The sequence below is a fragment of the Hoplias malabaricus genome, chromosome 8, assembly GCF_029633855.1.
Source record: "Hoplias malabaricus isolate fHopMal1 chromosome 8, fHopMal1.hap1, whole genome shotgun sequence".
Taxonomy (NCBI): domain Eukaryota; kingdom Metazoa; phylum Chordata; class Actinopteri; order Characiformes; family Erythrinidae; genus Hoplias; species Hoplias malabaricus.
This window is the reverse complement of record NC_089807.1, coordinates 33,740,670-33,884,848: the sequence shown is the minus strand read 5'-3', so window position 1 is coordinate 33,884,848 and position 144,179 is coordinate 33,740,670. Positions and strand designations below refer to the sequence as shown.

The window sequence follows — 144,179 nt, the reverse complement described above, 5'->3', positions numbered from 1 at the left end:
TTTATATATTTTATTACATGGGAGAGTATTGCCTATTAATTATTTCACTACATCTAGCGATCTGTTCTCTTCATTCATCATTTTCGGCACTGAATCACTGTCTAGTATTCTTGCAAAATTATGGGTTGATAGGTTTGGAACGGATTGGTCCACAGGATCGCTGGTTGAATGTCTTGATGTTGTATGGGCTGATGTTGGTAGAGCCTTTCATTTCCATATGCTGCACTATAGCATGTTGGAGTCCCAAGTTGATCATAGGTGAAGACTTTAGGGGCTCGTCTTTCCCTCCTTGGTGCACCATGTATCTGTTCTCTTTCTCCTCTAGATGGCTCTGGATGTTGGAATGTTGGAGTTTTATCCCCTGTGTTTTGAACTAAGCTTCCATCTCTGTCCTGATAGTCCTCTTCCTGTGGCACATTTTCCTGCTGTATTTCAGACTCATCAGTGTTTGCTATGAGCCTTTCTTCAATCAATTCATCATCGCTCAAATTTTGTTTCTCCTGACCACTGTCCTGTTGTGTGTCTGCATGCTCAATCGCTCCGTCTGCATGGGGCACTTGAGACTGCATTACTGGTTTGTAATAGTACACCCATTCCTCTTCATCATCTTCCTCTTCCTGATCTGCATTTTCTGTCTCTGTCTCCTTCATCCTTCTTCTGTCCTGCTTTGGTGGTGCTTTTGGCTGAGTTCCCAGAGGTAAGTAATCACACGGCAGCAACAGGTTGCGATGCATGATTCTTGACCTTCCTCTTCCTTGCTCGGGCTTCACTTCGTACACTGGAAGGCCTTCTGCAACCTGACGGATCACAACATGAATATCCTGTTCCCAGTGATTACGAAGCTTTCCAGTTCCTCCTCTAGGTGTCAGGTTTCGAACAAGGACTCGATCACCAGGACATAACAAAGAGCTTCGTACTTTCCCATCATAATGTTTTTTACTTCTCTCTGCTGCCCTCTTTGCATTCTCTCGTACTATTTCATGTGCCTCCTGCATTTCTTGTTTCCATTTCTCCATGTATGTTCGGTGGTCTGTTTTCCCTGTCTCAGTGGTGAGACCAAACAGGAGATCAATAGGCAACCTTGGTGACCGTCCAAACATTAGGTAAAAAGGGGAAAAACCAGTTACCTCACATCTTGTGCAGTTATATGCATAGATCAACTTGTTCAGGGATCCTTTCCAGCTTACTTTCTGCTGATCAGTAAGTGTCTTTAACATTTGTAATAGTGTTCGGTTGAAGCGTTCAACCTGCCCGTTTCCTTGTGGGTGATAAGGTGTTGTTCGGGATCCTACTACACCACAGTTCTTTTTCAACTGGGAAAAGAGTTGATTCTCAAATTCTCCACCTTGATCATGGTGTATCCGTGCTGGCAGTCCAAACTTCAAGGCATAATCGTTAAATATATGATCAGCCACTCTTTTGGCAGACTTAGAGGTGGTGGCATAAGCCTGTGCAAAACGAGTAAAGTGATCAATGATTATCAAGATATACTCGTATCCACCTTTACACTTGTCCAAGTGAAGAAAATCTATTGACACTAGTTCAAATGGCTGAGTGGTGACAATATTCGTGAGAGGGGCCCTCGTTTCTATACATGGTGGCTTTTGTTTCAGGCAAGTACAGGTCTTTGTCACATAATGTTCAATATCTTTTTGCATGTAAGGCCAAAAGAATCGATCCCTGACCAGCGATGTTGTTCGGTCAGTGCCTTGATGACCCATTTCATCATGCAGTTCTTTCAGCACAGTGATTTTATACTTCTCAGGTAGTACAAGCTGTGTCTTGTTTGTTGTCTTCCTGCAAAGAATGCCATTGTCATCAATGTGAAGTCTTTCCCATTCACGCAGTAGACACTTACTTTGGGTGCTTAATGTATTGAATTGAAGTCTTGGTGGCCTTTCATTTCTTATTTTGCATTGCATTATTGGGCCAATGTTTTCATCGTCTTGCTGTGCTTGCCTAATCTCTGTCACCAGGAATGGTTTGTGTGTCTCTTCACTGACTGCTGTACACTGGAGTGGGGAAAGCATTGTACAGACATTTGCTAAGTTAGATTCTTGAATCTCAACAGCTTGGGTTATTGTTGCCACACAATCTGATCCCACTTCCTCTGTGCACTGTTTGATCATTTCCTCTATTTTAACATTCATTCTTGACAGGCTATCAGCATCCACATTCTCTCTCCCTGGACGATATCGGATGGTGAAATGGAAGTCTGCGAGCTCTGCCACCCATCTACATCCTGTTGCATTGAGCTTGGCACTCGACAAAATGTAGGTGAGAGGATTGTTGTCAGTGAACACGGTGAACGTAGGCGCATAATAGAGATAGTCTCTGAATTTCTCAGTGACTGCCCACTTTAGTGCAAGGAATTCCAATTTTCCTGAATGGAGGTGATAATTCCGTTCAGCTGCAGTCAATGTCCGGGAACCATAAGCTATCACACGCAGCTTATCATCCTGTTGTTGATAAAGAACTGCCCCGAGGCCCTGGTTTGAGGCATCAGTGTGGAGGATGAATGGTTTGGAAAACTCCGGGAACCCGAGGATTGGTGGCGCAACCAAACAATCTATTAGGCGTTCCAATATGCACTGGTGTTTTTCAGTCCACACAATTGGCTTATGGGATGGCACAGCTTTACTCTTTCTTGTAGACTGTCTTGCGTTTGTCCTGTTTCTTGGCACATTATTGTCTTCTGCTGTGCCTTTCAGTAAATCATAAAGGGGCCCTGCAATACGGGAGAAGTCCTGTATATACTGCCTATAATAGCTTAACAAGCCCATGACAGTCCGCAGCTCTCCCACATTACTTGGTGCCTTATCTTTCAAAGCTCTTACTGCTATGGTGTCACTTGGGTCGATTTTGCTACCCTCTGCCGAAACAATCCTTCCCAAGTAGCGAACCTCAGGTTTAAATAATTCGCACTTACTGGGTTTTAGCTTGACTCCATACTTCCTCAGCAGTTGGAGCACTTTCCCAACATGATTGACATGATCCTCAAATGAATGACTGTACACTAGAGTGTCATCCAGGTAGGGCACACAGATGTTGTCTCGCACCTCTTCCAGACACTCTTCCATGCAGCGTTGGAAGGCTGCGGGTGCATTCATTAGTCCGAATGGGATTCTTATCCATTCGTACAGACCCCATGGTGTCACAAATGCAGTCAAAGGCCTGCTGTCTTCATCCATGAAGCCCTGATGGTAGGCCTTTCCCTGGTCCAACAAGGAGAACCATGAGTTGCCACCAAGACTGTCGAGAATGTCCTGCACTCGAGGAATTGGCTGTCTGTCAGGGTGAGTCTTTTTGTTGAGTTCTCGGTAGTCTATACAAAGACGTAAGCTACCATCTTTTTTTCTCACACAGACAACTGGTGAGGCATAAGATGAGTTGGACTTCTTTACCCATCCTTGTGCAATAAGGTTGTGCAGGTAATCTTTCATCTCCTTATATAGTGGCTTTGGTACTGACAGGTAAGTGCGTGCCACAGGATCCAAATCCTTCAGTGATATTTTCAGTTTCAGCTTTTCGATGCGCCCAATGTCATCATCTGATTTAGAAAAAGAAAAGCATTCCTCACGAAGCATCCCTTTTACCACCACTCTTTCAGGTTCACTCAGATGGCTCAGGTCAATTGGTGGATCCCATGGGGTGTCAGGAACCTGCTCACTCTCTGCTTCCACTTGATTGACTAACACTGGGGGACACTGATTTGGCCTCTCTAATATTGTAGCTGGGTACATAGCTTGGACTTGCTGTAAGGTACCCACAACAGTTTTTCCTGACAGCTCAATGTCATGATCAGTGGGATTTTGCACATCAAGAGCAATGTAGGGAGGAACACCCTTTCTGATTTTTATTAAAGTCTCACAAAACTCAAGCCCGTCAGGCCACTGAGGGTTTATTTCAGGCTCAAAGAGAAAAGTCGTGTCTTTCTTCAGTGGCTTGGTCAGCACCCTACAGTGAATCTGCACAGAGGTGTGTTTGGGTACAAGGATCTTCTCTTTTGATGTTCTCACAACATAGTCATGTGATTGGTCAGCAGTCACAAGATCAATGAAGGTAGAGACATTTTTCTCCCCAAGGCATGGGAAAGCTACTCTTAATGCCTCATGCAATTGCTCTGTTCTTGCAGCATCCATTTGCTCTATAGTACTGGTCTTTACTACTTGTTCAATGACATTGAAGCCTAGAATGGGCTGTGAAAGATTTCCACCTTTCATCACTAACATGGGAATAACAAGTTCTTCAGAGTTGGTTCCCTCAACAGCTAAACTAAAAGTGACTTCAATGAAACCCTTATAGGGCATATTCTGTCCATTAGCAGCTGTGATGCTCAAATCATTAGGTGCATCAAGTAACTCAGAGACATCCCTTAATTTTTCATTTGGTAAATGTCTCTGTTTCCACTTTTCATCAACAATACACACTTGGGATCCTGTATCCCATAATGCTTGGGTTCGGCAACCTTGTATATAGCATTCAACCATACACCGCTTCCCAACAAGAGCAACAAGCCGGGACTGGCTATTCATCTTCATGGGGCATACAACATTTGCCTTTGAGCTATTGTGCTGATTTACCTTAGGTTCTGGGTGTTTATTACATTGTTTTCTGTGTTTTGACCAATGTTCAGCCTGACAGATCTTAGAACAATAAATGCTTTTTTTACAGGCTGCACACCTTCTGAGTTTTTGGAGTTTCTCATGAACACCACAGTGGAAGCAATGCTGTTGGGACATTACTCTGTTGCTGGTTACTCCCTGTCCCGTGGGGGTAACCCTCTTCCGTTTAAAGGACCATTTCTGTCTTGTGTAGGTATTCTCACCCGGCAACCTGCGAGGAAGTGTTCACTACTACCACATCGGTAGCAATGGGTGCAATATTCAGTTCCACTCTGCTGGCAGTCAACACATTTTCTGAGGCGTGCACGATTCAGATTGGGATACTGGCGGTGTGGTGTAACCCTTGGCTGATATTGAGCTGTATCACCCCTCTGTCCTGACCCTGCAGGAGACCAGTTTTGCGGCCGGTGCTGGAACAGCGGAGGAGCACATTCTGGCACCATGGGTAAGGCAAGGTACTGTGTTTGTGCTGAATTGGGCTGTTGGATTGCCTCTCTGATTTGTGCAACTTCGGCACCCAAGTTTTTCAACAATGCCATATCAGAACGTATTTCTTTGAGTTCATTCAGCAGGTCAGACTGGGGTTTGCTGTTGGGTTCAGGATGTTGGGTTTTTCCTTTTTTATCTGCAGGAGTGTCAGACTGGAGTGAATGCACGGTGGGTGGCCGCCCCTGGGAAAAAGTTTTCCTTTTATTTTGTCTCTCTGCTTCATTTGCACATGCAACATTGAGTTTCTCAAGAAGCAACTCATCACTAGTTGTTGCTTGTTGGAGGTATGGCTGCAGGTCACTTCTGATGTTGTCATTCTGCAAGCCTGTGAGAACTGTGTGGAGAAACATGCTTTGCACAAGGACAGGATCATATCTCAAGCCAGATTCCTCTTCCTGTGAAGCAAATAGGATTTTTTGTCTCAGATCCAGAGCACGGATTAAAAAGGCTTGTGGGGTTTCCTTGCTACTCTGGACCTCTGAGGTAAGCTGTTTGTATAGTTCTGTTGCACCTTTCTCTTGATAGTGGGACCTCAGAATCCTTCTCAAGGTAGGCAGGTTAAGGTTGGTTCTACCCTCCAGGTAACTACGCAATTGTAAGCCTGGTGCTATTGACCTGATTACTGCGTCAACTACTTCTATTTCAGGAACTCCTTTGCTGATGGCTTGTTCAATTTGGTGTGCTAGACTCGAGAAGGTAAGTTTGTCTTTTTGGCCTGGCTCACCAATCTGGCCTGCTATCCTGAATTCTCTACCCCATGGTAATGATAGGCAAGGCTGGGGGGTCTGTTTGGCACTGTTATCCTTTCCACTCACAGACTGTTTGGCTCCACTGGTTTGGTTTGTTTTCTCCAGTCGTGATAATGCTAAAGCCAGCTGGAGTGTCTCTATCTCTCTTTTCAGTCGCTCTTCTTCTGAATGCTGGATGACCTGCTCTTGTGTCTCATGTGTCAGGTTAGCATCTGAGGTTATGTGTTCCAGTGCACTATTCTGAGTAGCCTGTTGCAACTCAACAATTTTATGTTTCAACACCAGGAAATCAGCCATACCCTGATCCTCAAGCTCGCCCAGCTCCTCTCTTTCTAAGTGACTTATGACACATGAAATTAGGGATGAGCGGCCTCTACTTGATACATTTTCAAGTTTTAAACCACCAATACATAGAAAATCACAAACTTTAATCAAAATGTCCTTGTTCAATGTGTACAAAGCACCAAAAACTTCTAATTTCAAGTCCTCTAACTCTGAAGAATCCATTTCAGTCTCTAGTTTTTGCAATGTAATAGTGTGATGCAGGACCTTCTCTTTGCAGAACAGACAGTGCAGCTCTCCTGTTACCAATAGATAACCTCAGATTGCATGCGGATCCCTCTGCTCAGTCACCACAACCACACTGTATCTCTCAGCCCGTTTGTAGATGGAAGGGGTAGAATGATGACCAGGGCATCTATCTGGGACAGCAGACCCTCATCACATTCATCCCAGCGGTGCCTCCAAAATGTTACACCCTGAAAAAGGGGGTTAAATCAATAAAGATGCTCGGACACAATGCCTCACTCTCAGCAGCTTCATTGAGAATGAATATTGTTGAAAAATATACAGAGGTACAAAACATCAGTATAAAAACTGTAACAATCATCAATGCGCAACATCTTGGTCCTAAGACAATATTCCAAAAATTATATTAGTTACTTTTCCTGCACAGGTAAGTAGCAGTCTTATACAGTGTGCAGTACAATTGTCTGTCCTCTCTTTCAGGTGGACGCAAACATGACATGTATGAGTTTATAAAAATGGCAGACAAACCAATAAACATAAACATCAAACCCACATGTGCTGGAAATAAACATCTATGTGCTCATTGATAAACATTTTCGCATTTATATTATTACAATGTCTCTTTTACAATAGTTTCTCACTACAAACGGAACAAATACATAAACAGAATCTCACCACCGCATGTGCTATGCATATTCTGGCGGCAAAGTGCTCTCTGCTAGCCACGGACGAAGCGTGCTTAGCTTAGCTAGCCGACTAACAAAAAATACAACATGAAATAAATCTTCCAAACATTTGGTGAACCCGTTTACAACAATCAAAATAACAGCGGTAGCATATATATGCCCACAGTTCAAGTACATGCTCATTCCATACCTGAAAAAGGGGGTTAAATCAATAAAGATGCTCGGACACAATGCCTCACTCTCAGCAGCTTCATTGAGAATGAGGCTTCGCGACCAAAGCGCCCCCTTCCAGCAGCCGAAGGCATAACCAATCAATCAATCATATCACATCAAAAAAAAAAAGGACTCAACAAGTCGATCACAGATTGAAACATGACATATTCTTATGAGTTCCACTGAGACTTTTCTACATCATTTATGAACTTATTCTTTTTCAATTAATTATTTAATGTTTAACCATGGCTATTTTACTGCCGAATGAGCATTAATTATCAATCCATACAATGATAACAATCAATCTATCACATCTGCAGTGACCACTCTGTACTTTAGTGTAGACCAAAGCCCTGTCCCATTACCCACACTTGCAGTCTTTCACTCTTTCCATGTGCTTGCTCACTTGGGTATGCAACACTGCGGGGTGTCTTCTTTCTTTACTTGCTCTCAAGAGCTCCCCCTATGGGCACTTAATGAACCACACTTTGCTGGATACTACTACCCAGAATATGCTGTGACTGTTTCATACTTCACATTACAAAAATGGTTCGGGAACAGACCAATAAAAGATAATCACATTACAACATGTGGATTTTGACCAGTCAGATCATATTCATGTGTTTTTTGTTTTTTTTTTGGTAATTCATCCTCATCCTCAGTGTATTCATGCCTGGATCTGATCACTTGTAACTTGCAAAACAAGATCTGTAAAAAATGAGTACTTATTGCACTCCAGATATTCCTTATTTTTATAAGATTTTTAATGATTTTATCTCTAAAAGAGCTCATCCACAGTTGGCCAAGTCCCACAAACTCTCTTTTATGAACCCAAAGAAAAATCAAAGAATCTGCACTGGGAACTGTTTCACAGAAGAAAATCTTCTTGTAGTTAATCTTGTGATTAGGCTTAGGGTTAGGTTTATCATTAGGGCTAGGGTTATGGCATAGGTTTTAGGGTTAAAACTAGGGTCAGGTTTATGATTAAACTGGGCATATATCAGTTTTATCTACTGATTAAATGTATTCATTCATTCATACATACATTTTCTCTACTGACACTGTACTGTTCAGGGTCACAGTGGGTCCACTCTGGATGAGGCACCAGTCCATCAAAGGGCATCACATGCTCACAATTCACCTACCAGCATGTGTTTTGGACTGTCGGATGAAACCAGAGCACCCGGAGGAAACATCCTCCGACACAGATGGGGTTTGAACCCACAATCTCAGGACCTTGGAGCTGTCTTCTGTGTTGACCAAAGTGTGAACAGTTTGTCATTGCTTTCACACAAAATTAATTCAATATCCACATTTTCTGAAATTTTTCCTGAACTTTTTTCTTCCTCATTCCTTCTCCACCACCTGCAAAACACCATTCATCTGCAGAACATTGTTTAAATGCTAACACGCTGTTCTCAAAACTGTTAAGAACACATTCAAAACAGAATGGTGGCAAATGGTGGTGCCTTTCTTGCTTAAACTCTACAGAGATATATACATAAAACCTCTAATCCCAAACACAGCTCATTTCTGCTGAAGGGCTCTTTTTTCTTTTTCTTTTTATTTGTCTCTTTACAAAATAAAGTAAGGAGGCAGCTTCAGGATGAAAAATAAGTTTAAAAGTGAATATTGCATAATGTATAACTGTATTTCATTTTATATTCATTCATTGTCTTTAACCACTCCAGTTCAGGGTCGTGGTGGGTCCGGAGCCTACCCGGAATCACTGGGAGCAAGGCAGGGACACACACTGGAGGGCCTGCCAGTCCTTCGCAGAGAGATACATGCTTACACACACACACACACACACACACACACACACACACACACACACACTTATGAACACTTTTGAGTCACCAATCCACCTACCAACATGTGTTTTTGGACCGTGGAATAAAACCGAAGGAAACCCATGCAGACACAGGTAGAACACACAAAACTCCTCACAGACCAGACCCGCAGCCCCAACAATGGATCCCTGGAGCTATGAGACAGCAACACTGCCTGCTGCGCCACCATGCCGCACAATTTTCATTTTATTCGACAAAATATAACCTAAAAATTAAGTCATTTGAAAATGGTGAGTGAGAAAAATGTATTCGTTGTGAGTTCCATCAAGGAAAAAGCACAGCAAAAGCATGTGCATTGATTTGTTCAGTTCTTGGGATGATTTGAATCTAAAATTATGTGTGAGTTTTGTTTAGATGATGTATAGATGGTGATTTCTATTATAACACACTATTTAGCCTAATTATGTTCTGGGCGGCACGGTGGTGCAGAAGGTAGTGTCACACTCACACAACTCCAGGGACCTGGAGGTTGTTGGTTCAAATTGGATAAGTGATTACAGATAATGAATGAATGAATAATTATGTTCACTTATAGAGCTGATTGTGTCCTAGTTCTGAACTCTTACCCCACTGTTGTTCACCCTTTGAATAGGCCACTAAAATGTACACTTCAAAGATGGTTTTGGACAAGGAGTGGGACAGGGCCAGAGGAAGCTGAGCATACTGTTCTCCTGCAGTACAGTAGCAGGTCTGTGGGTGCTGGTATTTGGACGTTTGTGTAAATATGACTGGCCTGTTTGCTGGTTCTTCTTCCAGCGGCTCGTGGAAGTCATCACTCATGTCAGGACACATCACAGAGTTTCCTCGCTGTTTGTCTTTATGCTTCTCTTGGCTGTCGCCCCAGTTCAGTGTTTTGAAGCGGGACGGACGGCAGCCCCTTGGTGAGCCAGACGAGTCCCAGCAAAGGGGCCTGAGTGACAGCTCATTATCTTCAGTTTAATTTAGATAACAACCTTGAAAGGAGAAAGTCCTCAGATTTCTCCCACTAGAACAAGGCTATGATAGCTTTGATGTTTGTGCCTTTGTGTGCATCCACGTAGATTTGTGGTGTGTGTGTGTACGTGTGTGTGTGTGGGGGGGGGGGGGTGGTTATCGGTTTGTGTGCTTGCATACATACGTTTTGTTGGATATGTAAGTGTGTGTGTGTGTGTGTGTGTGTGTGTGTGTGGCAGGTAGGGGGGGGGGGTTATGGGTCTGTGTGCTTGCATACATACGTTTTGTTGGATATGTAAGTGTGTGTGTGTGTGTGTGTGTGTGGCGGGGGGGGGGGGGGGGGCGGGGTTATGGGTCTGTGTGCTTGTATACATACGTTTTGTTGGATATGTAAGTGTGTGTGTTTGTGTGTATAGGTTTGTAGTGCCATATATTTGTATGGATGTGTGCATCTATGTGTGTGTAGAGGTTTGTGTCTGTAAATATATTATATGCTTAGAATGACTATACTTATAAAGGTTTATACATGGTTTATAAATCTGTTTATTAAAAAGTTATTAATTAGGTTATAAATGCGTTAAAACTCGTGCATAACACTGACCTTACATTGTCTTCTCCATCAGTCAACATTAAGCCTGTTAGGTTTAGCACACATTAGTTAATAATTTTGACCATTTAACAATCAATTTTAATCAATTAAGCACTGGTAGAAAGTTTATTAGACACTGATAATAATTAACACCTGAACATATGAAAGGACTAAGTTAACATTCTCAGGTTGTAGCATATTCTTTATCTTGACATTTACATTAAGATCTCTGACATTTTCAGTATTAGACCAAAAAATAAAGGTCACTCTTGCCCTTTCTATCTCTGTGTTACAAATGCTTATTAATGAACCTTAAGGTCTTTACAACCTACTTAATAGCCATGTATTAAACAGATTTTAAAACATATGGACCTTTCCATGTTCAATCTTATTTTAAAGTAATACAGTTTGAGTGTGTGTGTGTGTGTGTGTGTGTGTGTGTGTGTTAAATGCATTCGAAATAAATGAACACTTGTACCCTGAAATAAGAACCTAAACTCATACATGTTTTTTTGAGTGACAGTGTAGTAGAACCACTGTTGGCTCCTCAGAGAACCTTATTTTAAAGGTGATTTGTGTGATGCACGTTTAATATGAAATATCATCATATCATTTCATTTGAATGTTCTTTATACCCTAATATTTTACCCAATATATACCCAAAAAGCTCTTTTGCTTTTCCACTGGCCAAATCTGGTACCTGGCCCCTGGAGCCGGGTAGGTTTTCTGTCCCAGTACACTCCGGGTTCCAACCGTGTCAAGTAGGTATTAAACAGTGATGTTTAAACCCGCAGAGGTGCTCACTGATTGGCCAGAGAGACATGTCTATCACCAAGAAATTAAGAGCTCGTTCAAATCCAGCACAAACTCTCCGCTTGTAAAACCTCTTAAGTTACAGCAGCTTTCACATTTATGTTTATCGGACTCACAACTGCAGCTCGTAACTTTACCTTGCGGCGTTTTGAAGAGGTTTATATGCTCCTTGGGCCAATGCCTGACAAAAGTTTTCTGTGAAAGCTGAACTTTCAACGCGTGAAACTGATCTGTCAGGACTGGGGTGCGGAGCCGTGTTCAGTCCACATGAATAAACGATGAGTAAACTGCACCTAACTTTATCTCTGCCGTTGTTGTGGATTTCAAAGCCAGCAATTCCTGTTAGAGACGGGGTCTTGTGACATCACCAGCTCCATTTCAAGGGGGAGCCCTGGCAGTGGAAAAGCAACAAGCTTTAAGCGAGCCGAGCCGTGCTGAGTCGAGACGAGTCATGTAAAGCCAGACCCATGTGGTGGAAAAGCACCATTATACGGGGTTCGTAAATGTTAATATTCAAGCTGGAATGTATGTATATTTGAAAAGCAATAAAAATTTGTCAACGAAAAAGAAAAGAGTGTTTCACTTGAAAATACAGTTCTGGCACTTTATAGATTTATATAAATATTTATATAACCATTTATATGTAACCATTTTCTTTCTGTGGCATCATTGCCTAATGAAAAGCTTCTACAGAATCCATTAAAATATTCCTCACACTTAAAATGGTCATTGACATCAAATACATTGAAAGTTTTTGAGGAAACTGACCCTGCAGTGAGCACAAGGAACCCTTTTACTTTCTAAGAGGCCTTCCAGAGTGCAGCAGTAGGATGAGCTCCTGCCTTACCCAGTAATTAAACACACACACACACACACACACACACACACACACAGACACACACACACACATATACACACACACACACACAGTGTCAGGAGGGTGCGGGGACACTCTGACCCACAAAGCTACAGTTTTTATCATTTCTTTGTACAGTTTTTTTTTCCCTAAAACTCCATCCACCCTTTACATTTTTTAATTGACCTTGATGCATTTGAACACTTGTGCAGATTGTGATTATAGTCTTGTTTATTCACAGATGTCAGATCCTCAAGGTTACTTCTCCAGTATTAGACTGTGATGTTTATTCATAGAAGCTTAGGGATTTATTGAGTAAGTGGACATTTTGATCTTCCAGATAGAGAGATCAGGAGGCAATAGATAACCAGAGGAAGAGAGATTAGAGGGACAAACTTTGAAGAACGAGAGAGAAAGAACAAACATGAGAAATGAAGGGTGAGGTTGAGGTATGAACTCCTGTTCATTTCCATATGAATGGTAGCTCACATCAAACTACTGTACAACTCAACATTGGCTTTTAATCTGTCGTCCATGTAAAGTTCATCAGAGAGAGAGAGAGAGAGAGAGAGAGAGAGAGAGAGAGGGAGAAAGTGACCGAAACCTCTTGATAAATGCAGCTTTGTATGGTTCCTGATCACTGAGTGTATCTCTGTACTGTATATTAGAGGTGATGTTGAGAGACACCAATTTACACCAACACAAACACACACACATTGACACAATCAGGTCCAACAGTCCAATGCTTGAATACAACACACACACACACACACACACACACACACACACACCCCTCCACAACCCATCCATCTTTTCATTTCTCTCTCATATGGCATCCACCTCTGACCTTCATTCTTTTCTCGCTTCAGTATCACAGAACTATGTGTTCTCTGAAGAGGGCCAAGCACCACCCCCCAACCTCTCTCTCTCTCTCTCTCTCTCTCTCTCTCTCTCTCTCTCTCTCTTTCTCTCTCTCTCTCTCTCTCTCTCTCTCTTTCTCTCCCTTCCTCTTCCATTTTCACTCTCACTCCCCCAGGCTTTTCCCAGCAGTAAGAGAAGCACTTTGATTAGGCTGTTATCAGTGAGGGGGCTGTGAGCAGGGAGCAGAGGGTGGGAGGACCGTTGCGCTCTACAGAGAGAGAGAGAGAGAGAGAGAGAGAGAGAGAGAGAGAGCTGGTTCAAGTGGAAATGAACTCTCCTATGTGTTAAAGCATTCATATCAGAGTCGGAAACCAGTCTCACGGGTCATATATGTTTGATATATTTGGAAATTAATGAAAAATTAAATTTTATATTTTTCTCTTAAACTTTGCTTGTCACTTGGAGAGTTCAGACTCTTACTGTGCGCACACCAGACAAAAGGACAACCACCAATCAGTCACACTCACACACAAAGTTGTAAATCAATGAGCAGTTTTTATCAATCAGTGTGATAATCCCCAAATTCACTTAAACCCTATTCAGACGGGATTAGTTTTACCCATGGACGTGTGGTAAATTAATTATCCCTGCAGTATCTCAGTTGGTTTAATCCTGTCCGAATAGGCCATTTCAGTCCTTTTTCCAGAGTGTGTGCTCCTGTTTCAGGAAAGATTCCTGAGTATTTTCTATTAAACAAGCAGCAGAAATAACTCCAGATTATCTTAGTCCCATCCCTATTGACATGTGGGGGAATATTCCGTCATATCCCTGGGTAAAAGAGCTTTTTACTGGTTTTCTAGAGAATGGAGGTGCTGCAGGAGGTGTTCAGTGACGAAATGTATTAAGCTCAGCTACTGAACACCAAACCACACTCAAATCCACAATACGACCTAAAGGATCACTCAGTGGAGAGAGATTTCTGGAAGCTGTAGGTAGGTTTTAGGTACGACTGCAGCTTCTATACATGTTATGAAAGGATTAGTAAAATTTTCCTGCCCATTAACTCTTATGAAGGACTAGAAGATAAGGTCAATAAGGGCTACTTATTTTTGGTGGGAGGGCTGTTCTCAGAACAGTAGTGACAGTTCGAAAAACTCCAGTCTCTCTGCTGTGTCTGATCCCCTGCGTGAATGGAGTAGCAAATGAGTAGGGACTAATAGTAGGTGTAAATCTTGCAGAGTGCTGACTGGCCAGAGAGTCTTGTCTACACAAGGAAATGCAAAAATCCAGCACAAACTTGCCACTTATAAATTCTGCAAGCTGCACTAGAGGTCACATTTGTTTTATTCGACTCACAGCAGCAGCTCGTTTGCATTACACAAGAAATGGCATGCAGATTTGTCTCAGGTAGATATCTAAATGATTACAGTTGTGGTCTGAACTCTTTCAAACATAGGTGCTTCAAAATGTTCTTTGAGCATACACACTTAAAAATGATGGTTCTTCAATGGTCCTATAGAAAATTGTTCTACGTAGAACCATGAACACTTGAAGAACCTTTTGCATTAATGGGTTCTTTGCACCATAAAGGGGTTCTTCTGATTGATGGAGAACATGCTATAGATGGTTCTATATAGCACATTTTACACAAGGGTTTTTATGACATCAAAATTTCTTATATGGCACTCTTAAAAATAAATGTGTTACAAAAGGTTTTTTAAGCCATAACCTATTTGGTTCCATAAAGAACCATTTTTGTTTAACCCATTTTGGTGCCATATAGAGCCGATGGTCTGTTCAGGTACACTGGACTATTTGGTGAGTCCTTCAATCCTGCTTTTACTGTGAAACCACACACTGCTTCAACTCGTGGTGTGATGATCAGGGGAGCCATCGAATACGACCCTAGCAGGGATATGAGGGACACTAACTGCTCAGTGATATGTGCAGGACAACCTTCGGTGTAGACTCTGCGGGCAGCAATGACAGAGGTGTTATTCGCCTTATTATAGATCGTGAAGTTGCATCACCATTATTTTCAGCTTGTAATTTCAATGTAAAAACACTGCATAGTTCATTTATTTATTCATTGTCTGTAAGTGCTTATCCAGTTCAGGGTCACGGTGGGTCTGGAGCCTACTCTGAATCACTGGGTGCAAGGCAGGAATACACCCGGGAGGGGGCGCCTGTCCTTCACAGGGCGACACACACACTTACACATTCACTCACACTTACAGACCTATCACTTGTTTTTGGACCGTGGGAGGAACACCTGGAGGAAACCCATGCGGACATAGGGAGAACACACCAAACTCCTCATAGACAGTCACACGGACCAGGCTCAAACCCATAACCTCCAGCTCCCTGGAACTGTGTGACATCTCAACACAGTGCTTTAGTTTTGTAGCTTTGTATGAACAGAAAATAACAGGCTTTCCGAGATCATACAGACACTGTCAGCAACTGACAAGATCAACTATTTTTATAGTTTGTTATTATTTGTTATTATTGTAAACAAAGACATTAATATGAAGCACCAAAGCTTTTCAGATAAACCTCTGTAACAATGGCTATATGGCTAATGGCGGTCCAGCTAAACTAGGCTAGTTTCTCTTTGTTCTTGTTTTTATTCAAGTGACTGAAACAGACTTCCATAATACACAGAGTGCAAAAATGTAAAGTGTATATAGGAGGAAAGGAATCATTTTAGCCTGAAACATATTTCACATGTTTAAACAACTGCAGATAAGCGCTTAGCTCTCAAACTTCTGAGGGATTAACAAAAGGAGCCGGCTCTATCTGCAGAAGCCTTAAATATTTAATTCATTAGTGTTTGATCTTTAATTGCTGAATTATGCGCTATTAGCCGAGATCAAGCCCGCACATCTTGTTGTGTTAAATATGGGATGAGCTGCGAGTTGCATGGGATTTGAGGTACACACACATTGAGAGGTATGATGGGAGTTCTCTCTTCTCTCACTCTCAACACTTCCATTAACTAAACACTTCATTCACTAATGCTTATGTTATTAAATCTTAAAGACTGGCTTATGAGTCAGTAATTAGAGAATGAGAGAACTGAGAGTGTCTACACAAACTAAGTGCTACAATTTGTGATTCATTAAACATTTATAGACACCCCCTACACTGAACGATCACTGGATTAGGAACACCTCCCTTGTGTCTACTCTCCACTGAACCTACTGGAGCACTTTGTAGTTCTGTTCTTCTCTTCAAAAGTATGTTTTGGTGGTGAATCATTCCCAGTGCTGCAGTGACACTGATGTGGTAGAGGTGTGTTAGTGTGTTGCACTGGTATGAGTGGATCAGACACAGCAGTGCTAGCTCGAGCTTTTAAATGCTGTGTACACTCACTGCCCACTTTGTTAAACACACCGACCTTGTTGGTTCACCTTGTAGATATAAAGTCAGAGACAGCAGCTCATGTGTTGATGTGCAGTTTGTTGCTCGTCCTCTTGTCTTTCATCCGTTGTCAGTGGACACTGCTGACAGGACACCTTTGGCTGGATGTTTTTGGTTGGTGGACTATTCTCAGTCCAGCATTGACACTGACATGGGAGTGGGATGTTTCTGTGGATGCTTCAGTATAATTCAAAACACCAGGTCATATGTTTTAAGGTGGACTGTGTGAAATTCTACATAGGCGTAAATGTGTCTGTCCAGTGACCACTGCGACACTGATCAGGATGAAGCTGTTACAGAAAAAGAGTGGATGGATGAATGAATGTGTTGGCATATTTATTAAGAGGTCATAATGGGTTAACATATCATTAGCTGGATTTATTTATGCCTATTATGAATGTCCTAAATGTTATGATGTACTACATATGTGTAATAACAGCATTACAAAGGTATAATAGCAGTGTTTAATTCTGAAGTGTTAGGAATAGCATTTAAAGTGTAGTTTTTTTTTATCCTAGGCCTAGGTGTAGGTTTTTTTTTTTTGTTTACTAAACTTGTGGGGTCTGCTCACATGTCAAGACCCCTCTAAACCCTCTAATCAGCTTAAACACATTCCCATGACTTTTTCCTTGGTCTTTTCTATCTTACAAAAGCCCCCATAGAGCCTTTTTCCTGACAGGGCTCACCCATGACTTATTCAGCAGCTATATCTTGGCTCTGTAATTCCACTGGTGGTTGGCATCTATGCAATGCTAATCGTCAGAAGACTGGAGGAATCCAGAGGGGACTGAGATGAGCAGAGATGAGCACTGAGAGACAGAGGGAGAGAGAGAGGGAGAGAGAGAGATGTTCTCTTTTAGTCATTCCTACACCACTGCCACTCATACTGGCACCTCTCCCCTTCTCACAAGTCTAAATATATTTACATCTCTGTCTTTCAGCCACAAAATAAGAAATCCTATTCCCCACATGCAGACGAGTGGTGTTACCAAAATAACATAATTGATATGCTGGATATGACTGTATTATGAGGGTAGGGGTGAGAGAGAGAGAGAGAGAGAGAGAGAGAGAGAGAGAGAGAGAGAGAGAGAGACAGAAAGAGAATAAGGGGGTAAAGCCATGTCGTGTGCTGAGGGAGTCCTTAGGCGTGGGCTCAGGGGGACACCTGGATCCATGCTGCCTGTGAAGTGCTAATTCAGTGACTCCCCAGAGGGACAGCTCCAAATTGAAACATCTTTGATGGAGAATGACAGGTGTAGTGATTTCTGCTGTACAGAAGAGAGAGAGAGAGAGAGAGAGAGAGAGAGAGAGAGAGACATATACGAGTCTGCTCTTGATACCAAGAGTGAATTAGGCCAGCAGAGACACCCAAGAGTGCATGGTACAGAGTTAATTTCGGCATCTGAGTTGTGTATTAGTTAATTTTAGTGATTTAATTATAATTAGTTTCAGTTCAGTTTCAGTCAAAAACAAAAAAGAAATTGCTTAATATGTGTGTTTTTTTATGGTTTTACTATATTAGAGGTATTGTTCAGTACTGACCTCCATAAACACCAACTTAAAATCTCTATTACATTTAAAAGCATGTTAACATCCAAAATTTTAGAAAGAATATGGCCACTATTTCTTTAAATACATTTTGCATTTATTTAACATTAACATTGTAAGTTTAATTGCACTGAAACAGAGTCAACTCCAAGACTTTTAACACTTTAAAACCTGACACATGAAATAATAATAAAATAAAACAGATTTTTTTTTAAAATCACACATTATGTGGCCCTTTAAGTAAAAATCTTAATGTAGTTCATTTTTACATTCTGGATCATGTAATTTTAGAACGCATCATATTTAGGCATTTACCAATATATGTTTTTTCTTTAATTGGTCTTTCATTTAGTTCACTGCTTCATTTAAAACTGTTCTTTAGACTTCTTTACCATTTTATTTTTAATTCTGATTGATTTCAATTAAACAATGTGTAGCAAATGATCTTCAGAAGTTATCAGGAAAACGTAACATTGAGCTGATGGGAAACACTGTTCAGCGGTCCTTGACCTATTAGTACATTTTGTTCTTTTTACATTTCATATACTGGTGGTAATAAAAACACAAAAACCACAAAGACTCTTTTTTGTTGATCTGCACAACCGTGTTTCCATGGTTAGTAAGTCTTAAGTAGTCTTAATATTTTCTCCTGTTTTGTAAAAACACTTCATATCTCTGGTCATGAAATGGTTATTTTTAATTAATTATCATGTACTTTTTGTTGTGAAAAATAGGTCATTGTGTACACATCGTAGCTGGTGTCTGCGGATCTGGTCCTAAAGATAATTCTGATTAGGGGCCCTCCTACCTGAACTATGCTACCTTGTTTTTAGCTTAATGAAAAACAGACATATAACAGGTTATCTTGAGAGGCTGGATAACAAATACCTTGGTGTAAAATGATTTAGAAGGAGTGTAAAGACCTAAATAAATGTCCATGGCAACTTACAACAATTAAATACCTCTGTTATAATGGCTTTATTAGCTACAGTCAAACAAAGTTGTAAACAAATCAATGCCAGTGTTAGATGGTATTTGTCAGATGTTTTTTTCACAGTTTTGTCTGTGTGTGTGTGTGTGTGTGTGTGTGTGTGTGTTTGTGTGTGTGTGTGTGCGAAATCCAAGAATGTTGTAAGAACATTCACTATATATTTTCCAAAGTTAATGCTCAATTTTGTTCAAATATCCTGACGCAGCAAGCTACTATCAGCCTTCTGTCTGTCTTACACACACTGAGATATCACTTTACTCAGAAAGTGTCAGGAAAGCTTAATGTCAGAATATAAAGAGCGGTGTCACCACCTGAACACTTGGAGTTTTGAAAAGGAGTGGACTATAGGGCTGATATTGTATTGTACTGTAAATGTAGTGTTAGAAACCTTGCCCAGGATTCTTACTGGTAGAGCATGGTGTATCTACTCAAGCAAGAAACGGAACCGTGCTCTTTGGTGTAGAAGAGAGTGATGTCCCCACCATGCTACACTTTCCACTAACAGGTCAACAGCAACTTTATTTCAGCAATAACATTATAGAAAAGCGTGAATAAACACACAGAAAAACTGAAGAGAATGTGTATTCAGAACGTGGAGCCACTGCAATATCTTAACAATGTTTTTCTCTGATAGCACACTACAAGGTCATTTTGTGGGGGTCAGGCGGAATGTCTGGAATAAATGAAGAAGTGGCAACTCATCCAGACAGCTATTCGCAACAAACTGATAAGTCTGGCCTATGAATCTTCTCTGAGTGAAAGACTCGATCAGGGAGTACTTATTGTATATTGTCATAGATTGGTGGAGGTTGAATTTGGAATAGATTTGGTTCCTCTGAAATAAGAGTCAACAGATGATGTTATTAAAATTGATTGAGGCGTATTCCTCAGTGTCAGTGTGGAACAGGTGGTGGAAATATGATTGAGAAGGTTTGGGTGAACTGAAGTATTACTTTTAAGAAATACACCATAAACAAAACACGTACATGAATCTCCAATGAAATTTCCTCAGTGCCTCAAGTGATCAAATTAAGAAATGTCTAATACGTATCTCTATTTGTTGTGGTGCTACTGGTTATATTATTAGTTTTGCTTGTATTTTCATTTGTTTTGGTGAATGCACAGTAAATTCACCAGTGTTAACTAATAGTGTTGATTTAACACTGGAGAATTTGCTGTGTGAGGAAAATGGGGAGGGCCCTATTACTATTTTGTCTTAGTCTGTGATTTCCTCTGAGTCCTATCAGCATTAGATTTCATTCTGTACAGTCCTGCCCCTTTTTGAGTGATTTCAAGATGGTGGAATATCTCCCTGACTCCTCTCATAGACTCTCACATTAATGCTTTTTTTCGAGCTGCAGAGCCCTCAGTTCATTTTCTATGGGTTCCTGGAGGGCTCGCCCCAATGTGCTTTCATCATACACAACGTGCGACATGTTCCAAATGGCTATTCTTTTCTTGAATATTAACTTGAATAATAAGAGGTTTAGCATGAACTCCTGGATATAGCTATCCACAAATACTGCAGTATGTAGACTTCTGTTTTAAATTTATGAATCTAGTGGTTACTGGTGGTATTTCTGTATGAGCACAGAAATAAAATATAGATTTCACAGGAGCTGCCACTGGTTGTCTTTATTACACATTCTATAGGTTTGTATGTCCTTGCTTTCCAAAGAAAAACATGTATCTCCAAAACAGCATCTTTATAGCATCTTAACTTTCAATGAAAGTCAATGCAAAAAACATTTAATTCACTGTACTTTTGGAGCATTCCTATTGGTCCACACTTCATGAAGATTTCACACAATGTTAAGGACAGCTGCTGTGTTCAAATGATGTAATAAACAAAACTGACAAAAATAGATATACATGTTTTTCTTTGGACAGCGATTAAACATGCCTTATATAAACAGCTATGTTATAATGAATTGTGTCAAAACTATCAACAAAAAGTTTTGTGTCCCAAGCTGCTCTAGCAGGGAGCAGAGTGTCACAGTGTCTGTTAAAAATCTATTGACATATATTTATAAAGAACATTTTTTTAAAAATTTGCTTTGTTTATTTATTTTTTCCCATATTTTTTCTACATTCCCTGGCCTTCACACATCCAAAATGTTTTATATTTTACACTCATTATATATTTTATCAACTCCACTGACCGCATAGATGAACTTTGCAGTTCTACAATGGCAGACTGTTGTCCATGTGTTGCATTGTTAGCCCTAATTCACCCTGTTCTTCTATGGTCAGGACACTCACTGGACCATGACAGAGCAGGTATGATTTGGGTGGTGGTGTGTTAGTGTGTGTTGTGCTGGAGGTGGATCAGACACAGCAGTGCTGCTGGAGTTTTTACTATTGTATCATTTAAATTTTTTTCACATTGATGGAAAATGTATCCATATTTATCACACAGCTGTGTTGAAAATGCAGCAGTTTATTTAGGTGCCATTTCTTACACATAAAAAAAAAACCTTAAAAAAATCATGAAACCCTAATGCTAGCAATATATAGATAACTTATTCACTGAGACGTTATTTATGTGACCACTGTGAGGACGCACCTATAAGGGGCAGCACCTTTATTTGAGCTCCAGAACACCACAGCTCACACAATCTGGTACCAAGATGAGGTACTAAGATTTGCTCATTAAATTCACCATTGTGTAATTGCTCACATAAATGACAGTGAAATACCTAATGAGGTATAAGCAGGTCACAGTGGATCCGGAGCCTACCCGGAATCACTGGGCGGGAGGCAGAAACACACCCTGGAGGGGCGCCAGTCCTTCACAGGGCGACACATTCACACTTATGGACATTTTTGAGTCGCCAATCCAACATGTGTTTTTGTACCATGGGAGGAAACCGGAACACCCAGAGGAAACCTACACAGACACGAAGAGAACACACCAAACTCCTCACAGACAGTCACCCGGAGCAGGACTTACCTAGAAATTTTTTTTTCATGTGGGGGCAAAGACATATATGCTACTTTTTTTCTTTTTTTTTATTTCCTAGGTATGGTAATGTATTCTACAATGTCAGAAAAAAGGTACGGTAGAGGTACATTATTGGTAACTACAGTACCTTTAGTACAAACCTTTAAATATAATATAATATATAATAATACAATGGCATATAAGATCAACGCAATTTAAACTTCTACGATTATAATAGAATAAGGTTTTTAACTTTAACTTGGACTAATTCTGTACTACATTAATGTAGTCTAGGGTATAGTCTGTATGTGCCCACTCAAAAAATCTAATGCCCAAAGCCTCGATATATAACCCCCAGCCCTGAGAAGGGAAGCTGTGAAACTGCATTAGAATGAAGAAGCTCCGTCCAACCCCTTTGAGATGAGTTGAATGGCGTTCTTATTAGCTTTTGATCAATAACACCACTCCACGCCATGCTGAGCTTCATCAATCACTAACAGAAATGTTCCAACTTAGTGTAAAGCCTTCCAACATATAGCTGAAGTAGAAGCTGTTACTGAACTAAGGGGTCAAGGGGCATTGTTACTTTATATTTGCAGCTTAAAAATCATTGTGATCCCTTACTGACCTGTAATCAGGTGGAAAGACCCTCTGAAGTTGCTTCTTCAAGCTCAGCACTGCAGAAACTGCACTATGTAACTTTTGGAGGTCAGTAGGAAACCACACCCCATCCTTTCCTCTCCCTCCCCCATCCCTCCTGATTTCAGGACAGTCCTATAAAAGAGAATTAACATCATCAACTCTGGGGGTGGGGTGGGGGGGGGTGTTGAAGCGAGCACTCCATTGGTGCTTAAAGAGTCTTCTCTAGACTGGCGCCCCCTCCAGGGTGTATTCCTGCCTTGCGCCCAATGATTCCATGTAGGCTCTGGACCCACCGCGACCCTGAACTGGATAAGGGTTACAGATAATGAATGAATGAATGAGTCTTCTCTATGCTTAATTTGAAATGTATGGGAATGTATTATAGGCACAGACTATGTGAATTTCTCTGAACAGTCAATGCCTAATGGGACAATACACAGATCTCCCCTGAGGCCATAATATAACCTATGTGCCATGTTGGAGAGTCTCCCAAAATGCATTGCAGCTAACATATCAAATAAAATCCCATCCAGAAGCAAGTCAGAATCAGCCCCGCTTCATAAGGCCTCCCTCATGGGGTGGTGGGCAGCTGTGGTCTTGAGGTTAGAGAAGGGAACTTGAGGCCAGAGGGTCGCCTATTCAATTCTTGGGACCGGCAAGGAAAATTCATTCACAGCTGTAGGTGCCCTTGAGCAAGACACCTAAACCCCAAATTGCTCCCCGGGTGCTCAGGTGGTTATCATTATGATGTCATGAAACTGCCTTGCAATACCCTAGAAACCACAAAGATACCATGGAAACCAAATGGCAACCACTTGGAATACAATCACAACCACCTTGCTACACCCTACCAACTACCAAGAATCACCTGTAAACAGCAACCACCTGCGAAAACATAGACACCCTCCAGTACTCTTAGTCATGTTTCCTGAAAAAGTTCAATAGTACAACTTCCAGGGTTACCATTGTAATGTCAGGTAACTGTCTTGCAACCACCTGGGATACCATGGCAATCACACGCCAACATTTTAGCAACAGCTTCTGAAGCTATAGCAACCACCTAGGATACCATAGCAACCAACTATCAACACCCTTGCAACTACCTATGATTCCATAGCAACCACCAAATCAACCCTAGCAACTTAATCTGGACTATCACACACATTTCCTCAGAAAATTCCACTTTATGAATTCATCTATTACTTAATATTGTTTTACAACATTCAGCAGCCATGGCCTAAAGTTAGTGGACTGGACCTGCTTCAATCACATCAGCAGTCAAAGACCGGCTTCATATTTTAAACTGTATCACCGTAGACACTCCTCTATAGTTTTTATATGCCTTACAGTAAAGTATGATGTGTATTGAATGAATAGCTTAGAGAACATAGGATCTTGAGAACCTTGGGAATATAGACATGTTCCCATGGAAACTTGTAGCTGTTTTGTAAACTGCCTGCTTAAATCATCACATGCCTGCCACAATCTGTCGTTACATAAACTAACAGACATGTTCTGACGCACTGTTATCTACGATACTATGCACCATCTGCTTTTGTGGATAAAAGTGCATCACATTGGCAAAGACCACACAAGTCGATCTGAGATTAAACCTCAGTGGGATTTGAAGTTCACTACATGGCCAAAAGTTTGTGGACACTTGCTATTTTCTCTACACTTCTGGGAAGGTTTACTGTATATTAGAACATAACTGTGAGGGGTTGATGGCATTCAGCCATGAGAACTATAGCAAGGACATGGGGATTAGATTAGTTGATGTCACTCCAGAGAATGCTGTTCCACTGCTCCACAGCCCAATGCCTGGGGCCTTTATACCTCTCTAGCCAACACTTGGCTCTGAAAATGATGACCTTCCCCTCATGTGCAACTGCCCAAAGCTTTTTTGCCAGTGTTGTGCCATCCTTTGTCAGTCAAGCTAGCTCCAACACACACACACATACACCAACCCCTACCTTAGCTCCCCTCTGGCCCCATTCTGTCAGACCCCCCAAGGCAGATTCTGATTGGCAGTTATCAACAGAGATGAGGGATTCTTCTCCTCCATCTGCCTGACTCCTACAGGATGACACAAACCAGATATCTGAGAAAGGGAACTTAAAACCCACCGCCCTGTGCCTTGTGCAGCTGGTGGGAAGAAAAAGAGTGGGACGCAGCCAGAAACACACTGAGGCAACACAGGTGAAACACCTCACAGGTTCTGGAAGTGAGTGAAGATGGTAGAGGATGGCATCAGATCAGAAAACATGCTGGGAAAGGAGCTATCAGTCATATTTACCTCCAAAACCTAGCAAACAATATATAGGAATAGGATTATATACTCTGTTTATGTCCAAGTCCCATCAGAAGATAAAAGATCCCCCTCATGGAGGTGGCCATATTTCAAATCGGGTTGTTACAGAATCTGTTACCTCCAGGCCAGTAGGAGTCAGTGTTTCATAATGTGTAGAAGAGTAATTGGAAACAGAGGTTACTCCTCTGAAATATATCTTTAAATTGAGTGTCCACTCACATGGAAATGTCCAAGTGACCAACTTTGATTTGTAAGATCAGCCTGTAATTACTGCACTGGTTGTCGGCAGCAGTTATGGAGTTTTCCACTGTATGGTACCTACTCTACTTGACTTTACATGGCACTACTCTGCTCTAATTGCTTGGTCCCTGGTTGGTTTACCTAAAATGTAGCTAGTGACATCACATAACACCATCTCTAACAGGAAATGCAGACTTTGGAAACCTGCTTTGTGTAAATAGGTTAAAGACCAAAGTGTTTCTGTTTAGTACGCTAGGTTTTCTCTCTCTATTCTCGGTAGAAAAGCGGCATTTTGAAAGATTTAAAACTATGAAGAGATCTCCAACCTTTAAAAAGCATGAACTGAGATGAGGATTTTGCTCTATTCCAGCTCCATAGGAGGGTAATATTGATTATTGTTGTGATGGCTCTAAATTCGAGAGAGCGCTAACTGCATGAAAGTAATCACAGACCTAAAGTGCTACAAAACTATACACCTCAAGTTACAAATGATTTTCTGTGGTAATTCAATGTGAATAAAAGCTTTCAGACAAGTTAAACTTCAACCACGTACAAACTACAGTCATGTTTTTCCCTCAAAAATGTATTCCACCTTAAAAGATGCGGAGCTTCTGAACATAAACCAACCAGAGAACAGCATTTCTCCACAATCTTAGACGTTCCCTTTAAAGGTGCTGTTCATGATTTTAACCAACAAACACTTCATTAAATACATTATTTAATTTAATATTATTGTGTATGTTTCCTCAACATATGCTAGCTCTCCAGTCAGTTTGTGTGGTTGAACCCAGTCTTTACAACTTAGTGTTTGTAAATGGGTAAAAACCCTCCATAGATGGTTCATATTGACCTATTTTTGCTGTAGATGGAACCTACTCTAAATTCAGTAGAGTGCTAACTATATGAAAGTATACACAGATGGAAAGTGCTACAAAACTAAACTTAAGTTACAAATGAGTTTCTGTGGTAATTCAAACAGTAAATAAAAATATATAGGCAAGTTAAACTTCAGCCAAGTTCAAACAACAGTTTTTTTCCCCTCTCAAACATACCATTACACCTTAAAATACGGGGAGCATCTGAAAATAAATGAAGAAGAGAACAGACGTTGCCTGGATTTAAGCCACTGGTCTGAAAAAGCCTCAGTGAAACTGTTAGGGAGAAGGGGGCTGGCTGACATGGTGTTGAATGAAAAAACATGATGACCCTCTTGCCCAACATACATCAATTTTCTTTAGAGCTGTCGTCTCCCTATTCTCTAAGGTCTTGGGATAGTCATAATCAGTTAAGACCACCATATCATTCAAACCTCTGCCATAAATGGCTGCTTCAGTGATTCTCACAGCATCCAATCTTATTCAGTCGCAGTGAAATATATGACCACCTCAGGACTGCCTATAAAGCAGATGGTGTCATGCTCTGGTCAGCAGTGTTCTCCTCCAAGCACACTGAGCTGTCCAGTGTTTTTTTATTATTTTTTAGTCCATGCTCACACCTGCTTCCATGCGAGATGAGTAGGAACTATAAACATGACGTGTAAACATTGTAGAGTGCTTATTGGTCAGAAAACTTGTCTACACAGCAAAATGCAGACATGCAACACAAACTATCTCCAAGCTTTATATTTTAAAATCTCTGAGATTACAATGTTTTATCATACTCGCAATTGAAGCTTGTAAATGTGTGCTGTGGTGTTTTGAAGAGGTTCAAATAATCCTTGCATTTGTGGCCAATGAAAGAGTCCAGTGAGAACCAGACAGAACACGGAATGGAAAAACTGTACTTTTTGCATTTAAGTTGCATGAAAAATACATTTTGTCTCTGTTAAAAATCCAAAACACTGAAGTTCAAGTGTCAAAGACTTGGGAGGTCCTGGGACTCATGGGGGAGCTCCCAGCATGCCTAGTGGCTCCACATTTTCTGTGAATGTTAAGGGTATATTCTGGGTTTTTCATTGTGTTTGTGTCTTTTATGTTGGGTTATGTGTGTGTGCTCATGTTTGGTGGAGTATTTAAACCCTGAATCTAATGACACACCAAGACTAAATAATGTGTGTTCCCTCAGTCCTTTCTGTACTATGTCCTTTTAAGGGCTGAATAAAATATACTTATTTTCCATATAGATATATCTGAAACTCCAGTGTTTTCCTGTTAACTGTATGGTAAATCTATACAGTATATTGTAAATATGGAATTGGTTTTAAAATATCTTTAATATTATACCTAATAAAAGCATTATATCTTAAACATTGAAACCATATAATTGCCAGTGTTTTACTGTAAATTTTACACATTTTTGTTAAGTGCGCCTTACCATCCCAGGCTAATGACACTGTGTGTGATTTTGAAATTCTAAGCTAACATGCAGACCTGGTGATAACTAAAATGGGGAGGAATTTGGGCAAAAATGGAACAAATATGAAAGTCATTTTAGCTTGGCCGGGGAAATAAATATCTTCCTGCTTCTGACATATTGGATCTCAGGGTTAGTCTTACGTTTATAGTTAGGATTAGGTATAAACCAGGCATCCAGCTCAAACTAGCCATTCATGAAACCTCCAAGCCACAGCAGACGGTGGTGCAGCAGGTAGTGTCGCAGTCACACAGCTTCAGGGACCTGGAGGTTGTGGGTTGAAGTCCTGCTCCGGGTGACTGTCTGTGAGGAGTTTGGTGTGTTCTCCCTGTGTCCGTGTGGGTTTCCTCCCACGCTCCAAAAAATACACACTTTGGTAGGTGGATTGGAACCTCAAAAAGGAGTGAGTGTGTATATATATATATATATATATATATATATATATGTGTGTGTGTGTGTGTGTACACCCCCTCCAGGGTGTGTTCCTGCTTGGGTAGGCTCCGGACCCACCGTGACCCTGAACTGGATAAATGGTTACAGCTGTGTTCAGTCCCAAAGATAAATTGTTGCTGTCCAAGGAAAAACATTTGGTTAGTTTGTAGTTTACTACATCATTTGAACACAGCACTCTGTGATGCATGGATCAATTAAAATGCTTCAAATTTTTTATTTTTTTTGAACGGTGATGACAAACAACACATGAGCAACACAAAAAAAAACAGTACATGATGTGTAAACAGCACTTAACTTTATTGCTGCCATTGTTGCAGTTTCCGAAAATTCCGGTTCCAATTAGTAACAGTGTTTTGTGATGTCACCAGCTACATTTCACAGGGGTGTGCTGTGCTAAAGCAACCAGGGACCAGATCCCAAAATGAGTGTAGTGCTGAGGCGAGCTGAGTAGGTACCATGTAGTGTAAAAGCGCCATTAGTCAAATATACATTATTTAATTTTGAGATCAAACTGAAAACAGAGGTCAGATAAATATAATCAATGTAACAAACACACTCATTTGAATTCTGAGAGATGAAGAAGGGCTGGAGAATACCTGTGTAAACATGAATTACAAATTTTGCTTTTGCTGTATACAATTATTATAACTGACCCTCAGGGAAAAGAAACCAGAACAATTCAATATGTAGAACATCAGGTTAGTTTTTTTCTGTTTTTTTTTTTTTTTTTTTTTTTTTTTTTTTTTTTTACTATAAATGTACTTTAAATTGTTGAAATGTGTTTGTCTTCTGGCAATTATGACCTTGGAAAATAAATGAAATATTTCTCCTCTCTGTCTCCTCTAAACAATGCTGGACTTACATGTTTGACACTCATTTAAGAAGGAATCACAGAGCAGTGAAAAGCAGAAATGAACAGCACGCCCACTTTTACAGACAAAACAGTGTAGCAGCCCTCAGGGTCAGTTATGCCACAAGGCTGAATCAGGTTCAAAATATGCCCAAGCTGTAAGTCTTGGACACAGCATGACTGGGAATAAATAAAGCTTTTAATTAGTGCCTGTAGTGCTGGGATCTATTAAATGTTTATGTCTATTGAACGTGTCAGGCAGCCTCAGAGCTATGGTCTACTCTAATGCTACAAATCAATCCATAACTGAACAAAAAACATGTGTGAGAGAGAAATCATGGACACTAATATTTAAAGAAGCAATTTGTCATTTTTACAACCAAAATTTTTTTTTTTAATTCTTTAAACAGAAACTTGCTTTTTTGTGCCTATAGAGAACTGGCTTTTGATCCACGGAGCGGGTCCCCGGTATTGTGGCGGCCATGTTTTAACAGTGATTGTACAGAATCTCTGATATATCCAGGGGAGTGTGTAAAGAAGAATCGCTGGAGAAAATGGTTGATTGCTGCTTCAAATGCCTGATATAATGATTTCTGAGATAAGATGGCAATGTGGGTGATGGTCTCACTTCACTGACAGTGTTGTTTCTTGCCTTGCTCTGCAGATTTCTCGGTCTGGAATTCTGCCGAACTAAGTGCCAAAAAAATAAAAAATAAAATGCTGCATGCTAAATACAGCCAAAAATTCAGTCCCCACGAGCCCTCCAACATCTGATTAAATTGGGAATTTCATTATAATACACTCACTGAGGCACTCAGCAAAGCAAAGAGAGTTACAAAGAAATTCGGAAATGTTTTCTACTCTCAGTGGTTTTGTAATTTTTTTTATCATATGTCATAGGTACAAAGAGGCTGATACAACTATCTTAGAAATGTTTATTTAAAGTGGCTGGTGCCTGGAGAGAATGAACGTATAACGCGTAAGAGGCGTGTGTGACCTTGACACTAAGAGTTACCATCTAATGTAAACACTGCTACATTTCCTACTGAGTGGGAATTAAATAAATATATTTAGTTCACTTTTCAGGAGCATTTCCTGAAGAGATTAAATTATTAAACATATATGAATCCAACCAAATACCCAGAAAATCAACAGCAAATAAATGAATAACAGGACTTTTCCCAACACATAAGCCATATAAAATAGACCTGCTACACTCACTGAAAAACTATTATTGTGGGTTTACACTCAAGAGAATGTCTTAGTACCTGTGGATCAGACACAGCAGTGCTCCTCGAGTTTTTAAACGTTTTAAACGTGTCCACACACTGTCTACTCTGTTAGACACATACCTCGATAGTACACTTTGTAGATGTAAAGTCAGAGACAGTAGCTCAAATGTTGATGTACAGTCTGTGTTGGGGGCCTTCTAGTCCTTCATCAGTGAACACAGGATGCTGCCCACAGAATGCTACTGACTGGATAATTTTGGTTGATGGACTATTTTCAGTTAAGCTTTGACATGCAGGGCTTTAAAATCTCTAGCAGCACTGCTGTGTCTGACTCATGCCAACATAACACACACCAACATACCACTACCACATCAGTGTCACTACAGTACTGAGAATGATCCACCAGCCAAATCATACCTGCCCTGTGGTGGTCCTGTACGGGTCCCAACCTGTGAAGAGCAAGGTGAAATGGGGTTAAGAAGTCATGCAGATGGACTACAGTCTACAAAGTGCCCCTGTACTATCAGTGGAGCTTATGAAATTGACAATGAGCGTGTGTACAAGGTAGTAGTTCCTGATCCTGTGACCATTCAGTATACATTATGTATATAACATTAAAAAGATATACACCTTGCTTTGTGAAGAAATGAATGTACTGTTCTTTCAAGGTACATATCCAGAATTTATGATCACTGCTGCACTATTGAAGAGGCCTTTACACTCTCTGTACATTTAGCCAACAACAATAGACCTGTACTTGCTTTGTACATCACCAAAGCTGTCCCCAAGCAGCACTTAATGCTTTCATATTTCCACTGTGAGAATACAAGCCGATGCTATAGGTCTGCAACGAGGTGTTAGCTGTTGAGTAGATGTTAGTGAGCAAATGAAAGTAAGCTCCCATATCCCCTCAAGAAATAGCCCAGACCTAATTCCACTGTTTGCATTTTGGATTGTCATTCTTTCATTTATCAATCAATTATTCATGTTCTGTAACCACTTCAACTAGATCAATCTTGTGGTGTGTTCTTTTAAAGCTGTTACAAATTGCATTTACGTAGTCTGTAATCCACTGCAAAGAACTGTTTTTGCTAATATGTTTAAATGAGTAGAAAAAAAATGATCAAGTGATGGATTTATAACCTTTGCAGGGTTCTTCACACTCACACATCTCTTGAACAAACATATTTTTTATGGAACCAAAAGTGGTTCTTCTATGGCATCACTCAAAAGAAAACAACAAAAACAAAAACCTCTGTAGCATGTTTATTTTTTAAAAGTGTAGAAGACTTTATGTTACATGAGCTGTTCCACAGTTTAGATGCAGCCACTTAAAATAATCTATAACCCCTGAGTTTACTGGCAGCTTATCCAATTCAAGGTCACAGTGGGTCCGCATCCTACCGGAATCACTGGGTGCAAGGCAGGAACACACCCTGCAGCAGGGCACCAGTCCTTCACAGAGCGACGCGCTCACACACACACACACTCACATCTATGGACACTTTTGAGCCGCCAATCCATCTACCAACGTGTGTTTTTGGACTGTGGGAGGAAACCGGAGCACCAGGAGGAGACACGGGTAGAACACAATAAACTCCTCACAGACAGTCACCCGGAGCCGGACTCGAACGCACTACCTCCAGGTCCCTGGAGCTGTGTGACTGTGACACTACCTGCTGCACCACCCTGCTGCTCACGTGAAAATCAGTTATGAGTATAACACATATGAGTAAAATTATATTTATTCTATTTTTAGTTTTCAATATAAATCACCCTAGATTTCTATACCTTCCAGGGTGTGTTCCCACCTTGCGCCCTGTGATTCTGGGTAGACTCCAGACCCTGAATTGGATAAGTGGTTACAGACAATGAATAAATGAATGAATGGTAGATCTAGCAATCAGCTTTACAATTACCTGAAAAATAAATAAATAAATAACATTTAATCTTTATTCAAAAAATGCCTTTCTACAGAAGCCTTTCTTCAAATTTGGGAGAAGGTAATAATCACTCTGGGCTAAGTCCAAGGCTGTAGGTTAGAGGACTAATGTCCTGCAAACAACAGTCATGATGCTCAGCTTTGTTCAACATATTCATGTTCCACAGAATGGTTTACTTTTTGTAGCAGCTGCAATAAAATGATAGAAATGAGCCAATGTTTTTGTTTACATCTCTTTAGAAAGTGTCACATTCTAGAACTATTATAAAGTACCTTCAAGATTAATAGATTAAATCCATACATAGAACTCATGGTGGTTTTTAACTGCATGGGTCAGGCTCTATTTGACTCGACTCGGCACGGCTCTGCACGCTTAAAGCTTGTTGCTTTTCCACTGGCCCAGCTCCCCCGTGAAAAACCACAACGGCAGCGGTAAAGTTGGGCACTGTTTAATCATCATGTATTCATGTGTTGTTGTTGTTTTTTTGACTGAGCACAGCTCCACGACCCAGTTCTCACAGATAAGTTTTCCTTGTTGCACATTTGGCTTTCGCTGGAGATTTTCAGCAGTCATCGGCCCAAGGAGCATACAAACCTCTTCAAAACACCTCGAGGTAAAGTTACAAGCTGCCATTGTCTGATGTTAATGTTACAGCAGTATGTTTACACACGGGAGCGATTCCCTCCAGTCCACCTTAAATGCAGCCTTTAAATTACTCGTTTTTGTCCATTTTCACATGCTTTATACAATTGTTATGCTCTTTAAACGTTGTCTATAACTGATAACCACATCTCACAAACTTTTGCTGCACTCAACTTCACCTTCGTTGTGCGCATGAGTTCTAAAATAATTCCCAAAGAGCAAAGGATCAAAAACATCAAAACATTCCCACCTTTTGTTTTCGCATCTTTTAGACCAAGTATCCTTCTTGATTTCTCTTTCTCCAGCGCACCTTTGGAGAAATGTCCTTTTTTTTGGTTTGTGGTTCAACTGCTTCTTCATTCTATATTACTCATAGAAATAAACATTTAAGAGGTAGAACAATGTGGTATTTCAGAAAATAGCATTTTGCAAAAGTTGCATAAATACTTAATAACAGTACTATTCAATTCCTAAATAATTCATAAATACATTTTTTGATTTTGCTGTAATTTCATTGTTAGTGACTCTAGCAAGAACAAAATTAATGATTATAACAAGGAAACAACATAATTCTAAAATGAACATGTAGAGAAGGATTTTGTGAAATACTGTTTGATGCAGTAGTTATTTTCATACAAATTACCAGCATCTCCTCTAAATCAGCCATTATTTGATCGATATCAAGCTGTAATTCCTCCTCCATTCTGTCCTCTTGTGCAGGTTTATGAGATTATCTTTTTTCAGCCATGTTTTACACCTGAGGGTCACAAAATAAATTACATTTTAAATTTAAATATTTAAGTAGTGGTTTTTATACAACTTTCTACTTGTGAACTGCATTTAAAAGAAATACTGTATTATAAAGCCTGGTTAATTTTCCAAGGGACAACAGCTGTTTATATTTTAAAATGTTTGTAATGTGAATCTTGATTACTCACATATGAAATCCTGAGAGGAGATGCTTAAAATTCGCATTCACATTTTAAAGTGAGGCAATAAGCTAATTTCAATGTCAAGTTTCATGTCCTAAGGTAATAACCATTCTGCATAACGACATTCAACAATTAATGGGTAAACCCTGATGTTGTCTTTCCCAAAATTCATTACTTAAAATTTCACAATTTATACCAGCACTTCTAAAAAACTGTTGTTTTCACTGTGTTGGCTATAAATGGGTACAAAATTATGTTTTTTTGTTGTAATTACACAATATAACTTTGCTCCGATTTTTCACACTAAACCTTAACTGAAACGTCCACCTGACAACACAGAGTATAGAGTGTTTAAGTGCATGTGGGAAAGAGGGTTGTTATAGTTTTGATTCAACAGGTTGAACATTTTAAATATTAACTGTGATTCTGATTCTGTCCTATAAGCTGCGTCAGGGGCTTCAGGAAGTTTACAGGGTTGGGGTAGTCTCATGTGATTAAATATATACTCTTCTCACTTTCACTACAGATTGAGGGGAAATGTATTAAGAAACATGTTCAGTTAACATTTGTTAAATTAGTTTATTTTCTCAACTGATAGTAACTGCTGAATCTGAGTAATAGCACCTCTTGAACTTCCTGTAACTTCAGTCTTAAGTTAGCATTACTCAATTAGTTTGAAGCAACAAATTACTTCAGTTCTTTTGAGTAGATTCAACTTATTACTGTTCTTTTAACAGAGTAAAATCAAGTTCACACACCCAGGCTGGCACCAAAATGTGATATACCTGATTCAGCTACAGAAACATATTTCAGTGCTACACGTAGGATATACATATATTTATTGATATATGAGATAAAGCACATTACTTAATAAAGTCCCAGCTCGTTGCATTAGGTGATTTAGAACATAGAAGGAATCCAAGATCATCCAAGAATGCAATTCTTCCAAGAAAAACCTATTTCTACACTACACTGTCTCTAGTAGAGATCTTCACTTAAATTTTCTATTTGTCTAAGACTAGGATTAATCTACTTCTGGGAAACCAGCCCAGAGAGTTAGAACATTAACCCTTTGGGCTCGACAGATTCGCCAGCATGTATAATTCAAAGTTTGTATTAATATCTTTGATGGTACAATTCAGAAATATGATTCCAACATTTCCTGAATGTGTAGAGTCTGTTCTTTTGAGTGCATCTTATTGCAAGATTGTACAAGACTCACATATGGAGCTACACGGCTAGGAATAATGGTTGCGAAATTTGTCCTCTGCCACACACCGTATCTAACTAGTGGATTTGTGTGTCCATCATCTGCCAAAACAATTAATCTACAAGAGTAAAGGTATGTTTTCACAAAAGAGATATGAAGAATGTCTAAAATCAGACTCCTGCTTTTCAGGTTTAGGGCCAGATTATCTCTTCACACAGTGCAGTAGTTTCACATGGGCTTCATTACAGACAGAGCTGAGATTGTTCTGAAAATTCTGACATGAAACATGTGGGTATTATGTTATGTATCATTGCTTTAAAAGATGCCCTTAGACCCCAGAGGGTTAAAACACAAATTTACATCAAATGATTACAATTGGTCCATTTCCACAAAAGTGTCAGGTAAAATCCTATAACACTAAAGTTGCATATACTGTGCATTTCTATTCTGTTTTTGCATTTGTCGGCTTGTGTGAACTGAGAATGTACACATACACAGTTTATAACCAAATAACATGAATGAGTGTTTGCCATTAATTCACCTGTCTGCGTACCTATCTTGTACAGTAAGAAACAGATAAGAGATAATGAGAATATGACAATTATTTGTTTAATTGAAAAACATAAAAATGGCAAACACTGCATTTTTAATTTGTTGGACCAGTGTTTGTATGTTACTGCTGGTTTGCAAAACAAGTAGCTAAACTTGTCGAGACAATGTCATATGCTACTGCATTAATCTTGGCACTAGAGTTGCTCTTAGATCAGAGACGTAAAGATATATACAGCAGGAGCCTACAACTACCATGTAACGCAATGGTGGGGAAATATCTGTTTCTCAAACACACACTTAACCAACATTTAATCGCCATCTGTTCTCTGTGTTAGCCAACTTCAAGGCATCATTACGCTACCAACTAATCACTGCTGAACAAACACGTACATGCAATACTGTTATTATTTTACTCCATGAATGATATTATGAAAACTGTAAAGGAATCAACGACCTTACCTCAATTCAAGAAAGGGGCTTAATCAAATTTATACAAGGCCTACTCCAATTGCAAATAATTCTAAATAAATGTATGAATGTAATGGCCCATGTTATAACCATAGCTTTACAAATATGAATTTTAAAATATATCAAGGAACAGGCACTTATCCTTATCCTTTTTCATACCAGGTTTTTTTCCGGTCATATCACACATTCTTATGACTACAGTAGTGAATAGTTTGGCAGATTCATGGGATCTGTGGTTTTAATACGGATAAATATATACAGACTACTTTTCATCAACTCTCAACACATACGGGCTCGTTCACAAACACGTACACACGCACACATACGAGAGCACAAGAAACAAACGTACAAACGCGAGCAAACGTACGTACATCCACTACACGAATACATGGACACGCGTAAATGTACACACACGCAAACAAACGCACAAGCACGCGCAGACACACAAACATACACAGCCATAGTCTCGCTGTTACCTTAGCAACCGAAGTACGCTGTTAATTTTCAACACACTGACGGAGCCAACTCATTAGCCACCAGGATACAAAACGTACGTGAAGCTACGTATCTGCTCAGGTGACGCCTGACGACGATGCATGCAAGACACGTAGCTAATTTAAAAAGTCACTCATACGATTTACATACAAACACGCAAACAAAACAAAAGTACAAGCAGACACAGGCGCATTTTCGCACACGCACAAAATTCACACATGCGCAAACCGAAAGTGACTATGAAAACACGCAAAAACAAAATAATGTCCACCATACACACTAAATGATGTTATTAAAGTATTTTAATAGGGTGACCAGACGTCCTCTTTTACCCGGACATATCCTCTTTTTTAGATAAATGTCCGGCCGGAATTTCACAAACGTCCGGGATTTTGTTTTTCTAGAGCTTACATAGAACTTCGAGAAGCGTTTCGTTCACAAACTAGTCCCGCCCTCCCCTACTCCGATTGGTTCGCTTGAGTGAGAAGGGGGCGTGGTGAAGTAGCCTAAAATCTTCTGATTGGACGGTCTGACTGTAGAGCTACGGTTATTGGTCGATAACCTTCTCTGTAAACATTTAATTGGTCAGTCTGCACGTCAGGAGTCCTTGTTTACGTCAGGCAAAGCTCATGTACCTACCCCCCCCCTCCCCCATGACGTTTGTCCTCTTTTTCACCATCTCAGCTCTGGTCACACTCGTTTTAAGTTAACGTTACATGTGAAGTTGAGTGCAGCAAAAGTTTGTGAGATGTGATTATCAGTTATAGACAACGTTTAAAGAGCATAACAATTGTATAAAGCATGTGAAAATGGACAAAAACGAGTAATTTAAAGGCTGCATTTAAGGTGGACTGGAGGGAAACGGTCCCGTGTGTAAACATACTGCTGTAACATTAACAGTGAATATAAGTTGAACACAGCGTTGAAAAGTTCAGCACACATTTAATAATTCATACTAATCTCATATAAATATGTAGCATTCATTACTAACATGACATAAATATATTACAAACTCGCTCACTTGCTCACTCCTGCTCCCGTTAAGCACGGTGTTGCACTGATTAACGGCCTACTCAAAACCAAACGTGTGGAACTACGATAAAAGTACAGTCTAAATGTTACATTTCTAAAGAGATTTATTTTTTCAAACGATTCTGCTCCTCTTTTCCTATTAACTTATTTCCTTCCAACAGAATATGTATTTATTTATTTATAAATGCGCAACAAAATGTGTTGTTATTATTATTATTATTATTATTATTATTAATAATAGTAAATAGAAGAAGAAATGCTGCCAAATCAAGCTAAGCAGTACGGTATGAATGTTATAAGTATACTTAATTATAATATAATATAAGTAGTGTCCCAAATCCAATATTTAATTAATGCAATTTAAAACTCGGTTTGGCCACTTTTTAAATGTACACTGAGAGCTAGATGTAAGCTGTTTGAATTTTGGTAATGAATGAATGCCTACTGAATGTGTCCCAAAAGGGAGTTGGTTTCAAATACCTTTATCTCAATGCTGCCTTCTAAGGCCCTACATAGGCACTAACAGGTCAAGGCACCCACCTTCAAGTTTCAGACACAGCCATAGTCTCACTGTTACCTTAGCAACAGAGGAACGCTGTTATTTTTCAATACACTGACGGAGCCACGACATCTTTCACATTCCTGTAACATAAGAAGAGCGAAGGTGTTTACAATGTACATCGTTACGGCCACAGAAACACACTGAACTTTTTATTTTGCTAGCGCCAACTCATTAGCCACCAGGCTACAAAACGTACCTGAAGCTACGTATCTGCTCAGGTGACGCCTGACGACGATGTACTGCAAGACACGTAATTTAAAAAAATCACTCATGCGATTTAATCATTTAGTCAGTAGACAGCACGTCTCGTTCCTCGATATGTCTAGGTAACAGGTTATGGGAACCTTTAGTTTGGTAGCACACAATCTGCTCCATCCACCAGACTAAACGATATAGCTTCACCTGTATGTACCAGACGCTACGTTACAGGAGGCAATAGTTATCTAGTTGCTTTGCTCACTCGAGAACTGACAGTCATCATGGGCGCTCCCAAATTATTCTAAACGTTAACATAAAATTAACTCTGACGATTAACAGCTTCAAAAATCCTAACGTCAACCAGAGTTTCAATAGAAAAATCATTAGTGTGCGTTACTCTTTAACACCCCCTGTGAGATTTGTTTCTGAAATCGGCACCAAAATGTACCAGTCAGTACGTATATATTGCTCTGCAAAAAAGTGGTCAGAGGTACGTATAACCTCAGCTGAAACTTTAGTTATTTGAGCTGTTTCTCATAAAGTGAATTATCCTGAAAAACACCATGATGTATTTTAGGGCCATTGTTAACACTAGAATCACTGAGCATCACAGCGACCATTTACAAAAAAACTGAAAATGTATGATTTAAATGACTTGCACCTAAGTGCATTATTTTTAAATTTACATTTTCCACCGCGTCCCAGCTTTTGGAAATGGGGATGTAGGAATATTTAATAATAACATTTACTGCTTTTGGATAAATGTGTTATGTTGAAACTCCATTGCTCTTATACCGTTCCAGTTGTAGCCTTTAATACAGTGTTTTGTCCACATCAGAATGATATCTACAAGTAGAGTCAGTTCCTTGCCAGTGGCATGATTTGTTGCTGGTATGAGTGAATGAAGCAAGCCAGATAGATAATATAACAGTGATAGAAATAGTGTTGTGTTTGCTAAAAAATCATTTCTTCACATTCAATGCTTTTCAACAGGACACAGATGCACATGGAGCAGTCAGTTATTGGGAGTTTGGTGTCATCACTGAAGATGTGGAGATCCTCCATGTACTGGCGAACATCGCGCTTGACTGTGCTCTGTTGTTTGGCCTGAAATTGCCTCAATCTTCACTACCCACAAGAACTGAAAAACACCTTTGAAGTGTTCCAAAAGATCATCATGAACCTTGATGCAAAGATTATCACCAAAGGTTCAGTTCCTAATGCTTCTACAATAAATAGTTTTGCAAGAGGGACCAAAAACACTTTTTAACTGCCCGTGTGCATTAATGGCTCTCAGACATATATGAATTGGCTATACGTTGTTGTTTTCAAAACAAATTCTCCGAACGACTCAAATGCTTATCCTGGGGGTGTTGAATGCTTCCTGTAAAAAAAGTTAGATGGAAATTACATGTTCATATTAAATAGAAGTAGACTGAACTATATTTGTACTTGTTAATGGAACGTATTGTATATAATTTGTATTAAACGTCGCTAGTAAAAACAAAACTGAAGCTTGTTGCACAAAAACAAATACATTTATTTTAGTGAAGGTCAATTAAATTGAACTGACATTTTATACATGCATTCAGTCAACAAATGTAGCTTTGGTTGAAGTAATTAAGTTTATATTTGCTTTCTCTTCTCCATTAGTTTAGATGGAAATGTGTGGCTTAATTAGATTACGTTATTCCAACGATTTATTTTTTTGAGTGAACCCACACCCAGAGAATCGGGCAGCCATCCCCAGTGCCCGGGTAGTGTTTGGGGGTTCAGTGCCTTGCTCAAGGGCACTTCAGCCATGGATGTTCCTGCCAATCCTGAGGATTGAACCAGCAACCTTCTGGTACCAAGCCCAGTCTTCTAACCATGAGGCCAAGGATTTAGTACCTACGTGGCATGTGTTGAACCCAGCGCAAGCAGGGACTGAAAAAGTACCTGGTTCTAGGGGACAGGCACCAGATTTGCCTGGTAGAAAAGCAATTAAGAGTCGAATTTAGCAGTATTAGGTTCCATACAGTACCATTACTAAACGTTTGTATATCTCAACTTAAACTGATTCCTTCATTGCTAAATAACCCTTTATTTACAGTATCTGGTACAAAACAGCTGCTGAAGTGGAGCTTTCCTGCCTGTGTGACCCATTGAACTCTGAGAAAAACCTGAGGAGAAGCTTGTGTGTTTGACAAAGGAAAAGGCAAGAGCAACCCAGTGGTACACCATCAAACACCACCTGCATATCACCCTCACAGATACACAACGTATTTCAGTTCAGCCAGCTTTGATTTTTATGACTTAATCTGTCCCTGACCTTAACCAGCACTATACAAAGCCCTCCTCTATGTAGATCTCTAACATGCAGGATGTCTTCAGAGCAGTAAATACCTCACTGGAGTCTGATTAGGAATATTTACAGCAAGGCTTGGCAACATACTGTTGTTAACATATGGAAGCCATAATTTGACGGCAGAGTGGCTTGTATTTCCCTCTGTGGTGCGGTAACCTTGACATGCCTAAACGTTTTGTGAGCTCATATGTGTGTGTGTGTGTGTGTGAGTGTGTGTGTGTGTGGATGTCCATCCTCCTCTATGAGGCCTTGCCTGAGACCTTGAGCTTTGTTGAAGCATGAGAGCAGGGATTCTCTGTGGTCTGGGAGAGAGGGCTGAGAGACCCTGAGAGATAAGATACTTCCCGGCCATCAGAGAACGCTGTGTCCCGAAGCTTCAGTTTCTGACGTCCACAACAAGTCTTCCCTGAGGAACGGGACTTCAGTGGGCCTTAGCCCAAACCCTAGCCTCAACCTTAGCCAATCACACTTTACACTGTCAGGGATCCGCCCATTGCCGGTGGATATTGTTTACAGTCGGCTTGTTTTGTGCTTTGAGCTTGTTTCCGGGAGGTGCAGGTGCTTGTGGAAGCCCCCAAATGAAGGAGGAATGAGAGGAGGAGGAGGAGGAGGAGGAAGAGAAAGAAGGAGGAGGAGGAGGAAGAGAGTGCTGAAAGCCAATGGAGAAAAGAGTTACTTTGTCTTCCTTAAACATCTTCAAGGTCTCTGGGGAGGAATAAATTCTCAAGAGAGTGGTTCCTGCAAGGAGTTGGCCCTAGTTTCTGGGAAAGGTAAGCATATTTCATTTGCTTTCTCTCTGTTAGCACGCAGGCTTTGGTATTTAGCTTGATTCAGATTCAGTCTTCTGGGTTTTTGCTGATAGAATTATTCCCTTAAGCTCAGAGGAAACAACTCTCAGCTGAATTGATATAGTTAACTGAACTAACTGTGATAAAACCGTTTAGAAAGTATAAAGGCAAAGAGTAATTCAATTGTATAATAAGGGTTTAGTTATGACATATTTATAACTATGTAGTTATAGTAGTATTACATAAGTGCTTTTAAAATGTAATATTCCAAGGCTGAACAGCAAACCTACTTGTTTCTCAGCTGTGCCTTTGCACCATAGTGGTGTTAGAGAGTCTCTAAACCGTGTTGTCAGTGTCATATTATTTAAATGTAAATACAAACCATGTTCTGGAGAGAAAAATGATTATAAATCTGGGATAACTGTGCCAAATTATTGAAGAAGAAGTACAGTGTTTTCCATCTGAATCTCTGTGTGCGTACTGCATCAGACAAGTCACTGGGTTTTTCTGGTTGTCATATTAACAATGCAGAATTTAGGCACAAATTAATTTTCATGTTAAGCACAGAGATGCTCTGCTAATACTGTTTTGATTTAAAGTTCTGCAAATGAATAGTGTTCTCTTCACCCCTCTCTCTGTCTCTCCAGATCTGCGGAGGTGTGCTCCGGCCTCAGTGCTCGCTGTTCCTTTTTCCTATGCATATACCTTTTTGAGATGTAGCATTAAAGAGGCATAGGGCATGGGAAAATGGGGCTGTAGAGGTGTTCCACTGACAGTTCTCACCTCCATTTCCACCATCATCTCTTCTAGAGTGCAAAGGACTGAGTGAACTGGGTTTATACCTCCTCTGGGTTTTTATGCTCTGCCAAATTTAGGAACTCTCTCTGAATCCATGTATTACTTTTATCTGTGTTATTGTTTTATCATTCTTTTTTATTCTTTGTATTATGATTTTTTTGTGGAATCCTGTGAGTGGTGATGGTGTGATCTTGTGAAGAGTGAATTCAAACACATTGCCATCTCCTGCCTGTAATAATTTAATAAAGCCTCTGAGTGGAAAGCATTCCTAAATGTGTTTGTAGAGTCATTCACTGTGTAATTGCAGCATATGATTATATATTCATCCAAGAGTAAAGAATAAACTTTATTTGTAAAAATGTAAACACATTACATGCATACATTTCAGTTTTGATAGACATTTCGACTAATATTTACCTTATTATTTATAGCTGGCTCTGAATAATTAGCATTAAGATGAATAACTCATAACTCATAAGCCTTTAGTGTAAGAGGTTGACGTGTACCTTCTCTTGAACTCTTAAGATAATTTTTCTTTTATTATTTATTACATATGAACTTTATTTTTGTTGTTGTTTTGTCAAAACTACATAAAAAACAGTGAAGTTTTGCATTTCAGTTATGATCAAGTACAAGTGTTCTTTGTTGAATTGCAATAAAAAAGAAATAAACATGTCAACTTAGGTATTGCTGTATTAAGCCATTATGACATAGTTATCACTATGTAATTATAACAGTGATGTATAAAAACTTTTAAGGTTTAATGCACTGAGGCAGCATTTCTCAACTGTAGGGCCATGGTACATAAATAGCAGAGATTAAACACAAGGGTACCCTGGAGTTTTGTGTCAGCTAATTGTAGTGCCATCTTGCCCCGAAAATAGGTTTGTGAGTCTTCATGGGTGAGTGGAGTGTAAGCATTATTCATGTTTGGTTATATTGTAGTATATAATTATGTAGTCTCAGTAATGGTATGACAAATTTATGACATATTTATAATTATATAACTACAATAGTAATGCTTAGGTTTATGCTCTGGATGATTTAATATTTGAGCTGATTTGCACATAAAAGCACAGGGTTGTAAATCATAAATGAATATTAGAAACTGGGAGCTGGAATAAAAGGCAGCAATGGGAGAGAGGCTGGTAAAGACACAGATACTTAGAGTATCTACTTATGATGTTTTAGATTTCATGTGCAAATAAATAAATAAATAAAATACATACAAAAGCCATCCTGCTGTGTGTAAAGATATTTCAGTATCAATGTTTCTCTCTCATTCTCTGTGAAGTGGGCTTTGGGAGCATAAAGGACTGTTGCTGCTGCTGTAGACAGATGATAAATGCATATTTGGTGCAGGTACCAGGGGATGAAGTCCATGAGTATCATTATATTGAATCAAAGACAAACGGGTGCCCACTCACTGCTCCGCTATCCCTGAAGTGCTCATTACAGAGGTACTAGGAGAAAAGAGAAACATTTAGACACTGCTGTCCTCATCAAATATGGAGGAGATCCCTGCGATCGATAGCCTGTGTACAATAATCTTGTGGCATGAGTGGAACAGGGGAGAAAGCAGTCGACAGGGATCCTCCTTGAAAGGACTGAACGGGGCAGAAAGCAGCTCAAGGCAGGAGTTCAGCATCTGTGCACTACACCAAGATGCAAACTGATTACAGTCATGCATTTGTTTTCCAACAGAAGTGATGGTTCTGATGAGGGAATCTGACACGAGACGAAACAGCACTACACATGCAGCTGAGCTATGACAACAATAAAGACCTATTTGACTGCAGAGTAATACACTTACACACAACCTTAGCGTAGCGTTGGGGTCACAGTGGACCATGACTGGGTCCCTTTAGAACCTGATAGGAAACCAATGTAAGAGCATTCCCAGGATTCATAAAATGTGTACTAAATATAACAGACACTCGTAAAATGTGTAAACTCATTCACATGGCTGCCACAGATGCACTTGAGGTAATATCCCTGCCACATATCTACTCAAGTACAAGGTCCTGGGGTCATTCCACGATTGGGGTCACTGTGAGGCGTTGTTTCTAAATGGGTTTCTTCTGGGTGCTCCAGTGTCCTCCCACAGCTTAAAAAAAAAACGTTTGTAGGTTGGATTAGTTGTGTGGAATTGTCCATAGCTGTAAGTGTGGGAGCATGCGATGCCCTGTGATGGCCTGGCATCCTGTGCTGGGTGTGTTCCTGCCTTGCACCCAATTAGCCCTTTTCCACCACTGAGAAAAATCCAATACATCCTTAATCAGCCTTAAATGTTTCCTATCTCTAAACTTAACCCGAGCCCCAACATTTAGAAACAGCAGTTGTGTGCTTGTGCACTCAAAGATATTTGACAGTGCTGTTTCTGTAACACTTCTTCAGTTGCGTAACAGTGAGTTTGTTTGGATTTTGTGAAATAGTGCCACCTTTGGACAGGAGCTAACTTAGTGAACATGAAATATCTATGAGATAACGTATCATAACATAACGATGTTACAAATATCCAGAGTATAATATGTTCTGGGTGGCACGGTGACGCAGCAGGTAGTGTCGCAGTCACACAGCTCGAGTTCGAGTCCTGCTCCAAGTGACTGTGAGGAGTTTGGTGTGTTCTCCCTGTGTCAGTGTGGGTTTCTTCCGGGTGTTCCGGTTTCCTCCCACAGTCCAAAAACACATGTTGGTAGGTGGATTGGTGACTCAAAAGTGTCCGTAAGTGTTAGTGTGTGAGTGAATGTGTGAGTGTGTGTCGCCCTGTGAAGAACTGGCGCCCCCTCCAGGGTGTGTTCCCGTCTTGCGCCCAATAATTCCAGGTAGTCTCCGGCCCCAGCACGACCCTGAATTGGATAAGCGCTTACAGACAATGGTTGAATGAATGAATAATATGTGCTAATTCTTAGAGGTCGTGTAGATATAAAGAGCTGTGTTTGTGTACAAGGCTGATTTTTTAGTTTGCTACATTATTTGAACACAGTAGCTGACCTTCAAATTGTGTGGAAATTTCACAACCGATATATCAATAGAAATACAAATAATCTTTTTGTACTGACTTCCAATGAAAATTATGTAGGTTTCTTCTTTCTTCTGTAAAGCTACTATTTTGGGGATAAATATTTTTTTTTGTATAGTGACGGTATGTATACAGCCCATAATTTATGAGAACATTTAACAAATATGAATTCATATCTCATTTTTATAATGTAGCACTTTAAATGAGAGTGCATTCTTCTCATTATAACATAATATGAGATAAAGATGAGATCCAAATTCATTATCATGGGATGTTAGGTCATAATAACAAGTCGTAATTGAGTTTTAATTATGTTATGCTAAGATATATTTATATATCTAATATAAGCAAAACCTGTGTGTGCATATAGTGTTTCAGATATGGACCCAAATGCATGATACGCTGCTATAGCGCCACCATCCGACATCTTAAAGTACTAGTACCTGTTATTTGTCTTCCTAGCACCCTATGTACCAGCCAAGAGCCTTGTGTGACCCTTTATTTATAAGAGATTTAACACACTAAAGAGCACAGCTAATGGTGGAGGGACTGACCCTGTTGTGTAGCAGAGAAAATGGCCAGTCATGGGGCAAGTGTGTTAGAAAGTGGAGGTCAGTCTGTGTGGTCGTAATTTAGGAAGCCCTCAGCTTGAGGATAGAAACTGTTCTCAAACCCAGTGGTCAGTGTCCTGCTGGCCACCCATTAACACATTTAAAATAATACTCTTTGTTGATATACAGTACCAGTCAAATGTTTGGACACACCCACTCAGGGAGGGTTTTGGGCCTTTTCCACAGTACCAGTCAAAGGTTTGGACCGCTTCTTGATCAATGGTTTTTCTTTGCTTTTAAGACATTAAAACTATGAAGGAACACACATGGACTTATGTAGTAAACAACAAAGTGTTAAAAAAAAGAAATTGTTTTATATTTTAGATTTTTCAAGGTAGGTTCCTTTTGTTTGATGACAGCTTTGCACACTCTCTGCATTCTCTCTATCAGCTTCATGAAGTCGTCACCTGGTATTGTTTTCAGTGAACAGCTGTGGCCTCGACAAGAGTTAATTTGTTGAACTGCTCACCTCCTTAATGTGTTTGAGACCATCACTATCGTCGTGCAGAGGTAGGGGCTGGTACACAGTTCTATACAGTGACTAGCCCTAGCCCTATTCCACCAATGACTAATGAGAAGTTGTGTCCAAACGTTTGATGGGTACTGTATACTCAGTTTTGCTGTAGGTAATTACAGTGTCGTATATGGCACTGTTCTAATACAATGCGTTTTACGTATGAAATGGTAACTTTCCAGGAGAAGAAAAGTCAAAGAAACAGAACGTGAAAAATAATTATTCCTTTACATTTTGGAGAACATCTATTGATCATGAACTTTGATAAATAAAATGTAAAAGGAATATGGGTTGTTCAAAATATTACAAACAAACATGGAGCTATGATATATTTGCCATAAAATAGTAACACACTCATTTGTAGTCATGTCTAGAACAGTAAACACAGAACAATGATCGTTTCAGTGGTAACTAAGGAAAATGCTGGGGATGAAATTACACTAAACCTAATACCAAGAATGCTTCATATTTGAAAAGTAATGAAGAAACCTAAAGGCAGAGAATGTATTAAGAATTTATTTTGAACAGAGCTCTTGTATATTATTTATTATTTAATAATTTTTAAATTAAATAAAAATTCTTATAATACCTTCTGGATTCTAAAAGCTAATATTTCAGTCATGGCTATGGACAAAATATGTGTGTGTGTGTGTGTGTGTGTGTGTGTGTGTGTGGTGTGTGTGTGTGTGTGTGTGTGTGTGTGTTTATTCTCTGTGACTGTAACAGTGTGCAGAGTTGTCCTGTCTGAAATGAGAAATATTCAAATACTCCTCAGACTTCTGATTATGCAAAACACCTTTAATACATAACTCCATACCCCTAACCTCCTCTCTGTTTGTAATCCATCTGTAGCAATGAAAACATCAAACGTACATACATTATTGTCACATGTATTGTTAATGTTATATAACAGTCATAGATTCTTTATTATATCATGATATAGGGTGTTTATATTTCCCTGCATGTACTGTATACACTCGTGCATTTATAAGTCCCACTAATTATATTTAACACTAGAAAGGCAGAGACAGTCATTTTGACCTTTTTAAAATTTTGAGATATAATAACTTTCACGTAATTAAACCCCCATGTCCAAAGAGCTGTGACTTTAATTATTCATTCATTCATTGTCTGTGACCACTTATCAAATTCAGGGTTGTGGTGGGTCTGGAGCCTACCCAGAATCATTGGGCGCAAAGCGGAAACACACCCTGGAGGGGGCGCCAGTCCTTCACAGGGCAACACAAACACACACCTACGGACACTTTTGAGTCGCCAATCCACCTACCAACGTGTGTTTTTGGACCATGGGAGGAAACCAGAGCACCTGGAGGAAACCCACGCGGACACGAGGAGAACCCACCAACTCCTCACAGACAGTCACCCGGAGCAGGACAAGAACCCACAACCTCCAGGCCCCTGGAGCTGTGTGACTGCGACACTACCTGCTGCACCATTGCGCCGCCAGACTTTAATTATATTAGAGCATATTTTTGTCTAACATTGTTTTGAAATTAATATTACAAATCACAAAAGTGTTCTGAGCACATAAACCAGGAAAGACCAGGTCATTTTCATCGTTTACATTATGATTGATCTCTCGTCTCCCCAAGGCAGCTGTTTTTATTGCTCTTCCAGTGCGTCAGTCGTTGCCTTGACAACGTGGCTATAGTTTACCTCAGAAAGAAAGCATCCTGTAAAAACTTTAAGCTGTTGAATTAGCTACAAAAGACTGAATCATTTTGTGCGAATCACATGAAAGCAAAGAATATGAAAGCAGTACTCTGCTCCACTCCACCATTTAAGCATTATGAATATATTTAAGTGTTATTGTTCTTTATATCTGCCGGTGATTTGTAAATGATATTTGTTGTAATAGTTTTTATTTCACTGTAAATCTATATGTATATATACATGGGTGTATGGGGGTGGGGGCTCTGGGTCTGTATTCGAGCCAGATGTAAATTTAAAACATTCTTTCTTAAACTTTCGACCGTCCTTTACTGGAAATAAAATTATTGGTTGATACGGCCCACTCTCAATAAAGTTCAGACAGTGTGCTATGCCATGAATTGGATCTTGTTCTGATGCCTGCAGTGAGCAAGTTGAAATATAGCTAAGCTCTTCAAAATGCTGAGTAGCTGGGGTCGAGACAGGAGCAGAAGGGTGTGTAAGGCGGGTAACTGGCACCTCTGTGAAACTTGTCTGTTCAGACTGTGGTTTTCCATCACAAAAATGGCTTTTTAAAGAAGCCGTCGTCCAGTGTACTGGGTCGTTTAGCCACTTCTATTCAGCTACCAATGCGCCTTTCTCCGTATGGCTAATTTCTAGGAAAACAAATCTGTGGCCAATCTATAGATTGTTACTATTCGGTTGCACCCCTTGTGTTGCTCTGTGATGGGAATTGTTTTATGGCTGTAACAAATGGCCCACATTCCCAAAATAAAGTGATTTAATGAAAAATTTGGGGTGTGGGTTGCGGTAGAGGGGCAAATGCCCCACCTTGCCCCCACCCCTCCTCCCAGATGTCGCCCATGTATCCGTATATTGCAATAGTATACCAACAGGTACTGCACATTAAACATAATCAATAAATACATAATCATTAATACAAATGTATTATTGTCTTTCTGACATTTTATGTCAAAATTAATTTATTTATATATTTATTTATACTGTATGATGTCATCAATACGCATGCAAATATTGGACATTCAACATTACCACGGTGCATGGTTCTAGTATTTACGGAAACCTGGCCATTCTAGTGTTAATACATGTAAATTATCTACACACACACACACATCCTCACAAACATAAAGAGGTCTTAAATAAACGTGTTTAAGTTTGCTTAGGTTCCTGATATTGATACAGGGGCCGTCATGGGACCACAGGGTTTCTGGCCCAATCCCCTGCACTGACAGCTGTCCCCTCCCTACGTCTCCTCCCTCAGCATCTAAGGCAATCTTCAGCAAAGCACTTTCACCCCAGAGGCTGTGATGGCAGCCCGCTGCTCCAGATGTATGTGTGCTTACTGCCCTAGAGCACATATATATATATATATATATATATATATATGTGTGTGTGTGTGTGTGTGTGTGTTCACTGCCACAGGTTAAAGGCGGAGGCACAATGTGATTGGCATTAAAAGCTGGCACTTTTGCTTGTTTGTACTTCTGTGTTTATTTATGGGCTGCAGCTGACCTCACAAAGTAACACCTTATTGGGGACTAGTTAAGGCCAGACGTGACCTCATAATGAAAAGGTCTGGAGATATCCTTGAGAAATGTAGAGCTAGTTTGGACCAAGACTTTTAGTTTGTTTCCTCATTTACAGAGAGCTGTATACAAAGAGCATGTAAACAGACCAGAGAGCTAGCAAACTGTGAGGAAACATTCTCTGAATTTTGAAAAGTCCCAGTTATAATCAGCACATATTGTACAAATTCTGGCAATGCTCCTGTATATGTTCCCTTTGAGATCAGCCTGAAATATTACTAGGAATATAGTTCAAAATGACTGTTGGCATAAAAAGAGAAGGTGTATGTGGTCCATTGTTTTTCTGCAAACCTGCACATATACTCTCAGAAAAACAGTCACTGTGGTACATATGTAGTGCATATAGTTAGGGACCTTATTGGTCCATATTCTACATTAATTGTAGATTTGTAAGTTGTGCTGATTTCATATGCTCCATTTCCTCTACAGGACATTTGTTATATTTCCTTGTTTTGTTATATTTTGTTAATTTTACACAGTTCTACAATTAACATTTTCAAATATTCCCTTCTTCTGGAAAGACAGTGTAATGTACATTTAGGGAACACAGCAGGCCTCTAAAACCACAATTGTGCCTTTAATGGTACATTTACACTGTTTGTACCTCTTTTCTGAGCATGTAAGATCACGTCCCTATGAGAGTTCATGTTGAATGCCTGAGTACTTTTGTAACATTTTGACTGCATTTGTTTGGAAATGATAAATTCCCACAAAAACACCTTGATAATGATAGAATCTTGATGAAATATAATAGAGTATTAGGTACCTAATAGAGAGTGGTGCCTATCCCTTTATCCATTAGCTTTGTTGTAACAAAGGTAAACTGACTGTTACTACACTCAGGACAGACTCTCTTCGCTGATGGTTGACAGTCTGTGGCTCCACTTGGTCTGGGACCTTGACAGTTACCCAAAGACACTCTGCAATCACAGCATAATTAACACATCCTCTGTTGATCCTGTAACCTCTCAGATCAATCACACCTCAAACAGAAACAATCAGTTAGCTTTTCCATTGTGGTAAATTGGTGTTTTCTCACATACACAAGTGACTGTACTTTACACTCAATGTCTGATTCACAATCTGTCTGAAGAGAAGTGTCTGACTGATGGAGGCTTGAAACGCATACAATGGGAGGGTAGTGCCTCCCTGTGGTGACACCCACTAAAAACGATGGCTCGTGAGTTCAGGAGAAACTTGTTACTTGACTAGTCTACTGCAATAAAGTGGTGAGTAGAAAACAAATAATAGAGTAAAATTACACAAGCTGTGGTATCATTAGGTTGCATGTGACGACCCTGTGTAAAATAACCTTTCATATTGAGGAAATTAAATAAAAATGTAGGTGATGTTTAAATAATTCTCATATTTCTTTCAAATGTTTAAGTCTTAATTTAGATGTTAAAATTAAAGAAATTATTTTTGTTAACATGCTCTATTCCCCTTGGTCAGACAGTAGGAGGAGTTCGGGTCGTGTCCCTTCATAGTGCACATCACAGATAATAAAACTAATAATTCCTCACCCAGACAGTAATTAGACACTAATTCGAAAGAGAAATGTAAACATTATAGCTGATTAAAAATGGTTCTAAACATACAATGCACAACATGAATGCAAAAAACTGTTAGTTTATAACCGACACTGTGCCCTACGGAAAGCGTAGAGAGACATTTAGGATTTGGACCCCGGCTTCATTGCAACAGTTTCAGTCAAAAAGGACTACTTCATTAAACTTTAAACCAAAGAGAAATAACTGTTGTGATAAAACATTATCCTCCTAGAATGTATTCCCCTCTCAGAGCGGAAGTATAGGGAGATCAGATTATTTACCCTGTAATCAGCGGGAAAAATAGACCTATTTAAAATTCGACCTATTAATATTGACAAAGCTAATAGGTGTATGTTTGCCTGTGATGTCATGTTTCCTATTTGTTCTTGGACAAACATTTGTATTGTTTTCGACAAAAAATAAATAAATAAATAAATAAATAAAAAAAAAAATAATAATAATAATAATATATATATATATATATAATATCATATACATTTTGGCAAAATTGTCCGGCCCCAATAGTTTGCAACAGTACTAGCACTACTAAATAAAATAATAATAACAACAGCCAAAAATTGTGTCGGTTGAATGTGTGTGCGCGCGCGAGTGTGTGTATGCAGGTTTCCCGTCAGCTCTGACTCTGTGAGTTGAGGAGGTCTTATGACTTGTGAGTGGAGCTCCATCACTCTAAAGAACACAGTTCCACCGTTCCAGTGGACATTATCAAATATCTGTTCCTGTATCTTTAATAAGTTAATTCCCATGCTGCTTAAAACAGCTGCACGTGAGCTGAAGGCCACCGTGCTCAATGCACAAATACCAAACGTCGGCAGGACGTGTGTGCACCCTCCTCATGTTCATCATAGCAGCAATGATGACGAGGGGATGTCAGTTAATAAGAGTGGAGGGAGATGACAGAGGATGTGATATGGGGCTAATAGACAGTGAAGGTAATAGAGGGCAATTAATAGAGCCGGGGGGTGGCAATTGGTAAAAGGACAGACTTGGTGGCGCCAGGGTTTAGCGCCTGTGCGGTGGGTGTGAATTCTGCGTTTGAAACCCAGCTGTGCTGAATGGACGTCGATGATGTGGCGATCGCGGGAGCTTTGATGTCTCTTTGAAGATGCAAATGGCCAGAAGCGCGCGCCGCTGGGTTCTGTCGCAGTGGATTTCCCCTCAGGAGCAGCCTCGCGGAGACGAGCTCACGGGGACGCGCAGCGCGCCGCCGACGAGCTGCAACATCAGCGCTTTCACACTCAGTATCTAACACTGGCGAAACATAAAAGTTAAAAATGAAGACAGTGAGATCCTTCTCTGACCGCTTTCCTATGAGTCAGCAGCTTTCCTTATTGTTATAACATTGAAATGACCCCCTTGTGGTGGATCTGTAGTTCTGCAATTACAGACTGTAGTTCATCTGTTGATCTCCAGATTTTTTTAGCCTCCAGTAGACAACCACAAAGCAGGTATTAATTAGCTGCTGGGTTGTTCTCAGCATTGGTGGTTGTGTGCTGCTCTGGTACGAGGGATCAGACACAGCAATGCTGCTGGAGTTTTTAAACACTGTGTCACCTACCTCATTGGTCCACCTTGTAGATGTAAAATCAGAGACAGTAGCTCTGCAGAGGTGTGCAACTAGACTAAGGCATGAGATATATTCATGTCAGTAATAAGAGCTTTAAAAACTCCAGCAGCACTGCTGTGTCTGATCTACTTGTAGCAACACACACTAACACACGTCCTGTCGCCATGAAAAAAGGGGCTAACAAAGTATACAGAGCAAGAGGAATCCAGTCTGTAACTGTATAACTACAACATGCACCCATATTATCAGTGGCGCTGATGAAATGGAGAATGGCTGATTGGTGTATGTACGTTTGGGTTCGCTTTTTGGATTGCTGCAGTTACCCTGCTGTTATATCCGAATGAATAAAGTTCCTGTCTGTCTTCCAGCTTGTCAGTTTATCTCCACGGTGTCCAAAAGTTTGTAAACACCCATTATAATGAGTGAACGTAGCTACTTTAAAAGGATCATTAAGTACAATTTTTTACCTACACTCTACGAAAACTTCCATAGTGCAGAGCAGCAATGACAGAGGCTCTGACCTCTCATTACAGGTCAGTGAAGCATCACAATTATGCTGAAGTTGTAATATTAAGGTAGCAGTATCACAGGGTGTTCCTTTAAAGGCATAGTTCATGATTGTAATCAATAAAACACTGTTTTTAAAATTCTGAATATTTTTTCTCACCATTGCATGCTCAAAAAAGGCCTAATGTGTTTACAAAGCCCCGGTGTCTGTAAATGCATGAAAAAACCCAGACTAGCACGGTACGATATGCTAGTCTCTTTCTCTGGAGTTTGGAGTCATTTTAGACATTGGACATAACTCTAAATGTTGAAAAGCACAAACTGAAATGAGGATAATGCTCTATTCCTGCTCCATATATGGATAATATTGACTAATATTGGCTGTTTTTTTGGTCATTTAAGGTGGTATTTCAAGCAGTAAATAAAACATACAGACAAGTTCAACCTCAGCCACGTACAAACAACAGCCGTTATTTTTCCTCAGACATCACTGCTGCACCTTAAAAGACACATAGAGCTATTTCCCCACAATCACAGATGTTCAGTTGTGGACTCACAGGTTGGAGGGCGGAAAAAAGAAGTGGTAGGCTGTGGAGCACTGGAGCTGTGTTCTCTGAAGTAAAGGAGCTGCAGCCAACAGCTTTGGGGTAAACTGGAGTGATGGATGGGATACAACTTCAGTTCCTGACCTCACTCATTTTCTTGCAGTCTTCAGGTATTAACAGAAACAGCCTCGTCTAGTGAGGAGTGACAGTGCTGACTTCTTATGAATGTAGAGGTTCATAGAGTTAATAAATAAGAGTTAATTTTTATTTATCTGATAAACAATCATCATAGTGCTTATTTATATTATACATGATTATATTACAAAATACCAAATACCAAAGAAAGGTAAGACATCCCAACTGCATTTCTTGAATTCACCTGCAGGGGCCGAGATTCCAGCTCCAACTTGCAGCTCCATCAATCCACTACTAGGATTCAGGGAGAGAGAAGCACAGTGGTTTTAAACAGTGTGTCTGAGTGAAGTGTAAGCTGAGCTGAGCAGCAGTGCTGGGTGGAGGAGTCTCTGCTGATGGAGCTGTTGCTGATAGGGCTGTGGAAGGAGGTGCTGTCCACTCAGAGCGTAGTGCTGAAGTGTAGGAGCTCCAGGGAACAGCATGGGGGGAACTGAAGCTGGAGAGAAGTAATCCATCTGTCTGTCCTGGACCTCACGCTTCAGCTTCATCCTCCTGTTCTGAAACCACGTTTTGACCTGCAGAAGGGTCAGCAAGATGCATTCACTTACAGGACATATGTAAACATTTGGAATTACAACGGGAACTGATTTGATTTTAATGTGCACACTGCTTTTGACCTTGTCTCATAACAACACTTTAGAATTTGCACTCAACAACACTCACAATTGTGGTTTAAAGTTTCAAAATGATGACGCTTTGACCATGAGACAATAATTTTACTTCACCCAAGAATAACCCCCAAGATCAGCAGATTCCTGCTCCTCTCTCATGGAGCACTCTGCACATACCGGAATGAAAAAATAATCATTTTAAATAATAAAATCAATAAAAATCATTGCTTTTTTTTATTCAAAATGTGAAATTAAATCATCAACATTCCAGGTATAAAATGTGGGAATGAGTCCATGTTGCTCTGGTTAAATCTCTGGATGTAGATGAATTCATTTCATGCAACACTTTGATGTCAAAACAAAATATAAATAAATTAAAGAGTTATTTCTTTCAGTGAGTCTCACATTCTCACCCACCGCCTTCTAAACGAGACCAAGCTGCCTTTCACAAACAGAGCTCTTAACAAACTCAGAACAATGCTTTATTATAGACCACTGTGCTTCATAATAACGCCATAATTCTTCATTCATACTGGTGTACGCACGTCACTTGGTTTATACACTGCTCTTTGTGCACTGGAAAAAAATTATACTTTGGATTTATTTACTTTTTTACATCAAAGGGGCGTATGAAATGAAGTCATCTACTGCCATGGGTATAATCTGAGAAACATGCACTAATTCTCAAATTTTATATCTGGATAATTTAAAGTCATGCAGTGCTTTGACAAATAAATAAATAAATAAATAAATAAATAAATAAATAAAGAGTCATTTTTTTCAATGTTGATGTTGATGCTTGTTTGCTCTGGTGGAAACCAGAGGAGGATGGGTTCCGCATCTGAGTCTTGGTTCCTCACAAGGTTCCTCCCTTATGCTCTGAGGGAGCGTCTGTGATGCTCACTTAGACACAGGCCCTGAATTTCTGTAAAGCAGCTTTGTGAAACCAGTCCCAAAAAATCACTCATTCATTCATTGTCTGTAACCGCTTATCCAGTTCAGGGTAGGGGTGGGTCTGGAGCCTCCTGGGAATCACTAGGCACAAGGGAGGAACCCTGGAGGGGGCACCAGCCCTTCACATGTCGACACACATTCATACATTCACACATATGGACAATTCTGAGTCGTCAATCCACCTACCAACATGTGTTTTTGGACTATGGGAGGAAACCGGAGCACCCGGAGGAAACACACGCCGACACTGAGAGAACACACCGAAGTCCTCACAGACAGTCACAAAGGACTGGGTCTGATTATGACATGATCTTAAGTTAAGCGCAACATTGTGGGTTTTGAGCCCCAGGAGTTTCGGTGTGGTCTCCCTGTGTCCTTGTGGGTTTCCCACAGCCCAAAGCACACATCATTTTCTCCATAGGTGTGAGTGTGTGAGTGAATGTGAGTGTGTGTTGCATTGCGAAGGACTGATACCCCATCCAGGGTGTGTTCCTGCCTTGGGCGCAGTGAAGGGGTAGATTCCGATAGGCTCCGGACCCTCCAGGGACCCGCTGATGGCTGTGAACATACCTGAGTTTCAGAGAGATGCAGTCTTTCTGCTATTTTCTTCCTCTGCGTCGCACCAAGGTACTTGTGCTTGTTGAAAGCTCTCTCCAGCTGGGAGATCTGGCATGAGGTGAATTTGGTTCTGATTCGGCGAACTGGCCCAGTCTCTTCTTCGCTGTCTTCACACACATCGCTCTCAGAGCCAGAGGTGTCGCCACAACTGTCTGGAAATTAGAGGAAAAGTAAAGTCAGCAATCACAGGCATTATGAGAAGTGAATATCAGATGTGAACCCTGGTCTAAAAGTACTGTCCTATAAAATTAAGTTTGGGCAACAGTTTGGTTCTAAGTATCCCATAGAGCATGCAGGTGTGGGGCACTTCTGTCAAAGCTGTGGCACTGCTGGCACATTGCTGGTGTGTGACTATAAATAAATAATAAATAATAATAAATATGTAACAGCTCCAGGGACCTGGAGGTTGTGGGTTCAAGTTCAGCTCCGGGTGTCTGTCTGTGAGGAGTTTGATGTGTTCTCCTTGTGTCAGCATGGGTCTCCTAGGGGACTCCGTTCGGTCCAAAAACACGTGTTTTTTGGGCGACTCAAACATGTCCATAGGTCCCACCATAGGTGGGTCCATAGGTGACCCTGAACTGGATAAACAGTTACAGACAATGAATGAATGAAGAAATATATAATAAATAATAAATAAACAAATAGCAGTATCACACTACACATAGCTGGCTCTCTTCTGGTAAAGACATGTTTGTCATAGCAAGCCAAAAGAGCCCTGGAAATTGATTTCTGGTGACGTGCTCCTAATCTGAGGTTTACATGGCCCTTGTGGCATGCGGGAGCTGTCTGTTTAAGAGCTATCAATCCATGTGGCAAGTGAGCCATTGAAAGTAATGGTAATATACAAATAAAACACACATCCTGAACAGAGAACACTTAAACATGATGTTGTTGACTACAATAAATAAATAACTAAGTGTTCTGTGTGTTTACTGAATATGACATACTGTAAATGTACTGTTCAAGAATCATTCATTCAATCACCGTTCAGTGTCACAGGCAGATTCATGCACAGGCAGCTAACTACCCACACACCACTAATAAGAAAATGTACACAGCCAGTGTTTTTGGACTGTGGGAAGCAATGTAAAGGATACCCATGCAGATACAGGGAGAACACACAACTCAATCCCAAATGAGGGATTAAAACACACTATCCTAGGATCCTTGAGCTGGAAGTGCAGTCCTTACTGGTAATACTTACTGGGAGAAGATGGGGTCTTGATATTGACGTCTTTAGCATCCTGTAGCAGCAGGTCAACCCCGGACGAGCTCTGCTTGGATCCGTCTGCTGGGTTCCCACGTGCCGTTTGTGGAGCCAATGAGCAAGATTCGTGTGACCTGAGAAAACATTCGCTACAATCTGCCCTCGGACCCCGCGAGCTCTGTGACAGCCACTCCACAGAGAAGTTCTTGGCCATGGCGGTCAGTCAGCACCTCCTGACAGAGACTGGGAAGTAACTGTCAGGCAGCGGACGGCTGTAGGCGGACTATTTGTACGAGGTGCGGCGAGTGTATTTGCATAAGTAAAGAGATCTCGACCGAACGATAAGTATTTCATTGGCGTTGTAATGGATGTTAATAGATGTCGCAATTGTCGCCTTTCTCGCCATATCCCGGCGCCGCCGAGTCTGGGCACTGGAACCTTATCAACTCCGGCCTCGTGATCCGCGTAACTGGGGATTAACAACAGTAAATAATCAATAGCTTTGGAGGTGAAAAGATGCAATCATTCCAGACCATCAATACCACCTCTTCAGATATAACGGCCTGTGGATTGGGCGCTAGTACTGTCACCACTCAGAGATGGATAACCACGTCCTCTGTCTTAATTCCTTGTTACACAGTTTACAGACTGTAGCAACAGACTCCAAATACCCTCTCTTACTTTAAACCTTTGAACACAGGGGCTCCTAGAAACACTGAACAAACGACACGTTGAAATTACAGAGATATAATTTGGGTGAAATGTTCTCAAACCACGTATATCTGGATGTAGATGTTTAATTTCACGCAAACCTTTTTGAGTGAAATGGGCCTGTACTCATAACAACGACATGGCAAATGGTTTCAGTAGATGGACGTTCATTTGTTTGTTTAAAGGACAAAAGTTTTAGGAACCAAAATGTAAACATTATATATTCCATAAACCCATTTCTGATTATTGGAGGATTTGTTTTTAAGACTTTAAATTAATAATAATAATAAAAAAGCGTTGGCTACGTTTAAGTGTTTAAAGTATCATTTTCATCGTGTTCTTCGGATCTTCAGATTCTGTAAATGGTTCCACGCCAAATCTTTTTGAAAATAGTTCAGGCATCAATGGTTACGGCACCAAAAATGTTACAATAATAATAATAATAATAATAATAACAATAACAGAATATATTTTCATACTGCATATAGGACCATTTTGAAAACGTTATATTAAAGCATACATTTCCATCACTCTGAAGAACAGTTTGGTAATGCAAAGTTTCTTTTATCATGCAAATGGTCCTTCTCCCAGTAAACATTTAGCCGTTGATTCAACGTTGAAATAACGTAATGACTGCCGTCTAATCAACGTTCTCTTAAGGTTGAAAATGAAAGTTGAAAAGACGTCCAAACACAGACTTTGAAAAGACGACTATTAGATGTATTTTGGACGTCCATTGACGTTATTAATTGGTCCCGAAATACATTGCTTGTATAAAACGCGTTTTGGACGTCCACTGACGTTATCGATTGGTCACCACTTAACTAATTTATTAAGATGGATTTTGGACGTCAATTTACGTTTAAAATATGTCCTCGACGGACAGACTACTTTTAGACCTATTTTGAACGTCCAGGGACGTTCCTAAATAACCCGCGTAGAACCGTCTTTTTTAAAGTTTGCGAGTTCTGATAATGTGTCAAAATTACGTGTCAAGATGTTGTAATGAGGTTTATCTCTTCAGATCATGTACCAGAGCTCAGTATTAACAACGCTTTATCTGCAATATTCAGAAGATCTTCTAATGATGTTGTCAGGGACACAGACGATGCTACATGAGTAGAAAGGACAATATTTTTTAGATGGGCCCGTAGCTCGAGAAAGAACGGTTTTGCGTGTTTCGCTTGATGAACCTGCAAGGCTTAACGCACCCTCTATGACGCTATGTGGTGCTGCTGAAGTCCCCGGATGTCTGTGTCAGGCGCAGTTGGTCTCGATCTGACGGGTTTGTGGCGCTTTATTCTTATTGTCTGTGAGGGAGCGCACACCAAAGCGCAGTGAAGGTGAGGTCAATCCGTTTGATGTCTGCTGACAGGAGAATCTGAATTGGTCTCTGGCGCCTTACACTTGGAGCACTAACCCCCGCCTCCAAACACATCCACATAAGTGCCCCTCATTACACTCCGTGGTACTGAAGAATTAATTGCTCGTTCGGAAACGGGGACACGTCAAATACGGGATTCTTCACACTTAAATAAAAATAAATATAAAGCAGCTAGTAATGTCGAATAGATGTACAGACAACATTGGTTTTATGCCCTACATGATGTAGCAAAGCCAAGCTTGTGACAATGGAAGGACCGTTTTTTTGCTGCCATATAGAACCATCTATATTTTAAAAATGCAAATAACCACTGAATGGTGCAAAAAGTTTCTTTAAATGTTCAGGGTTCTATATAAAACAATGTCCTTTAATAAAGAACCCTAGAACCATCATTTTAACATTTTTGATGTGTGTATATATATCCAAACATTTGACTGGTACTATATATATATCAAATGTTTGGGTACGCCCACTCAGGGAGGGTTTCCTTTGTTTTGGGCCATTTTCCACATATTGTGAATGTACAGCACGAGTATGAATTCAGATTTTTGGACACAGCTTCTCATTACTTATTGGTGGACAAGGGCTATTCACTGTATAGAACTGTGTACCAGCCCTACCTCCCTCTCTCTCTCTCTCTCTCTCTCGTCATAAAGTTGTCATGTCATAAAGTGTATGCACACGCCGCGCTATGTCGCCAAATGCAACCTTCAGACAAAACCTACACAGTTGGCATGAGGCAAACTCTAAACACAAACAGCAGACACGAGCTTGAGCCTAAAATGAACGTTACCTTACAGTAGGTATGAGCTTAAACCTAACCCTCACCATAACAGCCTGCCCCTAACCCTGCATCATACACATTTTAGTAGCAGTGTGTGTGTGTGTGTGTTCCTCGCGATAGTGGCGCAAAACCTGACACTGTCACGGTGGTCCAGGAAAGCAAATGTGTCCATTACACGGTTTAGTCGTGATTAAATGAAAAACACTAAAAAGCCTTCACAGATAAACGACTGCAGTTCAGTAGTTTTAGTGATTGAATTAGAAGTAGATGAGGTTTGAGTTTAGCTGCAGGCTCCTGGAGGCAGTTTATCTGCTGAATTATATCAGATCATTAGTTTGTTATGGTGTGTGCATGTGTGTGTGTGTGTGTGTGTGTTTGTGTGGTGTCAGCTCTTGAGGAGCCCACACAGCTCCAGACTTCGTGGAGCCAGCCCCTCGGGGCTTTTGTGGAGAGTGTAAACTCATCAATGACCGCCTTAATTAGGACTAATTGTAGGCCATGATCTACTCGTTAGCTCCTGTTTGAAGTGCAGCCGCGGAGGCAAACAGAATTAGTTGACACGCATATGAAAGCTGGAGGTGGGTGAGGAGTGAGGGTAGATTGTGGGAGGCCTGCATTGTAAAAAAAAAAAATTATATATTATATAACAATTTAACTCTTTAGGCAACGTATCTAACTTTTACACAATAACACAATGATCTTTGTGATGAGCTCTATTCCTCTGTTCCAAACTTCATGACTTCAGACATCAAACTTGAAAAGAGGGTTCCTCCAGAGTTCTTTATTGAAATGTGATTCTATTTCAAACCTATTTAGAACAATGTGCATGGTGAAATATTATGTCCATATGGTTTCAGATGTTTTATATTATAAAAACTTATTTAGTCCTAAATGCAAACTTTTTTCTCTATTTGTAAAGATAAGGTGCCATATAGAACCATATATATACACATTCTCCATATCGTATAAATGGTTCTGTATGGACATCGGGGTTCAAAGCAGAACCATTGGGTTTTTTACAGAACTTTGAAGAACATGTTTAAATTAAATTAATTTTAGTTAAATTAAATTTCAATTTCTTTTACAAGAGAATCAATGGGGCATTATAACAGAAAATGTTGATTCTCTTGTCAAATAAATTGAAATTTAATTTAATGTCACATTAAATTAGTTTATTTTATTAACGTTACCTTAACTTGGCGCACACACGTCGCTGATCGCAAATAAATTACACGTGGATGAAAGTTACTGTGAGTGTTACTGTTTGAGCGTCAGTGAACTCTCTCTCTCTCTCTCTCTCTCTCTCTCTCTCTCACACACACACACACACACACACAATGTCAATATGGTCTGTTTTCCTTATTACAGTTTAAGACATATGATGCTATTTAAAATCACTTTAAAGAACTACAGCCACGTTGAAGAAACGTTTAAGCTCTTAAATTGTTTTACATTGTCATACGAGCTGAAATAAAAGAGGTACTACTTCCTTATTATTACTCTTACAAGTTGAAAAGACGTTATATTTGTAACGTTAAATTGACGTCTTTTCATTAAACAACGTCATAGTAACACGAGACCAAATATATCCATTGCCTTAAGTCTTCTGAACGTAATTTCTGCAACGGCCGCCCTCTTAAGGTATTGCACCTAGGGTTAAGTTGCGTACAAAACCAGAACCTCGGAGAACGTCAAAGGAAGGTCGCTTAGCTGGGATGGCTCTGTATCTAATCTTTGCCTTTACTAACCCATTTCAGCTGTGAATTGTGATTCTCGGTGGATCTGTGCCATGTGATCAGTACTAATAACACGTCTTTATCACGTTTAAGTGACGTATTCATGAAGGGGATATAGCAAACGTAGGCAGTGTACACAGCCCATCACAATCACGCATTTTGTTAAGGAGAACGTTCAGGACATAACTAAAGGGTTGTGATCGAGTCTCGAGCGCTCTGAAGAGTTTGATAAATAAGATAATCTCGACCACAGAGTGGAATACGATGTAATCATCTTTTACTAATAAATCAATAATGAAAAAGTCAAAGGGAGAAAATTTTGAGATAAACAGTGCTTAAATCGTCCAAAATCAGAAATTAAATATTTTATTTATTTATTTTTTGCCTCGAAGTGTAAAGCCTACCCTTGCATAATGGTATGGAAGTGAATTGTTTTTGTGTCTATACATTAAAGCCATAACCCCTTTCACATTGGGCTTTACTGAGCTTTACTAGTAATAGGAAATATTACTACATTATTATGTAATTACACTGTTCTTTAATAAATATGTAATAAAACAGTTCATAAACCCTTAAATGAGTGCAAAGAAAGCCAGTGACAGTAAGTATAGTTTTCAAACAAATATATTTATTATCTTTCAATAAATAAACTCTTGTAGATTTTTCATACATTCTGTACATTTTTAATACTTCTTTTTTTTTACAAAAGTAGGATAGGTCTATGTACATACATTGCACTTATAATAACTAATATATTTATTCTTTTATAGTATAAAGTTCCTCTCAGAACACGTTGATGCGTGTCAGTAGTAGAGTGGTGAAGAGAGCATGGGGTGGCCGTGCTGAGGGATGATGTGTTGGTGAAGACCGCAGGGCTGCTGCACGCTCAGGGAAGGGATGATGTGCTGGTGCTGGATGGGGGACTGATGCAGGGTCACTGCCGGGAACATGAGCGTGGGCAGAGCGGAGCGCTGTCCGCTATAGCAGTGCTGAACCGCGGGGACACAGGGGAACAGGACCGGGGTCAAAGCTGGAACCAGGTAATCTGCTCTCATCTCCTGGACCTCGCGTTTCAGCTTCATCCTGCGGTTCTGGAACCACGTTCTGACCTGTGACGGGCAGAGGAGGAGAAGCAGGTTAAACACGCGTTCAGTGCTGAAATATTTGTGGTGAAGCAACAGGAGAAAACGTGAAAAATGTGAAACAACCGACTACTGACCTGTGTTTCAGAGAGGTTGAGTTTGTGCGCAGTCTTGACCCTTTCTCCCGCGTCCAGATATTTCTGCTTGTTGAAGATCTTCTCCAGTCGGTCGATCTGCTCCGGGGTGAATTTGGTTCTGATCCTGCGCTGAGTGCCGAGCTCTTTCTCAGCTTCATCGCCGTCTTCAACGGAGGGGCACTCGGATAAAGCGGCCTCGCTCTCGTAGCCAGAAGAATAGCCGCTGTTTTCTGAAACTGGAGGTGAAAAGGACCCGGGTTATTGGTTGCAGCTTAAACACTTCTCATTAACACACTGCTCACCAAGAAGCTAAAGGTCAGTCACAGTGTATTTGTGGGGCGCTAACGTTTTAAGGCACTATTGCTATTAAACTGAATTTTGGCTTGTTCAAAAAATAATGAATAAATGAATAAAACCCTAAACGTAAATAAACCGTTCACATTGACAACTCACCGCTTGGAGAAGAGCAGCTCCTCGGCGTTAAGGGACTAAACAGCACCGCCTCTTTTTCCTTCACTCCCTCCACTGGTGTCTTCGGCTCAGTCCTGGTGCATTTAGGCTCGGGCTGGAGGTTAACCTTGTCGTACGAAGTTGGAGGCCGCGGCGGAATGGGGCACGGCACATGGGGCCGGTGTGCACCAACACAAAGAGGTTCGGAGTCCTTCCTGGAGTCGTGAGAGCTCTGGGCAAGCCAGTCCACGGAGAAATTCTTCACCATGTTTCCCCTTCAGCTGGTGCTCTATGGTCTTAAGTGTATCCGTGGCAGTCTCGAGAGTTCTGACAAGCCCCCGGGGAAGCCCCCCGTATATAAGGCCGCGGCCTCGAGACTTCATTAGCATATGCATGTGGGTGTTAACGCCGGATCGATTCTCAATCATTAGATCCTAATGTGTCGTTATTGAAGTCTTAACATATCCTGTGATTGTGCGAAAGCCTGGCGCCGCGAAGTCTGTGAGAAAGCAACGGCAAGTCTGGGCGCTCTTTCAGCTGGACCCGAGGCCTGTATCCTCAGTTAAAACATCCTCTACAGAGAGCACCCCTCAGTGTGACAGTACTTGCTCAGGTATTGGTTTGCTGTGTTGAACATGTTTGGGAATACTGAAATAAATATAAAATCAAAATTGAAAGTGGGACATTAGCAAATAGGAAAGAGAAAAATAATAAAATGTGCGACGCGTTTTCTGTAAACGCGTATTTATTAGAAATCCAACGGTTGCTTGGTCATGGGTGAGCAAAATTAATTAAACTGCAAATAGAGTTTCCAAATATTCCCGTACATTTCTCGGTCCCAAGCACAAGGCTATAGCCTTTTATTACAGCAAAACGCCTTCAATCTTGGGCTTCTGTGTGTGTACATTTGAATTCTTCCTGTTTTCAAATGTATCCAGAGTGGCAAAGAAATCTCTCATGTTCAACCTAAAGCTAACTGGGAACACGCATTATAACTTCATTCTTTAACGATCAGCTCAAACCTTGAACATTTATGCCCAATTTTATTCTTTAGAAATGATTTATTTTAATAAGTTTAATTTCTTTGGCGACAAAATCTTTATTCTTTAATTTCTTTAATAAAATATATTCCCAATGTCTTCTTTATTTCAGGAAGTGAGCAATGTGTATCAGTGTTTCTTCACTACGTAGTTTCATATCAAACCCTTTAAAGCGTGTTATTTCACACGTCAGTGATTATAGTATATGGTTAAATAAAAAAAAATAAATGTTAAGTATGACAGATAATATCCCAGTTTTCAAAACGTCCACAACTGCACAGGAACACCGAGGACTTCTAATGCTGTAAAACTGAGAATAACCGTTTCTCTGAGAACAATGGATTGGATTAAATCGATGACATTTAGAAATAAATATTCTAGTGTTGTTACAAGAACGTGTAGCTCCGCAGTGGACCGCTCTCACTAGGATTAGTCCCTTGTTTTCTTGAGCACACCTTCCTTTTGTAAATGACACAATGCCAATAACAATAGAGCCCAAATGGTTTTGCAGCTACATGTTTCTAACACCCCGCAGAGCCACCGGCGCCACCGGCGTTTGGCGCTTAAAATTGAAACCACGCCTTTCTTCGCTGCGATTGGTTATAAGCGCTCAACACTTGCTCTAGGATTGGCTCGTCGTACAGACATGGAAGCATTCTGCCCTATGGGACGCAGGCGGCAGGTCTTGAAGGAATACAGGTGTGAGGGGAAACAAACGCCCCCCTTTGGAACTCGCAGATCAAAGAGATCACAGTAGCGGCTCAATTTGAGATGCAAATAGAGGCCACAAGAAGAGTAATGCCCAGACAATGGACTGTCAATGTAAACAATGTGACCAAATCTCTCAAACTGTGAAACCCTTAATGTGAAATCCCTGACTGGATGCTTTATTAAACCAAGGTTGCAGAATATACACACAAATAAACGTGAAACCACACAATCCATTGACTCGTACTTTATTTATATATTTAATTACATACATATGTTAAGTCAAAAATATATTGTGAGAAATGATACGCTGTATGAAAGGCATTGGCCCCAAAACAGACCATGACTCAATCTCAATTCTGCCTCATTACAGTTCACTCTATGGGGCCCTCTCTTAAAGTCCTCTGGACAGACAAGTCATTGCTTTTAAAGAGAAGACAATGCCTTTAAAAGGTGTCGTTTGGCTGCAACAATGATGATAACACCATGCTCAATGTGTCCTTTATCAGTGATCTGTAGCTGCTGAGGTCTGAGCTTTGCCTTCCAGTTGAGTCTTTATCTTAAGCGCTTTGAAGTAAAGGCCCCTGATCCCGTCTGGGAACCTAAAGAGAATCCGGCCACCCTGGAAGCTGCCTCCAGGGGCACCTACTTCCTTCCCTCAGGGAGACAAATTGGGGCATTGTGCTGCTTCTCAACACACACACACACACACACACAAAAAAACCCGAAAACACAAAACAAAAACAAGATCTAGGTACAGTATATTTTGAAGGGAGCTTAAATATATATTAAAAAAAGAAGAAAGCAATACAACACATTACATAACACAGAAAAACATAACCCGATAATCACAAATAACTCTGCTCTGTAGCATTATATGAAAATAAGTCGTTATAGAATTTTTGCGCAGTTTAGAATCGACTTTAAATAGACCTCTGTGTAATTTTCACAACAACGTCGCCTACACTTTACATGGCCTATGTACTAAAATGTGCTTAAGCCATGAATGTGGAATGCAGATTAATCCATGCCTTTGTCGTTTCCTTCTTACTCTTATCACTGGGTGTTTTAAGGATTTAAACATGTCTCGATGGTTTGACAACCATTTTGAAAGTGCACAGAAGATGGAAAGGTTTTAAATTCATTTTGGTTTCGTCTGAGAAAGAAAGAAGGAACAAAGGAACGAAAGAAAAGACACTTGGAAGAGCGCTGCAGATGTAATTAATGACCCTAGCACAGGTTCACCACGGCGAGTGTCCCATGCTGAATCCCAGGGTGGATCACTGGAAGGAAGCCTTCACCCTGCGCAGTGTGTCCTGGATGCGGCGAGGGTGTCTCTCTGCTGTCGGCTGGTTGAAATTGGCGTCGTTGTCGGCGGCGAGGAGAGACACGTCACACACACCCAAGTGTGCGATGCGGGACTGCAGATAGGCCTGGAGCTCTAGATCAGGAGTGTACGAATATGAATGCTCCTGGAACGCATGGACCTGACTTACCACACGCGCTATGCTCCTGAGGAGAGACACAATGGAGAGGGGGGAGATCAGACAGAGAGAGAAATAAATAAAATGAGTTGAGGGAGGGAATATATTTTGATCAGATTTTGTGAGTAATCTGATCCGACGTGTTTACATGGAAACATCAGATAATGGGAGAACTCTGGGTTTATATGAGTCCTGTAATAATCTGATTTCAGCTGCGCAGCAGTCAGTAATATCCCAGAAAGACATGGTGTAAACATCCTGCTGTGGCTTGTTGTAAACATAGGTCCACCATTCCTGCAAATGATCTTATTTTCTTATGATGAACATTGTGTCTAACGTTATGCAGTGCTGCCCTTCTCGCACCTTTCTGTACACTGCTGTCGAGATTTTGTAAACGAGCGTGTATTGGAAGCAGGGTGTCCCTCTGAGCGGCTGGACGCATGTTTGCGGTAAGGACTAGTGGGGGCGAGTAATACTTTATTAATTTGCACATAGAGAACAGTAAGAGAACTTCAAAATATGTATTAGACACAGCTCTACACTCAGGGGTGTTAGTACACATGCGCTGAGAATATAGACTACTGATTAAAATCTAGCTCTATCTCTTAAACAGGTTTCTAGACCTTACTCTGATCTCATGTTTACATGACCACTTGAATAAATCTGATTTAGAGTGCATTATTAAGCACATGTAAATGCTGTTCCTGAAGCTCAAGGCTTCAGTAAGCTTCAGTTTTGGACTGACACCCTTTGGGGCGTGTTCACACCTGCAATTTTAGTACGGTTTAATCGAACTGGTTCATTTCACCCTTGGTGTGGTTCTTTTGGGCAGATACTGACCAAAACTAACATACTGAAACCCTCAAGAGGAGGTGGTCTCAGTCTGGTCCCAAACAAACTCTGGTGTGGTTTCTTTCAGGTGTGAACTTGATCTGACCTTGATCTGAGTCGACTATAAGGTGTACCAAGCAAGTCTGACCTAAACGGCTCATGTAGCCAGGTGTGGAATTCGTATTGGACGCAGCAGAGCGGGTAAACAGTTCTCTGGATGGTTGGCTGTGACCCAATTTGGTGCATTAGGATTTTTCATTGTGTGAAAACTAAGCAAACCAAGGGGAAATGCTCCATGATTATGAACTTCTTAACTGATTTGGACCAGAGCAAACGAAGTACAGGTGTGAAAACACCATTATATTAATGTGGATTTAGGACCTATTTGCACATGCCATTGACTCTGCACTGCCTCTTCATTATTAAGGTATGACTGGGTCAGTTGCATTTTGATTGGTGCTTGAAAAAGCCATATGACTTATTGGATATGCACAGTTTAGCCTGCAAAGAGAACTGGAACACTGCTACTGCTGACATGAGCAGAGTGAAGGAAAGCGGTCCAATATTCGTATTATATTATGAATGATTTTACAGCATTACTGAGGCCTGTCTGTACTGTTGGTCATGTGTGCAGGGCACTTAGGGCGAACTTATTAAATTTATTAGGCCTTACAATGCTCCACAAACTCCGAATACTTTAGCTCAACTTCCCCTCTGCTGACTCTCCAAGTGTGTGTCCTGATTCTCTGAGGCAGCTCCGAGTGTACAACAGCCAGCTGTGTGTCCGCTTTCCACGGCGCCCGCTCCGACCCTGGCATCTGCCAACAACACCCAACCCCTCGGGTACCTGGCACAAACCCATAGCCCCAAGCACACCGTCACCACGGATACACCATCTGGCTTCACACACTCCATATACGCGTGGTGTACACAATCACATGCACACCCAGGATGCAGGAACCCGAATGGACATGACAGCATGTGCTGCCACCAGCTGTGTCATTACCGCTCGCACCGACTCTCCATGACCTCTGATCCATGCAGATGTCTGCCAATGTGTGTGTGTATCATGAGGTGTAATTCTCAGAAAAAAACCTGGCAGTGTTTGCTGCAATGACAATTGCTTGAAGCTGTTGTTCGGTAGAACTGCTATAGACCTCTGAAGTCTGAGGTCATTCCGTAGTCAGCAGTCGTATTGGGAACTTTGCATCTATGGAGATATCTCTAGAAAAAAGTTAACCATATTGTTGGGGAAAAATTCAGGGCTGTCCTGAATGCCATTTTTAGGGCTTAGGAGCTGTGGCTGTAATATCTGGTGAATATTCAAATTTCCCAGGGAGTGGGGGGTGATCGTTCCCAATCTCCAGGTAGCACTGTGGCTCACATCGCTGCTTCAATCGCTATAAACCATGCATACAGTGTGCCATTAAGAGCTCAGATTATACAGCAGTTAACCAGAGCTTCACTGAAGTGGGCTGTTTTAGTGTAATTGGCTGTTTTAGGCCATTCATACCTATTTATTCATTCATTCATTATCTGTAACCGCTTATGCAGTTCAGGGTCGCAGTGGGTCCAGAGCCTACCTGGAGGAGGCACAAGTTCTTCACAGGGCAACACAGACACACACACACCTACGGACACTTTTGTGTCACCAATCCACCTACCAACGTGTGTTTTTGGACTGTGGGAGGGAACCCCACCACCTGGAGGAAACCAACGCAGACACAGGGAGAACACACCAAACTCCTCACAGACAGTCACCTGGAGCAGGACTCAAACCTCCACCTCAAGGTCCCTGGAGCTGTGTGACTGCGACACGTACTTGCTGCGCCACCGTGCCGCCCCAACACTATCCATAGGTGTATATTTTCCTTCTGATATAAATGGACAGTCTGAATTAGGATGTTGTAAATAAATGTGAAGAGTACATGTGTTGCATTGGCGTGTCTGCATCAATCTGCAATTACACCAACAAACCACTAGGTGGTTTGAATCTCAAACATATTCCTCAAACCTATGTAGCATGTAGTTGGTGTAGTATTAGTTTGTAGTAGTAGTAATAACAACACATGGTTTGCAACTACACAGGACACATGTTTTATATGGCGTAGATTCAACACAGAAGCATAAGTTGGTCTTAATACTTCTGCACACAGAACTGACATCACAAAACAGGCAATTGCCAAAATCACCCAAATACAGTCTAACAAGCAAATGTGGTAGTAAAGTTGCTTTGTTGTTTCGAGATAAAGAAGGAGTATGTGGTGCTGTTACATAACAGGTTTGAAGATCAGTTCTGGAGTTGCAGTACCATTTTACAATGTGTTTGAACTTGACAATGAATGACATCACTGTGACTGACCTTAGCTTAGGCCACTTGTATGCTCCACTGGTCAGAGTGAAAGCTCCTATCTCTTGCTGCTGTACGTGCATGGCCAGAGTGTGTGCGTCTGGTAGAGTTGGCTGCCCTCTTCCCCTCTCTCCCTCCATCAGACACAGGCTGTCGCTCTTCAGAAACACCTGCAATCAGGCGGATGATATCTGGTGTCTCAGGAAGAATAAATCCAGTTGTAACTCAGCATTCCTAATGCAGCTTTACTGCTTATAAAATACAGCCCCATGTCCAAGTTGAGAAAATGTATAAAATGTAAATAAAAACAAGAATCTTTGATTTGTTAATTCTCTTAAACTTTATTTAAAGGAACTCTAGGCAGTATTTTTTACCTTAAAATTCCAGCTTCAGGATCACTGGGATGCTCAAATGAGTTGTAATTGGGAGAACTACTCGGGGCTTAGCACTAGCACTGTCTATGTAGGAAACCACACTCCTGTCCCTTGATTTTAAATCAGTGCTATTAAAGCGAATTCCACTCTGCAACTGTAGGAGGAGCCCAGGAGCAGAAATACCAAATCCTACCTAGCGTTACTTTAATCCCAGACATCAGAGGAATTATTTGAAAATTGCTCATGCTATTGACATAAAAACCAATTGCTACATCGCTAACATATATCTGGTGAAAAGCCTCTTCAGTAGCTTAAAGGAACATTAGGTACGATTTGTTATTTTTGCTCCTGGGCTCCCCCTATATTTGCAGAGTGTAATTCACTTTTACAGCACTGTCCTGAAATCAAGGGGGTTTCCTACCCTCCTTCAAATGTTACATAGTGCAATTTCTGCAGTGCTTAGCCCAGAGTAGCAACAGCAGAGGCTCTATTCTCCCTATTACAGCTTAGTGAAGCACCAAAATGACTTTGAAGGTGTAATTTTAAGATAAAAATACTGTGTAGTGTTGCTTTAACGGATAAATGTTCAAAGGAATTATTTTTTCCTTTTTTTCCTAATTGTGTGATTGACCAACTTGATTGTATTTTGTTAACATAATTTAATTTTGGATTTTCCTGGGGCAGAGGCATGTTTCCCACAGTGATACATCACCTTTCCTTTTAATTACACCTTTCAATCTTTTGGGAACTGAACATATAAATAGTTGCACATTTTCAAGTGTAATTCTTGTTCATTTTTACTTGGTACAATACTTCAGCTGCTCAACAGTCTGTGGTCAGTGTTGTCTGATTCTTCTCTTTATGATGCACCACAGGAGACAGATCTGTTCTGCAGGTACCCAATCCCAGCATACATGATGGTCCCTTTAATGTGTAGTCATCCGACCACAGCCCAGTTCCACCATCTTTTGGACACTCTGAGATGTGCCTGGGTCTTGAGAACCCTGCAGTGTTTCTGCACTGAATTCACATATGGCTTTCTCCTTGTCTAACACAGTCAGGTGGCATTTCTCGAGGCAGTGGAGCACTGTATAAATTTACAACATTGTTTTGAAGTACCCCCATGCTCATGTTGCACTATTTATTACAGCAGCATTGTGGCTTCTTTTGCATTTCTGTCTGAGGGCTCAAAGGACATCCACATTAAAATGTTTTCTGGTCTTGCCCCACACGCAGATTTCTGTAGATTTCCTGAACCTATTCACGGTACTATGTAAGGTAGATAATGAAAGAAATCTTTGCAACCTTCCACTGAAAAACCTTTTTGAATAGTTCTAAATGTGTCTCACGATCTTTGGCACAAAGTAGTGAGCACCAAACCCTTATTAGGTCCAAAATCAGAGCCTTTGTTGGATCCTCCTTTTCAGTATCAGGTCCAAACTACACTTTTCACCAGAGACACAAAACAGTATGTGCTACGTTATTCCAGTTTCTTGCCGCTGCATTGCTTCTACAAACTTTCTCCAAGCGTTCTCCCATAGGAAATGACTGGTCGCTTGTCGCTCTGTTGCCTGCTAGTGTGAACTCACGGTTATAGTGGAAAGTTTCAAAACATTGTAATGCATTCATTCATTCATTTATTCATTGTCTGTAACCGCTTATCCAATTCAGGGTCGCGGTGGGCCAGTCTAGTCGCCAATCCACCTTCCAACGTGTGTTTTTGGACTGTGGGAGGAAACCGGAGCACCCAGAGGAAACCCACGCGAACACAGGGAGAACACACCAACACCTCACAGACAGTCACCCGGAGCAGGACTTGAACCCACAACCTCCAGGACCCTGGAGCTAATTGTAATTTTGTTACCCAAGTATAAATGTTCAAGTGAAATAATGAATAACAGGATTTTTTCACTGTGTTTTACAAAATGCCAGAATTTTCTAAAAATTGTTAGGTTAACAATACTATAGCTGATATACCTTTTCAAGGCTCTCTCTTTCATACCTGTACAGCTCTAAGCTCCTCAAGAACCTCCAGCATCTTAGCAGACAGCTGTTTCCAAGCCTGTAAAAGATTTCACATTATTTCCACAGGGAGATTCTAGCTTATAAGCAATTTAAATGTAAGCTGAGCCAAATCATTTCTGTTAAAGCATGTGTGTATGTCCCATTTGACAAGAATAAAACAGATAATATCCTTCACAGTAACTGAATATTGAGGTGCAGTCTATCTGCGGTGCAGTGGTAACATGCATATTAACTGTGCAAAGTTTGTGGACACTTGCTCTTCTAACATTTCTAACATCTAACTTCTGGAACGAAGGGTATTAAGAGTCAGCATGTTCCCTTTCACTGCAGTAACAGCTTGTACTCGTCTAGGAAGGCTTGTTGGATGCTGGATCATTTCTGTGATGATTTAATCATTTGATAACTAGTGAAATCAGGCACTGATCCTGAATTATTAGCTCCTGATCACCAATGCCACATCTCCTCAAATCATCTTAAAGGTAGTGGATGGTCCTCTATCACATCAAAGGACCAAGCTACACATACTCTACACAGTCATGCTCCGAGGCAGCTGTCCCATTTGGTTTCATTCTTCCCTATGGAGCTTATATAAGCTGAGTGTAAAAAAATGGGTGCACCTTAAAGTAGCTGAATGCACTAATTGTAGGAGATGTCTTCAAAATATTAGATATATAATGTGAAACATTGTAACAATGCTGCATTAACAATTACATATTTTTAAGCCAGAAGTTGGTGCCAATTTTTTAAACTATTCCTACTGAAAACAAATACAGATAGATTGATTTCTGTCATACCGGTAACTGTTTTACAATCACATGTTCCAGTCCTGTGAGGATCTGCATGGCCGTAGCAAAGTTTCTCGTCTCGTAACAGTGTTTAGCGATCAAGAGAAACTTGCCGATTAAAGATGTCTGAACCTAAAAGAAGACAGAGAACAGTAGGTAGCAGTGAAATAATTTATGTCAGTTTCTGAGGAGAGAGACAGAAAACAACTGAGCAAGCTAAAAAACAAACCCCTCTTTTTGATCATTATGGGTTTTCTAATATAAGTTTCTTTTTATTTAATTTTATTTATTTATGTATTTTTCTACTTCTAAACATACCATATATGTTTTATATATATTTTATTCTCTACACTTCTACTTTAAGAAGTATGACACAAACAACTATTTATATTAGAACATGGAACAGTGCCTTAATAAGAAGTAACATTATTATATATACTGCTTTAATGCATTCTCAGGTAAAAGTTTGTTTTATCTGTTTTGAAACCAAAAAAATAAAAACATGTTTTTTGAACATTTATTTAAATAAAACAAGGCACAAATACACAACTATCACTGGTGCATTTATAAAATCTGAAGTATTACCTTCACAGAGTCAGTGATGACGATTTCAGCAGAGACCCAGTTAGTGACACACTCCGCATACTGGATGAGACGCAGAAGGTGACCACCCTGTGCTGATTCCTCGCCCACAAACAGACTACTGCCCTCTAGTGGCGGGGCATCTGTATGCACACATCTGACCAACATGGACATTGTGGAAGTCAAGATATGATAGAACAGAATAAAATCACTAAAGGTTCAGAATGTATCTGTCTGTCACTAACCAGTACATAAAACAGCTTGTATCAACCATTCCGCCTCAAACCAAAAAATTACTACACATTTTCTAACAGATTCTATTAGTTAAATACACAAAAAAACCCAGATGTAGTTCATTTAAATATTAAGAACCCTCTCCAGCATGAAACTGTTGGTGCATTGTACCTGTAAACACTGCTGGCTTGACATGAAAAACCAGAGTTCAATTCCACGCCTGGGTGAGCACACCTTGCTAAAACAATAAGCCTGTTCTTGGCCATTTGCCTGCCTCTGAAACCTGATTAGATTTGAAAGTCGATTTGAATAAGAGTGTAATAGATAACAAACTGGATCGTCTAAAAACGTTTAGTTTCACAATCTAACACAGATATTGTGGTGCTGACAGGTTAAAAAATCGGATTAAAACAGTGTGTGATTAATTCAATAGAAGCACTAATTTATTACTGATTACTATCTGTACCAAATTGACAGGAAAGTAGATGATGGGGCATGGCTATTTAAATTTCATATCTTTTTCCAAGTAAAATATCTCTTAATGGATTATTTGAAAAATGTCCACAGAATGTAATAATTGTATGGAAGCTGGGCTTTATATGCCTCCTCTTTCTGATGCTATTGGTGCCATAGTTGAATTTTATCTCCATACATTGACTCAGAAACACAGACCCTATGTGACTATACCATTAAATTATTATAAAAATGTAGGATTCACCTGAAGAAATATGCTGGAATCTCACTCTCAAATGACAGAACCAGCATGACCGAACTGACACCGATTAACCATAACATTATGACTACCCACTTGTTTCTACACTTTGTCCATTCTCTCAGCTCCACTGACCCTACAGGAGGACTTTGTTATTCTCTGATTATAAACTGAAGTCTATCTTTTGCTCTGCATACTAGGTTGGCATTGTTTCACTCTGTTCTTCAATGTTCATGAACCCATTACCAATGAGTAATGTGGTAATGCAAACAGTGAAAAAAATCCTACAGAATACAAACAACAGTCATTTTGTTTTCCTCAAAGATACCATTCCACCTTAATAGATAGTCAAGGCTTCTGAACGTAAACAAACCAGCGAGAACAGCATTTCCCCACAGTCCGTGTAACTTTTATCAATTCAATTTCCTGATCATTTGAGACTAAAATTAAATATTGGAACCTGGGTTTAAAACTTCCATTTTTTCATTTTTTTAATATGTGGTATAGTAAGAAAATGAATAGAATTTTCCAGTTTTTAAATTTTTCATTTCTGCTCCTCAAAATCAGAATTTCAGACTCTGTTCCATTTTCTCATTTTCCTCTTTACTGCCATCTTGTAATGAAAGTGATAGGACTGTACCATCACAGTGGGGGACACATGCTCTGAACGTAAACTATAGATACTTAGACCACCAATTTTACACTAAACAGCAGGTAAGGTCTTCAACTTGTTAAGGGTCGATATTACACATAGACACACTTTGCAGCAGTGTTAGCATTTACTCGACCATTGCGGTCAAACCATCTACACTTCATGGAAATGCAGTCATGCCATGTAGGCTTCTCTGGGTGCAAAAAAACTGGACTCCTAACTTTAACTGCACATTATTTACTGAGTTTTAATCACAAAATCAAACCTTTCTTGTCGAAAAAAGTGTTTTAACCCTTAAACCAGAGAGCAACCCTCATAACCTGAATGAAATGCAATGTTCCAAATATTAAGAAGTAAAATAAAATAGTTTATGTGTATTGTACAAATGCTGACACTGCTGCTGTGTGTCTGAGTACGAAGAAATAATTTGCTGTTTGGTGGGCAGTGTGTGGTGCAGAGAGGTACAGCTGGTTGGTCTCCCCCGCTGTAATGGTACAGTCCTATCACTTTCATTACAAGACAATAAAGGGGAAAATGAGAACATAGAATAAAGTGTTGTTTATTTTAAATTTTTCTGAAATTCTGATTTTGAGAAGCACAAATAAAAAAAATTAAAATATGAATAATGAAGGAAAACAATTATTTTCTTAAAACACTAAAAGAAAATGATTTAGCCTCAAATGATCAGGAAATTGAACTGACAAATGTTACAATGACCCCCACAATCACAGACATGCCTTTTAAAAAGGGACAAAGGTCACAGAAGCAACACTACTTTTGAATCTGGATTTTGGTTATGAATATACAGATATGTACTCTTGAATCTGTAGACTCTGTAAACCACTCTGTTACCCGTACAATGCATATCACTGCATACTGTTTTAAAAGATCTGTCAATCATTTCTGGTTGTGCGTCGAGAGACACTTCGCCTCTTTTTTATCTACAAAACCATATATATATATATATATATATATATGTCATCCAACATCACAAAAATCCCCAATGTCAATTCATTTTAATTGTAAATAAATGCAATTTATCAGATTCGATTACCCTTCAGGTGCCAAGAGTTTTTAACTAGGAAAATCTGCTTTTGCTCTGGATCTCATTACAAGAAATTGGAAAGCTTTGATCACTGATGTCACAAGATTAATTTAAACTTCTTGTCTCTAACCTTCAGAAATCAGAACATTAACCACCATCATCAGACAGGGAAAAGGTTAGGTTTATTTTGAAGTATTATTATTATTATTATTATTATTATAAATCTATATATATCTACATACTGTTTATGTTTCGTCAGTCACTGATATCCCCTACATTTTAAATGGTCACCTCTATGTTTAAATAAAGTTGAGTGACTGACTACATGACTGATACAGTCTGTACATAACCCCTCAGCTGCAACAAAAGCATAGAAAACTATTAAATAGTTTAACTGTTTCAAAATAATAAAGATAGCTTAGAAAGTGGTCAGGTGACAAATAAAACTAAACCAACATAAAAATGTACAATAGGGGCCTTCTGAATAAGAACGTTTTTTTTACGAAAACATTTTTAATTACAATCAAATTTTGAATACAGTCTACTTGATCTATACATTTTGGGTTTCAAATAAATTAAAAACCATATATGGACCTAATAAATAACCTAATAAATAATCTGGGCACAACTCAGAATGTGAGAACTCACTTGGAGATGTTTACTGTTTTTTCTCGTACTCCCTGTGCTCTGGAGTTCAGGAAATGGACGGGGTGACAACCTTGAAAAAGTTCCTGAATTGAGGAGAAAAATAACAGATGGGGAGAGCTGAGCACAGCTGCTGTTGAGTCAAAACACACTTGTCTGACATACGAGTAGCTGATTATTTCCGTGACTGTGTATGGTTAAACTGAAAGAGTGGGGAAATAAGGACGGTGGAGGTGCTTTGTCTCCCTCTAGAGAAAGTATTAGACAATGCCATGTATTGTATTTAAAATGATTGACTATTATGCATTTAAAAGCAGAAGGAAATGGATATATAGACTACACCTAAGGCTGCAAATGAATGAAAAACGAGGGAACGCCAACACACTCTGACATTAACCTGAGAAAGAGAAAGGAGAGGGACATGATTTACCTGCTGAAGAAGCGTGAGCTGCTGGGCTGTCTGCAGAGGTGTGTTCTCTGTCTCACTGAAAGCTACTCTGTCTTCACTCCTCAGACACGAGCTGGTCATCTGGCTGACCAGTGAGCTATAGCAGGGTCTGGGGAGTGCTGCGGCGATGGAGTACACCTTCTCTTTAGGCTGATTTGCCTGAGGCTCCACCACACGGGAAATACGCCACTGGAAGCTCTATGTATAACACATAAACAGTTAAAATTATTCATGCTCATGGTGGATTTTGATTTATAATAAAAAAAAATATGGTAAATATATCTGTGTTCAAACAACAGGTTTCTTGTGGCTGTAAATTACATATAAATATTTGGTAATACATGGTGCTAAAGATGGTAATTATGTATAATTTGAACTATATTTTAAAAACATTTTTTACCAAAATGCTAAGTACAAAATTATTTATAACAATAACAAAGCTTTAATTTGTCCCAGCAGCTGTTAAATGGTTCTTGTTATTGTTAAAAAGATTTTCAATGTTCCTTTAGAATTTTGCAATAAAATCCAAGTCTTTGGAAGAAAGCTTACTTGCCATGACTGTGGATTTTATTTCCTTTCATAAAATTGCCATTTAATTGTCCCCAAAATTAAAGATACGTTCCAAACAACTCCATTTTCTTTTCATTCAAATGAATAAAATTGATAACCAAAACGTTCTTTTTTGTTTACTGGATTATTCATTCATTCATTCATTAATTCATTGTCTGTAACCACTTATCTAAATCAGGGTCGCAGTGTGTCACTGGGCACAAAGAGGGATCACACCCTGGAGGAGGCGCCAGTCCTTCACAGGGCGACACACACTCACACCTATGGACCCTTTTGAGTCTCCAATCCACCTACCAACGTGTGTTTTTGGACCTTGAGAGGAAACCGGAGACCCCACAGGAAACCCACACAAATGGCAGAAGGTGTCCGGTTCGGTAGTCTCAGGATCCCATGTCTGCTTTTTGCAGATGATGTGGTCTTGTTGGCTTCAACGAGCCGGGACATCCAGCTCTTGCTGGACCAGTTTGCAGCCGAGTGTAAAGCGGCAGGGATAAGAATCAGCACCTCCCAATCTGAGACCATGGTACTCAGCCGGAAAAGAGTGGAGTGCTCTCTCCAGGTGGGAAGTGAGCTCCTGCCTCTAGTGGAGGAGTTGAAGTATCTCAGGATCTTGTTCACAACTGAGGGAGCGGAAGATTGACAGGCGGATTGCTGCAGCATCAGCAGTAATGCAGACTCTGTACCGGTCCACTGTGGTGAAGAGTGAGCTGAGCAGAAAAGCAAAGCTCTCGATTTACCGTTCAATCTACGTCCCAACCCTCACCTATGGTCACGAGCTTTGGGTAGTGACCGAAAGAACGAGATTGTGGGTACCAGCGGCTGAAATTAGTTTTCTCCACGGGGTGCCTGGACTCTCCCTTAGACATAAGGTTAGGAGTTTGAACATCCGAGAGAGACTCGGAGTGGAGCCTCTGCTCCTCCACATCAAGAGGAGCCAGATGAGTGACTACAATTGTAGTAAGAGGAAAATTGGACAAATCTTGTTTTTTTAGCATCCAATTTCCTTTCATGAGGGTGTTTACCTCAAAGGTTAAGGACATTTCAAAAGATATTTTAAGATAAAAATGTGGTACTGTGATTATTCATTTGACGAATAGCTCCTCTATCAAAGAGCACTTTACTGAATTCAAAGTCGTTAGTTCAAATGCTCACAAAGGGGTTCGCCTGAGGAAAATCAGGCCAAATCCATCATGCTGACCTTCTTGACACCTTCTTCAGTTTTCCCCCCTAATGAGGAAACTGACTGGACATCACCATCCTCCCAACTGCTCATTGGACTCCCGCTAAGACATGGTGTCCCACTGCTTTGCTTGTTTTTGGAGGAGCTTTGTAGCAACAGGATTAGATTCTCTCCTCGACTGTCTACAGGAGCCACCTGAGAATAAATTCGCAAATGAAAATCTAATTAAAAAAGTCACTAGTTTTAAGAAGAATTTCCTTTTAGTTCAGGGTGACATGGACCACAAATAAAAGGAAGAAATCATCCAGATATGCTGATATTCTACAATACTATACTGAACCGTCACTGAATTAGGAACTCTCACACTCATTTTCCATTTTTATCAGCTCCACTGACCATATAGGAGCACTTTGTAGTTCTACAACCACAGACTGTAGTCCATCTTTTTCTCTGCATACTTTCTTACCCCTATTTCACCCTGTTCTTCAATGGTCAGGATCATTCTCAGCGCTGCAGTGACACTGATGTGGTGGAGGTGTGTTAATGTGTGTTGCACTGGTATGAGTGATCAGACACAGCACATCCCGTTTTTGATAATATCCAAGTCCGGACAAATAAGAAAATGGCTGCATTCTCATGCCAGTCCAGTAGGGGGCCATAGTACCTGTTACTGAGAGACCTCAAAACACCATGATGCATGAGAGAAACACAGTGGTTTAATCTCAAATCACTCCATACTCCCTGTGCAGTGTAATATGCAATGAAATTACTGATTCTATATCTTAATAGCGCATTATATGTTTTTAATACAGCATTATTTATACTTATTTATATGTGGGAATCTAGCTGCATGCATAAAAAATGTAATTTAGTGACTTATGTACTTCACTATACAGGGAATAAGGAGCTATTTGCGTTTCAGCCAGACACAGGAATGCAGAAAAAAACTCAGTTTTTAAATTAAAAAAATGATACGTATTGACGGGGCCTGAGAATGATCCACCACCCAAATCATACCTGCTCGGTGGTGGTCCTGTGTGACCCCGACTATTGAAGAGCAGGGTGAAATGGGGATAAGAAAATGTGTAGAGAAGCAGGTTTCTTTAAGGACAGAACTATAAAGTGCTCCTATACGGTCATTGGAGCTGATAAAAAGAACAATGTCGATACGAGGTAAGTGTTCTAGATCCAGTTATTGTTCAATGTAATATTATTTAATCAGGACAAATTTTACTCACTTCAGATGTGAGGAAGTGGTCAAGAGTTTGTTGAAGTCGGGACTTGGATGTCACGTCCACCACCTGGCAATTTCCAATCCAGCACTCCAAGAGGTCCAGGGTGCGATGGTACACTTTTGCGCTGTTTGATGAGGGGTCATCATTTCCACTGAGGAGCCAAGAACATGGATCAGTGTTTCATAATTCACAGTAGAACAGTTAAAATTTAACAGCACAAATCCTGAATAAATTTAAATAATAAGAACTTGTCATGCAAGTGATGATGGTTACCCCACTGAGCTGGTAAATTTGTCCATTAAAAACCGCAGAAATTCCTCTGGAGTACAGAAGTAGCGATATGTGTAGAGGAACTGCTGGATGTATCCCTCCAAATGAGCATTTCTGTCATATGATGAACAAAAAGAACTTTTAGCTTATCTTCATAAGCACAGAGTTTGATCTTAACACAGCACGTTATATTGTTATTAATGAATATCAGCAGCGTAACAGATCACAAACCTCACGGTTTGGATTGGAGTCACAGATGTTTATTGAATCACCAAGAAAAAAAGGAGATGCACAACTGTAAATTTAGTTTTCAGTACAGAAGTATTGCAGTGAGTGTCAATGAAGAGACTGAAATGAGCATAACTCAAAATGCATCTAGACACTCCATAAACAGGTTGATGCTACAGCATTTTGTTTGACTGCTTCGTGTGTAATAGTGACTTTTATTTTGAAGCAGTCTGAATGTGCAACAGGTGGCACGGTGGTGCAGCAGGTAGGGGTCGCAGTCACACAGCTCCAGGGGCCTGGAGGTTGTGGGTTCGATTCCCGCTCCGGGTGACTGTCTGTGAGGAGTTGGTGTGTTCTCCCCATGTCCGCGTGGGTTTCCTCCGGGTGCTCCGGTTTCCTCCCACAGTTCAAAAACACACGTTGGTAGGTGGATTGGCGACTCAAAAAAGTGAGTGTGTGAGTGAATGTGTGAGTGTGTGTTGCCCTGTGAAGGACTGGTGCCCCCTCCAGGGTGTATTCCCGCCTTGCGCCCAATGATTCCAGGTAGGCTCTGGACCCACCTCGACCCTGAACTGGATAAGCAGTTACAGATAATGAATGAATGAATGAATGTGAAACAGCACTTGTGAGGAATAACTGTAAAATAACAAAAGAAAATTAAATGGAGCAATCGCTCCTCTCAAAGATTTTCTCCTGTTTACATTCAACCCTTGTCCTTGTGTTTTATCCACAAAATGCTCTGTTCAGAGGACACACGGCTGGTCAGTCTGTAAATGTTTTCACTGCAACACTGAGTCGAGATTTAGCAAGTTATTACTGTAAAAAGTACCAGCAACAAAAAAAAAAATGTATTCCACACTGTTCTGGTTAAAGGTTGGTAGTTAATTAATCCGTGGTTCACATGTTTACTGAACAGGTCATAGATAATCTGTGATCTATTACACCACTAATTAATATAAAAAAATCCTGGATCAAACACTCTGTTAATAAATTAATGCAGCACTGACACAAACAACCATGACCCAATCTCATTCCCCTACACTATAACACTATCACAACACTATCACTGCTTATAACAATCTCCTACCCTACCTGGCATAAAGATAAGCCATAAGGCCTTTGGGTGTGCCAGCCACTAGGGGGCAGCAGCCTTTTCTTCTGCGATGTTCACAGACCAAATTCAGCACAGCTTGATCTTCAGAGGGCCTCAGGTCAAGAGCAGATTTGCCAGAAGCAGCCAACGAGGAAAGTAGAGAGGGGGGCAACCCCCACTGTTCCACAGACAACACCTGATGACCAGAGAAACAATGACCAATATTAACATGTAGTGCATTACACAGTCCCCAGGCAAGGCTCTTTTAATTCCTAGAAAAAAAAAAGAAGACGACTCGTCCTCTTTAGAGCCATTTAAGTTTAAAAGTCTTGCTCTAAGGCCTGTTCACTACATTGATCTAATTGTATCTCAGTAAATATGTGTCCATTTTCAAAACCAAGATGAAAAGGGTCTTGGAATAAAAGGATGATATTGTACTGTGTTTTTCCGTTCATGGAACTACAACTTTGAGGCTAAAAGATCACGAGGGCTTTTCCTATAATGAATCAATGCAGCAAACGCTTGTTTGACCTCTCGTTATTATGAAATATTATTATTTCACTTTGAATCCAAACACTTTAAATGCATAACATTTTCTATGAAACAGCATTCATAAATCAGTATGACAGGTAAGAGCCTATGTAAATATTTAGTCTTAAATTCACATTAAAGCCACACTGTGTAACTTCTGGGTATTTAAAGATGCTTCAGACCTCTTCCCCTTTGGAAACCGTTGGAAGACTTTATTAAAGTGAACTCAACACTGGTCAGATGATGTATGTGAATTACATCATCTTTAGTAATTACTATTTTCATCACAACACTTTTAACCTCGCATTTAACACTAATAATGTATACAGCAACTTGAAACACTTCATTTAATGGGACATATTCTAGCTCTTTTGCTCAGTTAATACAGTTCTCTGGGGTCTTAATAAAGAATGCTTTGGCCAAAATACCACAAAGTTCAAACAAAGTAGCAGCATTCTCTCCCTGTCCTTTTAGAACGACTGGTTTCAGATCCCGTTCCTTTAAATAAGAATGAGCCACAGCTCAGTTCCGCATGAGAGTCCAGGAGTGACGAGTGAGAAGCACAAGCTCTGTTTTTTTCTTAGACATTTTCACTTAATTCTCTTTGTTGTTTTTGCCATTTTTAATCAGTATACACATTTCTCCGTACACATACTGTTTGTTTTATTCCATGAAACTCATCTGTGTGCTCTCACATAAATAAGATAATCCTTTATTAGTCCCACACTGGGGAGATTCAAAGTGTTACAGCAGCAAAGGGACAGTAAAGTACTCAGTAATAAAAGGAGGTGACAAAGAATAGAAATCACTATAAACATAAATAATGGAATATAAAAATATAATAAAAAAGAAAGAAATATCACAAAAATCTCTATAGGGTATTTACTTCATTTACTTAACTAAATTAACATGAATATTCAACATGGTATATTACACATTGGTAGATAGATTGGAATATTGCACATTAAATTGTACAAAATGCGAGCTCTGTGATTGGAGAGACTCAGATAAGGAGTTAGGACAATTATTAAGTGCCTGCACTGTACGTAAGACATTGCAACATCAGAACAACTAGTTTAACCCATGTTTTAAACTAAAAGAAGCAATACTGATACTCACTTGGAATACACTATATGGACAAAAGTATATGGACACCTCCTAATCACTGAATTCAGGTGTTTCATAATCAAGCACCTTGCCATGCAGTTTGCCTTTTAAAACCATTGTGAAATGAGTAAGCACTGTAGGATGGTGTAAAAGCTTACTCATTTCAAGAACTGTACTGTAATAGGATGCCACCAGAGCAACATGTTTCTGAAATACTGTCCCTCCTAGATATTCCACAATGAGCTGTGAATGGTGCTACTGAAAAGTGAAAGCCTTTAGGATCCATGTAAAGTTAGTGACATCACTGATAGCTGAGGTGCACAGTGTGTAAAAGTTGCAAACGTCCTGCTAACAAACTAACTGCAAAAAATCCAAACCTCCTCTGCCAATGACATCAGCACAAGTGTGGCTGGAGGGCATAGATTTCCATGGCAGAGCAGCTGCATTCAAGACTTACATCACCGAGCACAATGCTAAGTGTTGGATGTATTTGTGTAAAGCATGACACCACTGGATTTTGGAGCAGTGGGAACATTCTGTGAAGCAACAGATCACACTTCATTATCTGTCAGCCTAATGGACAAGACTAATCTCTCTGACTGCCAGGAGTACTATACCTGTCCGACAGCACTGTTTCAAATTTGGGGTGATTTTTCAAGGCTTGGTTAGGCCCCTTCATTCAAAAATAAAGAAATCCCATTTGACTGTGCCCCTGTGCACAAAGCAAGGTTCATAAAGGTATGACTGGGTGAGTTTGGTGTGGAAGAATTTGACACAGAGAGTCCTGACATCAACCCACCAAACACCTATGGGTTAAAGTAGAATGGAGATTTTGAGGCAGGCCTTTCATTTAAAAGCAGTGTCTGACCTCACAAATGCTCTTCTTAATACATGGGCAAATAATCCCTTAGAAATTCTTCATGGGCAAAAGCCTTCTCAGAACAATGGAATCTGTTACAACTCCAAAGGGGGGACTCATTCTGTATTAACGCCTATTAATGTATTAATGTATAAAGCCTATTAAACGCCTGGCTTGCTCACTTGAGGGTTTTACATTTGTCCTTACATTTCATGTCAAATCTTGTCTTACTGGAATTCTGTGAAGCTGCTTTGTGACAACATCAGTTGTGAAAAGCGCTATATAAATAAATTTGATTTGATTTGATTTGATTTGATTAATGTAGAACAGGATATGATAAAATCTCCTGCAGATGTAACGTCTAATTATCTCACTACATTCATTTAGATAAAAGTCCATATGGTGGAGGTGTTATATTAGCTTCTTACTGAATACGCAAAAGCAAGACAGTGTAATTTCAGTGTAATCAAGTTGCCTAACCCAGCCAGATAACTGTAGTAGCATTTTAAATTAGGATTAATATAAACAATTGAGTCTTAAACCATGATGAACATTAAACAAGGATATACACTTTGAGTCATACACACCTGCAGATATTTTCTTACACAATCTAGGAATTCTACTTTGGTCTGCAATTCCTCAAACTGCATTTTCACTTTGGGCAGCATACCCTTAACCTCAGAGCCTAAAACAGAAGAAGACACAAGCAGCAAACATAGGAATTTTGGTTGCTTTTGTCAGTAAAGAGTAGCAAAATTTAAGGTGATGAAGTTAAATATTTTGTTTGCTTGTTATCAAAGTGAAAATAAGTACATATCCTCTCAGAAAAGACAATTAAACTTTATCTAATAAAAAATTATAATTTGCAGAAATCTATGTATTAAAAGACTTATTTACTGCGCTGAATTAATAGACTAATAAAAATATATATACATTTTATTAATATTTTTATTAAATTACACCACTAAAAGGTAAAATGTGTGTATAATGTGTACAAAAACTGGTTAAATATATTCAGTATCTCAATATGAACTTATTTCCTATTAGAAAATAATCATGTAATCTGACAAGTCTTATTCAAACTTCAAATACAAGAGAATTTAATTAAATGTTTATATACACTACACCTTTATTTTTTCTTTCTTGGTGAATTAGCTTGTGGTAGAAATTTCTGGTCTTCTTAAGATTTCTGCTCTCGATGATCAGCTGTTGTTGAAGTTCCTGCAGGAGTTATGACATCAAAGACAATATCTCATTCCATATGGCTTACCACACTGAATCTAAGAATACAGAGGTAAACATGAAACTCAGAGATCCAAAGTGATCCTGACATAATAATCATGTTTTACATTTACACCACCAAAGAAATCTAATAAAAGGGCAGCTAAAGACTACCTCCAGCCAAGAGTTTTCTTATATTCCTAGAAAACTTTGAGAACAGGTCTGAGAGTGTTCACGAGCCCAGAGATTCTATTGGACACTGGTGTGACTGCATCCCTATGGTAACAGGCATCAATGGCTAGTGCTTTGAAGTAATGGAGCTCAGTTGTAGCTTCTGTTCTCCCGTAGAGTTCCTACTGTCTGACCGGTCAGCCATTTATACTCTGCTCCGTAATCATCAAAGCACTCAAAGTAAACTAGCTCCATCAAATTCTATCATAAATAAAAATGCTCACTGTCTGAATTATCAGTTACCAAGAAAATATCTAGTAAAATCAAACTGCACATAGATAATAAAATAAATAAAGTAAAATATATAAATAAAAACAACAATGAAAGAAGGGAATCGCATATGCTGGAGTTAGCTTGCTGTGTTTTATTAAATAAAACCTACCTGGTTAAATTCTGTGTTTAAGAAAGGTGGCTCCTTATAGAACAGTTAGCATTAAGCAAACATTGAAAATAAAGATTAGGACAAATTCAGGACAGAAGACAATGTCAGACAATTCCACAAAATTCAAACATATCACATTTAACTCAAGAAACATATTAACAAAAAACACACAGTAATACACACATAAAAACACTCAGCTGAGACTCTTTAGACAGAAAAACTGTGGTGATTCTCTACCTGTGATTTGTCTTCCAGACTTGGGGAGTCACTGTGGTTGCCCAGTTTGCAACCATATTCCACAACTTCCTGGCTGAAGCAGTCCTCTCCATACAGTGCCAGGGCCCATGCTGGGCTGAAGGAGGGCCCATGAAGGCCCGAGCAGGACGACAGAGGCCTGTCAGAGATGAAAGAGCCAGAGTCGTCCATTTCTGTGTCTGACCAGTCATGGGCGAGCTGGCTTTCTACACTCTCCTCCAGTTCACAGCTCTGGCACAGCGTCCCTGTCACATTCACATCAGCTCCCTCTGCTGGTGCACTGCTGCCCTCCATCTTCAAATGAGATCCACTCACCTCTGAAACATACAATAATGGAATAATTAAAGCTGAGGTAGCAATTCATTAGAAATTATCAATTATTTTACTAATATCTGTGATGCTGTGACAACTGAAATGGGAATCCAATTTGAAAGGGAAATATATTAGAAATAAACAGGGATTATCATTTTTTTGTTGTTTTCTTTGTTTTATGAGTAACATTACAGACAAGAGAACTTTCTACACCTTTTCATTACACTACACAACATCCTGCTCCATTCATAAATAAAACACATTAAAATCTCAGAAGCAGAATGTAAACAGTAAAAGAAAAACATGGTAAACATAACTTTAAAGGCTTGTGACCATCCTTGCTATCCCAGATTACATCAAGCATTAACATGTGTAATCCATGCTGATGAATTTTATATTTTAAATGTATTGTGGTTGGAATATATATATATATATATATATATATATATATATATATATATATATATATATATATATATAAAATAGTGCATTGAATGATGTCATTACAAGAAAAATGTATATTATTATATTACTCTAACCCTGCTGCTAAGCATGTTGAAGAGAACTCTAAACCGTTTATTTGTGTATTCCTTAGGGCTGGACAATATGGCCAAAATTTATACCACAATATATTTCTTAACGTGAAATGGTTGATACGATATAATTCAAATATCATTATGAACAAAATAAAAACTACAGAAAAACGGATAAGAACAAAGAAGACACCTGATGTAACAACCTCGCGGTTTTGTCCTAATATTATTAAAACAACTTTATTACTAAAACAAATTTAAAATTAAAAGTGTAATGAACTGACTGCAATGCAGGGTTTCCCATAGAAAATCGGTTCACATGTTCTTGTTTGTGACCGGGGGGTTGGTGGACAACAGGGCAACAACCTTGTAACAGCCCCCATTGCTCAAGAAACTAATCGAGTCATCGTACGGTCTAAAAATCCACCAATATTTCGTGAATTATTTGCTCTTTGTGGTATTTGGACGCTTTGAGGAACTTTCACGATGGTTTGAATGTAGAGCCGACTCATTGAATGAATCGGTTCACAAATCGAGTGAAAATTCAAAACATTGTTGGAGCATGGGCTGCACATGCTCTGATGTCATGACATCATGCTATAGTGATATTGAATTGGTGTCCAGCCCTAGTACTAGTACTCGTAAACTCACTTATAACAAGTAAGTGTTAAATAAGCTACTATTAATAAATAGATTTTCATGCATAGTTCTTCTATCGAATGTGAATTGTTGGCTTATTGATAATGTCTTCTCAGAACAACATATTATTTTTGCTGTTAAAATAAAATACAAAAGTTTACACAAGGCGTGACTATCTAAGCATCTGCCTTTTTATCTGGAGATTGAATGTTCGATCCCTGGTGATGACTTATCCATCCATGGTAAAGACTCCAATAGAGGACTACAGCTCTCTTGGGGCTTTTAAAAAGGCCCTTCCTCTCCCACATCACTCATGTAGGCGTTATTTGGCATACCGGAATTAATTGATTTGTGTTCTCTTCCAAGCATGTTGAGCTGTCCACTGACAATGTGCTTGAAGGAAGCTTGTGCTATCCTACACTCTTCTAGCTTGGTGATTGATCGTGTGCAATTTGGGAAATGATTAAACTGGGGAGAAATTACATAACTATTACATAACACGAAAAACTACATATATATAGAGAGAGTTTATGCAGTTTTTGCACCATGTGCAATATTACAATGTAAATAAATGAGTAGAAATATGGAAAGATATCAAAATTCAGGACTTTCGATCAATATTATTTCTGTCAAAACAACGTACTTTTTATTTAAATGGGTTTTTCTTTAAAAAGATTTTTGTTCTGCCTGGGTTTCTGGAGAGAATCTTTTGTCATGGTTTTTAATATCACATACGTCAAACAGAAAAAATAGCTTAAAGTAAACCCATTTTTACAAAATGTTAATGCAGTCTTTTACAAAAAAAAAAACTGTATACTACAAGTAATCTAACCAAACAACAGCAGTAACTAATCTTCTATTGATAGAGTTTGGGATGGTGTTTGTCTATGTTTGCAGTGAGAGGAGTGTTTTATCTATTCGAAGTAAACAATGAAAAAAAAAGAACAAGTTCACTCTCTTGAGTGCTTGGTTCCCCAGCAACTCTAAGTCTGACAGAAGCATCAAGCCCTCTCTGCATGTGCCTGGCAGTGCTGAAAACACTTCAGTCCATGCAGCAGGATATTCCCCATACAATCCAAATTTCTCTGATGCAAACACAGTCCAACTAAATGACCACTCAGTGGCCATGTGAAAGATTTCCTATTTAAATCCTAATGGATGTATAAACGCTCACTGTTGGCCAGTCCTACCTGTGCTGTCATGACGAGGCTTGTTTTGAATTAGCTGATGAGTCCCGTCCAACAACCCTGCGTTTCTACTCTCTAAGACTAGGGTATTTCCTTCTCCACCTCCTTCTTCTGGCTTTCGGTGTCCTTGTGTGCCCTCTAGCTTTTTATGCTTATGTTCTATAGTGGTTTCTGTAAGTCCTTTCTCCTCTGAAGGGCCTAAACTGGCAGCATGGCACACGTTTGCATTGTGGTCAAACTGAATGTGTTGTCCCCTCTCTTCTTCTGCCTCATGCCTTCTGGCATTCAGGAGTGATGTCAGTGCCCTTTCCTCAAGCTTTGATGGGGGCTGTTTACTAGGCGTGCTGAAAGAGAGAAAGACAACGAGACAAAATACAGCCAGAAATGAAGAAACAATCAAGAGATAAACAAGTAAATCTTATATGTTCCAAAGAGAGAATTTTGTCAAAATGCTGACAAAAGAAAACAGCTATGGAAATGTCAAAGCAGCTTGTTCTAGGCACTGTGAAAAAGCAACATCAGGCAAACACCATGATGGAGGCTGAAAAGAGAGATTATTACATTGTTCATGTGAGAATATAAGAAAACAAATAAAGACCTACAACTAAACTGCACTTTGTTTTGACACCCTCTTGTCAACAAGCTTTGCCATGAAGCAAGCTGATTGACAGCAGTATTAGTATATTATTAGGAGCCATGTTAGGACCAATATTTTTTTAAGTTTAGGATTAGAGAAAATCCTAAAGAGCATCTTTAAATCATCAGAATAAAGTTTAAACTAATAATAATAATAATACTCACATTTACAGCCTCCAGCACTAACAACAAAAAGCGATTAGCTTTCAAAACAGTGCAAAACAACAGGGGTCCAATCAATAGCACCAACTAGCCTACCAGACCAAGTCCTTTTGGAGTCCTTCCTAAATACCTGGCCAACCATTGACATCAGTGTGCAGCTGCTGTGAAAAAGCAGCTCATGTCCAGAGCAGTGACTCTCTCTCCTACAGCCCGTCATCCAAGCCCTCCCCCTGCACAGACAAGGGCTTGAGAGCCATGTGATCCGTTCTGGAGAAAGAGCTTATTGTGACGCTCTGAACTCCACAGCTACACAGCCTCCTTGCATCTCTCCTTGACTCATGTGACCCCTCCTGATTCACATGCAAGAGCCACTTTCTGAAACGAGGTGTTGGAGCATTGGCACCGTGTGTATGACTTTCTCCCTTATGTGTACACATCTGGCTCCACCAAGGGCCCCCTTAGTCTCTCCAAGCGGCCACTGGAAGAAGCCCAAGGGTCTCCTTGAGAGCCCTACAAGCCGGGCCCTTCCCAACGGGTTGTTACCATAGGGACGGATCAGCGTGTGGAAGGGCTTTTTGAAATGCTGCTTTTTATGAATGCTGATGATGAGTAGAGTAGGGGTGTGCGTGGTAGGTTGGGTGGGGTTGTTTCTTAAGCATCTATTGTCAATGTCTCATTGGAAGCACATTAAAATTCAAAGCCGATGACCATTTTAGACATAGGCTTAGAACACTTCCGAAACAAACTGAACCTGCTGACGCCGGGTGCTGTCCTACTTCCCTCTGGCATACATCTGTAGGTGTGTCTAATTATATTTCAAACCCAATATTTAGTCTATGCATAGACTTAATTTATAAAATAATAGCTTTAAATTTATGGTCTCTTAGCCAAATAATAATCTTCCATGCAATATTACCTTTAATAGATAAATGCCTGAAGCAGCTGATTTGCAAATTTTGCAGTGCCATGGTTCCCTGCAGCCTGAACACAGCACTGAATACAGATTTGAGAGATACTCACAGGGAAGAGGGGCTGTGGTTCACCAAGCAGTGTAGCAATCCCAGCAGGTCTGTGTCCCAGTGGAGATTGCTGAACTTCTCCACTATAGCGCTGCAAAAGGTCTCAAATTGCAGGCTCTTCAAAGAAAGGATGTACTCTCCTACAAATACAAAGGATGAGAATTAAAGCAGCAAGAGTCACGAAGGAAACATTAAAGTGAAGTCTCTTATCAGCCTTTTGTTTCCCAATTATCCGAAATCCAATAAGAAGAACTCCAAAAGCTCAAATTACACCGCTGAGAGCTATTTGTTGATTGTATGGTCTTAATGCTTTTAAGTAACTGGGTAGATGTTATTTAATTAAGAATACACAGTACAAAATGTTAAAGAATAACACCTAGTTTCTAAAAGCCTAACGTTATGTTTTATACAATGCATTTTCACAGAAAACACAGGAGAACATCGCCTTTTTAATGTTCCTTTCGTACAAAGGCAGACTGTTCAGCTATTAAACAAAATATCTTTTGTGTCTTATCTGTGATTTCTTTATTTGCTATGAAATAAAAAAGCGGGACGAACATTCTCTTAGTGTGGAGATTCCATAATTATTGCCAGGAGGAGTAGGTCTGGAAAATTAGACTCTGAAATAGACAGTTCTCAGTATTAATGTGCTGTTTACAGTAGAGAAGCTACTGAAAATCAAAGGGATCAATTACCCATGGCTAGCTCCTCCACTCCATTCTCCAGATAGCCATCAAAGGCAAACTCTTCTCTAATCAAGCTAATGATCTGCTGCAGTATGAGGCTTCTTTCGCCTGTGAGGCATGTTCCATGGGCGTCTGTGCTCTCTGAGGAAGCCGTGTTACATGGCAAGGTCCCGCTTTTGTTTCTGAAGCAAGAGGATGTGACATGGTGTTCAGATTCCCCATTCTGGGTGACACACTCCTCGTTTATGTCCGTCTCTGAACCTGCATCAAGAGACACGTTATGGTCCAGGCCCGTGATTGGATGAGAAACAGCTATCTGGACAGGGAACAGGGTCAAGCGTCCTGTCTGAGGGTCCTGCTGGAGTAGGTAGTTGTTGTAAACACCAGTAGCAGTAGTGCTTGATAAAATGGAGCCATTTGGAACAGAATGGTTGTTTGTTTCTCCACTGTCTCTCTGATGTGTAGGGTAAAGTCCAGATGACTGAACAGTAGAGCAGTAGTCTGGTATTGGAAGAGTTCTATCCTCTTTCTCTTGGTTGTGTTCTTTCTGCTCCAATAACTCCTCAGGGAGAGGTGTTTCCAAAGCTATGTCCTCACTGGTAATTTCATTTTCACTGGTGATGCTTTCAGACAGAAGGCAGACAAGAGTAAAGCAATTTAAGGTTGCCATGATTATTAGTACTTGAGTACTCTAGTGATTATTTAGACCAGTGGTTCTCAAACTTTTTAGACCAAGTACCACTTATTGTCAAATCAAAGCTCCCAAGTACCACCTATCAATCCTATGAATGTCTTGGCATTACAAATAATTAGGCTTACACTGTATGTTTTAAACGCAAATATACATATACAAGAACCTATATAATTCTAAGGAAATAAGCATGAGCAGCTCTCAGCACTTGTATCAGTAGGTGAAGGAGGCACAGCGCTGTTAAACAGTGTTTAGGATTCTAAAGATGCAAAGATCGCCACATCGTTTTCCTTCAGTTAAGTATTCTCTCTGTTTATGCCTCTAGATTTAGTTCTTTTGGGCTTAGGAGTATTTCACTATGTTGGCCTCGATTTGTTTTTCTCATTTCCACTTTTTGCAATAAAGTCCTAATTGTCACTGGCCTTTGCTTTACGTTCAGTAAGAAGCTGAAACTGGGCTTTCTTTATATGGATCTTGCAAAATACTGGGAGATTGCATTCCCTTCCTGGAAAAACAAAGGCATGGGAACGCTGCTCAGCCCTTCTCTTACAGACTACTGAACTACCGTTTATTCGTAAACTATGTTGTGAGGTTTTTTGTTTTTTTGCATAAAGATTTAAATTAAAGCTTAATTCTGAAAACTGTGAAAAATTATCTGTAAGCGCTTATCCAGTTCAGGGTCGCGGTGGGTCCAGAGCCTACCTGGAATCATTGGGCACAAGGCAGGAATACACCCTGGAGGGGGCGCCAGTCCTACACAGGGCAACACACACACTCACTCACACCTACGGACACTTTTGAGTCGCCAATCCATCTACCAACATATGTTTTTGGACTGTGAGAGGAAACCGGAGCACCCAGAAGAACACACCAACTCCTCACAGACAGTCACCTGGAGCAGGACTTGAAACCACAACCTCTAGGTCCCTGGAGCTGTGTGACTGCGACACTACTTGCTGCACCACCGTGCCGCCCCAAAGTATTATGTAGCTTACACATAAACATTTTTCAGTTTCAGATTTTCAGTTAATAATGAATTCTTTAGTCAAGTAGTAATTATTTCAAGGTCACACCACAACTTGCTGCTTCATGTACCACAGTTTGAGAACCACTGATTTAGACAGTTATTCAAAGATGTTTATTTTTTAATCCAATTTTTAAAATACAAATTTTAAAACACCTGAATAAAGATAAGCTACAGAGTCTCAAGAAAATAAACTGGACAGTCACTGGATTAGGAACACCTATTTGTGTCTACACTCAGTGTCCATTTTATGAGCTCCACTGACCATAGATGAGACCCTTGTATTTCTGCAATTACAAACTGTAATCCATCTGTTTCTCTGCATACTTTCTCATGCCCATTTCACCCTGCTCGTCAATGGTCAAAACCCAAACAGGGCCACCATAGTGCAGTAATGATTTGGTTGGTGGATCATTCTCAGTACTGCAGTGACACTGATATGGTGGTGTGTGTGTTGTTCTGGTACGAGTTAATCAGACACAGCAGGGCCTCTTGAGTTTTTAAAGCCCTCTGGGTCTGTTGGACTGAGAATAGTCCACCTACCAAAAATACCCAGTCAACAGCATCCTGTGGGTGGCATCTTGTGTCCACTGATGAAGGACTAAGGGACGACCAACAACAACTGCAGCAACAGATGTAGCTATTGTCTCTGACTTTACATCTACACAGTGGACCAACAAGGTAAAAGGTGATCCACCACCCAAACCATATCTGGTCTGTGGAGATCCTGACCACTGAAGAGCAGGGTGAAATGGGGATGAGAAACTATGCAGAGAAACAGATGGACTACAGTCTGTAATGGTAGAACTATGAGGAGCACTTGAATGGTCAGTGGAGCTGATAAAATGAACAATGAGTGTAGGTGCAAGGTAGATGTTCCTAATCCAGTGATCGTTCAGTGTATATAATAATACAATGGAGCAAAAAATATAACACACTTTGTGTTTTTACTGCAGGCATGACCAATATGAAAAATTCACACATACTCTTTCATCACGCAAATTTGAAGAGATTTAACAATTTAAAAAATATCAAGTTTATTCAATTATTTGTGTAAATGAAAATATATATTTTAAGAATGCCCTGGTATACATTATTTATTAATTTATAAAGTAATCCCTCAAAACAATCACTCAGTCTTGCAGGTCACCTCTCAGGATCAGTGACAGAGTACTCCTCCTGAGCCAGTATTATAGGGGTAAAGTGAGTGGCAGAAGAAGTGAAGGCTTTTGGCAACCGGCTCATTGAGATTGGGTGGTTCTGGGGCACAGGGCCAGCTACAGGGTCCATTCTAATATTCGTAGCCAAAGGAATGAAACCTGACAACACAAGGACAAATATGTTACTATGGTACATTATAACTGTAAATATAAATGTGAATACTGACCTGCTTTATTATGATTTAATGACTTATTTTTTATGCCTAGTCCTGTTCTGCATAAAGAAGTAAAAATATGTTTTAAGGTATTGGTCCCCAAACTTTTCCTGCAGTGCCCCCTTTTTGTAGACAGGTATATTTTCGATCCCCCCACTCAGACATACAATGCTAACAATGCTCAAACATGCCTTATTCATTTGCCTTGCTGAGCCCCACAGCAATAACTCATTGTACCCCATCCCCTCCACCTTACAGGAGGCATGGCACGTTCATTGGGAACCGCTGTTTAAATTACTGAAATGTCTGTCATCTTATGACAATGAAATATAAAGAAAACTATAGAAGTGCAAAACTGACCCTGTTGATACAGATGGAATTTTTAATTTAATTTTGCATTATTTCTGCAAATATTTATTATTTTCTTAGACAGTGCTTCCCAAACATTTTCTGATATGCCCCTGTTTTGTAGATGAGAATATTTTCAGGCCCCCCTTTCAACTCCCCACACAACCATATTGACACATGTACATATTTTTTCTTCCAAGCTCCACTGGAATTTTTTATACACTCATAAAAAACTGCAAATATTTATAGAAAAAAAACAAAAATAAAGTGACTGTGCTTAACACTCATTGTTAAAAATATTTGCTCCTAACTGAATCCATGCGCAATAAATTAATTATATAACAGGTCCCTGAGAGAAAAAGCCTAAAACCTACACATTTGCTCTGTTCAGTGACTGGTATGAGCTTGCTTTGAGATATGCCTCATCATATTTTCTTTTTTTTTCCCTTTGGAAGTTGTGGCTTGAGAAAACACATCATCTGCTGCACAATTAGCTCTCACAAACTCGTTCATTATTTGCTAGCAGTGCTCAAACGTGCGTAGCTAACATTGCCCCTGCAATAGCCCCAGGCCCCCCACTTTGGGAATCACTGTTCTAAGGTTTAATAAGCCTACCAGTTTTCCTCTCTGGCGAAGAAGCGTTTGTGAATGAGTCCAAACTTGGAACACTGTCTTCATCTGTAATCATGCTGGACTCCTAAAATTACAGAACATAGCCAATTAAGTTTGTACACTAACTTAATACAGTTAAAATAAAGAACATCATTATCTGTAACCACTTATCCAGTTCAGGGTCGCGGTGGGTCCAGAGCCTACCTGGAATCACTGGACGCAAGGCTGGAATACACCCTGGAGGGGGCGCCAGTCCTTCACAGGGCAACACAGACACACACACCTACGGACACTTTTTGAGTCACCAATCCACCTACCAAAGTGTGTTTTTGGACTGTGGGAGGAAACCGGAGCACCCGGAAACCCACACGGACACCGCGAGAACACACCAACTCCTCACAGGCAATCACCCGGAGCGGGAATCAAACCCACAACCTCCAGGTCCCTGGAGCTGTGTGACTGCGACACTATCTGCTGCGCCACCGTGCCGCCCATAAAGAACATGTAATACAGAAATATACACCTAGCATAACAGTTCAAATTATGATAGAAACAGAGAGTAAATTACAAAAGCATGTTTCTCTGTGGCGTGGACTGAATTGACTCATGTGGAATGCATTTCTATCCAATCTATCAGTCTTCACTCTCAACTTTATTAAATTTTGTTAAATTGATAAAACATTATGACAATCTCCTTGTTTGTACACTCACTGTCCATTCTCTCAGCTCCACTGACCACACAAAAGTACTTTGTAGTTCTACAATTACAAAGTGTTGTTCTGTATACATTGTTTGCCCCTTTTCACCCTCCCCTTCAATGGTCAGGCCCCACAGGACCACCACAGAGCAGGTATGGTATTCTCATGGTAGATCCTTCTCAGCACTGCAGTGACTGATGCTGTGGTGTGTGTTTGCGTTCGTTCTACTGGTACAAGTGGAACAGACACGGCTGGGCTGCTGGAGTTTTTTTAACCCCTCATTGTTACTGTTGGACTTGGAATATCCACCAACCAAAAACCAACAGCGTCCTGGGGGCATCGCTCAGCGTCCACTAATGTAGACGTGTAGGACGACCAATACAAACGGTACGGTAACAGATGGGCTACTGTCTCTATCTTTATATCTGCAAAGTGGACCAACAAGTTAGGTGTGTCTAACAGAGTGGACAGTGATTGGACACAGATTTTAAAAACTCCTGCAGCACTCTCAAAACGACAGTTGTTCCACTTTCCAAAAAAGAGTTATGTTGCTTGCTACAGATATGAAGTGAGTGGCATAACAAATGCAGTAGAGGGCAGCAAGGTCTCTGGTAGCATTTCTCCGCTGATGAAATTTAACCAGTTTGGTGAAAGCTCAAAATTGGCAACAGTTAAGTGTTAATGGAATAGAGCAAAACTACCCACTGATGTGCTGTGGTTCATTTAAAAATATAAAAAAAAACAGAGAAACTTTATAATCCACCTTGTCTAGGACTTACAATTAGAGGCTTAGTTGGAAGTTTATTTTAGCAATGTATTAGGTAGGGTCTTGGGAGTTAGTCGAAAAGCTATCATTTGTCCTTGTTCACGGTATTTGATAGGTCACCTCTCAAATTTGAGATCCAGAGAAAATGTGTTTAAACAATGAAAATGTACCTTACGAACACTGTTGATTAGCTGCGTCCATACGGCCTCTGCACTGGTCTCCTGACGGGACAAGTAATCACGACATGTCTGAAATGACCAGGATTAGAAGTAATTAAAACACAGTTACTCTTACATTTCTGTAGGCCAGATTAATTATCAAAGATAATGTAATGATTTTCAATATGCGCAATGTGACTTGGTACTTGATTACTTGATTACTGTAATTTTTCAGAATTTAATGTAAAAACAAGCTTTATCACCTTTTTTACAACAGCAATCGAAGGCCTTTCAATTGGAGTTCTTTTGGCCATTTCAAGCAGAAGCCTCTTGAGCCTTCTTGGCATAGCTAGCTTCTGATTTGCGGACAAGTGAAACTTAGCTGTGGCCCACAGAATAGCTGCCACTCCATATATACAGGCCTAGAAAAAAACAACAATAATAATAATAATAATAATTAAATCATCTTCTTTGCTGCTTAATCCATTTTAGGGTCACGGTTAATAATAGTAATAATAATTGCATTTCTCTGTATAACACTTTTCACACATGAATGAGGCTTAAAGGGCTTTACAGAAATTAACAGAATTACAGAAATTATAAAATATGAAAGGGTAAACAATGTAACTCAAATAATGTCATGATTAAGAAAGGGAATAAAAATAATTATAAAAGATTAAACAACTAAAGAATGACAATTATAAAATACAGATTTACAAATCATTTAAAATTATTATAAAACAAAAATAAAAATTAAAACAAAATACAATGACCCTTATATATTTTTGCTGAAACAGACCATTTGAACTTCAACACTACTCATTATGTTCTAGCAGTTCTTTAAAGGCCTCTAGTGGTGCAAAGCACAGTCGGTACCCCTTATACCAACAAAACCACAGAGCAACACAAAGTGTGTCATAGCCAGTATGTCCTGAAAATATGGAGCGACTCTTATCACACAGATGTGATAGAAGCAGTTACATTTCTAACTAGCATTCTATTTAATTCCTACTGACCAAGGGAAGAGGTACAAAGCACAGTGTAATACCAACAAAGTCATAACACTTACCTAGTCAGACTGAACTACATAAAAAAATTCACAATTGGACCAAAAACATAAATTCATTAATTAAGTAAAACTGGCATGTTTAGCATTTTAGCATTAGATAGAGGCTCTAGAAAGGATTCTTTAGATGCACTTATAACTTTCAAATTTAGAGACATTTATTTTAACAATCTTCAAAAAGCTTCTTTAAACCTTTTTTAGTTCAAATGGATGTGACTGAGAACCGGCAGAACACACTCACCACTGGAAAGATAGACAAGTAAGTCAAATGAGCAGCTTCTGAAAGGCTTCTTTTTTGGACGAGTGTCCGTAAAATAGTAATTCCACATGCTGCTAAAATATCTACCTTACATGTTAAGAAAACATCTTAGCCTTTTTGTGGTCCTACTGCAGTTTCACAGACTTATTGCCTCAAGTCAGAATGAGTCCTGCTTGACACTGCTTCTAGAGCAGTAGAACTGTCCAATATAATGACAAAATTCATGTTAACAAATCATGAAATACTAATGTGGAGGCTACTCTGTGAAGCCCAACAGCAGCACAAGTGGACACGTAACTAAACAACGCTGGTAACTGCAAGCAAACTACTGAGCTGCAACTGCACTGCTAAGCTGCGCATGAGCAATCAAAGCTGTTCGCATGTGTTGTTGCGAGAAGATCTTACATGTCACTTCCAATGTATTCATATTACTGGCTTGATCACACATGTGACTTTGTTGATGTAAGATCTCAATCTGTGCTTCGCTCCACCTGTGGCGGTTAGTAGGAAAGAAATAGAACTAACCTTTTCTGTTACAATACCATGTTCCTGGAATTCAGGAGCTATATAAAAGGCATCAAAGGATCCTAAGGAGAATGACAAGAACAAGCGCTAGCAATGTATCAGGGAGAAATAAATAAATAAATAAATAAATAAATAGGATTAATTTTAGTAAAAGTTTTTTCCTTATCATTATGGACTTCTCATATACACTGAATGATCACGTATCACTTTGTATCTACTCACTGTCCATGTTATCAGCTCCACTGACCATACAGTAGCCCTTTGTGGTTCTACAATTACAGACTGTAGCCCATCTGTTTCTCTGCATACTTTTTCATCCCCATTTCACCCAGCCTTCAGAGCATGTATGATACAGGTGGTAGATCATCCTCAGTGCTGCAGTGACACTGATGTGGTAGTAATGTTAATGTGTGTTGTGCTGGTACGAGTGGATCAGACCCAGCATAGCTGCTCAAGTTTGTAAACCTCTCAGTGTCACTGCTGGGCTGAGAACAGTCCACTAACCAAAAGCATCCAGTCAACACCGTCCTGTGGGTGCTGTCTTGTGTCTACTGATGAAGGAGAAGACTCAAACACTGGCAATAATTCCTCATTACCAATCAGTGAAGGTAGATGTGCTTAAGTGACCAATCCTTCCTTGATTTGACAAGATATTTTCTTAGACTCCACGCATTGACTGGAGAAGACACACTTGTTGATGTGTCCTTCAGTCATGTACTCTCTATCATGAAGAGTGCATAGAAGAAATTAATATTGCCAATGACATTAAAAGGGGACATATTATGAAACTAATCACCATCAATGCATACTCTCTATATGAGCCATGTCACAGAGGAAGGATTCGTCAGATAGGCACATCTACCCTCACTTTTTGGCCAGGGAGAACATTAGGTGTGGTGTGGTGTGGTAGATGAAGATTTATGACTAAATCCTCATGATTGATTTTATGGTTTATTCAGGGGCTATATTGTGGTTTTTGCAGTATTAATATTAATACAGGATTAATAGAGCATTGTGCCTTTGTGTTTTGCAGCACAGTGTATACCTTTGTGGTTGTGGTGTGCATGTATATAACTGCTGTTAGAGATACGTGTTGTTTTTTTTGACAGCAACAATATTTATGTATGGTTATGTCAGTGGTCATGAAGGGTTTATGTAACTATAATGCAGCCTCATGAATATTGCTCTACAGTATTGTATTACTGAGCTCTCTAATATGCATTGACATTAGACTAGGTTACATATTTTGGTTATTTTTACAGTTTTATTTTTCATATATATCGTGTTTTCATAAGTTTGTCTATACTTTATATATTGGGTGTGCCTCAGTACAAAAAGAAGTTGTGAACAGCAATACCTCTGTTTTTTGGCTTCAGAAACAACACCTCTCCTTCGCAGCCCACATACACAGAGTCTAGGCACAGGTACGCTTTAGAAACAGAAAAAGAGTAACAAAAAATAAAACAAATGACTGTAGATTAGAGTCAATCTGATTACAGCTAATTATAACCTTTAGGCTAAAAAACAAAACTGGAGATAACATTTAAATCAATGTCACAATTTGAATGAACTGATTACAATTATTAATTTATCACTGATACTTCCCACTGGTATTTCCCATGTTTAGACTATGTACAGGATTTTAACATTAGTGGTGGAAAGTTCAAAGCAAATGAAACAAACATTTTCATTCATTAATTCATTCATTTCTGTAACTGCTTCATTCTAAGTAGGACCGCAGTGGGTCCAGGGTCTACATGGAATCACTGGCCACAAGGCAGGAACACATCCTGGACAGTGTCCAGTGTTCCATAAAAAGTGAATAATGCCTTTTTTGTCATCATTTAAACAGGGTCTGGTCTATGTGCCATAGTTATGACACAGCAACTCTTCTTAAAATAAAAAGCAGACCTAAGGCTATCAAATGATAATATCTGAAAAATGTATGAATTAATAAAAATTTATGGATGCCATTTAATTTGATTATCTGGTACACTGCCAGAAAAACTGTCACTGTGTTGGTACCTTTTGCTGTCCATGTGGTGGTACCCTCAAGGTTACATTCAATACCTTTAGTGATCAATAATGTACCTCTACTGTACCTTTTTTTTTTTTTTTTTTTTTAGAGTTTACTGAACTAAATATTAGAGCTGTTTATATCAAAGTTCTTGGAGGTGTCAGACATTTTGTCATTGGTTACAATGCTCAGTCATATTAACAGCTCTGAGTCCCTCTCAGATTTAGGTCTAACAGACTCCGTAACCCTCCAGAAATTAGTGTTTTACTAGGAGTCCATTCAAAGATGAGGCAATGGCTTCTAAACATGATAAATCTGCTGAAAGAAATATTTCAATCAATGTATATTTACAATGGCCAGAAAGAAATTCACTAATCTATAGAACCAGAGCTTTCTGTACAGTACCATTTTTCTATCACTGCATAAAAGATGCATAAGGGTTGTTGGATACATTCAGATTTTTCCAGAGTGAGCATTTCCATAGCAGAGCTAGGATTGTGATGGGTTTGTTACTGATTCTTTGCTAATGTTCAAGAGAAATTTCAAATCACAGACTCTTGTTTTTATTACAATTTATAAATTGTCCCAAATATTTTGGAAATGGGCTTGTACAAATCAAAATGAAAAATATAGATAATATTATTTATAACACTGTGTTATTATTTATAACACTTGCAATTACTCTGCACGGCGTAAGTGGCAGCCTTCCCAGTCTTGAATTTCCCTCTGGTATCAATCTATCTATCTATCTATCTATCTATCTATCTATCTATGAATTTGGGGAAAAACAAGAAAATAACTTAATAATATCCATGAGAATTTTCCATTTTGTCAATTACCAACAAACATTTTAAGGATCTCTTGTGTATCTTTTTTTACCATTTAATGGGAGTGGAGTGTGAGACTGTAAAATATTAAAGCCATTTTATGTTTTTTTCTGTAGCACACTGACCTGGAAAGTCAATGTAGGTCTGCAGTGTGGACAAGCAAGTATAGCATAGAGCCCAGAGCTCATTCACGGACAGCGGCCGTTTACAGCGTGAGAGCAACTCTCGCAGCGAGATCCACTGGAAATGAAAGCCAACACAGTCATGACATCAGGACATGAAACAAAATGAAACAAAAACCCTGACGATTACTAGGATGGTAATCCTCTTGTCTCTAATACAAACTGCAGATTACCTCGTCCTGAGATTCTTCGTTGAGGCACAGCATGCTTTTGGTCATGTGATTCAAGTAGCACAGATTGCTGCTCTCTGTCTCCTCCTCTACACTTGCAGAGAGCTCCTCTGTGGATGTGCATTGACCTGTATCATCTGGGCCAAGGTCAGTGCTAATGTCAGGAGGGCTAACTACATCTATAGATTCCACAGAGTGGTCCAGAACGTCTATTTTCTTTTCTGAATCTGCATCATGTGTGGTTTTCTTTGGTGTTCCTATCAACAAATGGTCCTCCCAGTGCATCTTTATGCTTTTCTCTGCGATCTCTGATAAATCCGCCACCATCATGCTCATGTCTGTATGTGAAGGAGGTGAGAAAACGATAGGGTTGTTGGAGTCTGGAACAGAGCAAGAGCGATTAAGGGCATTCCTTGCTCTCCCTGACCTCCTCTCTTGGTTCCTTCTGTGGATGGGGGAGCTGTTCTGAGATTGGCAGAAAGAGCTTTCATCTCTGAGTAAAGCTGAACCACTGGAATACTCATCCACACTTCCAGACCGGAAAGATCCATTACAGACTCTGCCTCTTGGTTTAATCAGATGCTCCTCTTCCTCGTAAGAATCAGATGAATAGCGTTTGCTTATGTGGTCATGGTCGACTGTGTGATTCTCAGCCAAGCTTGAACTAGGCCCTTTGTATTTCAGAAACTGATGATAGGTTTTCTCCCATTCATCTGTGAATTAAAAGTAATAAAGTAGTGAGCTGAAATTGACAATGCATTAAGCAGGGATGTACTCAAACTCTTTTCATGTGACCCACATTTTGGCCATTGTTATATGTATATATTGTGAAACAGGCAACACAAACTCTGAAATATAACTGATCTTGACCTATTACCTTTTTGACATCACTATTAACAATATTCAGAATTACAAACCGGATTCCAAAAAAGTTGGGACACTAAACAAATTGTGAATAAAAACTGAATGCAATGATGTGGAGGTGCCAACATCTAATATTTTATTCAGAATAGGACACAAATCACAGATCAAAAGTTTAAACTGAGAGAATGTATCATTTTAAGGGGAAAATATGTTGTTTCAAAATTTCATGGTGTCAACAAATCCCAAAAAGTTGGGACAAGGGCATTTTTTACCACTGTGTGGCATCCACCCTTCTTCTTACAACACTCAACAGAGTCTGGGGACAGAGGAGACCAGTTTCTCAAGTTTAGAAATACACTTCATTTTAAAAGACCCCTGGCCCAGTGCAAACGTCTGAGCTTGTGAAGCTTGTTTCGAAATGGCTTCCTCTTTGGACTGTAGAGTTTCAGCTAGCAACGGCGGATGGCACGGTGAATTGTGTTCACTGACAAGGCTTTCTGGAAGTATTCCTGAGCCCATTCTGTTATTTCCTTGACAGTGGCATTCCTGTTTGAGGTGCAGTGATGTTTAAGGGCCCGGAGATCACGAGCATCCAGTAGAGTTTTACGGCCTTGACCCTTACACACAGCAATTGTTTCAGATTCTCTGAATCTTTTGATGATGTTATGCACGGTTGATGATGATAACTTAAAAGTCTTTGCTATTTTACGCTGGGTAACACCATTCTCATATTGCTGCACTATCTTTCTGCGCAACAATGGTGGAATTGGTGATCCTCTTACCATCTTGGCTTCAGAGAGACACTGACACTCTGAGAAGCTCTTTTAAACCCAATCATGTTGTCAATTGACCTAATTAGTGTTAATTGGTCTTCCAGCTGTTCGTTAAATGCTCAATTTCCTTTTTCCAGCCACTTATTGCTACTTGTCCCAACTTTTTTGGGATTTGTTGACACTGTGAAATTTTGAATCAACATATTTTTCCTTTAAAATGTTACATTTACTTTTGATCTGTCATCTATGTTCTATTACGAATAAAACATTGACATTTACCATCTCCACATCATTGCATTCAGTTTTTATTCACAATTTGTTTAGTGTCCCAACTTTTTTGGAATCCGGTTTGTAGGTTAAATCCCATTTCCCCGTTTTGACTAGGAGTAGGAGGGGACTAGGTCTCACAGATGTCAGTATTTTCACCCTTAAAAAGTATAACTCTTATCTTGTTTTAATGTATTAGTGTAGTTTCCATGTACTATGTGTAAATGCATTATGACACTTTATGCATTATGCATTATTTCTTCATAGCAAACACAAAACATCACAGTAACTCTTTACAGTAAAGTCATGTTAGTTAACGATACTTAAGGCAGTATTAAGCAATAATACAGAACAGTCACAATTAATAATTAATTACAGAAAAAAGAATTAGCTTATTGTAGGATTTTATAATATGATAAAGTTAGTTCTTGTTTATTATCATTACTTAATGATTAATTGTGACATCACCTTACATGTTATTAAGGTTTATTACTGTCTTAAGTGCCGTAAATTAATGTACTATTATTGTAAAATATTACCAGCATTACTAAAGTGCTGATGTCTCAGTAGGTAACTAGTTCATTTCCATTTCCACCTTAAATGGTGAATCAATTACAGTTTAACGCCTGATGTTACTGTAACCTTTATGGTGGAACTGTAAGGTTTGAAAAAAGCTGCACAATAAGAAACTGAAATCCTTTTCATGTCACAGAAGAGTTAGGAGTGGGTCATAATAGAGGATTGTTGAACACTTCCTCACTGCTGCAGACTAGTGCAAGCACCACTAATAGCCTGGGAACGATGCTGGGAAATACTCCCTGTAAATCCATTCCAAGGACGACACTCGAAAACAAGACGTAGGGGTAAATATAAGAAATGGAATTCATCCTTAAACTTAGATCAGCAGCAGCTGCGCTAACTACACAGTTAGGATTGCAGCAGAATGTAAAGCTTGCACAACGGGGTGTTCGTGTACATGTTTATTTTGTGTATATGTGTCGGTTTTAAAATGTAGTTATTTAATTATTATATTCTGTGACCCATTTCTTTTGGCTCGCGACCCATTCAAGAGTCATGACACAAGGTTTTAAAAACCCTGCTTTACAGTGATTGTACCTTTGCCAAAAATGTTATCATAAGCAAGGAATATCAGGCACAACGCCTACACTGCATAAATATATTAATTTTTAACTCTAAAAAGACATAACCTATATCGATTATTTTTATTCTGTTATGTCCCCACTGTGTGTTTATGTACCCTCCATTTAAAACCACACTACCAAGCTGAAATCATGTGATTCTGCCCCTATCTGCCACATGAAAGCAACCTAAACACCGAGGCCAACCAAGTGACTTCAGCAGCTTGTACCAAAATAAAACTCTGTAAAATGTCTGTGGTTTGGACGTGTTTGTTTTAACTATAATCAAGACGACACTGAACAAAAAGAAGTCAAATGTAAACACTGAGTTTCAGCGACCAAAGCACAATCTCACGCCAAATATAAAGAGTGCTCAGAAAACAAAAAGAGGAACAAGCTCCCAGCAACATTAGAAAAAATATCCCATATTTAATACTGGAGCATATTTACAGTACATGCCTTGTAATCGTGGTAAAATGAACAATTAATTGTGATATTGATTTGCGCTCATATCGACCAGCACTACCTCATACCTTTAAATATCTAAAAAACTTAACATATCAATTGAGACATCACAAACAGAGAAAGGTTAACTACGCAGCAGAAGTAGATATTTCCCATTAACTTTAAAAATCATGCTTAGGTAATGCTTAGAATCTGAAAGAAAAGGATACTAAAACCTTGAAATGTTCCAACTGATTCTATGGAGAGCACTCTCCTTCCAATGGCAGAGAGCTTTCGACACAGTGCCAAGGATGAAGCGCCTGGGAGTTTGCTTTCTGCCTGAGAGAGAATGTCCTGTTTTGGGAAACAATGAGACAGATCAACAGAATGTCTCCATGTTATTTAATAGAAGCAATATATCATCTATTTTTTTGTAATTAAATGAATACCACTTTATTTTAAAGTATTATAGTTCCCTGATTCTTAATAAAAGTATGTGTCATGTTTGATTAAAATAACACAAAAATCAAACACCGCAGCAACATTGTTACCCTGTTTAATAACTGCCAAGAATATCGCCAAGAATAGTATTATCACCAAAATACCCTGAAATATTGTGATATTATTTTAGGGCCATATCACCACCCCCTAAATGCATATGCCTATGATTTTTTTTTTCAGGATATCCCCTTTAACTTTTTTTTTGCTTTTAAGCATTTTCTTATTAGTATATTATTAGTCACTGCTAATTCCACACTAGGCCTCCCTAGTTTATGAATGAGAGATTGAGTGAATAGTTTTTACATTTAGTTTTAAAGAAACACTAGGTTAAGATTTGTATGTAATTAATGTTTTCAGCACTTTACTGAAAGCAGTGGGGAGAGGAGATGGTTTCCTACCCTCCTCCAAACGTTACATAGTGTGACTTCTCCTGTGCTGAACCAGACTAGCAACATAGAGCAACAGAGATTCTATTGTCCCAATTACAGGTCAGTGAAGCATCACAATGATTTTGAAGCTGTAATTGTAAGCTAAAAATATTACATAGTATTCCTTTAACATACTTTGTACATAAATGGCAGCATGTATGATAGAGGGATATCACAGCAGTTTTATTCTTGTTTAAGATGTTCAGTCTATCACTTGTAGTCATGGACGTTGTTAGACCTGTTGTTAAGCTGTAGCCCCCCCTAAATGTTCTTCAACAAGGGTTCTGTCTTCAGATAGACATTGGCTATTGGTCTGTATTGCTTTCTTGACAGAATACACACATGTAGTGTTGCCAACCATCCCGTAAAATACGGAACTGTCCCGTATTTGGATACTAAAAGGTGCGTACCATTTTGAAGCGATACGGGACACATTTTGTTCTGTATTTTTGAGGTCACGCTTTTATGTTTGAGAGAAACACAGCTCTCTCTCAGCTGGAGCGAGGGGCAGATTCTCCACGGCTCCTGAACAGAGAACATGCCTTTTATTGGTCGTCACCTTCAATTAGCCAATCAGCAGCAAGAATTATCTGTCCACCATTCAGTGCTGAAGCCAATGGAGTCACAATCCCTCCTACAGCGGTTTGTTCTGCAGCGGCGTTGAGAAAAGCAGGTCAGAGCTGAAACACTGGGAGCTACAGCTCTGCTTTTGATAGAACTAATGTTATCTTAGCTCCTTGTGGCTTTGTTTAATCTGTACCTCGTCAAAGAAATTTGCTGCTATGAATCAATTACCCCAGACCCCGCTGGTTAAATCTTAGCCCCCCTAATCATTAATCTCTAGTGACGATCTTGCTTGTAGTTGAAATTATACAGCATAGAATTGTAAAGCACTGCATTTAAAAGTGTTTTGATGCTCAGTAATGGGTACTTTGCATGATTATGCACTGACCCTTAGGCCATCTGACAAACAGAAGTGTCTTTCAGTACTGTACTAACAAAAATACCACACTAGCTCTCTCTAGTGCACTGCAGCTGTAGCAACAGCAAGCTTATGAATAGGCAATTATGAAGCATGATTCTGATTCATGATTCAGATGGAGCTTTTCAGGTACTTCTCAAAAAATGCTATGATATGTTTCCTTAATATTTCATCCTCAACAGTACAACCATTACCCTCTGCTAAAGAAAACTGCCTTATAACAGGTTGACAATAGAAAAGAATTAGAGAATTAGAAAATGTACAGTTTCACAAAACTAACAATGCCTTCTTTGTGACTGTTTGAACAACTTGGTCTAAGAAGACTCTGTCATAGTCAAGACTGAGAAGCAAGTCAATACATAATATCATGTAGGCCTATCAAATGGTAAAATCTGTGTGTGTATTAAAATACTAATATTTGTGGTTATAAGAATATGTAATAGGTTATGAAGAATTTCATATTTTGTTTGACAGTCATTATTAGCAATGGTTATACTTGTTCTTGCAGGTGTCAGACAGCCAAACAGCTGTCCAGTTCTTTAATCAACTCTCAGCTATGGTCAACAGTTTTGAGTTGATCCAGTGAAAGTGACGCACTGCTTTCCAAATGGCTCTCATTCCCTCACAGATTAAAAGCAATCAAAAACATGAATTTAACAGAAGGGGTGGGGGGATAATAATAATAAAATCATGGGAATTCTTTCTTTCAAAATATGAATTTCCATAATGTGTCGTGAACAAAAAATAATGATAAAATGAGGTGGCCCTCACCTGGAGGCAGGGCCTATTTTCAGGGTTCTCTTCTTGCATTTGTTCAAGAAACCTCCGAGTCTCTACCCCCACCTCCACCTCTAGTTCAGGCTCAATAACATAGTCCAAAGCAGCTGAAAGTGTGGAGCCAAGAGAAAACACATGGCCCTGAAACAGAGAGAAAGACAGAGAGAGAGAGAGAGAGAGAGAGAGAGAGAGAGAGAGAGAGACAAAGAGAGAGAGAGAGAGAGAGATCAACAAAAGCTCACTAACAGAAAACCATACAAAACAGAACACTGTGTCAGTGTTGGAGCACGACACAGAGCAGGTCACTCAATAATGAAAAAAAGCAGTGAAAGACAGAACGGCTGATAAAAACAATAAAACTACAGACCTAAAATCATGACGCACATTAATACAGAAGAAAAAAAAAAAACAGAAACACCACAAGTAAACCTGCCACAAACAGTTATCATTTCATCAAATGCAGCATCACATGCAGAAGCTGCATTAAACACCAAATTCAAAAGTGTGCATCTTAACCAAGTTTGCATGGAGGTTAAACACCTACACATCATTTTGTTTTGATTATGTCATCACACAATTCCTCAAGCCTTAAGAAGTCAGCACAGACAAACACTTATAAAAACAAAGAACCTTATCTATTTTCCTGCCTTGAACCAGGCAATATTCATCATCTGAGACAGGTCATGCACTCTCCAGTCCAGGCTAACAAACGAGCCTTTATCTACTCCTCTGCTTCCTCACAACAGTCACACACAATTGCCACAATCAGAAACACACCTTGCGATAAACAAACACCCTATAGTGTCAGTTGGACCCCTCTATTGTTATGTACAATTTGCTCTTTGTATGCGGACAAAAATATACTGGCATTCTTTTGCTAAAGAGAGAAATTAGGTGCCATCCAACCTTTGTTGGTAGTAGATTATATTGATAAAATTCAACATCACAGAACATTTTAAAATATATCATGATACCACAATATTAGACAATATTTAAGCATTAAAAACATTAATGAGCGCATGCACCCTTAGGACCTGAGTTCACTATACTAAAATTATGTCTTATGAATCTTATGTCCCTTTACCCTACACCTCCATTTTGTCTAGGGGTAGGGGTGTCTCAGTTCTTGTTGGAAAAGAGGGGTAGGGCCAAGGGGGAGGGCTATATACACCTCCAAATGGAGAATGTTCAGTGACACACCCCAAAGGAAGGGCTATGAATGCCTTATGAATCAGCAGCAAGATGGTGGCTGCTGATTCAGCACAAGTTTGAGTGTTGTGGGTGTGTTTGAAGCCGCTAGTGTCGTCTTTGTTATTGCATGCTTAATTTTTCTTCAAATTGCCCCTGTATGCGCAGATGTATCCATCACATAAGATGGGAAAAGAAGAAACAGTGGTTATGAGCTTCTCTCCCACATTTAAAACCAGTAAACATAGGAATAGAAGGAAATATAGGTTGGAATAAAAAGCAGAGGAATTTGTCGGGGCCCGTCGTTAAAAATGTTGCTTAACTGTGTCATACGCCATTTGCATAAAGTTGAGGAAATCTTAACTCGATTTGCTGCTTGTCGCTCTGTCGCCTGCTAGTGTGAAGGCACAGTCACAGTTAATTGCTTTAATTACTGTTTAATTGATACTGATGGGTTTGGTGGTTAACCAGGTTTTTCATGGTTTTTAGTTATGTTCCTTTCCCCCTTTTTTTTTACATGAACACAATAGTTGTTTTTACTGGCGAGTATATATAGAGTGGTTTATGATTCTTCTTTTCATTGCTTTATAGTGCCTGTGTGAGGATATACTGAGTATTTCTTCACCTCAAATGTGTTCCCAGTCTTGTCGAATTCTGGTGGCACAAAAGAGCCTTCTGGGTCATCTGAAAATGAGAAAAAGCAAATTAGAAATCATGTGTTACATAGTTATTTCTATTTCAGATTACTTAAGTCAAAAAGTACAAACCTAACAAAACACAGAGCAGTGTATTATTAGTGAATTGCTGTCATAATATTAACCTTCACAAACCTTAGAAGGTCATATGACCACAATATATTTCATTGTGCAATATAAGTATCTTATAATATTTTGTATGAAATAATGCAGGGCTTCACTGACTACATCATTGATTGCTAGAAGATGTAAATGAAGGGCAAAAGCTGTTACCCCATGATTCCCCCTTGTACCACAGCTTGTATCTAAAATTGAATCACCATCCTTTATATGGGTATTCCCTTACATTTCTGTTTTGTTACTTTTGGGACACCCTGTACTTCCTCTCTATGAAAAGCATTAACTGTTGGTATTTTACATGCTGCTATTAAATTACTCTTAGCCCTGCTGCAAACGTTGGTAAGAAAAACACACTTTGGCTTAAATGGATTGATTTTGATCCAGTGAAAGCTACATATTTACACATAGTGCAACACATCTTATTACACATCTAGGCTTCTCCTTTAAACCTACAGCATTAAGTTTATGCAATAACATTTTTAGATGTGAAATTATTCAGTCACTTACTCACTAACACACATTTCCCCTCCTGCTTAGGAACTGTTCCTGCAGGGTGTGCTATTCAGTTTTTTACATCAAAGGCATCAAAGGTCCTGTTTTAACAACAATCTGACATACAGAGCATTTTACATCATAGTGTGCACACTCCCGACACATGGGCTGTCCCAATTCTTAGTTACCTCAATATGTTGCCTACAGGGGTACCTTAATCTGGCCAAATTTTAAGGCAGCATTACCCTTTCCTCAGCAGCTAAATTGATCCCAAGATGCAACGCAAGCACTCCAAACTCCCATCTATTTTGCTCTTTTTCAACAGCAAAAAAAATTTAACTCACTGTAAAAACCGGAAGAGCCAGGGCGCAAACAAGCTGAGGCAATGCTAGCAGCTGAAGTAAGTAAATACTGGTCACTTACAGTGAGCAGGAACAAGCCATAACAAAAAGAGTCTCTAACTAGAGCATCTCAATAATCTGCCTCATGAGGATAGATGTCAGTTAGAATGCTTCCTACTTAAATAGCTGTCTACAAAATCAGAACTTAGGCAGCTCACTAGGCTTTTGACTGTGTTGCTCTTTAAGACGCAACCACAGGTTGCTGTGGAGCTTGCTGCAGCAGTGATTCTTCTAAGTAGGCCACAGACACTGAGGATACCCAGCCTCCACCAGAATGCTCTGCAGAGTTTGGAAGAGTTATATAGGTCAGGCTTCTCTCCTCTCCCAGTCTATATAAGCTTCATTTTATGGGCAAAGACTTCCTGTGCTTCATTTTTGTGGGTTCATCTAACATTTCTTTAGAAAATTAACTGTTAAAAAATAGGTCATTAATCTGACTTTGTTGCAGTAAAAACTTTCTTTCAGAAACACTTTACACTAGACACTGGCACAATGCTGTGAATATTTGATACTATTCTGCCATAAGAGCTTTAGGCAGGTAATAAACTGATTTTGGTTGGTTAGTTCCAAAAGGTGGTGGATTGTACTCCATCACTCCACTGCCCAATGCTAGTAGACTTTACACCCCTCTAGCTGAAGCTTACATCCCATTGTGTGGCTACTGCAAGTATCCTATTTTGTTAAAAATGACCTAGGAAGATTCCAGTTGTGCACATACTGCTTTTATATTTCCACAATGCACCTTAAAGTAGCTTAATTTATTAAGTATAAGCAGTTTTTTTTTTAAATATTACTCCCCTACTCTGGTCTGAATTCTCTCTAGAGGCAAGCTGCAGGGAAACCTCCAGCAGTTAAACAGCACTTTGAATAGATGTGCAACACCGAGCTGTGTCATGACAGGTGTAAGGCAGCCATAATATGTGAAAAAAATGTTTAAATATTGTGAAAGACTATAAAATGTAAAAGAATTTTATAGTTTTAAGGAGACAAAAAGCTAAAATAATGTCAGGATCTTGGAGACAAATGCAATGCTTCCCCATTCCTATTGGTCTAACAGCTCTCATCTCGCATGCAAAGTTCCAGCAATTTCCTTCCAATAATTAGTTATAGCTAGTATTACTCTGTTAGCTAGGGCAGCTATGTTAGCTATTACTCTGTCTTCCAGTTTCCTCAGATATATGTGAAGCCACTTATTTTTTTAAAGGACTCTAATAAAATAGAACGGTGAAGCACGCTGGGCACTGCACACTGTACAAAGTTAATTGTGCTTTCTTAAGCCCAATTTATTCTTCTGCGTCGAACCTATGCCATATGTAACGCATCAATGTGCACCTCTCCAGAAATGTAATTACACATTGCATTAACGAAGACTGCACCCACTGGGATTGTGACTGCAACGACCATTGGCCCAAGGCCAATAATGTTTTAAATGGTTCCTATATTTAATTTTGCTTTACTAGTTTTCAATTCTACTTACTAAATTATCCCTAACATATGTATAAAATTCAGAATGAACATTTAAACATTTTGACAAAAATACAGAACACTCTTAGAACACTAAGAGAACACTCTGCTTATTTTTTCTTAATAAGATATTTAGTGTTTTACAATTCAGAGTGGAATGACAGGTTTAATTCAAGAATGATTTCCATCTGCGTTGAGTAAACCACAAAAGAGCCTATATCTTTTACATTCTCAAATTTTACATAATATTCAATAAAACATGTGCAACTGCAAAATCCTTTTCTATTGATTACTGTCTGAAGGCTGCAACACTCTGAGGTAACAAATCACTTGCCATCTTCCTTGGTCATGCACTCCTAGTCCCTATTTTCCCTAGGCCATTTTCAGTTTCTGCTTCTGTCGGGGGCATTTTGCATTCAGTCTCCTCTTTAGTCAGTGAAATGCTTTCTGAAAATCAGGCAGGGTGACTGACTCAGCAAGAACACTTCACTTATTGCTCCTCCACTGTTTCCTAATAGCATGTTCACACCTGACAATGGGGTAAAAAAATCCATAATATTTTTGGCAGGTTTGGTTCTGTTAAAGCTAACTGTAGTGTAATTTGTCAGGTTTGCAAATTCATCTGCCATTCCAACCCTAGTGCATGAGATTTGTCCCACTCTGCTGCAAAATAAATTCAGCTCTAGTTCACTTATAACACTTTTCCACTACATGGAACCTAGTAGACTTGACTTAGCTCAACTCAGCTTTTTTGCTTTTCCACTAGCCAGATCTAGTACCTGGACCCTGGAACCGTGTTCGAAGCGAGCAGAGTAGGTGCTAAATGTTACGTGCAAACCTTGCAGAGTGCTGATTGGCCAGAGAGAACTATCAATAACCATAAAATACAGACCTAAGGCACAAACTAGCTGCTTGTAAAATCTCACAGCAGGGGTCACATTGGTTTCTGTTGCTGCACAGATTGTGTTGGTCATCCTCTAATTCTTCATCACTGTGCACAGGACACTTTTGGCTGAACATGTTTGGTTGATAAACAGTGTATTTTTTTTAAGTTCTGTATGAATGTGTGTTTGTATATATATGTAGTAGCATAATTCTGGTCTAGGTACAAGGTAAAACATTTCAGTGATATTCAGGAGAGCATGTTGATGCCAGTCATGTCATCAGTTCTACATGCCCGGAACACCATTTTTCGCCTATTTTAAATGTTTTATTTCTTTTATGTCCTCTACAGTTTTCTTTTCCAAACACTCTTGTGCAGCTTTTATCTCAAGGTAAGTCCTCTGAGGTCACACTGTGGCGTTCTTCTCTTTACAGTAGTTTTTAATGCATCTTTGGAGAGTGTCCTTGAGCTGTTCAGCTGTAGAAGATGGGTTCTTCTTTATGATATAAAATGTATTTGACCTATTTTACTGTTTGTTATTGTGTAGCTCACCAGCATCTTCCTGCTTCTCAACAAAGTAGGAAATGTTTGAATTATATGCATGTCCTTTATTGGCATGTTCTTCATGCTGACAGAAAACAGGTTCATTTAAAAGTAAGTGAGTAAGTAATTCTACAGAGGAAAGACACCTTTTTTCACATGTAAGCTGTCCATATTTTCATTTTTTTTCAGTGCTATTGGTGAGTCAACTGCTTCCAGAAGCATTTGTTTTAATCAGTGTAACTTGACATTTTCATCCGATGCTTTTATATTCGGTAACCTATGGCCGTTTGTGAGCAGGGACAATATTGTTTAAATGGGGTGCTCATGGGGGAGCTTCCAGCATGCTCAACGACTAGCCCTTTGTTAGATTAGGGGCTATTTTAAAGGGTTCAATGTTGCTGTTTGGGGTTTGCGTGTTATGTGTGTTTGGGTTTGGTGTGTAGTGAGGTGTGTTGTGCAGGGAGTATCACCCTCTTGACGAAGGAGATTTTCAGGTGTGTGTTAAACCTGAATCTCAATAAACATGCTCTTTTAAGGGTTCAATAAAGTGTTGCTTAAATGCAATAATGCTCAGTCTCATTATCCTGCATCTAGTGACTTTGTTGTCATGAGATTAAAGGAATCAAAAAGAATGCTAAGTAGATAATGCGCAGTATTTGATTTACTTGAACTCAAGACACTATGTAGAATCAATTAGGGAATGGTTTAACTACAAAAAAAAAGTTATATCAACTTGCCTAATATGTGTAAAAACTGTTTTAAATTACACTAACTCAAGTTTTCATTACACAATACTTACCTTTTTCTAAGGCAACTGCTTTCCTCAATTTTTTAAAGCAAATTCACATACCTTCAGCTTTTACATGACCTAATACAGACACACTTTGGTCTGCTGAAATGTATATGATCATGAGTAGAGTCTTATGGCACCCATTCATTTTGTTTATGCCTACAGATTTTTCTTACAGTTGTGAGACTATTTATATAACCACAACCCTAGAGAAACTCCTGCAGAGTAGAGTTCTCACCTTATTCTAATTCTTAATTCAGATAATCCTGGAGAATCTGACTAGTATATAGTCTAAGTATAAATTATATTCAGGGCAGGAGCTCCTCATAAGGAGGCTTGGGCACTTAGACAAATTATTCAGAGACAAATTATTTCGCCTGAGCTCTTAGACACGCCAGCACATACACAATCACTGCCAACTGAAAAAGAGCTGTAAATAAAAACAGAATTATTTATAGAAAGCCTCTCAAGGTGCACTTTTTAGAATTGCAGCTCATGTAAGAGTTCCCCCAAGCTTTTTTTATTTTTTAAACAGACCCCATGCTTTGTGAAGAGTACTTTGTGGGAAAAGCTATTTGGATACAAACTGTTAATTTCCACTAATTACAGCAAACAATGAAATCTGATAACAATGAAAATGATGACTGAGTACTAACAGGACTGTGCACACATTCACACTCCTATATACTCACCACTGAGCTGTTCCATGAAGCAAACATTGCCATGAGCATTGAAGGCCAGGGTGTCTGGTGTAATGCAGAGAGTGTGAAACAGTGGAGACATTGCGATGCTCTGCAGGGAGTGGACACACTCCAGACACACAGCCCACACCTCCTGCTCAGACAGGCAGCTGTCTCTCAGACACAGGATATCCGCCAGAGACACGTTCTCCTGAGGATGGAGATTACACAGCAAGCACTATATTAGATCATAAAACTTTAACTTTCAAAGTCATCTAGAGTCGTGTGTTGTTTTTGTACTTCATGCTCTGTACTAAGAAGAGACTTTTACACATTTTAATGCCAAATATACAGCAGTATGTTTCAAGTTTATTAAAACTGAGGGAATAACACTAAACCTTTATCCTGTAGACAATCAACACCGCACTTTGACCAGTGGTTTACCAATTTCTTCAGTTAAACATGTAATTTATTTATTTTTACAATTATTTAAACTAATTCTACTGATAACAGTAGAAAATCCAAATTAGAACCTTATGCTCACTGATCTGAAACACCTACCACGTAACATAATACTATATTTATCCCAAAGGAAGCTGCATTATTACGGTAACAAGAAAAAGTATACATTAAAATATATACATTAGTCCAAAATAAGAGGGAATTTATAAAACTGAAGTTACATCAGTCAAATATATAAACATACAAAGTAGTTGCATGACCTTAATTTTTCATTCATTACCTGTAATCCAGAGCCTACCCAGAATCACGAGGCACAAGACACACCCTGGAGGGGGTTCCAGTCTTTCACTGGGTGAGACACACTCACATATTCACTCAAACCCATGGACACTTTTGAGTCACCAATCCACCTACCACCCTGTGTTGAACCGTAGGAGGAAATTGGAGCACCCGGACACCCACCCACACACAGGGAGAACACACCAAACTCCTCACAGACCCCAGGGCCCTGTAGCTGTGTGATAGAGACACTACCGTTTGTGCCTCTGTGCCGCCTATGATTTTACATAAGGAAATTCAGTATCTCTACTGCACAAGAAAGATGCATTAGTCACTTCATCTGTCAATGGTTATTTTTACTAGCAATCGGAATAGTTCCACTTTGTCTTTGGAGTGTTAGAAAACTCAGCCCATCTGTTGTAATCCACCACCTTGGAAAGTATCTGAACAAAACAATGGTCTTGACGGCATATTATTCGTGGTAGACTCTTCTTAACTGTACACTGACAACGACCTTTCAAGCAGGAATAAAAGAAATGTGGAGTTTCCCAACCCTTCATGTTACCATGCCGCCATCACGCCTGACACCCAAATAATATGTGGTGCTGTACTCAAAACTTCACCAATGATGAATAATGTAGTATGTGGCCAAGAAACAGTTCATAACAACAAGCTATGTTTAGAATTCCACACTCTATACTTAAATGGGCTTTTGCAGATGAGCAGAATAAGCAAAATGAGCAAAGAGCTGCCTCTAAAGTAATTATTGTACATCGGTTCTAAGCTGTTTAATGTCCCAGTGAATCTTAAGCCCAATTTACACCTGACATCCAAATGCACCCTTGGTGATCTAATCATAAGTGAACAGAGTTAAGCAAAAATGTGACGATACAGAGCATCTAATTCCTTAAATTACCTTCAGTCCATATTAACTAAATATTTGTAACACCCCTCACATACACACGAATAAGGACACATGGCCAAAAAAAAAAAAATAAAGAAATACAGAAAAAACCACACGAATGAAACAAAACATTAAGTCTGATTATCAAAAAACATCATCCTCTCTCCACTGGCTTCTCTTCCTTCCACTGTGCGTCCTGGTGCCATTGTGTACCCAGACAAACAGCGCATACATTACAAAGGAAAGAGGGTCAAGCAATCGTCTTCGATTGTTACACGGTCCATTTCAGACGGCTTCAGGTCCATTAAACACTCTCAGAAAAAGATATGGTAGAGGTACATTATTGGTCACTAAAGGTACATTAAATGTAGCTTTAAATGTACAACAGTGGTTTTAAAATTCAGTTGTGTTCCCTAAAAGTTTATACATTCTCTTCTCCAGGAGAGGTTAATATTTGTAAGCCTTCATTATCGAAGTCTGTAAAATAAAAATCCTGGAAATGAAATGGTGTGTGTATGAAATCAACACAAATGTTACTCTCCAATAGTAATAGAAAAAGGTGTAATTTTGTTCCACAATTATAGATAGTGAATGTGTACTCTTGAGTGTACCACCAGTGACAGTTTTTCTGACACTGTAGGCAATTTGGACAGTGAAATCTAAGATATTTGTGGCTACACATCCCAATGAATAGCAGAGTTCACTGCAATATGTGCTGTAACATATTCTTTCCATAATTATCATTCAATATTTCTGTGCCACAGTGGACCTTCTGTTAGTTCAGACCAGATGGAAATGTCCTTTGCTGCCCTCTCACATCAATAAATCTTTTGTCCGTTCTCGAATTCCCATCTGAAACTTCGGCAGGGACAACTCCAAAAGCCGTGCCATTTCGGACATAATAATCTGTAGCTAGTTGCACCAGCTGAAAGTAAGTTTAATCGTAGCCTAGCTTGAATGCAAACTGTGTTCATGTTTATGAGCTACTAAAATATAACCGGTTGCAAAAAGTAACATAGTTTCAATAGCTTGAGTGCAAAGGAAACCGCCAAATTCAAATAGTAATTTTGTTAACTGCAGCTTTGTTAACGTTGCCGACCATTAAAATGTTGTATATGAGTAACCCCTAAACATTAAAATAACTCCAAGCAGCAGCAGAACAGTGTAAACACACATACAAATACGGACAATATGAGTACACTACTTTATTGTAAAAATACAGATTCTTTTTGTAATAAATAGAATTTTAAAGAGAACATTTAAGATTTTGTGGACTGCAGTTCTCTCTGATTTGTTTACATTCAGAAGCTCAGTGACTTTTAAAGTAGAATGGTATGACTGAGGAGAAAAACGACTGTTGTTTGTACAACTAACATTTCTGTAAGATTTTATTCACTGTTTGAAACTTGTTTGTAACTCGTGCTGTTTACTTTTGTAGCACTTTCAGTCTGATTACTTTCATGCAGTTAGTGGTCACCTGAATTTAGAGTGGGTTCCTACCTAAATAATCTGAATCAGCACAAATAAGTCAATACTGCCCACCTATGGAGCAGGCTATAAAGAAATAGCCTCATCACTTTTTATGATTTTCAATGTTTAAAACGTTTTTGACATTTTTTGGCCATGAGCAAAAGGAGGAAGGACATGTTCTGTCTTAAAATAAAGTTAAAAGCAGAACTAAGCTAAGGACTAAAGGGATGCTTTGATTCAAATCTAGAGAGTTAGAGCTAGGAGTGGGCGATATTGTCATAAAATAATATCACAATATTTCAGGGTATTTTGATAATTCATTCTTGGCGATATGAAAAAACACAGAAAATAATTCTTATTAATTTAAAAAAAACCAAATTGCAACAAAATGTTAATTAAAATATAAAATAAAATATATTTTACACAATACCATGGTTTATTGTAAAACGGTTATTTTGTAACCAAACCAACTCCATATGACTGAAGTCACTCCCGGTTTTTAGAGTAAATTCCTCCACCTCAGAGCCACTTTCCACCGTACTTCACTATGTCTACATCAATCATGTAAAGAACGGAGGCCATGTTATGGGTAACTTTATGATGTCAATACATAAACAAGTCAGAATATCACTGTTATCACAATATAGATTTTGTTTTATATAGTTTTAAAAATTATGACGATTTTATCATGAATGTGGACTGCTTATTTCAGCAGTGGTCTTACTTCATGCGAAAACAGAGGGAGGATGACTGTTCAGTCTGACTGACTTAACTCCTAATGTTGAAACATGCATGCCTGAGTAGGAACACAGGGAGATAAGGACTGCACAGTTTGTCTTATTTCACATGAGTGTGCGTCTTTGCCTGAAATATTGTCAAGGGGAGTGGTGGAAGAGACCTTTTGTGGAGTTAGTGGGTTTATAAAACTCCATACAGCTGCACACAGCCACGTTAAAACTTCACTTAATCTTCCTATTCAGAGAATGTGTTTTGGCTGTAGCAGACAGACCAAGTAGAACTGTACCTGCATAATAACAGTGAAGTGAGCAAAGACATCAGGTGCTTACAATAGTTCTAAAAAGAACTATTTTAGAATCAGAAACATTCATTTTGTGTGTTTATTCATGTTGCGGCATTGCAACAAATAACTGGTCTTGCCTTTTGATCATAAATTTATATTGAACTGATATATTATTGCTGATAAATTTCCAGAAAAAAAGAATGTTCTGCACATTCTTACTTTTTTGACTTGCTGTTTGTTTAAAGTTGAGCAAACGTTTGTAATTCAAAAATGGTCTAATTTTATGACAAATACTGGATTCTCTATTCTTTGCTTGGGTTTCAGAGAAAACAAGTACTCTGGACTTACATATTCATTATGCCTGTTGTTTGGGCAAACTTTGAGCGTCCCCTTGACTGTGAGGCCAATCCTATCCATCTCTGCCCCTGGAATTCCTTGTTCCAAATCTTAAACAACCAGCCAGAATTTTGGAGCACTTTTTATTATATCCCTCCCGTTGAAGTAACACCTGTACTGGCTGTGCTAAAAATAATTTTTCAATGATATCGAGCAACAAAGCTTCTGCAGACCTTCCAAAGACAAGGGTATGTATTTTGGGCTTTCCTGTTTTTGAAATACCAGACACACCTCTGTGACAATGGCTATATGGCTAATGGGGGTTCGGCTAAACTAGGCTCGTCTAGTCTTGTTTTCCAGCTTTCGGGCTCCCCAGATACACTGCGAAATACAAGTCCAGCTATGTGATTATGTCTTATACTTTGAAAGAGCGTCTGATATATATTTATACAACAGAACAGAATAGGGAGTGTGCTATCGTAAAATAACAGCATGGCTGTGATGCATCGCAAGCACAAACCAAAGGCAGGTGTTGTAGCCATCTCAGCCGTGCTGTTACTTCATGATAACGCACAACCTGCAGTTTTCATTTGCTTTTATACAACAGTTTGGGTAATAAATAAAGTATGAAATAGCTGACAAGTGAAAGTGGTGTCAAATATGTTTATAAAATTGGTAAATCTTTCTGTCAAATCAAGTTTCATCAAGAAACACATTGTTGCTACGGCATGGTACTTACCTCACAGACTCGATCAGCTTCAGTTCACTAACACCACACAAAACTAATCTGCCAAGTAAATACCCACACTGCCAATCTGCTGAATAAACTACTCCAGATAAACTTGCTTCTGCACAAATAAGTCTTAATGTAGCGTGCTCAGTCGAGCTGCAACTATCTCAAATTTCCATGTGTCACAGTTGCAAGGAGGACGAGGAGGCGAACGTACACGCAGGGAACACACTTTATTTAAACAAAACCAAGGCACATAAGAAAATAAACACAAGAAGCACAGATGAAATACAGACTTGATTAAACTGAACATAACTAAACAGGAACAAAGAGAAAACAGCCGTAAACCGGTGTAGACATACATAAAATAATTAAACACTAAGAGACAGAAACAAACATCTACACACAACACCAGACAAGGGAGCACTGAAACAAAGGGGCTCTGTATACACAGGACCACGGACAAGAAACACCTGGGAAAGATAACGAGAGGGCAGAGACTGAGACACGACGTGGGGCTAGGGCGGAGACAAGAAAAAGAGCCATGTTAGCACATGGTAAACAAGGAAACCAGAGAGACAGACAGCATGAAAGCACAAGACAGGGCCAGAGCATTACAATATGTTCCTGCACTTTGTAGTGCAGCTAGTGAATTTGGTTGGTTTTAACCAGCGTAACAAGGCATTACACTTCTAATATAACACATATCCATATTAAACCACAGCGAAATAACCTAACCGAATAACTTTTAAACCCACAGTCATGCTTTACATGTAATGTCAGTGCACTATGTAGGGAACGGGGATTGATTTGAGACACGTCCCTAATGTGCAGCTAAAAGCTAAAACGCTAACGAGAGGATCATTATTACATCTGCGATGGGCTTTCTCTCCACTCTTATCTGTTTTGCTTCTTCATTTGTTCTTGTTGTTTGTTTATATTTTTAACCTGGCTTTGCCTCTCAAGTCATTACCTGTTGATTTAATTTGTTAGTACATAGTTTCACATTTCATTCCCTTTCAGATTAAGGATAATACTTGGTTCATTAATTTTTTTCACTTAAAATGTACGTGATTTTAACAGTGAAAATGAGTACAACTGATACATGATATTTATATATTACATAACAGTTACTTAAAGTGAATACAGTTCATTGGTGTGAAACATGAGCTGAAGTTTTTGGGGTTTTTTTTTACTGGTGATTCAGTCGCTGTAACGGTCCTCAGCACTAGTGAGGAGCTTTTTTTTTTTTTTTTTTTTTAGCTGCATTCAGGGTGTGTCTCAATCATTCATTCCCCCAACATTACATTTATTCATGACTGTGGGTTAGAACCGAGCACAAAATAATAAAAATGAAGACCTGCAGCCATGGTTCAGTAATGGAAATATGTTATATTAAAAGTATAATTAATTGCTTGGCTGGTTAAATCCAAGTTACCTCACTACTTATGGTGCACTATAAAGGGTATGGGTATAAATTTGTGATAGTTGCAGCACAACCAAGCACACTGGGCTAGATAAAGACTTTTTGGGCAGAAGTAAATTCATCTGGAGTAGTTTACACAGCATTAGCGGCCTTTGGTTGTTCACTTGGCCGGTTAGTGATACTGTAGTGGTGAGATGAGGCTGATCCAGTCTGTGTGCAGTAGTACTGTGCAGTAAAGTTTGTTACTGTGGCATATGACCAAGCTACGTGTTGAGGAACTATAGTTTGTTTGACGGCAAGTTCACAGCTCTGTTTATTTACTTCATGATTTATTACATGTACTATTGTATAAAAGCAATAGAACACTCGAGGCTGTGTGTTATTTTGAAATAACAACACAGCAGCATCTTAGCTGTGCAGTTAGTTTGTGATAACAGTCCCCCTCGTGTTCTATTGCTTATATATCCCAACATATACAGTATATATACACAACTGCCACTGCAATGCCACAGTGTCTTCATTGTCTCTGTATGATGTATACTCATATTCATATTCACTCATACATGAATCCTTAAAAATGTACGTGTGCTCACGACTCATCTGACCGACCACTTGTGAACCACAGACAATAATCTTGCTGAAACAAACCAACAAACTATCAAGGAAATTGCAGTGAATTCTCCAGCACGACAAGCTCCGAGTAAATGAAGAAGACACAGGAAAATGAGGAATAAAGAGGAAAGTGCCATTTGACGCAGCAGTGCAAGTGTGGCCCATAAATAGGCAAAATCTCCTGAGAACATCACAAAGAAACACAGCCTCTCTCTCCCTCCAGCTCCTACTCTTTTCCTGTAAATTAAACATTCGTCCTAGATAAGTTTCCCTCCTTGCTTTGGGTAGAATTTGGGTTTTTGCACATTGATATAGGACTAGAGTCCTATACAGAAATCTGTCATTTAAAAGCATATCTATTTAAATGATATAGAACTTTGCAGGGGAAGGACTGGCGCCCCGTCCAGGGTGTATTCCCGCCTTGAGCCCAATGATTCTGGATAAGCCGTTACAGACAATGAATGAATGAATGAATGTATAACTTTGCAGGGTAACACTGGATAAGTTTCTTCATGTTTAAATGACTTTTGTTTTATCCCATTTGGTTTGCAGACGGCAAGATTAATATTATATTATTTTCTTAAGGTAGTAATGCACATTCTTGTTTATAGGGTCCTCAGGCCATACTTTGAGTCAACACTCTTAAAAATTAAGGCACTACAAAGAGTTCTTTGAGCGATGCCAGAAGAACCACTTTTGGTTCCATAATGAACATTCATTCATTTTCTGTAAGCGCTTATCCAGAGCCTACCTGGAATCATTGGGCGCAAGGCGGGAATACACCCTGGAGGGGGCGCCAGTCCTTCACAGGACACTTTTAAGTCGCCAATTCAGCTACCAACGTGTGTTTTTGGACTGTGGGAGGAAACCGGAGCACCCGGAGGAAACCAATGCAGACACGGGGAGAACACACCAACTCTTCACAGACAGTCACCCGGAGGAAACCCACGCAGACACGGGGAGAACACACCAACTCCTCACAGACAGTCACCCAGAGCCGGAATCGAACCCTGGTCCCTGGAGCTGTGTGACTGCGACACTACCTGCTGCGCCACCATGCCGCCCTCCATAATGAACAATGTTTCTTTAATTGATGTGTGAGTGTGAAGTACCTTTTAAAAATAAATCACTTGTTCTTTACCGATTTTAACCTATTAGCAACAATGTTGCATTATAGAACCAAAAGTTGTTTTTCTATGGCATCGTTCAAAGACCTTTTATAGCTCATTTATTTTTAGAAATGTACAGTTTAATAATAAAAAAAAACAGGCTTATCCAGTTGTGAGAGTGGGTTTTAACTCCTCAGATGTACAGATACATTTAATCTAGTGTCACAAAATGAAAAAAATATCAGTATTTAAACGTGTATTAAAATGTTAAACTTTATCTCTAACACATTTTTTGGTTTCTTCCAAGAGTCTATCGTACACTATCTGTTTGAAATAGAAAGCTAAATACTGCTTGCATACTGACTGTGCCCAAAAGTTACAAGCAAAATGCATTATGTGATCTCCATGAATTCCAAACCCTCTGGCAATGGCCCAATATCATGTCATACATCATTTGGTACCAAACTACACAAAAAATGAAGGGGAATGTAGTAGCCTCTGTGTTAAACTACACTATTATTAATACTGTCCTCTTCTGTGCAATTTAATTATAGGTTGCTGGCTTTTCTGTCAGTTAACAGCTAGTTAATATAAAGGGGAATGTCTCAATTTCCATCAGCACTCTTGGATTTCTGCTTTGACAGTCACCAAAACAAGGCCCTGTAACAGATTGGATGTTAATGTTGCACTATATTTGTTACTAACAGATATAACACTATACCCCAACAACCGTGTCTGGAATAACTAGGAAAAATTGTATGAAGCAGTATGGAGTATACTGGTCTGAATTCTTCTTATCAGTGGAAAGAGGGAAGGGCAAGGATGGGGTTATTGTATCCACAACCCATTCACACAAAAGGACTGGGATCTAGTTTTCCCCTCTGCCTAGCGTAATACTGCCAAAAAGTCCTCCACTGAACTCAACTGAAGGCCAAACATTACATACGCTATATTGTCAAAAGTATTCGCTCCTCTGCCTTCTAATGCATATGAACTTGAGTGGCACCGTTCTTAATCCATAGGTCGGCTCACCCTTTACAGCTAAAACAGCTTCAACTCTTCTGGGAAGGTGTTTCTCAAGGTTTAGGAGTGTTTTTATGGGAATTTTAGACCATACTTCCAAAAGCGCATTTGTGAAGTCAGGCCCTGATGGTCAGGCCTGGCTCACAGCCTCCGGTCTAATTCATCCCAAAGGTGTTCTATCGGGTTGAGGTCAGGACTCTGTCCAGACCAGTCAAGTTCTTCCACACCAAACTTGCTCATCCATGTCTTTATGGACCTTGCTTTGTAGACTGGTGCACAGTCATGTTGGAACAGATAGGGGCCAGGAATACCCCACACCACAATTCCCCCTCAACCAAACTTAAACTATTCAGTCGGACAAGTGCCGTTTCCCTGGCAACTTCCAAACCCAGACTCATACATCAAATCACCACACAGAGAAGCATGATTCGTCACTCCAGAAAACAAGTCTCCACTGCTCTGGAGTGTAATGGTGGTGTGCTTTACACCACTTCATTCGAAGCTTTGCATTGCACTTGGCCGAGCAGCTGTATCAAAGCCATTCCATGAAGCTCTCTACACACTGTTCTTGAGTTAGTCTGAAAGCCACATGAAGTTTGAAGGTCTGTAACGATCGGCATCCGCTGAAGCCGCTCTATCGTTTTTTACGTGGTTTACCACTTTCGGGCTGAGTTGCTGTTGTTCCCAATTGCTTCCATTTTGTTACAATAACACTGACTGTTGACTATGGAATGTTTAGCAGTGAGGAAATTTCATGCGTGGAGTAGATAGGCATGGTTGTACAACAGATAGTGTCTCCCACACAGCTCCAGAGTCAAAGGTTTGTGGGTTCAACCTTGGCCTCAGGTCACTGTCTCTAAGATGTTTAATGTGTTCAGGTGTGTTCATGCTGAGGTGAAGAGGTCACAAAGGACAAAACAAATTAATTTTATAAATATGACCTGATAGTGGAAACAGCACATTGTGCATTCCAGTGAGTGAATGACCCACCGTCTTCTGGAAGTCTTCAAAACGTCGAGTATGAATAATATCCTGACCAATACCTTCAGTCAGATTTTGTAAATGCAAAACAGACAGAGCAAGATGGTAGTGCTGTTTACTTTTAAGAGTCACTGTAAAAACGGCAAGAACAAGATATTATATACACTACAGTCTGTTAGAAAGTACACGCAATGTTTCATAGTATGTCACAAACTTCAGATATTTGTGTTTAATGTTGAAAGCTCCAAAACTGGCTTCTTTTTAAAAAGCTAATTTAACCCAATTAAATGTTAGAGATAAGGCAGATGTGTTTTTCCTTAATTTTTGAGTGAGTTCTCAGACTGATGACCTAGCATCCACAGTTAGGGGTCATCATTAGACTCAAGCCAGTTTTAGACGTGAAGCACCTCATGGAAGTGGCTTGTAACTCGTACAATCGCTTACTCATTTAATAACATGCTTCACGAGGGATATTATTCAGCGCCTTCAAACACTGACTTTATGAAAATGAAAACTAATTTTGAATTCTGAAAAAATGAACTTATATCACTACACTCCTACTGACACGTGACATCAAACAAGCCCAATTTAACTACATTAATGAATTAAAAACGTATCATAGAAGACACAATTTCACTCTGCTCTGATTTCATTTGTGCTGGTAAAGCAGGGACACGTACCTAGTACTGAGAGCTTGAGAATCCGAGCCAACTCATTTCCCACAGGATCTTATTTATGAGCTGAGTGTTATTGCATGAGTCAGAGTGAAATGTCACATTAAAATCAAAAGCAACAGCTCCTGAATCTGTGTAGAACTCTCAGACACGGGGTTCTTTTGGCAAATGGTCTGATGAAGCTCCAGAAGCAACAAAAATGACAACTGTGTACATTTGTCCAGGCTGTTGTGGATCATTCATAACTGGAGTGTTCATCACTTCAATGCGTCAGAAAGCTCACGATTTTGTGGCAATGTAGCTGTTCTCTTTCTCTTTTTTATGAAAGGAATTCGTGTAATTGTGACTTTTGGAGGAGGACAGCTCGTTATAATTTGTCAGAAAATAGATGAACCCTGCGCCAAACTTAAAGACACTTGTGGGTATTTTGAGCTAAACGTTGACGATAGTGCTGGTTCACGGAAAAGACACGACATCTCACCTCGTCCTCGAGCAGTGGCGGTAAACGACCAACTTCGCAGCACTCTTCCTCCTCTTCATCTTCCTCACCAGCCAGGGTGACTGCACCAGTGCCAAAGGTTCCCATAGTCCTTAATGTAAAACACACAAAACAGCACGGACCTTAAACGCGGAGGCTGGGTTAGTCCGTCTACCGCAGTGTGCTCGTTTCAGCAGAAAAGTGGTGCAGTAACGATATCACTGTCACTGTTTATTTATTCATTTAATCTATTTCCTCCAGCGGTCTTCTTGGTGATTGAGGCGCATGTCAATGCCCGGTGAAAACAAACAGACAGAATTGGGGACAAGAGCCGTCGAGCCGTTCCACTGCTTTCCTGTAGCAGAAACCGTCCGCAACCGGGCAGTTTGCTAACTACGCTGCCATGGCAACGACCGGGGGGCGTGCACGCTCTAGCCGACTCGTTGCACTATTGAATCAGTGGAACCGATTCGGTATTACAACTGAATCAACCTCTAATGCCCTTTTTTAAAGTTAGGCGATATTAATAATATGTCCATGGCATTATACAAGCCTCTTTACAAGGCAATAAATCAAAACACAAATGGTAAAGATAAAAAAACTATTTATGAATTTCTTTCTATAGGTATCATGCTCATAACTCCGGAACTGAGCTGATTGATATGAGGAAAACAAATGGATTTTTCTTAATTTACTCATTCATTCATTCATCTGCTATAACCGTTCCTTCCTTTTCAGGGTCGGAGTGTGTCTGAATTCTGGACACACCTTGGATAGGGTGCCATCCAAAAGGGCAGGGGCGTAGATTTGCTCTTGACATTCACCCACTCACACACACACCTTTGTGGCAGCGAAAAGTGCAGTGCCATAATAATAAATATTTAAGTTTGCTTTTACCCAAAATATGTGAATGCAATGTTCCCTGTTGACCAAAGTTGAATTATTCTAATTTAAAGTAACAATTTACTTTGAGATAATTAAACATTTAAATTCCTGAACTTGTTGTGGCAACGTTTTGTGACAGTGGCGATAGTATGTTGGAGCAAGTTTGACTAATCTATTGCTAACAGGTACACCTTAATTATTAATTATACTCATTTTCCCAAAGATATATGAACATAGCATTTTGTAAAGATTTTGAGGCCAAACTGATTTGTGTTATAACATTTCATATTGTTATTCATTCATTATCTGTAACACTTATCCAGTTCAGGGTCACAGTGGGTCCAGAGCCTACCAGGAATCATTGGGCGCAAGGCAGGAACACACCCTGGAGGGGGCGCCAGTCCTTCACAGGGCAACACACACACTCACACCTACGGACACTTTTGAGTCGCCAATCCACCTACCAATGTGTGTTTTTGGACTGTGGGAGGAAACCGGAGCACCCGGAGGAAACCCACGCAGACACGGGGAGAACACACCAACTCCTCACAGACAGTCACCTAGAGCGGGAATCGAACCCACAACCTCCAGGCCCCTGGAGCTGTGTGACACTACCTGCTGCACCACCGTGCCACCCCATTTTATATTGTTCTATTATTTTATATTAAAAATATAATATATATAAAAAAGTAGCCTTAAATAAAAGAACAACAAAATAGTAAAAAAAAAGAAACAAGTATGACAATACATGAAAAATAAACAGAATTAATAAAAATAAATACAAATGTGAAAGGAAACAAAATGGAAATAAACAATATTAAAATAATAATATTCAAGAATAATATTAACTTTATACATAATATTTTTGAAGTCTTCTGTCATTAAAATTATAAAATCGTGACTCACAAAAAAACAATAACGCTGATTTGATCTCGATTTAAGTCACATTAAACAGACGTTCGGTTCATTTGAAGCAAGGGTTCAAAAGAGTCGGTTTACTTAACTGATTCGAACTTCCCATCCCTGGCGCAGCCCCCACGTTCGTGACCTGTAAAACAGATACAGCTCTAAACTAAACCTAAAACCAAGAGCTCAGTGTGGACACACATACGCACACACACGCACACACACGCACAACACAGTGATTAATAGTGAGACATGGGGAATGAGAGTTTTACGCCATACGACCGCAGAGACGTCTGTATTATTTGCGTTAGGAGTAGTCTGCTCTCAGCTGTCCGACCTGGCATTGTGTTTATACGCTTCTAAAGGCAGCAGCAGGCACGGACTTCAACTATAATTACCAGAGAATAGGCCTCCATCAGCTTTCACAAAGCTATATTCATGGTATCACATTACACCATAATCAAGCATGGTGCGATTCTGGGTGAGCTCAATTCAATTACAACAAGCCAATTAGAATAATATTTGATGTTCAAGTATTAGAAGAGATGCTACATTCTACCTGTAGTAAAGTGAAGTAACGTATTAATTAAAGGGACAATATCATGTAATAAGTGGATTCTATTACATTTTGTAAAATATCACTTAATGTTTGTGGATATATGCCCAGCGTAGAGTTTTTCTTTAATGAACTAGACGATGTAATGATTCCATTGTGTTCAGCCTCAAGTGAGGCCTCAAGTGTTTATGTTCAATAGTTAGTTATGGACCACTGAAGCCACTTTGGTCCATCCATCCATTCATTATCTGTAACCACTTATCCAGTTCAGGGTCGCGGTGGGTCCAGAGCCTACCTGGAATCACTGGGCACAAGGCAGGAATACAACATAAACACTCACACATTCACTCACACACTTTTTGAGTCGCATATCCACCTTCCAAAATGTGTTTTTGGACTGTGGGAGGAAACCAGAGCACCCGAAGAAAACCCACACGGACACAGGGGGAACACACCAAACTCCTCACAGACCAGGAGCGGGAATTGAACCCACAACCTCCAGGTCACTGGAGCTGTGTGACTGCAACACTACCTGCTGCACCACCATGCCACCCCAGCCACTTTGGTGCATGTCAAAAACACAAGTTGTGTGTGCACGTGACCACCACTGTGGCAGCGTACAGTAGGTGAATTCATGTATCAGAAAGGGTTTCTACAAAGGTTTCAGCTTATATTGCAGTTTGTAAACTTATTAAAATCAGAAACGTATCTTCTACTCTCCATTAAATATCGCCGTTAAATATTTAAAACTGATGACTTATTAGTACTTAACTGTTTTAAGTAACAGTTTTTATGTTTTTGAGGTGTATCATGCATTAATGGAAGTAGTAGACACTTAAAGTAAATGTGTATGCATACTTCTGACATATCAGTTTAAAAATATTTAGGATGGATTAAAAAATATCAAGGCGAGTAGTTGCCTTTATTTGAATAATAATTCATTTGTAGCTAGATTTTATGATCATTACACAACCTACTATGCAGCACACTGCTGTTCTGGTTTCCTATTCCTGTTTAAGTTATAAAGATTGCTTTGACCCGACTGCTTATTAAATAAGGTACAAAATGGTATGGCAACAGTTTAATTCTCAGATGAAGAGAGACTGGAAAATCATGCTGAAAATCAAGTCACTGTTCCCATGTGGTGGGATCAAAGAATAACCAACACATTGGTTTTTTTTTTTTATTTATATACATTCAGTAGGATTCAACATTGGCACAACTGTCTAAGCACCATCAGGAGATCAGTCCCCTTAGGAGCCTCAGGCATCTCAGGCCAAGAGTCCAAAAGAGCATAACTGGCCTTACTCTCTCTGGGCGAAGATGATCTTGCATTTTTCCTTTCACTCAGCACCATGTTAGCCACAATGATTATCCTGAATCACAATGGCAGCCCGTAAAAAGATGCCATTGTCTTTTGAAGAGGTTCAAACATTCCTTGGGTTGGTGGCTGATGAAAGAATCCAGTGAGAGCTAGATGGTGCAAAAAAAAAAAAAAAAATGAATAAAATAAATAAATGTACTAAAAAGCTGTGTTGAGTCCCAAAAACCAAAAACAAAATACAAATGCGTTGAGTAAATAACACTTAATGTTACCACCACCATTGTTCTGGTTTCTGTTAGATTCAGTGTTTTACGGTGTCACCAGTTACATTTTGGGGTTAGGAGGGGTGGTGGGCTGTGGTAATTGCAAACGAACCAGGTACCAGGTAGCAAAAGGCAAGTATATTCAAGTAGTGGATGTACCATGCAGTGGAAAAGTGCTATTACTTAGCAGTTCAGAACAGGGCAGTTAGAATGTTGTCGTGTTCAGTGACATTTTGTTAGTTTAAAAACAGGTGATGGTACTAAAGGCGTTTGTATAAAGGTGTACTGACACTTCAAATCTTGGAAAAAACACTAAATTCATTGTCCCAGCTCGGTAGTTTTGTGTTTTGGAGACTGGTCATGGCTAAAATTGGGATAGAAAGAATTTCCAACTGTCCTTGGTTTGTCCTAAGCTTTGTCCAACCTTTGGGAATAATTCAGCTAACAATTCTTTACTGCTGAGTGGAAGATCATATAGCACTGCCTCTGGGTGGCATGAAAAAAAAGATGGGCTATCACACTAGTGTTAGCTATCTGTGGCTGAAATTTCTTCCTGAATGAACATTTTGCCCTCAGCAAATGAAGTGCTGGGATAATTCAAATGTAGCATTAGGTGAGAATGTGGATGGCAGTGGTACATGACAGCTACAGTAATGTGAGCTAATTACCAGTCTGCTGAAACCTGACCTTGAGTCGCCTTTTAATGACACCCACAAGTGACTAATTATGCAAATGAAAATGACTCAACTAATTGTGCAGTGAGAAAAGTGATTATATTAAGGCAGATAGGATATTGCGTAGCTTCTCACATAACCTAAGGAATGTTTCACTGGAGGTCTACTGCCAGGTGAACACCAGTAGTCAGACATTTATAACTCCCCATACAGCAGAATTACACTGGCTGTAAATTCTAGTTTAGAGCTGAGCCTAGAGTTTGTCCAGTCTAACTTTGTATTAGGATGTGTTGTTCCCACCTACACAAACACTCCCTCAGACAGTGACTCACCTTGAGCACAGGTTCTGTCTCAGTAAGCAATGCTGTGTGGGAGATTGAGCTCAGTTTTGTTGACAGAGAGAAAGGCTGGACAAGCAGATGCTCTCCCCCAGGGGATTGTGACAGGCAGCAGACGGGGCAGCAGCTATCTGTAGTGTTGCTTTCCTTGAGTCTCTGAGAGGACACAACTGCTGTAGAGGTGCTTAATGTTGGCTCACCTTTCTCCCACAATCCCTCTGGGGCTGTAGAGGAGTGTGGCTGAATGAAGAACCTGCGAACACAGAAGTCTGGCAAGGAAATGACCATCTCCCTCAGGTCCCTGGACAGTCTGTCCGGAATGAGTGTCAGTGTACCACTGAGAACAAAGAACAAGCGAACCTTGCGAGGAGGCCATTAAGATACAGTATATATCCAATTATTTTTAGTCATCTTATATAATTAGTGAACTGAGCCACTTTAAGTGCAGTGGTTGTGTGCACTGCTTGTATAAAGTGTATATTTTGCCAGTCCACCAACCAACACGTGTTCTTAATCTGTGAGAGGAGAACATAGCACTTGGAGGAAACCCATGTAGACACAGGGAGAACACACCACACTGATGGAGCTTTTCCACTGCACGGTTCATACTCAATCTGGCTTGGCTCTGCTCTACATGCTACTTGGGACCTGCTAGCTTTTACATTAGCATAGCTCACCCCAGAAATGTAACTGGTGACATCGCAAAATACTGTCTCTAACAGGAAATCACAACAACAATGGTGGCGGTAATGTTATTAGTGTAGTTTTTATGATCCTTGTGGAATCATCAAGATCTCGCTGGATTCTTTTATCAGCCACCAATCCAAGGAGTGCCTAAACCTCTTCAAAAGACTACGGCGTAATTGTACCAGCTGCCATTGTGAGTTTGATAACAATAAATGTGATTTATTGTAGCTTGGAGACTTTACAGACTGCCAGTTTGTGCTGGATGTCTGCATTTCATCATGATTAACAAGTCTCTCTGACCAATCAGCACGCTGCGTGGTTTACACATTCACATTCAGTCCCTACTCTGCTTGTTTGGAACCACGAGTGAGCAGGGACTAAAAAGTGCCTGGTTCCAGGTACCAGTAATCAAATTTGCCCAGTGGAAAAGCAAAAGAGTAGAGTTGAGCCGAGTTGAGTAGGTACCATGCAGTGGAAAAGAACCGATAGAGTCACCAAAAGCAGAGACTAAACCCACATTCTGCTCCTACAGCAAATGTAATTGTGTAAATGTCATTTTACGAATGGCAACATATTATTAAATATTGCCATTCATTTTTTCCCCATGGAGAAAAACAGCTTAGACCTGGAGTTCCTAATATGGGTGGGCCATCAGCTACACGACTTCAAAGGTCCATTAGCTGTTTAACTGAATCAGATTTGTTAAATGACATGAAGGACTAAATCAATATTCTATGTAAAAACCCACTGCAACAATTCAGGATTCTTTTAATGAAAGTTGTGCTTATGTGTTTGTGTCCTTCCAGGCTTTGACCTTCCAAAGACACAGACATAGGCGAGCCATGTGAGTTCTGTTATTCTAGTTATGTCACATCCCCAGAGTCACTAATCATATCCTGTCATAGCCCACAGAAGCTCTTGAGCATTTATTCATACGTGCTTGTCCAAGAGTTTGTCTGGTGGTGTTGTCCACATCATCTGGTGGAGAGGTGAGGTCAGATAAGAAGAGCTAGATGTTTAGGATTAACATATTAGCATAATTACAGAGGCTGCTATTGGGCTAGCTCACACGTGGTGTTTTTGTATTTTTAACCAACATTTTACAATGGTTCATAATAAGATTTTGTATTAAACCATTTATTTGAAATACTTCTAGATCTCATTGTTTTTCAAAGAGACGAGAGGGGTCAAAGGTCAGAAATATTTATCTTTTCCACAAGAGATTCTCAGAGGCAGCTCTGATGATAATGTATAACGTGACATTATAAGTCCTTGTGAGGCAAGACATAGTCTGTTTACTGAAACTGTTTCCATTAAAAACATTCTGGCATTGTTGAACTAGACTTTTAATTACAAGTTGTGAAGCAGCAGATCTCAAAGCCAGCATTAAAGGCTCATGCCTAGGGTAGACAAATCTCCGGTAATAATGCGATGATGTATTGTGTGTCATATTTGTGTGGGGCTTTAGACCACTGTCCACTAAGAGTTAAAAATGGAACAATCCAGTTTACATCATGCCCTGTTTAGAGCAGCTATAATGTTATACCTAGGTTTATTGACCCCTGCATTCTACTGCGTGGAGTAAAACCTCTAAGGGAAACAAACTCTGCTTCATTGCACTCTATTATTGTTTAATGCACTACAGCTATAGGTTTTTAGATTTAAAAACACCCCATGGAACTGGCTTGTAACTCACACTCTGCACAACAATAGGGTGCGATGTAGTGCTTCACGTAGTGCGATGTAGTGCTTGATAATTGAATGCATTATAATTAAAATTAACAACCTAATTTCCATTGTTCATTGTAGTAATAACTTTTAAAGTTAAAGTCAGTAACAGGCAGATTGTCTGATTGAATGTTCTTTCATGCTGACAGTATTTAATAGCTTCCATTTGATAACAGACAGCTTTATTCAATCATTCATTCATGTTCTGTTGTTCCTTCCTCCTATTCAGGGTCATGGTGGGTTTGAAGCCTACCTGGAATCAGTGGCGCATGGCAGGAACACACTCTGAACGGGGCAATAGTACACTGAAAGGCATCACACACTCACACACACTTTTGGATTGTGTGAAGAAGCTGGAACACCTAGAGGAAACCCACGCAGACACAGACAGAACACCGCAAACCTCTCACAGTAGGGATTGAACCCAGGATTCTGAGATCCTAAAGCTTTGTGGCTGTTACACTAACTTCAGTGTCACCATGCTGCCAACTAACAGACAGCTTCAGCTCAAATTAACAGAAATTGCTGCACTGACTCAGTCTGAAAGCAAAAGTCAGAAGTCCAATTAATTATTGTTTTTCTTACACATGATATGTCGCAGTAAAAATTTTGTTTTCCACTCTAGTATATTTACATATATTTACCTCTGCCTAGCTAATTAAAACTCTACTAATTGCCATTCTGTATGTTGTGGGATAAAAAAAAAAAAGTGAATGACAGGAAAATAATTGAGGTCAGCTTCAGTAATTGCACTCAACTGTAACATTATCAGGTGATTTTGTAATTAATTTTTCATACCATTTTATCTTTATTTACTTATATGACCAAAAAAAAAAAGAAAAACCAGCATACTCATAATGCTCTTGAGAAAACTCTTTGGAACATCCAGTCAATGAGGAATCCAATGAAGGAATACTTAAAGGAGTATTTAAAATGTGTCTTTGTCTGACACATCTACCTCATATGACAGATTTCCAGAGGAAATCACTTTTATATATTTATATATTTCTATAATTAATAGCCATTTAAAGGGATCATCTATGACTATGGGAAACTGCAGTTCTCTCTGGTTTGTTTACATTCAGAAGCTCCACATCTTTTAAGGTGGAACAGTATGTTTGAGCGAAAAAAGAGACTGGCTACACATGGCTGAAGTTTAACTTCTCTGTACATAACTGTTTTAATTCACACGGAAACTCATTTGTTACTCACGTTGTTTATTTGTGGTCTGTTTACTTTCCTGCAGTAAGCTGTCTCCCAAATGTAATCCAAAACAGCAAGAATAAGTCAATATTACCCACCTATGGAGCAGGAATAGAGCACTATCCTCACCTCGGTTCATGCTTTTCACCGTTTGCTGTTCTCTCTGTTGTCTTAAAACTTCAGATGCCTTATCACTGTGGTCAGAAGAGAGAGATACTACACTGGGTTGCTTTGTTTTTTTTAGTCATTTTCTGACACTGGGGCCTCATAAAGACATTAGACCAGTTTGGAGACCTGAGAGCGAGACAATGTAGGAAAATAAATCTTCTGTAGCTTGAAATCACATTCTCTAAAATACTCAATCAATCAAGATTGTGGAAAACATTTAATAACTGACTATAATTTGAAGCAAATGTCCATTGGCTTCCATTGAGTAAACATATCTTTTCTATTGCATGAGGTTATTAACTGGCAACTGGAGGTAAGATTTCAAAATGCTGGACTGTTGCTTTTAATTTAATAACCAAACATCAATTTGCGTACCACGGAGCTAGCATGTTTTCACTGTACTCTATACTCTTGTGCATAAAGCTATGAATTACACTAAATTGAAATTGAACCCAATAGCTCGATTGTCATCTGGGGCTTGTAGTGGTCACACAGGGATGAATGATATGCTCCAATAGAAGCTTAAAAGTCCCTCCAGTGTTTTCCAGCTAAGCACTACATTACCTCAGCCAGCTAATATTCCGCTGAATTAAGGCAACCAAATTAAGCCAGGTCATAAGGAGATGGCAGTTCAGCCTGCTGGAGCGCTGCCCTAGAGCATCACAGCCAAGACTCCACATTCACGTCTGCTGACCTTACGTCTGGTAAAGGGTATGCCATGTAGAACATCAGCCAGAATGAGCACAGAATTCATTAGGTTCACTAAGCAGCGTCAGATTTACAGCTTGACATGGCTCCAATTTGCCAGCAGTTAATCAGATATACAGTGCCTTTGGACAATCCTCACACCTCTGCAGACAAACAGAGTTTATGTAGTCGTTTCCCTGCCCCCCTGGCACCTGTCCCAGAGACCCTTATGATTCATTTGATTAAAGGCCAGAGCGAAGCTGCCTCCTGAGAGTGGGTCGTCAGCAGTCAGAGCGCTTGGCCATGAGCCAGAAAGGTCATTGGCTTTAAACCCTTCTTTAACTGCCATTGTGCCCTTGAATGAGGCACCCCTGAGCTTCTCCAGGTCAGGGGAATTATAGAGTCCACAATTAACCTCTTTTGGAAAGGCATCTGTTTCCCAGCAGTTGGAATAAGTACCCATAACAACATCAACACTAATAACGGCCTTACTATTAATGTTGATGTTCTGTTTTTTTTATTTTTATTACACCTTGTTGTTATAGCAGCCAGCAGGTGGCAGTATCTCACCAAGCTGAGACTGCTTAGACTTGAATATTGACATTATGACCATCTCCTTGTTTCTACACGCACTACAGGAGCACTTTGTAGCTCCGAAATTACAGACTGTACTTCATCCAAAAGCTCTGTATACTTTGTTGGCACTTTTCACCCTGCTCTCATAGTCATTCTCTATATCATTCTCAGCGCTGCAGTAACACAGATGTGGTGTTGGTGTGTTAGTGTGTGTTACGCTGGTGTGTTGAGTGGATCAGACACAGCAGTGCTGCTGAAGATTTTAAACAGTGTCCACTCACTGTCCACACTATTAGACACACCTACATTGTTGGTCCACCCTGTAGATGTAGAATGTAACAGATGTAGCAGTTACTCAACAGCTGCCGCACAGTTTGTGTTGGTCGTCCCCTTGTTCTTCATCAGTGGACACAGGACCCCGCCCACAGAATGCTATTGATGGGATATTTTTTGGTTTTGGTTGGTGGACTATTCTCTTTCCAGAAGTGACACCTAAGGCTTTAAAAACTCAAGCAGCGCTGCTGAGTCTGATCCACTTATACCAGCACAACACACAATAACCACGTCAGAGTCACTGCAGCGCTGAGAATGAGACACCAGCCAAATCATATCTGCTCTGTGGTGGTGCTGTTGGGGTCCTGAGCATTCAAGAACAGGGGTGAATGATGCAAACAAAGTTTGCAGAGCAATACACGGATTACAGTCTGTAACTGTAAAACTACAAAGTGCTCCTGTATGTTCAGTGGAGCTGATAAAATGAACAATGAGTGTAGATTTGAGGTAGACGCTCCTGTATATATATACACAGTATTTGAGATCCAGAACTAATCATCAGACATCAGTACCTGACCTCACTCTTGTGGCTGAAAGCACATCTTCACAGGAATGTTCCAGTGTCTAACGTAGAGTGTTCCCTACTTAAGTAGAAACAGTTACTGCAGCAGAAAGAGTGTGGACACAAACTAATGGTACCCTTAATTCCAGAAGAAACGCAGGGTGAGCATGTGTCCAAAGTCTTTTGGCCATATAATGGTGAGCTGTAATCAGTTGTTAGCGGTGAGCTCCAAGCCACAGAGAAGAGGGCCACCACGGCTGTTATGTAAGAGGACAGAAAACAAATTTGTTATTGAAATAAGCCTGCGTTATGCAGCTCCTGTTTTGGAGTTAAACAAGGCCACAGAGTCTCCACTCTGAAGACAATGAAGAAAAAAAACAGCCACACACACACTGCGCAAATCCCCATGAGCTGCTTTGTCCTCTTCATTACACTCGTGTGTGTCCTCCATCTCAGGGCTGGCTGGTGGGGAGCGGGAAATAAACGACGAAGGCCAGTTTAATCCTCCTGTCTTACACTACTGCAGCAAGAATGACACAGCATTACACTCCTGAAAGTGTCTAAGACAGCACACACACACACACACACATATTAATCAACAGATCATACATGAGTACTGCATGTGGGTACTTATAGCACTATGCAAAATTCAGAGACCACCCTTCCATGTATGTAATTTAAAACCAAATAACCTAATTATTTTTAGTGATGGGTGTTACCAGGAAACACAACACTATGTGTGTGAAAGGATGTGGATGCCGATGTCTCTTGGGAAAAAAAATGGAGGATGTAATTAAATAAATCAGACAGCACAGAGGCTTTTCGGGTTGTGTCTCTGCCACACGGCTCCAGGGTCCTGGAGTCCTCAATTCAACCTCCAACTCCAGTCACTGTCTGTGTTTCTCTGTCCACATGGGTTTTCTTCTGAGTGCTCCACTTTCCACCCAAAGTCCAAAAACACATGTGGGTCGGTGGACTGGCTATAGAGAAGTATCCCTAGCTGTGAGTGTGTGAGTGGCTGGGTGACTGGGTGATGCCCTGTGATGGATTGGCACCCTGTCCAGGGTGTGTTTCTATGTGCCCAAGGACTCTGGGCAGGCTCCGGACCCACCGCAACCCTATAGGAGATAAAGTGGTTACAGAAAGTGAATGAATGAATACATGTAATAATGACAGAGTGGATACTGAAAAATATTCATTTAATATTTAGTTGTGGAGATAGTTTTAAATGGTTTCTATTAGTTTATGGTTGATTTTACTGTAAAATCATCATCGCAGAAACAGAAGAAGGATCACCTTAAAAAAATGCTTCTCTGCATTTAACCCATCTATGAAAGTGAACACAGCAATTTTTCACACACTAGGGGCAGTGAAAACACACAAAACAGAGCAGTCTGAGAGTTAGACGCCTTGCTCAAGAGCACTTCAAGTGTGGATGATTTTTCCCTGCCATTTATGGGACTTGAACAGGCAACCCTCTGGTCTAAAACTCACTGCATGTATTAACCCTGAATGTGTAGGGTTGGTGGAATGGGAAATTGGTGTGGTTGGTAATGAGTTAAAAATAAAGTAAACCACAGTAAAGAAAACTCAGAGAAGAGATGTCTGATTTTCTTCTTACAGAAAGTAAAGAAAATGAAATGGAAAGACCAAGGAGTCACTTACTTCACGGATATTTCTCCTCAGAAAAATACACCAGGATCTTACATGTCTTCTCTAGAGATTTACTCAATAAAGTGTCACACCTTTCTCTGATCGGCTGAGATAATAACTCTCATGTTCATCTGTGATAAATGAAATGAATTAAAGACAGTTGAACCATTTTTCATTCAGAAACAAGAGGCTTCTCTCTCTCTCTCTCTCTCTCTCTCTCTCTCTCTCTCTCTCTCTCTCTCTCTCTCTAGCTATTATCATTTGTATCTGGACCAGAAGTACCTCAAGTCTCTCTCTTCTAAGGAATCATCATAAATCAGCAACATGTGAGCAATAAAACTTCCCTCTGGGGAAGAATCTCCAGGGAAACGTCCAGGAAGCGGACACATTAATGTGGCTTCAATCAAAACCACAAAACTCCTTCAAGAAGCCTTAAAAAGCCCCTTCTCTATCCTCAACTCGTCCTCTATCTTTAAAACTCCGTTCCTCCTGTGTGTTCGGCGTCTCTGAGGCCTGCTGAGTGTGACAGGTGAGAGCGGCTAAATGCTCTGATGTTCCCTCTGTGGCTTTATACTTCACAGCTCTCTCTGCAATGCAATCAGATCAGAGTGAATCCTCTTAGCTTAGCTTTCACTGTCAGCAGACCCTTCAACACTTTCCTCGCCCATCTGTGTGTCTGGGTGAATGCGTGTGGTGGAGGGACTAGGTGTGTGTGTGTGTGTCAAGGACTTAATTGTCATGTTAATCACAGTTTATCATTTGTTATGTCTCCATTTGCACAGCTTTGGTTAAACACCTGGTTGAATCTTGGCTAATGCGGCATCCTTTGTCCACATGTTGCAGGGGGGAAACCAGCGCGGTATGTCAATGACAAGCTGCCTTCACCCATGATGCAACATCCCCTACTCTGTATGCAAACGCAGTGTAAATAACCTGAGCTGATTACAAAGGAGCCTGAGTAAATACTACACCAGTGGGCGTTCTTCCTCTTACACACTTCAGTACATCAGAGGCAGGCCGTAAATGGAAATTGCTGATTGTGTTCAAAGCAAGAGGTTAGTGATAAAAAATTGTGTAAAAGAATCTTAACCTTAACTGCTACTCGCTTAAAGGTGAGGTCACAATAATAATAATAATAATAATAATAATAATAAACATTCTAAAATTCAGAGATTCCACTGTTTCCTACCTCCCCGGTCTCTGCTCGCTGGAATAAGCTCTGATGTTTGTACAAAGCAGTGGCTCAGTAAAAAATTCCTGCTCCCCGTCTGAAATGACTCAGGATTTCTCTCTGTGAATCAACCTAGAAATTCTATCTGGAAGCATCTGGACAGTGGAGGGGCTTCCAAGCATTGAAAAGCATGAAAACAGATGAGGATGTTGCTTAACAGCTTAGTGTCACACAGCTCCAGGGGCCTGGAGGTTGTGGGTTCGATTCCCGCTCCGGGTGACTGTCTGTGAGGAGTTGGTGTGTTCTCCCTGTGTCTGTGTGGGTTTCCTCCGGGTGCTCCGGTTTCCTCCCACAGTCCAAAACACACATTGGTAGGTGGATTGGCGACTCAAAAGTGTCCGTAGGTGTGAGTGTGTGTGTGAGTAAATGTGTGTGTGTGTCTGTGTTGCCCTGTGAAGGACTGGCGCCCCCTCCATGGTGTATTCCCGCCTTGTGCCCAATGATTCCAGGTAGGCTCTGGACCCACCACGACCCTGAATTGGATAAGCGGTTACAGATAATGAATGAATGAAGTTGGTTTTTATTCCAACAGACCATTCCACCTTAAAGGCTGCATATTTTCTGAATGAACACAAAAGTGTGTGTGTGGAGGGGGGGTTGTTTTGCTGTGAGAATCGTGGTTTCCCCAGGATGTAAACGACAAACATTTGGCAAAATACCACAGTGACCAAACAACACAGCACTGTTCTTACCTTGTATTAACAGCCTAGTTCATAACGTCTCATTTTATACCATGTTTATACCATTTTACACCAAGATGCACAAGTCTGCAATGTGGGTGTGTAAACAGATTTTCGTCCCCACAACGTGATCATAACGTAAAACACACGCACAGCAGCACTGCTGTGACCAGCCTAAGCATCATTCCTTAATATAGCAGCATAAGAATAGGCTTAAACTAAAAAAAAAACCACCTAGATTTATTGCACATTTATTTATTTATTTTCCTTTTCAAATATGAGACATGAATATTAACATATTTCACTTTGATTTTATTCACATCATTTATTAACGGGACCATATCCTACATCTATTTGGTGTATTAAGGTATTTTCTCTTTTTTTTGCCACTCAGATGCCACTGTTGATGGTTTAAATATCAAATTAATAACTCATTATTTATATGATAATTTTTGAAAGTGACATACTCCAACTTTTTCAAACTATAGCCCATTTGTTGCTCTGTATACTTTATTTTCCCTCTTTCACTGTGTTCTCCAATGGTCAGGAGTGCCACAGGACGACCACAATACAGGTATGATTTTGGCGGCGGATCATTCTCTGTGCTGCAACGGCACTGACACTGACATAGTGGTGGTGGGTTAGTGTGTGTTGTGCTGAGTGGATCAGACACAGCATTGACTATTGAAGAACAGAGTAAAAGTGGGCAAACATCCATCCATCCATCCATTATCTGTAACCGCTTATCCAGTTCAGGGTCAAGGTGGGTCCAGAGCCTACCTGGAATTATTGGGCGCAAGGCGGGGATACACCCTGCCAGTCCTTTACAGGGCAACACACACTCACACATTCACTCACACACTCACACCTACGGACACTTTTGAGTCACCAATCCACCTACCAACGTGTGTTTTTGGACTGTGGGAGGAAACCGGAGCACCGGGAGGAAACCCACGTCGACACAGGGAGAACACACCAAACTCCTAGTGGGCAAACAATGTACGTATAGAGTGCAACTGATGAACTCCAGCCTATAATTAAAGAAACTATAAACTGCTCCTGTGGACAGTGGGGCTGAGAGAATGGACAGTGAGTTTAGAAACAAAGAGGTGGTCACAATGTTCTGAATGATCTGTGTATAACAATATGTAAATGCAGAGTTCTGAGCATTTGGGCTGAAAGGTGAAATATGCTTTAGCATAAATGTACAGTAGTACAATGACATTGACCTCACACAGTAGTGATTGGGTAGTGAACACACACACACACACACACACACATCCTCAAAGCAGTGGACAGTCAGCTTTAATGGTTTTCATAAATAGACTGTATGGAAATCAGAGTGAATAGTACTTAAATATTTATTCGTTTTCATATTCTACATTTATTAACTCTTTGAAAAAAATATTCCCAGGACTCCTTTGGGCTTTGCTATATTGAGGCCTATACTTATCCAAATATCAGCTCATCATCTCAGAGTCTTATCTGTTCCATTGTACTTCAGCATCCTCTGAGCTCAGTGACTGTAAGAACTGGACACAGAGTTTCACCTTGCGTGTGTTAGCAGGCAGCTTTCAGAGCCAGTTTAATTAAGTGTGAGCTAATTACACAGCAGGCTGCTTCAGAAACACAGAGTGATCTTATGCGGTCTGCTTCTGTCTGTCTGAAGAGTCTGAGCTCTCTATGGTTTTTTCTCGGGCAGAAATTGCAATACTAATTTAATGGGGAAGATGGAGAGCGGTGGGAGTGGAGGGCTGGTGTTGGAATGTGTGTATATAAATTAAATGGGCTCTTCCGGCAATTTGTGACCTGTCAAGTCCGACGTCATACACATAAACACACACAGAAACACACAGACACCACAAGCACAGCAGGCTATTTGTATACCCAGCCCCCCACAGTGGGCCTCCTAAAGACATCTCCATCTTCCCTGCTGTCAGAGGACATAATACTCAGAAGACGCAAACACACACAGTCACACACACAAATACACATTACCCCACCACACAAAACAAAGACCCTCTGCATACATTCAGTGGTGAAAAAAATACATTTATTGATAGTTAATGAGGAATGTAGAAAAGTGATGGAGACTGCTGCTTTGCGCGTACACACACACAAACACACACACACACACACACACACACACACACACACACTCTGCCTTTCTCACGTGTCGTCTTACCACAACAGATATTGTACACACAACACAACACAGATCCAGAGACATTAGATCTGTTGCCTCTAA

General features: G+C 39.7%; 2 protein-coding genes and 3 long non-coding RNA genes across 7 annotated transcripts; 2 read left to right on the top strand and 3 right to left on the bottom strand.

The window, feature by feature from the left end:
* Positions 1-28,908: 28,908 nt before the first annotated feature.
* LOC136705802 (uncharacterized) lies at positions 28,909-33,526 on the bottom strand. Its single transcript, XR_010804090.1, has 4 exons — positions 33,410-33,526; positions 33,017-33,127; positions 30,599-30,630; positions 28,909-29,639 (listed from the first exon to the last, which is right to left on the bottom strand). It is a non-coding gene; the product is annotated as an uncharacterized lncRNA (long non-coding RNA).
* A 5,106-nt stretch (positions 33,527-38,632) lies between these two features.
* LOC136705801 (uncharacterized) lies at positions 38,633-42,669 on the top strand. Its single transcript, XR_010804089.1, has 3 exons — positions 38,633-38,705; positions 39,209-39,423; positions 40,308-42,669. It is a non-coding gene; the product is annotated as an uncharacterized lncRNA (long non-coding RNA).
* Positions 42,670-62,766: 20,097 nt separating this feature from the next.
* Positions 62,767-63,900, bottom strand: LOC136705054 (homeobox protein vent1-like). The gene is made up of 3 exons (XM_066678272.1): positions 63,636-63,900; positions 63,183-63,418; positions 62,767-63,072 (listed from the first exon to the last, which is right to left on the bottom strand). Exons 1-3 carry the CDS (start codon positions 63,898-63,900, stop codon positions 62,767-62,769), a joined length of 807 nt encoding a protein of 268 aa, XP_066534369.1.
* A 1,727-nt stretch (positions 63,901-65,627) lies between these two features.
* Positions 65,628-127,879, bottom strand: LOC136705393 (kinase non-catalytic C-lobe domain-containing protein 1). 3 transcript variants are annotated; one of them, XM_066678924.1, is made up of 31 exons: positions 127,541-127,879; positions 116,045-116,243; positions 110,590-110,648; positions 108,771-108,917; positions 106,325-106,442; positions 102,605-103,314; positions 102,375-102,489; positions 100,763-100,834; positions 99,406-99,467; positions 97,819-97,977; positions 97,568-97,645; positions 95,937-96,018; positions 94,749-94,917; positions 91,893-92,506; positions 91,199-91,337; positions 89,384-89,724; positions 86,692-87,026; positions 86,455-86,487; positions 85,748-85,841; positions 85,208-85,305; positions 82,123-82,319; positions 80,806-80,916; positions 80,536-80,683; positions 79,316-79,492; positions 77,530-77,745; positions 77,103-77,185; positions 73,815-73,968; positions 73,239-73,361; positions 72,422-72,481; positions 70,058-70,215; positions 65,628-66,892 (listed from the first exon to the last, which is right to left on the bottom strand). In XM_066678924.1, exons 1-31 carry the CDS (start codon positions 127,643-127,645, stop codon positions 66,661-66,663), a joined length of 5,388 nt encoding a protein of 1,795 aa, XP_066535021.1. In that variant the 5' UTR covers positions 127,646-127,879; the 3' UTR covers positions 65,628-66,660. The 3 variants fall into 3 exon arrangements, with proteins under 3 accessions (XP_066535021.1, XP_066535022.1, XP_066535023.1); XM_066678925.1 differs by lacking the exon at positions 86,455-86,487; XM_066678926.1 differs by lacking the exon at positions 65,628-66,892 and having other exon boundaries at positions 70,100-70,215; positions 72,397-72,481.
* Positions 127,880-129,616: 1,737 nt separating this feature from the next.
* On the top strand, positions 129,617-135,347 carry LOC136705159 (uncharacterized). The gene is made up of 3 exons (XR_010804021.1): positions 129,617-129,809; positions 133,977-134,014; positions 135,128-135,347. It is a non-coding gene; the product is annotated as an uncharacterized lncRNA (long non-coding RNA).
* Positions 135,348-144,179: the final 8,832 nt, after the last annotated feature.

Excerpts from the sequence above, each read along its gene's own strand:
- LOC136705054 (XM_066678272.1), bottom strand. The coding sequence starts at position 63,900 with ATGGTGAAGAATTTCTCCGTGGACTGGCTTGCCCAGAGCTCTCACGAC. Across the intron at positions 63,419-63,635 it reads GAGCTGCTCTTCTCCAAGCG|TTTCAGAAAACAGCGGCTAT; the intron begins GTGAGTTGTCAA and ends TTTCACCTCCAG. Across the intron at positions 63,073-63,182 it reads TCAACCTCTCTGAAACACAG|GTCAGAACGTGGTTCCAGAA; the intron begins GTCAGTAGTCGG and ends TGCCCGTCACAG.
- LOC136705393 (XM_066678924.1), bottom strand. The coding sequence starts at position 127,645 with ATGGGAACCTTTGGCACTGGTGCAGTCACCCTGGCTGGTGAGGAAGAT. Across the intron at positions 110,649-116,044 it reads CTTCATGGAACAGCTCAGTG|ATGACCCAGAAGGCTCTTTT; the intron begins GTGAGTATATAG and ends TCTCATTTTCAG. Across the intron at positions 77,746-79,315 it reads CTGAAGAAGGTGTCAAGAAG|AGCTTCCAGTGGCGTATTTC; the intron begins GTCAGCATGATG and ends TGTTATACATAG.